At 47.9% G+C, this 137637-nt stretch overlaps 15 protein-coding genes, 1 long non-coding RNA gene and 1 pseudogene across 28 annotated transcripts; 7 read left to right on the plus strand and 10 right to left on the minus strand.

The window, feature by feature from the left end:
• Window positions 1–5540: 5540 nt before the first annotated feature.
• LOC100832231 (endoglucanase 3) lies at window positions 5541–8267 on the plus strand. Its single transcript, XM_014899794.2, has 7 exons — window positions 5541–5903; window positions 6003–6209; window positions 6506–6706; window positions 6785–6877; window positions 7035–7196; window positions 7310–7585; window positions 7668–8267. Exons 1-7 carry the CDS (start codon window positions 5694–5696, stop codon window positions 7998–8000), a joined length of 1482 nt encoding a protein of 493 aa, XP_014755280.1. The 5' UTR covers window positions 5541–5693; the 3' UTR covers window positions 8001–8267.
• A 10853-nt stretch (window positions 8268–19120) lies between these two features.
• On the minus strand, window positions 19121–24903 carry LOC106866249. Of its 3 annotated transcripts, XM_024459400.1 has the most exons (5): window positions 24249–24903; window positions 20116–20230; window positions 19859–19959; window positions 19717–19777; window positions 19121–19575 (listed from the first exon to the last, which is right to left on the minus strand). In XM_024459400.1, exons 2-5 carry the CDS (start codon window positions 20198–20200, stop codon window positions 19553–19555), a joined length of 270 nt encoding a protein of 89 aa, XP_024315168.1. In that variant the 5' UTR covers window positions 20201–20230; window positions 24249–24903; the 3' UTR covers window positions 19121–19552. The 3 variants fall into 3 exon arrangements, with proteins under 3 accessions (XP_024315168.1, XP_024315167.1, XP_024315166.1); XM_024459399.1 differs by having other exon boundaries at window positions 19534–19777; XM_024459398.1 differs by lacking the exons at window positions 19121–19575; window positions 19717–19777; window positions 19859–19959; window positions 20116–20230 and adding an exon at window positions 20257–22237.
• On the plus strand, window positions 22617–23749 carry LOC100837070 (ethylene-responsive transcription factor ERF071). The gene is made up of 2 exons (XM_003567556.4): window positions 22617–23016; window positions 23112–23749. Exons 1-2 carry the CDS (start codon window positions 22902–22904, stop codon window positions 23588–23590), a joined length of 594 nt encoding a protein of 197 aa, XP_003567604.1. The 5' UTR covers window positions 22617–22901; the 3' UTR covers window positions 23591–23749.
• A 145-nt stretch (window positions 24904–25048) lies between the features above and the next one.
• On the minus strand, window positions 25049–29316 carry LOC100837376 (lipoamide acyltransferase component of branched-chain alpha-keto acid dehydrogenase complex, mitochondrial). The gene is made up of 8 exons (XM_003567557.4): window positions 28846–29316; window positions 28598–28756; window positions 27477–27602; window positions 26927–27306; window positions 26588–26835; window positions 26044–26132; window positions 25481–25708; window positions 25049–25391 (listed from the first exon to the last, which is right to left on the minus strand). The coding sequence occupies exons 1-8, from the start codon at window positions 29065–29067 to the stop codon at window positions 25278–25280; spliced, it is 1566 nt and encodes a 521-aa protein (XP_003567605.1). The 5' UTR covers window positions 29068–29316; the 3' UTR covers window positions 25049–25277.
• A 1259-nt stretch (window positions 29317–30575) lies between these two features.
• On the minus strand, window positions 30576–36436 carry LOC100837868 (malignant T-cell-amplified sequence 1 homolog). The gene is made up of 8 exons (XM_003567559.4): window positions 36291–36436; window positions 32819–32900; window positions 32646–32713; window positions 32301–32398; window positions 31912–32048; window positions 31588–31655; window positions 31202–31265; window positions 30576–30936 (listed from the first exon to the last, which is right to left on the minus strand). The coding sequence occupies exons 1-8, from the start codon at window positions 36299–36301 to the stop codon at window positions 30919–30921; spliced, it is 546 nt and encodes a 181-aa protein (XP_003567607.1). The 5' UTR covers window positions 36302–36436; the 3' UTR covers window positions 30576–30918.
• Window positions 36437–36528: 92 nt separating this feature from the next.
• Window positions 36529–39136, plus strand: LOC104583069. Its single transcript, XM_010234772.1, has 3 exons — window positions 36529–36541; window positions 38293–38696; window positions 38828–39136. Exons 1-3 carry the CDS (start codon window positions 36529–36531, stop codon window positions 39134–39136), a joined length of 726 nt encoding a protein of 241 aa, XP_010233074.1.
• Window positions 39137–41749: 2613 nt separating this feature from the next.
• Window positions 41750–43857, minus strand: LOC112270967. 2 transcript variants are annotated; one of them, XM_024459760.1, is made up of 3 exons: window positions 43815–43857; window positions 42952–43630; window positions 41750–42839 (listed from the first exon to the last, which is right to left on the minus strand). In XM_024459760.1, exons 2-3 carry the CDS (start codon window positions 43619–43621, stop codon window positions 42526–42528), a joined length of 984 nt encoding a protein of 327 aa, XP_024315528.1. In that variant the 5' UTR covers window positions 43622–43630; window positions 43815–43857; the 3' UTR covers window positions 41750–42525. The 2 variants fall into 2 exon arrangements, with proteins under 2 accessions (XP_024315528.1, XP_024315527.1); XM_024459759.1 differs by having other exon boundaries at window positions 42952–43850.
• An 8598-nt stretch (window positions 43858–52455) lies between these two features.
• On the plus strand, window positions 52456–55980 carry LOC100832850 (bidirectional sugar transporter SWEET17). 2 transcript variants are annotated; one of them, XR_002963127.1, is made up of 7 exons: window positions 52456–52735; window positions 52837–52873; window positions 52948–53161; window positions 53319–53483; window positions 55113–55239; window positions 55334–55453; window positions 55575–55717. XR_002963127.1 is itself a non-coding variant. In XM_003565668.4 (6 exons), exons 1-6 carry the CDS (start codon window positions 52702–52704, stop codon window positions 55770–55772), a joined length of 768 nt encoding a protein of 255 aa, XP_003565716.1. In that variant the 5' UTR covers window positions 52481–52701; the 3' UTR covers window positions 55773–55980. The 2 variants fall into 2 exon arrangements, 1 of the variants encoding a protein (XP_003565716.1); XM_003565668.4 differs by lacking the exon at window positions 55113–55239 and having other exon boundaries at window positions 52481–52735; window positions 55575–55980.
• An 834-nt stretch (window positions 55981–56814) lies between these two features.
• On the plus strand, window positions 56815–64448 carry LOC100833163 (annotated as a pseudogene).
• Window positions 58601–63651, minus strand: LOC104582561. The gene is made up of 2 exons (XR_730322.3): window positions 63512–63651; window positions 58601–58916 (listed from the first exon to the last, which is right to left on the minus strand). It is a non-coding gene; the product is annotated as an uncharacterized LOC104582561 (long non-coding RNA).
• A 20514-nt stretch (window positions 64449–84962) lies between the features above and the next one.
• Window positions 84963–85768, minus strand: LOC104583070. Its single transcript, XM_010234773.1, has 2 exons — window positions 85523–85768; window positions 84963–85436 (listed from the first exon to the last, which is right to left on the minus strand). The coding sequence occupies exons 1-2, from the start codon at window positions 85766–85768 to the stop codon at window positions 84963–84965; spliced, it is 720 nt and encodes a 239-aa protein (XP_010233075.1).
• A 6697-nt stretch (window positions 85769–92465) lies between these two features.
• LOC100838172 (protein SENESCENCE-ASSOCIATED GENE 21, mitochondrial) lies at window positions 92466–93360 on the minus strand. The gene is made up of 2 exons (XM_003567560.4): window positions 93189–93360; window positions 92466–93064 (listed from the first exon to the last, which is right to left on the minus strand). The coding sequence occupies exons 1-2, from the start codon at window positions 93230–93232 to the stop codon at window positions 92839–92841; spliced, it is 270 nt and encodes an 89-aa protein (XP_003567608.1). The 5' UTR covers window positions 93233–93360; the 3' UTR covers window positions 92466–92838.
• Window positions 93361–110140: 16780 nt separating this feature from the next.
• Window positions 110141–115232, plus strand: LOC100838781 (caffeoylshikimate esterase). Its single transcript, XM_003567562.4, has 7 exons — window positions 110141–110408; window positions 110525–110618; window positions 110782–110814; window positions 113768–113914; window positions 114007–114137; window positions 114233–114370; window positions 114559–115232. The coding sequence occupies exons 1-7, from the start codon at window positions 110388–110390 to the stop codon at window positions 115048–115050; spliced, it is 1056 nt and encodes a 351-aa protein (XP_003567610.1). The 5' UTR covers window positions 110141–110387; the 3' UTR covers window positions 115051–115232.
• Window positions 115195–119305, minus strand: LOC100839298 (UDP-glucuronic acid decarboxylase 2). Its single transcript, XM_003567564.4, has 6 exons — window positions 118567–119305; window positions 117636–117783; window positions 116768–116847; window positions 116592–116675; window positions 116418–116492; window positions 115195–115904 (listed from the first exon to the last, which is right to left on the minus strand). Exons 1-6 carry the CDS (start codon window positions 119155–119157, stop codon window positions 115587–115589), a joined length of 1296 nt encoding a protein of 431 aa, XP_003567612.1. The 5' UTR covers window positions 119158–119305; the 3' UTR covers window positions 115195–115586.
• A 3076-nt stretch (window positions 119306–122381) lies between these two features.
• Window positions 122382–123985, minus strand: LOC100834395 (probable sarcosine oxidase). Its single transcript, XM_014898417.2, has one exon. The coding sequence runs from the start codon at window positions 123830–123832 to the stop codon at window positions 122624–122626; it is 1209 nt and encodes a 402-aa protein (XP_014753903.1). The 5' UTR covers window positions 123833–123985; the 3' UTR covers window positions 122382–122623.
• Window positions 123986–125586: 1601 nt separating this feature from the next.
• LOC100839812 (translation initiation factor IF-2) lies at window positions 125587–129086 on the minus strand. Its single transcript, XM_003567565.4, has 2 exons — window positions 128362–129086; window positions 125587–125934 (listed from the first exon to the last, which is right to left on the minus strand). The coding sequence occupies exons 1-2, from the start codon at window positions 129029–129031 to the stop codon at window positions 125813–125815; spliced, it is 792 nt and encodes a 263-aa protein (XP_003567613.2). The 5' UTR covers window positions 129032–129086; the 3' UTR covers window positions 125587–125812.
• Window positions 129087–131950: 2864 nt separating this feature from the next.
• Window positions 131951–136817, plus strand: LOC100840113 (serine/arginine-rich splicing factor SR30). 9 transcript variants are annotated; one of them, XR_730325.3, is made up of 15 exons: window positions 131953–132119; window positions 133197–133288; window positions 133532–133597; window positions 133794–133868; window positions 133942–134047; window positions 134131–134177; window positions 134252–134309; window positions 134497–134546; window positions 134702–134758; window positions 134880–134968; window positions 135048–135083; window positions 135457–135607; window positions 136101–136134; window positions 136210–136278; window positions 136369–136817. XR_730325.3 is itself a non-coding variant. In XM_010232536.3 (14 exons), exons 2-14 carry the CDS (start codon window positions 133202–133204, stop codon window positions 136370–136372), a joined length of 765 nt encoding a protein of 254 aa, XP_010230838.1. In that variant the 5' UTR covers window positions 131952–132119; window positions 133197–133201; the 3' UTR covers window positions 136373–136817. The 9 variants fall into 9 exon arrangements, 4 of the variants coding, with proteins under 4 accessions (XP_014755159.1, XP_010230838.1, XP_014755158.1 ...); XR_002963645.1 differs by having other exon boundaries at window positions 136210–136265; XM_010232536.3 differs by lacking the exon at window positions 135457–135607 and having other exon boundaries at window positions 131952–132119; window positions 136210–136265.
• The last annotated feature ends 820 nt before the right edge of the window (window positions 136818–137637 follow it).

The raw sequence follows: 137637 nt of genomic DNA on the forward strand, positions 1-137637 counted from the left end.
ATAATTAAATTGCCTCAGAGGCTTTAGTACCGGCACAAGAAACTAACTATTGGAAAAGCCGTTACTTTGCCTGAGATTGTCAGCTCTTCATCACCAAAGTACCGACCATAGCAAATTCTTGCTGTCTTCCTGATGGATGTAAGATAAGAGATAGTCCATTCGATCCATCTGAGACACTTATGATGGATAGGGGGGAATTAATACATAAATAGAGACATGCCTGAAAAAAAAATGTTCGTGTTAACCTTTTACATGAGCACAGAGCACAAGCATACCGTGGCCGGGCTACCCAAAGTTTGTTCTGGGCTCCTCCACGGCTCCACCGTGTCCTGCTTAGGCGCAAGGGCAATGCCTCCAAGCATGCATTTGCCTGCTGAACCTAAGCTGCCCTTCGGGCCAGGCGACGAGCACGCGCGGTCACGTACGGGCGGTGGTTCATGGGTGCTTCATTTACTGTTTCTGTTACTTGTTAGTTGCCGCGCGTACCGGCTACGGGCTACCGGTCGATCACGTGAGTAAGGACAATATCATTATGCGTCCAGGTTGCGTTAACGTAATGAAAATGACGAGATCACCCAAGACCCAACCACCCATGGAGAAAACTCTGACGCTATATTCTTAAGCTTCTGAACCATAAATACTTTTATGGTCACTAGCGATAAGAAACGTCTGCAGTCTGCTGGGTTGCGCAGTCTCGGCTAAAGCTTTGATGGATGCAGGTGTGGGCTGAACGAGAGATGAAAGAAGAAAAGCACAGCTGAAAACCTGCCGATGATCACGCCGTTTCGTTCATGCATGCAAGGAAACGCAAGCCTCCGCGAAGAAGGGAGACAGTCTCGAAGAAACCGAACGCAACGTCGTCTTCCTTTCTCCACTGCGCGCATGATGCATCGTTTCCTTGGACCCATACCTCGTTGACACGTTGTAGATCTGCGCTCTGTGCCCTGCATCTCGTCTCCTGTCTTGTTCCGTCTCAAACTGCGCGAAAGCCGTGAGATCAGATCAACTTTTCCGGCGTATTTGTTGTTGCTTGGAAATGCCGAATTCAGCGACAAGTTCCGCAGAAGTGTCTTTTCTTTCGCGTGCTGCTGTAGGAGTAGTACTCCGTAGCGAAGAAACGAAATGGAGAGGAGACAAGTCAACGGCAAAAGCACCCTGCGTCCAAGTTACGTTCCCTGATGCGAATAAAAACCGCCAGTTGCTGGTTCGTGGAGGAAAAAACGATTCGATCAGGTTCCGCAAAACGTTGATCTGAAAAAGTCGTTCTTGAATCGGCGGGGCAAAAATCCCCATATAGGCGTAAGTGAGATCAGTTTCGCGGGTATACCAAATCGCCCAGGCTGCCTTGGCGGGAGGGAAATTTCAGCTCGCGTCCGCTGTTTCTTCTCCGCCGCGCCACCAGGCCCCACCCCGTCGTCAGATCTTGCGATGGGGTCTCATGCGCGTCCCACGCCGATTCCACCGGAAGGCCGAGTGCATCCCATGGCCAATTTGTGCCTCCTCCTCGCCCTCCTCCCGCCGGCGTCTCCTCATCGCCCTCCTCCCGCCGCCGAGAGGTTGAAGAAACAAGACAAGACCTCAAGTTTGACGCCCAAATTCGATGAATTGATGAAATCAAAAGAGGTTGCCGCGGCTAAGAAATTGGAGCTCAAACTTGTATTGGCCGACACGAAGCATACGCACAAATTGGAGAAGTGGCAATTGGTGAAAGAAGTGGAGGAAAGCTGGACTGCAATCGAGGGATAGGGCGAGGATCAAGGCCCGAAAGACTGAAATTGAGGAGGCCAAAGCAGCGAAAGAATTGGAGGTGGAGGAGAACAGAGTCACTATGATGGATCCTAGCAGCCTTGACGAACTTGCACGAGAGTGGTGGCAGATGAAGAGGGAGGAGATCATGTAGCGTCGTCGCCAAGCTAGAGCTGTCGTGGCCGTGGCTGCTGCCGCTGCTCCACCGGAAGGCAATATTGTTTGATTGTTTTATTTGAACTATGATGAGATGCGCTATGTTTCTTGCATGTGCAAGTATTTTGTGAACTGTCGAACTAACGAACTGTCGATTTTATATTTTTCGATTCATATTTACGTTTTTGCAGGCACGCGAGCAGAACAGATCCCACAAATAGGCCGGATTTGGTTTTTCGGTCTGGTTTGAGGGATTTGTTCTGGCCGATTCTTTTTCGCACCGCAAAACACGAATTCGGCTCACTGAAAACGTGTTTTTGCTGTTCAGATTATGCAGGATCTGCTAGATTTACTCTTAGCACTACTGGCAAGGTCTAGGTGTCAAAACGCACACCAACTCGAATGCCACATTGTCTTTTTTGCACTAAATTTCTTCTCGCTCTCTCTTTGTTAAGGAAAAGAAACAATCTTCATTCTTTTTCTTTCTTTCTTGTAGGCCCAAACGAGACAAAACTCACCGTGACTTCACGGTCTAGAGCGCCAAGCGCACGTAAACAGTATAACATATCCCTTTCTAAAAATATATATAACAGGCATGTGCGCCCCCAAACAGAAGATCGAGAGCCCTAACGAGACAAAACTCACCGTGACTTCACGGTCTAGAGCGCCAAGCGCACGTAAACAGTATAACATATCCCTTTCTAAAAAAATATATAACAGGCATGTGCGCCCCCAAACAGAAGATCGAGAGCCCTAACGAGACAAAACTCACCGTGACTTCACGGTCTAGAGCGCCAAGCGCACGTAAACAGTCTAACATATCCCTTTCTAAAAAATATCTAGCAGGCGTGTGCGCCCCCAAACAGAAGATCGAGAGCATGTTTGGTTGATAATTTTAATTGGGGAAGTATCAGGTGAAAACTCTCCCTGGGTGAAAACCTGAAAACTTTGCTTATCAGCCGCACGATTATAAACGGACGCATGTGATCAGAAGTGGGATGGCATCCAGCCACTTAAACAGGTTTTACAGAAAACCCCCCAGCATATACCCCTCTTCTTCTCCTACCTCCTCCTCATCTCAAAAGGAAAAACGAAAAAAAACCCTATTCCGTCCGCCGTCCGCCCACGCCGCTGCCACCACCGTCCACCAGCGACGGTTGTGCCCACCGCGATGTGCGACTCCGTCCTGTTCCCTGAGTTCCCACTTATATCTCGACTTGGGTCGTCCGTTGTCTTGTGTGACAACACCCCCTTACGGCCGTTGCGGCTGATGCCAGTCCGCTCTTCCACGACGGCAAGCCCTCTTGCCGCTGCCGTTGATGCTGATCCGCCCTTACATGTGGCGTCAAGACTCAAGAAGGAGCTGCGCATTTTTCTTTAGAGCTATGAGCATTGAATTGTTGAAAGGTTCATGCCTGGAACGTGGCTTTGGACCGAATACCGATGAAGGAAACAAAAGGGGTCTGGAACAAGAACGGATATCCCCATGGAGAAAACTGATTTGTAAACCTCTGTGAACTCGTCGAAAGAGAAAACTGATTCGTCTAGGCTTGTATGATATATACTGAGTTGTACAGCAGCAAGGAGTGATGTAATCTTTTCTGAATATTTTCAGAATTAGAAAAGAACTAATTGTAGATGATAAAAGTACTCACACAAAATGGTCCGCTTCTTTGCACTGAAGCTATCCATAATCATGGAAGGGGGATTGATTTCCATCATCTTTTGTCCATCACTAAAATCAAAGTTTTGCAAAGTCAAATCTAGCCAAAAGCTCGTGCTCCATCTGCAATCGAATAGCACAAAACAAATTAACAAATCACAACCATATCAGACCTGTAGAGGGCTACTAGGAGGTGGATTTTGTGCTATACCACATGGTTTTGTATCCATACTCAAACAATAAGCACCGGCATCGCCGAGTTGGAGCGCCGGGTCGTCACCCATGGGGACACAGCAGAAGCGTGGGCATGTGGCAGCAGCGTCGCATCATCCAAAGGGCAAGACTCGATCATATCTAGCGCAGGGCGAGGTGCTCTCTCAGGCGGTTGTGCCAAGTGCCATCGGCCGACCGGCGTCGCACCAACCAACAGGTGAAGATGAAGCGTCAGGCTCTAAGCATTCTACCTGTGGCCAATGTGTACAAGAAGGATAACATGCAGGGGGTTTTCTGTAAAACCTGTTTAAGTGGCTGGGTGCCCTCCCACTTCTCATCCTGTGCGTCCGTTTATGATCGTGTGGCTGATAAGCAAAGTTTTCTGGTTTTCATCAGGAAGAGTTTTCGCCTGATATTTCCCCATTTTAATTTGCCATACCTTTTTATTAAGTTGTGGCTAGGCAAAAAATGTGATGGAGAATTTGCTTGCTACAGTTAAGCAAACTTTGATTAAAAAAAATGAATGTATGGCATATGGGACGGAACTCTTAAGAAAATGATGCATGCCACACTTGTGGATGCTAAACAAACAGTAGCCGGCCTAATCTACGTGTCACACTTGAGGCAAGATTTGACCATGAAACAAACACTCCCTGAAGATAGCAGTGGCAGGGCAAGATTCCAGACGGACACAGACGTGCGCGTGTCGCTCCGACATGCCCCGTGCATTGCAAGGGCGGTGCGCGGTGCAGGGTGCTCTGAACTCTGATGCGGGCCACGTTCACGAACCCCGTTCGCTCGAACGCCGCGGGCGGCCAGGATAGGTGTGCCGTTTTCGTTGACGGATCCTCGTGGCGCCTAACTTTTCTTTCTTCTGGTTACCAGTAGACCTCCCGCTGCCTGATTCATCGCAGAGATTTTCTCTTGTTGCATGCGAATTTCGGATGTTCGGTCCCATTTTTTTCACTGCTTGCAAGAGCATTTAGAGCCATTGACGATGGTCGCCCACTCGCGGATCAGATCCGAACCTAACGATAAATCTACCATACAGTACTGGGCCGCCGTGAAGAATGCCTCGTTAGGCCCAACAGAGGGCAAAGTATTTGTGGACTGGATGGAGCCGGAGGTGTATATTACTGGCCTTTTTTTTCTTCTCTAGAGCAGTATACAGTATTTAGTGGCTTGATAATCGGCGGTGATGCGGGCCAACACCCAATCCTCCACTTCGGGGAGAGATTTGATTGGTTTCCGCTGAGAGTGATTGCTGCGGCGGGTTAGCCACTTCCACTTCAACACACATTTTAGCCTTGCAAACAAGGCTTGGACACTTATGGCAATTGCTTCCTCCACTACCAGGATGCATAAAGCTGAACTTTGGACTCCTAGAGGGAAAGCCTGAAACTAGTTGCTGTTTTAGGAGTGTCATGCATTGCAACAAGCCATCTTATATTATGTATTCATGCGCTACAAGTCTACAATGATCTAAAACGCCAGTTTTTACACCAAAGGGACGAACTACTGTCTTGCGAAGCCAGCCAAACTAATGGAGTAGCACTAATTGTTTTGTTTAAGAGCTTAATTAAAGCCTCAGCGCCTGGCGGCCCCTGCCATTGCCATGTGAACGAGCTCACTTCTAGCAGGAAAAACTGGAGCACTATAATAACTTTTTCCATCTCATTCTCCAAGAAGAAGAAAAAAAACAGAGATGCGAATAAAAATATTATTATGAAGAACAAGGCCTGTCTTTAAAAGCAGCGCTCAAGTGCCAACTATAATGGCAGAGAAGGGCACAGCGAGGCAGCCATAGGAGCAGATTGCAGAGCAGCCAGTGTGGCCGGTAGCCGGTAGCCAGTAGTCGCACACACAGAAAGGCCCACCTTTTCTTCTCCCCTGGTGCTCTCACGCTTGTTCGCTCATGGCTCTCTTCGCCTGTCTCTTCTTCCTCCTGCTCACGGCCCACAATGCCGCTGCCGCGCCGCACCACGGCCCCGCCGCTCACGACTACCGGGACGCTCTGACCAAGTCCATCCTCTTCTTCGAGGGCCAGAGGTCCGGGAAGCTGCCGCCGTCCCAGCGAGTGTCCTGGCGAAAGGACTCGGGCCTCTCCGACGGCTCTTCCATCAAGGCAAGAGAAACCGCCTCTACATTGTGACCTCTGTTTTGTTCTTTTGCCAGTTCACTTGCTGATCGTTCTTTCGGTCGCTCTTCTTCCATGTATCTGCAGGTTGATTTGACGGGAGGGTACTACGACGCCGGGGACAATGTCAAGTTCGGGTTCCCGCTGGCGTTCAGCGCGACGATGCTGGCGTGGAGCGTGCTGGAGTTCGGCGGGATGATGAAGGGGGAGCTGCAGCACGCCAGGGATGCCGTCCGCTGGGGCTCCGACTACCTCCTCAAGGCCACCGCCCATCCCGACACCGTCTACGTCCAGGTACCAACCAGCACACACTCACGGACTCGTCTTGCACTGGTCACTGGGTTTTCATTTCCGGCTCAAACAAACAAAGAGCCCATGGTCCTCGTCATTTCGGGTACTGCTGGCTAGGTTGTTCTTCACCCACAAAGTACAAACATAACACAAAAGTTGTTCCGGCTTCTTCCTTGGCGAAGAAAAGCACTGTACTAGAGGCTCTCATGCCTCGTCGCGTGGACCAAAGTTACAAGCAACGTGGGTGGGGACTTTCGGTTTGACTGTATAGCTCACCTCAGTGAACTGTTGCTTGCTAGGTTGGGGACGCGAGCAAGGACCACGCGTGCTGGGAGCGGCCAGAGGACATGGACACGCCGAGGACCGTGTACAAGGTCGACCCGAGCACCCCCGGCTCCGACGTCGCCGCCGAGACCGCCGCCGCGCTCGCCGCAGCCTCGCTCGTCTTCCGCAAGTCCGACCCAGCCTACTCCAGTCGCCTCGTCGCCAGGGCCAAGAGGGTAACACGCATTTCCTAGAAAACAGTTACTCGTCCTGCATTTTTTGGTTGATGACACTGACGCTCTGTTTTTGTGTAGGTGTTTGAGTTCGCTGACAAGCACAGGGGCACATACAGCACCAAGCTCTCGGCATACGTCTGCCCCTACTACTGCTCCTACTCCGGATACCAGGTCTCAGAAAAACTCATTGAAAAACTCATGCTTTTGCCTCCCATTGGTTGCAGAGACCTATGAAAAGGATACTGTTTCTAGTCCTGTATAGGAGCTCTCTGCTCGATGCGGTTGCTTTTCGCTTATGTTATTTTCCTGTCACGTGTGTTAAAAAAAGGATGAGCTGCTATGGGGCGCCGCATGGCTACACCGGGCGACCAAGAGCCCCACTTACCTGAGCTACATCAAGGTGAACGGCCAGCTCCTGGGCGCCGACGAGCAGGACAACACGTTCGGCTGGGACAACAAGCATGCCGGAGCAAGGATCCTCCTCTCCAAGGTACTACTGTTCTGTTTAAACTGGAGATCCGAGGTGGAGATCGATCTAGAATTCGAGATGGTGACACTTTTGGTTTCTTTTTGGATGTGTTTCGTGCATGCTCGTACGTGCAGGCGTTCCTGGTGCAGAAGGTGGGTGCGCTGCAGGAGTACAAGGGCCACGCCGACAGCTTCATCTGCTCCATGGTTCCCGGAACCCCCACCGACCAGACGCAGTACACCAAAGGTGGCCTCCTGTTCAAGCTCAGCGACAGCAACATGCAGTACGTCACCTCCAGCTCCTTCCTCCTGCTCACCTACGCCAAGTACCTCGTCTCCGCCAAGAAGACCGTCTCCTGCGGCGGCGCCGTCGTCACCCCGCAGCGCCTCCGCGCCATCGCCAGGCGCCAGGTCAGCTTAGTTTTCCAGCATCACAACATTAGTTTTTCAAGATCATACATAAACAGCACTACAACATTGCGTTAATTTGAAGGTGAACTACTTGCTTGGGAGCAACCCGATGGGGATGTCGTACATGGTGGGGTACGGGGCCAAGTACCCGCGGAAGCTCCACCACAGGGCCTCCTCGCTGCCGTCCGTGGCGGCGCACCCGGGCAAGATCGGGTGCTCGCAGGGGTTCACGGGGCTCTACTCCGGCGTGGCCAACCCCAACGTGCACGTCGGCGCGGTCGTCGGGGGCCCCAACCAGAACGACCAGTTCCCCGACCAGCGCAACGACTACGAGCACTCCGAGCCGGCCACATACATCAACGCGCCGCTCGTCGGGGCGCTCGCATACCTCGCGCACTCCTCCGGCCAGCTCTAGGCCGCGGAAGATTGTTGCATTGCAGCACGGACGCCTTAATTGGTCTGGCGATTAAGTCGTGTGCTAGTACTAGTTGATTGTGTCATTGTGTGTGTGTGATTCGGGGGACCCCAGTGCAAGCAAAACAAAGGGCACTAGTGGGTCTTGATTTATCGTTACTAAAGCACGCCCAGCTCTGCTCCGTGTATTTCTGTCCTTGTTGCAACTCGCAACTCATTGTGGAATCAATCAAGTGCTTATCAATTCAGATAGTCTACTCGATCCGTACCACTAGTTCTCCGCTTTTTATGATGATTCATTTTGGGGGCTGTTTACCGGGCCACATTTGTCCATGGAGTAATCCGCTTTAAGAACGTAACCAGTGACCCAAGAAGAATTGGTGGAGCAGTATGAATGATGCGGTGATCTCATCATCTGTGGTGACGAATCGTAAGACTAGTGTCACCAGCAATCTTTCAAATGGCCCGGTAACTGAAAGCAACATGGGGCCATATGTCCACACATGAGCAGAGTATCAACTCGGAGACAGACAACAATCCAGGCTCGATCGCAAGCCGTAGCAGACTCGATTAACTTGTCATAATGCAGTGGCAGGATGTTATCCTCCTGGAAAAGAAGAAAGATAACCGACTTGCTTAATGAGATGTTCCCTGTTCACTAGGTCACGGGCAATGCTCACAGTACCGATCTCCACCAGCGTAACTGTCCGACCGCAGGTGCTATTGAATGAATCTCACATTCTCACGCCAGAAAGTGGATCCAAGATTGGATCAGGTATAGCCGCATAGCAGTTAACAATTGCTGAATCGAGATCCATCGTCCATCGTCCATGTAGTATATTCTTTCAGAGAAATGTATCACCGATTATCTCGGAGAAAAAAGAAAACAAAAACATGAACATCTCACGTGAAGCTAAGTAGTAAAAGCAAGGCTCTTCGCATGTGCAATATTGCAGTAGACCAGGCATGTTGAGCTGAAGGATTTCCTTGCCTGGCGTACCGAAATTAAACAAGGTAGGGCTGATTGAATCTCTTTTGCCAGCTCCCGGTATTTTTAGGATCCTCGGTAAGCAGAGATCACATGACGAGCAGGTGCATTCAATGCTAACATAACGACCGCCTGATGAACTTTCTATCCATCAGCGTATAAACAACAATATACATGTGCCTTTACGGACAGCTTTGCACGGTCACCGGAGAAAACGAGATGTGCGGCGACCGGTACAGTTGTATACTCCTACTAAACACGGGACCTTTTCCGCTTTGCTACCAAAATTCCCGCCCAAATTCACCATTTTCTCGTGTCCCTTCCCGCCAGCGCCGAACCGAAGGAAGGAGCTGGTACTGTGGTGTGTGGTCACTCCGATGGTCAGTTGTGTGTTTGACCCGGGGCCTCGTAACTCGGGCGCAGAGGCGCAGAACTCACGTACGGCACACGGTGGATAGCCTGACAAACCGCGACGTGCGTGCGTGCGTATAACTAACCCCACGTTAAACGCTCCCCAACAGGGCAACAGGATTAGCCCGCTAATCCTATAAAAAAAGCATCTCCAAGACCATTCACAAAATCACATCAAAAACCTCTGTACGGAGATTTCCTGTAAAAGATTCTACCTCAAATCACTCTTCGATCCAACGATTCCCTAAATCTCATCCCATGTATTCCAGTTGTTTATATTATATTCGTATCTTTCAGCCGATTTTGTAAACTACGACATTTCAAATAAATTGTATATTTGAAATTGCTTCAATCTACAAAATATCATATGCTACTTTTACAAAAAAAAAGTTGCTTCAATTCATAATTCCTTCAATTTACAAATATGATATGCTACTTTTATAAAAAAAATTGATTCAACTTACAAATCATATGCATCAATTACAAATATCAGTACAGTCTTCTCCATCTTCGTCTCAAACACCAGCCCAGGAGCACCCTCTTCTGCTCTACTCCACCTGTGCCCCACCGCTGCCAGCACCGGCTCTGACCCATGCCCTTGCCCGTGCGCCAGCGTCCGCCGCCCCAGCGCCGCCGCCCCTACCCCATCCTCCATGCCTCCTCTCATTCCCATCTCCATCCCGGCCGCACCTACCCCATCCCAGCGCCTCCTCTCATACCCTCCCCTACCGAGCCCCCTCCCACTTCCTCAGATTCAGGCGACTCCATCATCTCAGGCTCTCCCACTCCAAGTGCGGCAGCCGCTGACGAGAGGGTAGCAGATAAGGAGAAGATGGCAGTTCCAGAGAGAGACGGAGCATGCCTGGGCGGAGTGGAGGATTCGACGGGTGGGAGATTTCCCGCTGGCGGTTGATGGATGGGGTATTCCGAGCTTGATGCTGAGGATGGGGAACCCCGAGCTCGATTTAGGGCACGGCTCGAGATGGGGAATGAGACGGAGGTTTTGCTCGAGGATGTTTTTGGGCCAGATTTTCTAAATTTACCTATTGAGGCCTGATAGGGATCTCTTGGGGATGCTCTAAGGGTCTATTTGATTCAAGGATTGGAAATATACAAGAATAGGATAAATGAATGATTGCAATGTCATGTCCATTTGATCCCTATAAGATCTTGTTGTCACCAAATTTGTTTGATTAACCAGAAGAAAAACAAAGGATTTCTACCAAGAGGTTGAGTGGATGGAAAATTTCCTATGATATGTAGTACGAAAAGTCCTTAGGAAAAATCTCTATAAGATTCAATAGGATTCAATCCTACAAATCAAAATAACCAATGTAGAAATTTTTTCTGAAGATTTCAAACCTCCAAAATTCTTATGAAAATCCTTTTGAGTCTGCAGCCAAAGGAGCAGCCTGTTCTTGTTACATCAGCACGTCGCTGCACACACGCTAACGCTACGTATGTGTCGTGTTCCACTGGGTTTTAACCGCTGAAGCACATGCAGCATGTGTTCTGCTTTCAGGCCTGGCAGTTTTGACAGGAAGGCCACTTGTAAAGCTGACCTTTTTGCAAGTTTGCAGAAATGGGCACTCTGCATTTGGTGGAGAATATATTTGCAGCCAGGCCACGAGTGCCAATCACTGGAGCAAGACACATCTAACTGGCATGTGCTCCCAAAAACAAGCCATCAACATGCATGTTTGGTTGACAGCCAATTTTCTCTCGCACTGCGGGGAAGGCACATTGTATGCAGCGAAGAAATGGATAGCAGGTCACATCTTTTAGGAAATTTGGGCATAGCATGTGGCTTTCAACAGCTGTGAGCCTGTGACAGTGAATCAAATAAGCTAGAGACAGAAAACGGTGTCCACATCTTTAGAGACGGATCGCCTGACGCACGGTGCCTGCTTACGTACACAAGGCAGGACCACGTATATATACCATCACTACGAAGTACAGAGCACGTACGTAATCTTTATCGAGCTAGTGAATCGTATCTGGTGGCATGCAGCAGCAGCAGCAGGACGACCCTGAGACATCGGTTGTATCATGATGTTTGACCAGACCAACCGGCGTGCACTGCAGCAAGCATGGGATCCTCGGAGAAAGCGGCATCGGTGTTGGAGCTGGACCCATTTTTTCCATGCACGGTACTACTGGCAGGCGTTATGGCTTGGACGTCTGCACCTTTCCCTCGTCCTTGTGCAGAAACGCTGACAACAGTTCAGGCCAAGGTGTTACAAAATTAATCACTTTGTATTCTAGTTTGCGCGCCAATGAGGAGTAATTCGCCAAGTCACACTCAAAAACACATCTTGTAGATCGATTGTGGCATGTTTAATGTCACGGTTGCTAGTTCTGCATATGGCGTGAGACCTCGAGAAAACACAGTCAATGTCCATCAGTTGCATGCGCCATGTCAGATGAAATGAGCAGCTGTGTGTGAAACAGAGTTCCAGCCAATGTAGATCAGCAGCATTTGCACCAGTGGAGTAGTGCAGTGCAGGGGCCATGTGTATGAGGTAAGCTGAGAACGTGGCTGTGCTGCTTGTTCTCCGAGCATATCGCTCCGATCGATCCACAAACAAATCAAGGAAAAAAGGGTCGGGCCCAGGAGCCGAAGTTCAAAGCATTGAGCGCAAGACTTTTATTTCGGCTCGTACTGATCGTAAGATTATCAGCTGAGTAGTCTAGATTCTTTGAGATGAGGGGGACATGAGCACAAGACATTCGATCCCAACAACCATCCATCGATTTTTCAACTTTATCCTAGCTGTCACCTCTCTATGACAAGGTGGCAAGTGGCAACGGCAAGTGGCCTGGCCCTGCTCTTCGATCTCGACGCCGCCAGTGCATGCCTTCCGTCTAGATGCTGGAGTACAAAAGAGGCAGGAACTCTGTATTTCTCACAGTCGACATTTGCAATATAAAGAACGTACTGTACGAGAGCCAAAACCCACGAGGTCAGGATGGTTTGTAAAAAAGTCTTCCGGATGAACTGACCCTACATGTTGCTATATGCGGCACCACCCCTCGACATGAACATCAAATTCGGTTGCCCCAACCATATTTCCGTACAGAAATATTTTCCGGGGCTCAGCTGGATGCGCATCGACCAATCAGTCACAATTCGATCCGGAACGCGCAGGTTGATCCAAATACAAAGTCCAAGGAATCCCTGGCTCCCTGCCGTGGGCTGACCTCCCCACGGAGATGGTAGACGAAGTGGTGGGCCACCTCGCCATCTTCAGCACGGCCCAATTCACCAGCGTGTGCCCTTCTTGGGCCAAGGCCGTCACGACGAACCCGACCCTGCCCTTCGGAACGCCGTGCCTGCTCATGTCGCTCGAGGACGACCCACAGGCCGAAGCCCACCCTGTGGACGACGGCGACGAGGAGCGCAACACCACCTTCGGGCTACTGGAGCTGCACAGCCCATGGAGAGAAACCACCACGTTCCCGCCTGCATCAGGGCCATGCGCGACCGGTATTGGGTCGGCGCCAAGGACGACTGGCTTGCCACCGTCGACGAATCCTGCAACGCCGAGCTCGTGAACCCTTACAGCGGCCACCGGGCCCACCTGCCGGCCATCACCACCATCCCTGGCGTGGAACTGACCGGCCGTGTCTGCGAGCTCCGGCGACGTGGAACTAACGGGTACGATCACGTCTTGCGGAGGATCGTCGTGTGCGAGACGCCGTCTGCAGACAACGGCTACCTAGTCATTGGAATTTTCAGTTCCGGGCTTTTGGCAATCGCTAGATCAGGTGGCGAGCATAGCTGCTGGACGGCACTGAAGAACCCACGCGAGGCATGGTCGTCGTCTGACAGTTACAGCGACGCAATTGTCCATAAGGGCAAGGTCGTCGCCGTTGGCACAAACGGCTATATCTACGCTTGGGACCTGGGCGCCGGCACGACGTGCCACGAGCCAGTGAAGCTGCTGCGGCCCCCGCAGGCCAGCCATGGCAACTAAAAGTGCCCGCAGAACCTGGCGGAGTCGGCCGACGGCCGTCGTCTTCTTCTCGTCTACACGCACGATTGGAGGTACAAGCTCAACATCAACCTCGGCGGGGAGATAGAAAGGTATGATGAGCACGGACACGGAGTGCACCTGTACGAGCTGGATGTGGACGCTTCTGTTTCGGAGTCGGACGGGGATCGACGTCATGGATGGAGCCGCGTCACCAGCCTGGGCGACCGCGCGCTGTTCCTGGGCTCCAATTGCCCGTTCCTGGCGGAAGTTGACCGTGGATCGGAACTTCTTCGGCCCAACTCCGTCTGCTTCACCGTGAACGAGTTGTTTGGGTACCTCGGCATGGATTTCGACATGGTGGTGTTGGACTTGGATGATCAGTCACCCATCTGGTTTAGACCGAGAGTAGTAGACTGGCAGCGCCGATCAATTTAATGGCTCGCTGTATTCCGGTTTCTAATTCGATCAGGATGGTAAATTTTTGAAAGAAAACGAATTTTATGCTGTGGTATCCCCTTTTTTTTTGCCAGCATTATATTCAGATTTCTTCTGTCACTATAGTAGAGAATGCCTATGAAGCTTGATTGTTTTTAAATTGACGAGCAGTCAAATGTCATCGCCACCTACTAGCAATATAATATAGTTTTTACATACAAAAATAAACGTGTCAAAAATACAATAAATACTCTAGGAAGTTACAAACTTAAATTACAAGCAAAATTAGTAAGTTCCATATTCCTTTGCAAAAAATAGATAACCGTGTGGACATGTTTATGGGTTGTTAAAAAACATGAAGTGTTCATATGTCAAAAATATCGAGTGTTTAGTTTCCGAAATATTGTTGGAACCCGACTAAAATATTTATCAAATTTAACAACTTCATAACTTAAGAACTTGCAGAATATATGACCCATGCTCCTTTAGGCTCTTTAAATTCCGTGGGTGGCGTAGCTACCGAGATCAATGCAGTTAATTATGTCTCTCCTAGAAGTTGGTTATCGACTTCTCATTTTGTTCTAGGATTCTTCTTTTTTGTGGGCCATTTGTGGCATGCAGGAAGAGCCCGAGCTGCTACAGCAGGTTTTGAAAAGGGAATCGATCGTGATTTAGAACCTGTTCTTTACATGAACCCTCTTAACTAAGATTTTCGATATGACCTGAAGATGAATATGCCCTAAATTAGAAACTCCATGCAACTATTCATCTCCTCGGGTCGCCAATGGTCTTACATTTTTTTTTAAATTTGAACTTCAAGCCCAAATTGTGAAAAGCACTGAAGACAAGTATACAATAAAACTAAAGACGACACATTAATTGTTAGAGGAAAGAGCAAATGATAGCTTTGATGTTCATGTTCCTTCTATTTCCAATGCGATCATTGAAGCCTCGACTTCAGAGAAATTGTTTCTCTGTTCGACAGTTCACTTGGGCCAATTTGGGGCTTTAATTTTTTTGGGAGTTACTTCCTCGCTACAAACTTCAAAACCCAGCAAGGTGGGGGCTCAACGGCCAAAGTGGCCTCCTGGCGGTGCGTCCAGCCTCCTAGCATCTCGGTGGTAGCACGGTGTGAAAGTGAGGTCTAAGGTCATCGAGGTCCTCGTGCTCTGCTATGCTTTTCTTTCTATATCTCTCGGTCTCATGGTTCACTTTTGTTGACGCTTTTGATCAACTCATTGTCTACTTGTTACCAAAACAAGTATGATTTTGCTATATGTAAGTTTCCTGATTTTTTAGTTAGAGATAAGTTGATTTCTCAGCCATTTGATATGATTTGTGATCTAAGATTGGAAATGGATGAGAGATGAAAAAAGACGGATAAAATAAGATCTAAATACTAATCTAACGGATATGCTTCGTCAACTTAGATTTTAGATTTTTCTTTCCACCTGGGGTTTCCCCCCTTTCCATTATTACTAACGGAAATATAAAGTCTGATACACATGCACGGACAGGGGTGGGGGAACAAAAGAAGAAACCTAACCATGGGCAGGAAAACCGCTGACCAGCTTCTGCAATCAGAAGCTGACTACGGGACAAAAACCTGCCCCTACACCCCCAAGCCCTAGACAAAGTCTTAACACCAAGTTCCAGCCTAAAAAGATTACAAAACAACAACCAAGACAGCCACCTCGAACATTAAAGCAAAAGCAAAGAGCAATCCTCCAGAACAAGCATCCTCAGAGAGTGATTGTCAGACGTGCCACATCCACTGCTTCATCAGTTGGCACCGATGCATCTTCATGAAGACTTCGCATGAGCTCCTTCACATTGGCAATCAGCTGCTGAGCACCCTCCTTCAAGAGCTCCTTGTCACCATCCCTCTGCAAACCTGACCAAGACAACACAGAAGCACACGCAGTGAAAATAATCTCAAAAGGGGACCAAAGATTATACTTCTGGAAAGTCACACGATTCCTGCACTTCCATATAGCCCAGGTTATAGCAGCTAAACCAACCACAAAAAATTTGTCACCATAGGGTAGAAAAGAGTGCATCCACACAAAGTATTGCCAGACATAATTTGGGATAGTGGAAGTTCCAAAAAGGGAACCCACGGTCCCCCAAACCAGTTTAGACACAGGGCAGAGGAAGAACAAATGCTTAGCATTCTCAGGCTGAACACAGAAAGAGCATAGAGGAGAGCCTGTCCAATTTTTCTTACACAAACAATCCCTTGTAAGCACAGCATACTAGAACGGCAATCACAAAAAGATCTGAATTTTAAGAGGATTTTTTGCCTTCCAATCCACTTGTTATGTGCCCCATGAAGGAACCTTTCCTGCCAAGTATAAAGAGATTTAAGAGTGAAAGTAGATTTATTATGAACCCAACTAACATGATCTAGCTCGTTAGATAAAAGCAAGGCCCCCACTTTATCCCTAATCATTCTCCATTGTACCAGCAAGTTAGGATTAAGTTGTCTTCTGAAATGTAACATAAACCCAGCATCAACAAACTCCTTAATAGTAATATCAGGGGATAAGCAGATCTCAAAAAGTTCAGGAAATTGGGAAGATAATAAACCATTGGCCTCATCCCAATCATCATTCCATAATCTCATTAGGTTCCCACAACTCAAATGGAGCTTCCTACCAGCAAGATAATATTCTCTCACTTTTAGCAAAGTTTTCCAACAAGTTGAATCAGTTTGTTTAAGCTTCACAGTAGATAAAGTAGCATGAGATAGATATTCTGTTTAACAATAGTTTGCCATAAGCCTTGACCTATAATCAAGGTTCCACCACCACTTGCATAACAAACTAATATTTTGTTTTCTCAAATCATTAATACCCAAACCCCCTTTATTCCTGGATCTACAAACCCTAGACCACTTCACAAGATGATATTTCTTCTTATCTCCAGTACCTTGCCAAAGAAACCTTCTTCTATGTTTATCAAGTTTTTCAATAAAGGTCTTATTAAACAAGAACATTGACATATGATAATAGGGTAGACTGGATAGACAAGCATTCAACAAAATAGTCTTGCCACCCATAGACAAGGTATAACCTTTCCAAGCCTCCAATCTTTTAAGAAATTTAGTATTCAGGAATTCCCAATCTTTATTTTTAATAGAAGCAAAACTAACAGGGACACCAAGATAACGCAAAGGAAGTGTACCAATTTGACAGCCATACAAATTAGCATAGTAGGAGGCAATATCATTATCCCCCCCCTCCCCCCCCAATAAGAAACACTTCACTCTTGAGGAAGTTAATTTTCAAACCAGACATCATTTCAAAGATGTACAACAACAACTTTAGGTTAATGGCTTTCTCCTCATCATGCTGCAAGCAAATTACAGTATCATCAGCATACTGTAAGATAGCAAGCCCATTCTCAACCAAATCACTAGCCAAATCAGTAAACATATTATTTCTTTGTCCCTTCAAAACCATTTTAGTGAGAAATTATGCTTCCAAGTTAAACAACATAGGAGATAAAGGATCCCCCTGCCTCACCCCTTTGGAACTAACAAAATAAGGACACACGGTATCATTCAGCTTAACACTAACAGTGCCATCCCTAAGAACTTGATCAATCCAATGACACAATTTCTCATTAAAACCTTTATGATGAAGACAGGAAAGCAAAAACTCCCGATTAACTTTGTCATATGCTTTTTCAAAATCAAGTTTAAGAACAACACCAATCTCCCTCTTGACATGGGTGTGATGCATAACTTCATGCAAGGTTAAAACCCCATCCCTAATATTTCTTTTTTTAATGAAAGCATTCTGTTGAATATTGATCAGTTTATCAGCATAATGTTCCAAACGAATAGTTAGGGATTTAGTCAACCACTTGTATATATATTTAAGTAAACAGATAGGCCTAAATTGTTGAATCTTATCAGCACCAGTCAATTTTGGCAAAAAAAAGTAATGACACCATAATTCAGTCTTTGTACCTCCAAAGTCCCCTTATGAAACTCTTGAAACATGTTAAAAATATCAGAGGAGATAATAGGGCAAGAAGCTTGAAAAAATTCAATTGGAATATTGTCAGGGCACCTCCCTTGTTAGGTTTCATGGAGAACAGAGCATGTATTAATTTCCTCCATTGTAAAAGGCTTAGTTAGATCATCATTATCTTGGACAGACAGGATTTCATGGGCTTCCCAAAGATCAGAATCAATATTAAACAGATTACCAGGAGCTGGGCCAAATAACTCTTTATAATAAGAGGTAGCATGAGCTAAAAGATTTTTAGTTCCTTCTATATTAACATCCCCATCTTTGAGATTATGAATAGTGTTCTTCCTCTTTCTACCATTAGCAATTCTATGGAAATATGCAGTATTTTGATCCCCTTTCAAAATCCAGTTTTCATGAGATTTCTAAACCCAGCCTAATTCCTCCTCAACATCAAGGCTATCAAGTTCAGTAAGAATATCCACTTTTCTACCAAACATGTTAGGAGGCAAGACATCCACCTCCTCCCATTGCTCAATAGCAGCAAGCTCCTCCTTAAGGTCATTTCTCCCTTTTCTATTAACTCCAAACAAGTGAGACCCCCATCCTTTAAAATACTTTTTAATTTTCTTCAACTTGATATTAATCACATCCACTACATTATCTTTAGTGACAGGTTGGTTCCAAATCTCAGCAACTTTAGGAAGAAAATCTTCATTTTTTAACCAGGCAAGATCAAAATGAAACTCTTTTTTTTTCAATTTAGGTGGACCGACATTGGAATTCAACAGCAAAGGATTATGATCAGACTTAGATCTAACCAGCTTCTCAACAGTACCAAAGGAAACAAATCCTCCCAATCAAAAGACATGAGCACTCTGTCAAGTTTTTCCAGAATGTGATCAGTTTGGTTATTAGACCAGGTAAAATCCCCCCACTCAGATTAATTTCTCTAAGACCCAAGGTGTGAATAATATAATTAAACAGATCAGAAGAATGAGAGGCATGGAACTGTTTATTTTTTTCACCCGCATGTCTAAGAACATTAAAAATCCCCACCCACAATATAAGGACAACCAAGTCCATTACAGAAAGCTGCCAATTCAGCCAAGAAAGCACCCCTCAAATCCTCATGAGCAGCTCCATAAACAGAAAGCAAGCTCCACTTACATTTCTTAGACTTATCCCAAAGATCAAGCTGAACAATAAAATCACCCAATTTAAAAGAAGAAACATCAAACTTATCATTTCTCACACCACATAAAATCCCACTAGCTCTTCCCAAAGAAGGAATCAATTTCCAGAAAAAATCACCTCTAGGATCAAGGAGTCTGAAAAAACTAGGAAGGTAATCTTTTTTATGTGTCTCCTGAAAGTAGATAAAGTCTAGGTTATTAGCATGGATTAAATCAGAGAGGCAGGCAACCATGCCCTTTTTACTTACCCTCTGCAATTCCAAAATAGACCAATCATGAAGTATTTGTGATTTGCTTTCCCCTCCTTCTAGTAGTGCCAGGGGGTACAGGGCCCCTACTAGAAAGAGAGGCAGCTTTATTCCGACTTCTAGTCACAGGTCTCAAACACTTAGGGGATACTTTTACTCTAGGAATCTTCTTTTTCTTAGGCTGTACCAACACAAATTGTTGCTGCTCATCCTCATCATCAGATAACCATTGAAGGGAAAGGGGGGGGGGGGGTAGATTCACCATTGTTAGTCACAATATGCAGATTAGTATCCAAGGACTGATGTTTTTTAAGAAGATTAGCTCTGACCACTTCCAATTCCTAAAGAATATTGATGGAAGAGAAATTATTATCTGGGAAACACACCCCTAGCTAGCTGTGTAGCCCTAAGAACCAGCTCATTATTTGCGATATAAGCCAAAAGAGTAGAAATAGATTCAGAGATAGGGCAAGCAGCATTACCTTCCACGTTCCTTTTCCTAGAGACTAAAATAGCTTTCTCCAACATTTTACCCAAGTTTCCCTGTTTCAATAACCTCTGACTAAACCTGATTCCAGATTCAGAAACAAGATGATCATCAATAAAAACATCATGTATTAATACCTGCTCTTCCTCTCCTGGACCTTCAAGCAGCTCACCAGATGGAGAATGAACAACATACTCATGAATTTGAGATAAAGCAACAGCTTGAGATTCGTTCAATTCTACAATATGAGGAGCAATAGTATCCATCACAACTGGAGGTATAGTAGGAGACACAGAGTATAGGGTCCATGAAGGTTACCAAACAACTTAGAAGCCACCATCAAGCAAGAGATATTTAGAGTAGCAGGAGCAAAAGAAGGAGCACAAGGAATTACCATCTTCCTCACACACCTCATCAGATGGAGTACTGAAATCATCCCCAAAATCAACAGCTTCATCAACAAGTTTATCCACCAGCATAGCAACTGGTTCCACAGGAACATCAGTGCTCTGATTCAGAGTAGGAGGTAAGTGCTCAAAAACATCAGTTTGAACAACCCCTTGCATAGGTACAATATTCAGAGGAGAAACATTAACAGAAACATCCTGCAAAGTAGGCATTTGCAAAAGCACCACCTAAACATTACTAACGGTAGGAGAAGAAAAGTCCAGGCCCACCCTAGTAGAATAGTTGCCAGTATTATGCCTGGAGCTCCCAGCACCTCCCATACCAAAGGTATTCTGCTCACTCATAGGAGGCTCGATATCCATTCTAGGACACTTGTTAGGAGAAAGAGCCATAGTAGGATCTTGACCATCCACAGCCACACCTCTGGCATTCTTAGGATTCTCACCCACAATGACAGAGTCAACGTCATAGAAAAAATCATAGAAATGTCGGCCCAAACATCTCTCAGCAACCTCAGGAAGTTAGGTAATGTCTCGGCATCCCAAGAGAACACGAACGTACTCAGGTTTATGCAAAGTAGACGTATCAATTTCCAAAGGCACACCAACTAAGGAAGCATCAAAGGAAGCATTTCTCTCAGTACGCTTATCAGTAGGAATATTAGAGACACGCACCCAGGCAATGTTCAGCTCAGCTTTAGCTCCCACAGAGGTAGTCCAGTGAGTTAAGCGTAAAGTAGCAGCACAACCACACATAGTGAATCTATCTTGGTAACAAGCTTTCTCAACCTCGCGAGCATTAGGAAAACGCATCACATATTTGTCAGGACCAATCTGCCTAGCAGTACACCTCCAACCCGAAGCAAAGAATTTTGTGAACTCATTTTCAATCTCCCTACAAGAAGCAATCCCCTCTATCACAGAGATAACCACACTACTAGAACGATCTTTCAACTGTTTAGCAGAGGCAGCATCATGCATGTAAAAAAAACCCTGACCCTTAGACAAGCACACATCTGAGCCATGCATTCCCAAGGAAGAACGACCATACAAGAAGCTTGCAAATGACCAGATCTCCCACAACGCTCACACACAAGAGAAGGACATCGGGCAGAAAGATGAGCAGTCAATTTGCAGTGACTACAAGGAACAATGTTACCGGGATTGGAGCGATTCGTCTCCGAGCGCCCCCCTTGAGCAGATCTGTTATCCTGGTCGCCCATCGCCGCCAGCGCCCAACGATCTGGCTGCGTCCCCACACGAACACCTTGCGTCGCCGCCGCCACCTCCCAGCGACCAGCCGCAGCCGATCCACCATAAGTCGAAGAAGACTGCAGTTCTGGCGAGTTGCGTTTCCAGACGTTCGGCCGCGCTCGACCCCGATCCTGGCGCCCAGCACCACGCCCTTGACGACTCGCGCCGAAACCATCAAGGTGATGGCCCCAGTTGAAACGGGCGCTCTGATCCGCCATGGGTGCCGGGTCTCTCACCACCTGAGCAAAAGATCTGGAATCCCCCGCTACCTTGCCCCGCCACCACCCAAAGGAATTGCCTCGAGGACAAGCAGGAGACGAAACCCTAGATCTAGACCAAAAATGATGTAAACAAGCATCAAGATCGGACTCACCGAGGGGAAAAGTAGAGGCAACTCCACTCGGAGACCCCACTGGGTCCCTTCTGGCAGAAGCAAAACCACCATTGATCACATGAGGAATGGTAGATCCCGCCGCCACACGTCCTGTAGACCCCGGCGCCGCCCCAAGCACGCCTGGATCCTTTGTACGTGGCGGAATCGCACCAAGGACAAGAACCTCAGGTGCACACCCACTCGAGGGATCCGCCCTCCCGTGTACCACGTAGCAGGGAAGCGTGACCGACTGCCCATGGAACTGGAACCCCGGTCGAGAAGAGCGATCGATGATACACTCGCGATCATCCCGTAGAAGGAGAGTCTGATCCCCAACGCTATACTCCAAGCTCTCGTGAAGGATCCGAAGCCGAGAGGACGATAGCACCGTCGAGAAAGTCACCGGCCACCGTGGAGAGAGATGGGGAGCCGAGAATGAGAACGTAGACGTGTCCATCTCCTTGCCAACCTCGGAATGGAACCTAGATTTTAGATTTTTACTTAAAAGTCAGACAACTTCAAGTATTATTACATTTTTGACCAGCCTCGACGTTTGGTCACTGTAGACCGTGCCGTGTGGTTGTCTGCGAAAGGAGATTTCACAACGACAGGCAACAAACGCGCATTCGTCGCCTATTGAAGTTGACACTAGTCGTTCAGTGCTGCGGCGGCGGTCTCCGTTCAGGTCTGGTTCGCTGGCTCAAACAAAAAACGAGCCCCACTCCCATCAAGGTTTTCGCAAAACAACGGCTAAGAAACGATGTGCCGCCTTCTTTCGTACCCTTGTCAACTTGCTGGAGTCATCTAGTAGGTGCCTGGATCGAATTCTTTAGGAATAAATATACCTTACCTATCTTTCCACGTGATTAACTCACGAGACGATGTGCCGGTGATTGTCTTGTCGACGCTTTGTGGTGCTCCGTTCGAATTCTATAGGAATTGTCGTCGCCACCTACACGCCTACACTCCACAGTCCTGACCGTTGTATATAAACACACCGGAGCTGGTAGTCCAACGCCTCGTATCATCCAAACCAATCCAACGTCCCCTAGTTCTTTCTACCCAGCGCGCGCTAAAATTCTCAAAGAATAGTTTGTCCCCGGTCCTTTCCAATTTCCACCCCACTTTTGATCGAGCCCAGTATCCATGTGTGGCGGTGCCATCATCTACGACTACATCCCGGCGCCCCGCCGGGTGTCGGCCGCGGACTTCTGGCCCGACGCCGACGACTCCGACGCCCACAGCACCGCCCCCCACAAAGGTACGCACGCCACGCCTACAATTTCCTACGGAGTATAAGAAGTAGGAATTTCCGTTGCCAGCTGATAGGACTGAATGAGTGGTGTGCATTTGCAGCGCGGCGCGCGAAGCGGGAGAAGAGGAACCAGTACCGCGGCATCCGGCAGCGGCCGTGGGGTAAGTGGGCGGCGGAGATCCGCGACCCCGTCAAGGGCGTCCGCGTCTGGCTCGGCACCTACCCCACCGCCGAGGCCGCCGCGCGCGCCTACGACCGCGCCGCGCGCCGCATCAGGGGCGCCAAGGCCAAGGTCAACTTTCCCAACGAGGAGCTCCTCCTTGCCTCTTCGCCGGCCACGGCGGCGGCGGCGGCTCCGCCGGCCGTGCTTTCCTCGTTCAAGAAGGAGGAGGACGCGGAGTTCGGGTCCGTGGCGTGCTCCGGCGAGGCCAAGGAGCTGTCCGAGGAGCTGATGGCGTACGAGAACTACATGAGCTTTCTTGGCGTCCCCTACATGCAGGGCGGGGATACGGCAGCCCCTGCCGCCGAGGAGGCGCCGGCGCCGGCGCCTGCCGCGCTATGGAGCTTCGAGGACTACTAGTGGCAGAAATCAGTGTCCAACTTCCTGTCGGTCGTGTTTAATTTGTTCAATTCATTTTTTCAGTTTGTAACTGTGTTTGGAGTCCAATGGCAATTCGCTTGCTCCGTGTAACTGTGTAAGCAAAATTTGCAATTTAACTTGTTTGCCGTTCTGCAAGTATTCGTCCTTTTCCAACGTGGAACCAACCAATTGGTTTACAGCGAATTGATTTCAGAAGCTGGTATCAATGATTTGGTACGAGAAATCGTAGTATCATTGTACATTTGCACTAGATTCCCAATTCCAGGTTACAGCGGGGTGCAGATTTCAAACGTTAAAATTTGAACATTATATATGGTCTAGATAATCATGGCAATCACAGACCGAAGCAAGAAAATAAAAAACTCCACATGGCAAAAAAAGACTTTGAGAAAACGTTTTTTTTAAGACTGAGAAAAATAATTTCTAAGTTGATATATCTGACCCATAATTAAATTAATATTCGTGCAAGACGTACAAAGATGAGAAATTTTTCACTGGATGACTATAATTATAATTGTTGACTAAAAATAATCTCTCTGAATTCATAATAATTGTCTCAGAGAGAATTAACTATTTTGAATTTAAACTAAGAAGTACTACAGTCCCTTGAAAAAAAATCTATCTTGAAATAACTCACCGGACAAACCGAGCCGCTTTGTTGACTCGTTCGCCGCTCCGAGCAGAAGAGCCGCCGTTTTCACGCCCGTCGTTTTGCCGTTGTACTTCGGGTGTATCGAGGCCAAGGTAGTACAGGAAGTACAGGTATTGGCACGACACTTCTGACTCCTGTAGAGTTCTTTACCTGCAGCCTGCAGGTTGCAGCCGAAGGGAAACGTTTTTCTGTGGGCCGACGATACCGGGGGCAGCTACTTGTTTCCGGGTCGCCGTGCAAGCCACAACATCTACGGGGCCCTGCACCTAGCTTTCGCGCCGGCGGCCGCCAAGACCAAGAAAGAAAAGGCGAAGTTGCCATCTCCTTGCACATTTCAGCAGGGTTCCAAACTTGTCGTGCAAGTTCTAGAATGCCTTTTTGGTTGCTGACTCCCCTAACAGACCGTTTGGTAACAAGAATTCATTTCATCGGTAGGAATGAAATTAAATCCAATTTTTAATAAGATTCCAGTTGGTTGAATTTGGATTCCGGGTTCAAAAATCATGTTTGTCTACCACATGAAATCTGTAGAGTGAGAGACAACTTTAGGAAATGATGGCTTTTAGAGAGAAATTGGGGTTAGTTACAGTGTAATTCCATGGAATTTGAGATCGGATTCCTATGGCCAATTCCGTGCCACCTAAACAAGTTGGTTTCTGGAATTCAAAATGAATTTCATAATTCTATGCCTAAATGATGGGTGCCAAAGATCAAAGCTTCGGCACTGACCGTAGTATCCATTACCACAGGTTTGGCATTCATGTGATGCACAAGGCTTTTGACACTTGCAGAAAATCAACTCCGCCTTTATTTCGTAGGTGTGTAGACATATTCACAGGGTGCGATCACACAGATGCAGAAGAGAAGCAGAGTCACCCATTATTGGTTAATATATATTTGGGTTTGAGTGACTCCCTCTATCTAGCAATTTGTTTATTATACGCACAGAGTGCCTGCAACTCCGCAACTTCACAAATTGACAGAACACACTTTTGCACCAGGTATCTTACTTGATCATCGCATGTGCAGCAAGAGCAGCTCTGGCTTCTCCACGAGGCTTTTCCATTCATTGCAAAACCTTGCCACCGTGGCACCATCAACAACTCGGTGATCAGCTCCAACAGTAACCTGCATGGCATAGCATGGGAGATCACAGTAAGTCCAAGTGCAAGTGGTGCAAGCCCGGTGCTAGGCAAAGTGTGTGCAAATGATCATACATTGATTATGGAGGAAGCGTAAACGTTTTCGCCTTCGTCAAAGCGAGGGAGCTTCTGAATGCGGCCCAGAGCAATGATCGCAACTTCAGGAAGGTTGAGGACTGGGGAGCCGAACTTGCCGCCAATGGCACCGATGTTGCTTAGTGTTATGGTTCCACCAGCAATATCTTCGGTGCTTAGTTTGTTGTGCAATGCGATCTCATGTAATCTTGACAATTCTTTTGTGATCTGATGTAATCATGGAACAAATTTAGGAACACAAGAACAAAATCAACTATGTCCAAATGAAGATGTGATTGGATGAACTTCAAGTTATATGGTGTCAAATGAGTAAAGCAGATGTGGTGCACCCGTACTTGTATGCACCATAACATTTCTGGTCAAATGAGTCACTTATAAGTTCATAGTCAATCATCTGAAGGAAAAATAGTTTTCGTAGTTCGCATAACATCAAATCTTTCAAGGTTGGTCTAGGGTGTTATCTCAACAACATGAACATTAATTAGTACTTTGAGCAAACGAATTCATCATGAAGTTAGTAAGAAAAGAAAGTTGCTGCTGACCTCCAATATTGAAAGTGACTGAACTTTCTTGATGTATGGCACCACTAATCCATGTGCTGTAGCCATAGCTACCCCAATGTTGTGGGATCCTAGACAAATAAATAACCAGTGTCATGAAATCTTCAGTACAAAAGCCGCCTTGCATAGACATAGTGAGGCAACGTTGTCTTTATATGTCTTCAGTACAAAAGCCGCCTTGCATAGATATAGTGAGACAGCGTTGTCTTTATATGATGCACTATGTACGTAAATGCAAAATTCTTAATTAAAAATTACATTCCCTATCTTCTTGCATACATACAAAATGAAAACTGGGGTGTAAGACAGCAACTCGTGAAACAGTAAACTCAAATGAGTGACCATTTCCCACTCAACTTAGAAATAGTTATTTCTCAACTGATATTTGTCAATGGTGATCTTCATATCCCTTTGTGCCAACATGGATCTTAATAATCAGATCAGATGGTTCTTAGCGTGAACTTAGAAATAGTAATTTCTCAGTTGCATAAGATACAGCAAAACCACAAAGTCAATGGTTGCATACCTTTAAAAACAACTTCATTTGTTTCCTCAATGAAAGAGCTGTTCAACAAAGGGTATTTACTCAGTGCCATAGAAAGAGACTTTATGAGGAATGGAAGGAAGGTATGCTTGATATTATGATCTTTATTCTCCTTTTGGAATGATGCCTTAAGTTTTATAAGAGCATCACAGTTTATTTCCTCCAGATAATGAAAATGTGGTACTTTTGCAGCCAGGCTCATTGATTTCACCATTGATCTCTGATATCCTCTGTAGAAAGACATGTTTTCATTATAGACTGGAGTGGTCATGTATGTTACCAACCCATATCAAAGAAGGCTCTCACGAAATATTGTAATACCTGAGAGGAACTCTCTTATCTTCATAACACTGAGCATCAAGTAATGATTTTCCTCCCTCCAGTAACTCAACTTGACCAACATTTTCTTTCAATGCTGATGGTTTCTCCTGGCAAAGACTCTTGTTGGCAGCGTAATTCAACACATCTTCTTTCAAAACTCTCCCATCTTTTCCTGTACCCTGAATATCATTTATGTTGAGCCCATACTGCTTAACTAGATGCCTGACAGCTGGTGTAGAGAGGGTTCCATGAGGAGCATTGCCTTCACCTACAGGACTTGCACTATCCATTCCAAGTGACACATCAGGGGATGAAGCCATACTATCATGAGATACAACTTGACTGTCACCCACAATCATCTTCAATAAAGTTTCTCCAACCTAAGGAGCGCAGATTGGAATCAGACAATTAAGAAGAATGAGGTAAATAAATCTATTGAGACTGAAAGAATTACAAGAGATCATAACACAGTCTTGCACAATATTCTAGGAGGTGTATGAAAATAAACCAGGGAAAATTATAACAGTTATGACAAGTATCCCAAAGCTACCTTCACTATGTCACCAGGGGCGAAGTGAACTTGATGTACGGTTCCCTTGAAACGGCTTGTTATTTCAATAGTTGCTTTGTCGCTCTGTACTTCACAGAGCTGCTGAAATTCATCTACTTGATCACCCTGCCAAATGAGCAAGTAAAAAAAACTCCAGTTAGAGATGAAAGAAAGAAAAACAAATACAAAAGAGGCAAGATTGATTTTGAATTGAGTAGCACATTCCTCAGATCATAGGCAGCAATATCTCAGTAGTTATTCCTGAATTTGTAATCACGTTGGCTTTTATTGGGCTTTGTAACTTTAGTTACCAAGGTTAGCAACATAGATCAGAATGAGACTTCAGTGAGCCTCCCAATGAGAAAGAGATAGTTTCAAATAATGATTCATGTGTCATAGCCTCATAGGGCAGAACACTCAGCATGCTAATAGTAAATCAGCTGGGACGGAATCAAGATTCCATGCAGGGCCAGAAGACCACTTCTTACAATGACACAGGCTTGTGATTCGTGAATCCGGCTCAAAACATTGACTGGCTGTCTTATTATGTTGGTATTCACTCAGGAAGTAATCAAGTAACTTCTGTACTAGAAACCAACATTCATATTGCAAAATATATAGTACTAGATTACTGATGACTGAATGTCTTGTTACAGTTTCAAGTCATAGTCTTATGTACCATGTAAAAAACATCAGTGAGGAACCAGATTATGCAAGTTCTACTGCTGGTAACTCAAGCAATGAGCGTTACAAGAACCAATGCCTAACATGTACAAGGTATAGCATCATAATTTTCCCCATCCGGCCTGTCTCACCGACAGGTGACACCATAACCCACATGTCAGCGACATATGGCGGAGCAAGTGCAAAGTACAGTGTGGCATGTGATCAAAATCTGCCAGCATTGCACAGATCGAAGTATTGGACCCGATGGTTAAACGTCGACCCCAATCCATTCGAACGCATCAAATATTTCACGAGGAATGCAGGATCAGGAACAAACAACTGCACCACAACATGATCAAACAAACTAGTTCACCAATAACCAAGTCGTATGCCGCCCCGATTCCCTCATAGCACAATTCTATGTTGAAGGAAGCGGCTTGAGAGTTGAGACTCACCTCGCTGACGAACCAGCGGAGCAGCTCGCACTCGGCGATCCCTTCCCCCGTTTGCGCCAAAGGAACATCGACCAGCTCAGCCGCCTCCCCCGCCGGCACCGGCGCCGCGGAGGCATCGCTCGCGAACCACCTGCTCCTCCCGCCAACTGCACGCCGCCACTGCACGGCTCCAGTGCCAAGTCGGGAAGATCAAGACCACACGCGCAAATGAGTTGAGGAAACGGTGAGGAAGGGCCCCGCAGACTTACGTCATCGTCGAGGAGCCGCACGTACGAGGACGAGGAGGAAGAGGCGGCGGCGGCGGCGGCGGCGAAGCGGAGTGGGGAGAGGGGAAGGAGGAGACGGCGGAGCGGCGGCGAGGGCGTGGCGGGTGCCACCGGCGGATGCGGCGGCGGGGGCGGCGTTGTGGGACGCGGGAGCACGGGGAAGGGGCGGCGGCTGGAGCGGGAGGCGAGCCGGCTCCAGGCCATGTTTGGGTGGGGAAGCTGCCAGCTGCTTCCTTGTCTCGTCTGTGGAGGAAAGCTCTACTAGCTAGCCAGCTGCTTCCTTGTCTCGTCTGCTAGTGCTACGGCTGCATCGGGGTTTGGAGTGTACATAGCAGTGGTGGCGGACCGGTGGTGGCTGGAAGCGGAGGAGGAAGAGGAGTGCGGGGCACTGGCACTGCAAAAATGCGAAGAGGCTATCATCATCATCGAGGAGTTCCCAACGCCTCCGCGCTTCGTGAAAAACATGTCTTCTTTCTTTATAAATTCTTTTTCCAAGACAGGCGAACAGATAGGAGTGCGCTGAGGTGGCAGCAAGATCCATGTTTTCTTTTTCAAAAGATGTCGTAGGAAAAAATGCTATGGTAAGAATGAGGTAAAATCAGAGTGAGTTTTTAAGTTGTGAAGTACTAGTACCAGAGGAGTGAGGTTGGAGCGAAACCGAAATAAACTAATCCGTATTAATAAAATCTGAAATGTTCAAATTTTGCTAAAATTTCATTATTTCATTAAACTCCCGTTGAACTACTATTTCACAGCCATTAAAGTTGGCCCGCATACTTGTTCACTTTTTCAGTGATCAGCACAGTAGAAACCTTGCGAATTGTGAAGTCAAGTATCTTTGCTATGTTTAGTTGGACCATTTAGTGGTAGATTTTCTTACTACTTCAAATTTTGAACTTAAATAATACATTGTTCAAACATACTCCCTCCGATTCTAAATTGTTGTCGAAATACTTCCTGTATCTAGACGCTTTTTAAGAATAGACACTTTCATATTTGGGCAAATTTGAGTCAAGAATTTAGAATGAGGAGTATCATTTTGTTCAGTTAGACTCGTACGACACTATCTCTGATCATGTGGTCACTCAAACGGTTAACTGGATGAAGCTCAAGACAAGTTGGCACATCCACTTGAGGGAAATCTGCTGTTGTGCTTGGCGAAGTATCCGGTGAAAACTCTCGTTCGGTGCAAACTTCATAAAAAACATGTTTAGAAGTATCAAAAAAATTCTAAAAAAATAACATATGTTGCTACTGTGATGTTCTACAAACCTGCAAAATTTCAAGCTCAAAATCAAAAGCATTTGGGAGAAATTAAAAAGAGAAATTTACAATAAATAGTGTCGAACATTGAAAAACCACTGTTCATGCAGAATTTGTCTTTTTCGCTGCTACCAAACGAAATTGAGTTTGGACTTGAAATTTTACACATATATAAAACATCACTTTTCTAACATATGAGATTTTTTTGAGATTTTTTTGAACTTTTTTCGATGAAATTTTCACAGTTTGCACCGTAGAGGTGGTTTTCACCGGATACTTCGCCGTTGTGCTTTCACATATTGTTAAATCTTTAGGTTACCCACTTAAGCGAAATTTGCTGTTGTGTTACATCGTTCTACGTTTGTAGGTTTAACAAATGTCAAGTTTGTAGGTCTAACAAATGTCTACAAGAAGACATGTCAATGTTTGACGCCAGCGAACTGGCAGAGTTGCCACAATCCCATAGATAACATTGTAGATAAACATCAATAAAGCCCATTTCTGTTTTTACAGCCTCACAAAAACAGAAGCAGAGTTTTCTTCTTAACTGTCATGGGTAAAAGTGCAAGTGATCAGTGACACAGTGCCAGTGTTGTACAAGGATCTCAGCAGCAGCATAGTACCAACTAGAGCGCTCAGCACAATATTCTATAACTCATGTTTCGCCTAAACCCAGACTTCTCTCCTGTGAATGCAGCTGTTGGCTAATTATCTGTTTAAACGACACATGACGCGCCTAGTTACATTTCCATACAACTGTGCCACATATTCTGCTTCCCTGGTGGATTCCACCTATTCGAGATGTTCCATCTGTCAAAAGACATATTGTTAGTATATCAAAGGTGAGGTTAGAAAAATAAACTATATATACCCAAAGGTATGTACCCAAAAAATGGAACTTTCAAAAATTATATCCAAATTTCCTTTGAATTCGTGCATTTGAAAATATGGTGACTGAGCACCATGGGGCATCTACCATTTTGACCTATATCTTCTATTATGATAACTTAATGAAACAGTTTAATTATTCCTATTTAAAAAGGAAATGAGAGGGAGACAGGGAAAAGTAGAGTACCTTCCACAGTCCATCATTCAGATAGTGCATGTTGTCAACTCCAATTCCTTTGTTGATGGTGCTTCTACAAAAGTTAAGGATTTCAGGAGCAGCATTACAAGAGTCAAATGTATACCCTACTTGTCAGTGACACATAACAGTAGGATTGAATATGACTGAAATCTCAGAGAACTATTGAAGAGCAAGCAAAGAGTGCAAGGTTCACACTTAACAAGTACTCCCTCCGTTCCATAATTCTTGTCGAAATATTACATGTATCTAGACACCTTTTAGGAATAGATACATCCATTTTTTTGACAAATTTGAGACAAGAATTATGGAACAGAGGGAGTAACTTGCAGACTGAGAAGCATCATTAGTAACTAATCCATCAAAACAGAACTTACATGTCTTTCGCTGACATCTTTGTAAATCCAATTGCCAGTGCATGTTGTTTGCCTTCAGCCATTATAGCCTGACAATTAAAATTTTGAACAGATAAAAAATTGAGTCTGGTGGTTAGCATGCTCAGGGGAGGGAAGCTTGTTCATCAATTTAATGTATATATGATGCATATAATAAGCTACTAGTAAAAACACTATCATATTTAGCTATTACAGGGTACACTAATCTGCATGTTGTTAACTACAACTTCCTAATCATGTAGATGAGAGTCATTCTTACAGTATCTATAGATGGATCAATTAGCAAGTCAGAAGCAATTCTTTTACCACTGGTGTTTCCTCCTCGACTTCCTTGTCCAAGACCCCGCCAGGTGATGTCAGTCCAGGGCACATTATGTTTGCACCAGAGAGAACAAACTTGATAGCACCTCTATCCACTTGGAATTTCTTCATGATATCAGGATCTGATCATTGGCAAGCATAAGTGAGCATGAAATAGGGAGATATTTTGCATTATCACATAACTTGAATAATTTCCATTCCGGGTGATATGCTTGAACAGGTAAAATTTAAGAATGATGGCGCACAAGTCTTTAACAGCTGAACATGTCCAAACATATTTGGGGAAAAAACAATACCACACATAATGTTGGAGAACATAGGGGACAAACAGATGCAGCGATGACATGCCAGGAAAATTGAGAGAAGAAAATTACACTGATGAAGAAGGCGCAGGGTTGGCATGTAAGGTCCATCACGGATGTTGAAAAACAGTGGGACATTATTCACCACCACAAGATTCAGATGATTTTGGCTAAGGAAACAAACAAACAGTGATTAGAGCACTTTAAAATGCCGCAATCTTGCAAATAAAAGCAAATAATTCTTTGCTTATTAATGTAATTTTACCAACAATTACATGCACCTTTACGTATTCTCAAGTACAAAGAATTAGGAAAAAAAGGAAATAGCCAAATTGTAACTTTCAGTACGTAAAAGAAAAGAATACACATAAAGACAGACTATCAAGCAAGTTGAACCAGAAAGATGGAACTACTGACCATTTAACAACAATCATAGGCGACTTCTTTGGAAGCATGTCATCAAGCAAAGGTTCAAGGGCAGGATACTGCAGTAAACTTAATTTCAGTATAGCTAAATAGAAGAGAGCAGAATTTGGAACTAAAATGAAAGAGAAATGTAGCGCTATGTAGATTCTTTGACGTAACACAACCTCATCAGCAATACTTTGTCGAATCCTTCGCTGTACAGAAGCCTTAACTTGATTTTGTCCAGATATATCTTCAGAAGAGAATCTAGGGATAAAAAAGAGCAAGGTATTGTTATTGTGAAGGTACAAGATTTTGTACAGAATACGATGAGCCAATGACCATTGGAGCCATGAATCATCTGCACATAATGTGTATAATCAAAAGGTATTCAATAGTTTTAAGGAAAACCATGGTACTAGGTTACTGAAGAAAAATTCCTTGTACAATATCGACATAACCCATATAGATGACACATAATAATGCAATTATAAGTGAAAGACCTCAATTAAGCAGCCATTAACGTCATATGCTTACACAATATAGAAATAAATTTGTAAAAGTCAACCATCGAGATGGTACGGTGGAGACAAAGCTTAAATTTGCTAAAGAAGCACATGTAGGTTGCCTACTATGATCATAGAAGGCCTGATAGTTCCAGCAATGATTTCAGTCAACCTAAAGAGGAAAAACAATCACATGTCCTTATTCTAGGCCCAACTCAAATGTCAACAGGACCACACTATAACATCATTTCAAACTGATTCAAATATACACATTGTCAGAAATATTGGCATACAAAGATAACACCAAACAAGTAAAAAATAAACAGCTCTGCAGCTACATTGATGGAAAATTTGATTGGCATTAAAAATGGCAATGTACTGCAAGTACTTCCTCCATCCCATAATACGAGGCACGCACGTATTTCTAAATCATCAATTTGATTAATTAAATATGTATATTTCTTAACAAAATGTACTCCCTCCATCCAACAAAAGATGTCTTAACTTTGACTAAATTTGAATGTATCTATACACTAAGTCATGTCTAGATACATCCAATTTTTGACAAACTTGAGACATCTTTTGTTGGACGGAGGGAGTACATCATTAGATTCGTTATCGAAAAAACTTTCTAATGATATTTTTTTTACTATTTAATTATATTTAGTTAGCTATATTGATGATCTAGGAATGCGTGTGTGCCTCATATTATTGGAGGAGGGAGTAGAAACTATGGCATCATTTGGCATTGAGATGCGTAACAATCTCATTTGGAATTGAGATAGGTAACAATCTTTTATGGTTGAACTGCCTTTACACGTTTTATTTATTTATTTTTAGATAATTTTACATATTTAGTTGGTTGCCTACCTGTGCGTTCTCTTAATCAAATAAAAAACATATCTGTTATTTGCTTCCAACAAATATGAGATGGAAATGGCATGGATAATAGAATTTATTAACTTTCATTTGTGAAACAGGAATATACTCTTCACCGCATCTTTCCCACAGTAGCTTAGTGCAGCACAGTGACAAGGTGAGCTAATAGAACCATATATACGAAAACCACTTGCAAATGTGGACACTCCAGTCATGCCACTCTAAATAAGATGGTAAGCTTATGCCGCAGAAGCATACATAATTCAATTATTCTTGTTAAATGGTTCAAGAGAAGTGACTGTACATCTCCTCCACATAAGCATAGTGCACCACAGCAAAACAATGACAAAGTGATCCTAAAAGTACATATACTAATTACTAAAACAACTCACAAACCAGACACTCCAGTAGTCCAGTAACATCACTTTTAAATAAGAAAGTTAGTTTATGCCAAGGGAGCATAAATAATTCAATTATTCTTGTTAAGTGGTTTGATTAAGAGAAGTGACTAAACATCTTTTCCACAGAAGGTTAGCAGAGCACAGAACAATAATGACAAAGTGAGCGTAAAAGAAGTACATATACGAAAACCCCTACCAAACCTGACAGTCCGGTCATGCCACTCTGAAATAAGACAGTAAGTTATGACGCAGAAGCATAAGTAATTAAATTATACTCCCTCCGATCCATAATAAGTGTCTCAGATTTAGTACAAAGTTGTACTAGCACTAAATCTGAGACACTCATTATAGATCGGGAGTACATCTTTTCCACAGAAGCTTAGTGCAGCACAGCCCAACAATGGCAAAGCGAGCCTAAAAGTACATATACGAAAACTACTCATAACCTGGACACTCCAGTCATGCCACTCTAAAATAAGATAGTCAGTTTATGCCGCCGGAGAATATATAATTCAGTCATTCTTGTCAAATGGTTCGACTAAGAGAAGTGACTATATTGCTTAAAAATACCACTCCAACAAACAAATCCTACTCAATGAGGCAGTGCGACCATAAGAGATGCCCAGCAACCAAAGCATGAAATATTTCCTAGTCATGCATGTGAGTACCATGAGTAATGGCACGATGCGCTCCAGTGGCATGTGTCACAAGCTAGTGCAGTGTGCAGTAGGGCGGCACTTGACCAGGTGATGCATCAAGGTGATTAGCATGAGAATGAGCAGTGGTAACTATTGCCCAAAACATAAATTTGGATCATACCCTTCTGAAATACTCCCTCCGTCCAACAAAGGATGTCTCAACTTTGACCAAATTTGAATGCATCTATACACTAAGTCATGTCTAGATACATCCAAATTTTGACAAACTTGAGACATCTTTTGTTGGACGGAGGGAGTATAGAATTTACTGGTAAGTGGTAACTATTGCCCAAGGTGCCTAGCATGAGAATGAGCAGTGGTTCTCTGACTTAAATCTGCATATTAAAAAAAATTGACTACTTCATGCTTGAGGCAGCAATGGTGCCTCCGAATATAATGTTTAATCAGCAACTCCTCTTTAGTTAGTCCTACAATAGACACCATTTCATTGGGGTCAAGTGCATCAAGCTCCTTCACTTTTCCAGTCGTGGACATAACTTGTTGCTGAAACTTTGTAGCTTGAATAAAGCCAGTTCAACATAGATATAACTCAAGCACAAACTTTTTTGTAGCTTGTATAAACTCATTGTCCCAATAGCCAATAGTCATGAGCTACAATGGTACCAGTCTTGTACTCAATATCCTAGGAAGGTAAGTTCAACCACAAACTGCATCTATGGCACCACTATGAACGTCAATCTCATCATCGCATCTACGCATAAACAGCTGTACCACCCCTAAGCTGAATCTCTGACGAACGGTTGGTGCCTAGTAAACTGTACAGCACAGGTACCACAGAACAACTAATGCCACATTGAAAAGCATCATCACCTTCCAACACATGACTCGTTCGTGGTTCATCAAGAAGCTTCATCCACCGAAAGTACGCTAAACAGCCAAAGGCGCTAGCATCGTCTACACGTATCCCCTTAAAAAGGAGCGAGGAAAACAGAGATCATCGCTCCGTGCTGTACCCACTGCCAGTTTCAAGAACGCAAATCGTACGCATCGACTCAGCAGCAAAAAGGAACACACAGATTGGTCTCGTTACGCATAGCAATCCGACGATTTGTCGTGGTTGGACGAAGTTAGAGTGCCAAATTATGACAGATCTAGTTATCAGACAAGATATTGGCGTGGGGGAATTGGGGAGACGGAGATTTGAGCACTCACTTCTTGAACATGGTGTGGAGATTTCTTCAGCCTTTCGCCCTTTCCTCGTTCGGCGTTGGGAGGGCAGCAGACGAGGTAACCTAACTTAACCCCTGTGCAATTGGGCCATGAGTTATCGTGGATCAGGTAGCACTGTCCAAGATTAACTCGCAGACAAAATGGGCTGGCATGTAACGTAATAGGCCAAAGTTGGCCCATAAAACGATACGACCGGCACTAACCGACCAGATTGGGTGAGATGGCGGCGGAAGGTTGGGGTGACCTGAGCGTCGTGGTTTATCACATCAATGCTTTGGATTATAATTTTTAAAAACTACAAAGTACCTTCTATAATAAAAAATTACAACAAAATCTTTTGAAAACATGTTCTCCGTGATATCCTTTTGCAACATGAAATTCTGTTAATGCTTCAATATAGAGACTGCAATAAGACTGCACAACAGCATCGTTACTGCTATCACTGCACGAACTTGAATACTTTTAAAAGTTTCAAAAGTCACTTGAGTCGCTCATCCAAAAAGATGAGAAGTCATGAGCGTTGAATGTACTTGGGCCGGAATGACCCTCTAAATGTGTAGGTCGTCGAACCGCAAGATCTTTATCAGAACGCCAGAAAAGTATTCCAAAATTATAAAAGATAAAACCAACAAAAGCACCATGACACACTAACAAAAACTCAACAGATATGTATAAATTGATCTGCGAGTACACAAACCCAAGATCCACAGGATCGGGTATACTAAACCCACGGGGATTAAAAAATCTCTGGCTCCACAGCAACGCCCGTTAAGACACTACCACAGCAGAGGAAGATTCAAAATACATTTATTCGCGACGGCATCGCAACCTCCGTCATTGTGTTGCCGATCGGAACCGAACACTTTTGAATACTCTTAGAAAGAATCGAGGTTTCCCCCACCTCGCAGTGCCAAGACGGCGGCCGGAGCCGAGGGGAACGCTAAATCTTAAGGTGACGGCTAGGTCAGAGCACCTGAGCGTCGTGGTTGTGGGTGAAGAGAACGAGAACTACTTGTGGAGTCGTGGTTGTGGGGCTGTGGGATCGTCCGCTCGTGGCCTCTCTCTGGCAGCAGAGTGGGCTGGGCTAGGGAATTATGTTAGCTAGGTTTTTACTTGGGCCAAGAATTAGGCTGGGCCGAATTTCACTGGGTTGTTATTATGAACCGGGTATACGGGTATTCAGGGCCGAGTCTGGCACCGAAAATTTCTCATTTACAGACCCGCGTGTCTGATTCTTTACCTGAACCGCATGCTAATCGGGTCTAGACCCGTCGGATATTGGGTACCCATTGTCATCCATACTCGTGACTTCTGTTCTGTATCGCCCACCGCGATCACCGCGAGGTCGTGTTCAACCTCCGGTCGAGATTTTTGCAAGGAACCTTCGCCCAAATAGGTTATGGTTTTTACTCTATGAAAAAAAAGCAGGCTAGGGTTCCAACATAGGGTTGGAGGTACCATACCTGGGGAAGGGAGACGACATGTGTGTAGAGGGTGGTCGTCAGCGATGAGACGACAATGCACAAGCGAGGCTACGAAAGGTGGCCTATTGTTTAGGATGGATGGGGGCAACGTGGCACACATCAACGATGCGGTCATGTTAAATTGAAGAATCGCACATGTAATCCGCTTTGCCTGTCAAATTGAAGAATCACACACACAACTTATCAGGATGATAGTGCTCGGCTACTCGCAAAAAAAAACTTACAAGTGGGATGGTGACATTTACTTCTTCGGTGCATTGGCAGAGACGAGGCGGAGAAGATTCTACAAGAGACGCACCATGGAGTTTGTGACGGCCATCAAGGTGGAGCCAAGATGTATCACAACATAAGGCTTGCTGGGTACTACTGGCCCGGCGTGATGGCAGACTGTCTTCGGGTAGCCAAGTCATGTCATGGATGCCAAATCCATGGTGATTTCAAGCACCTACCGCCCGTACCTCTACACCCGACTGTTCCCTCTTGGCCCTTCGATGCCTGAGGAATCGACGTCATTGGCCCTATCGACCCTTCATCTTCACAAGGACATCGCTTAATCCTTGCGGCAACGGACTACTTCTCCAAGTGGGTGGAGGCGGTTCCACTACGGGAGGTGAAGAGCGACAACGTCATCAACTTTCTTGAGCAACACATCATATATCGCTTCGGAATACCCCACCGCATCACCTCTGACAATGCCAAGGCCTTCAAGTCCAACAAGATGCACAAGTTCATGGCGAAGTACAAGATCAAGTGGAATTACTCCACCGGCTACTATCCACAAGCCAACGGCGCGATCAAAGCCTTCAACAAGACGCTGGGCAAGATACTCAAGAAGACGGTGACAAGACATAGAAGGGAGTGGCATGACGGTCTCTTCGAGTCTCTATGGGCGTACCGTGTTACGGTATGACCACCCCATACTCTCTCGTCTACGGGACTGAAGCAGTTTTACCCCTGGAGGTCCGGGTACCCTCTTTAAGGGTGGCCATTCAAGAAGAACTCACCCAAGACGCACATGTACAATTGCGATTCCAGGAGCTTGACGCCCTTGAAGAGGAGCGATTGCATGCTCTACAAGACTTGGAACTTTATCGCCAGAATATGGTGAAGGCTTATGATAAGCTCGTCAAGCCACGAGTCTTCAGGAAGGGCGAGCTAGTTCTCGTACTCCGACGGCCCATCGTCGTCACACACAAGACGAAGGGAAAATTCGAGCCGAAGTGGGAAGGTCCATACGTCATTGAGCAAGTCTATGACGGAGGCGCGTATCAGCTGGTTGATCCTCAAAGAGCCCGGCCTATGCCACCGATCAACGGAAGGTTCTTAAAGAAGTATTTTGCTTGAAACCTTTATTTTCGGGTTTTTTTTCTTCTTTCTCTCTCGCTTGTGAATTGTTTTTTTTTGGTTGCCTATAAAATCCACGATGCATTCTCTATTGCATGAGTTGGATTTTCCCGGTTTTCCTTTTGCAAAAAAATAAAACAACGGACTGCAAAGTCCAACAAAAAAAAACGGCTTTCCCTGTCTCGCTCCAAGCTGTTGATTGAAGATATTGCTACCTAAGGACTTGTCGGAGGGTGACACAATGTGCCAGCATGTTGCAAGTGGAGCGGCTCCTACACCCAAAATGCACGACACGTAACAAGTGTATGCTTCCAGAGGCAGCGGGGATGAATACTTGGGCACTTCTGCGCAGCAAGACTCCACGCCCCTCATGTTCCCGGCGTGCTTTGAGGTCTCAGAGGCATCACGCCCCAGGTAAAACCTTAGGAAGAAGATCTGGTGCATAGTCACTCGGCAACCTTGGGGCGTGCCACCAAAAGCTCCAGATAGAGTGCCTGAGGGTATCTAGTCCACAGAGGTGGGTGGCTGTCTTCCAAGTTCTGAAGGTGGGTCCCCGAGCAAGAGCAGAAGAAGAAGTTCCAAGAAATGCAAGTAATCCTCCAAAGAATAAAGCAAAAAAAAATCCCAAGAAATTCAAGAAAATCCTCGCAAGAGCAAAAATCCTTGGCCCGTGAAGTCGGCCTGTTCAAGCAATCCTCAAGAAAAAGATATCTCTCTAAAAGAGACAAGTCCAACAATCCCGAGCAGTATGGGAACCGCTGGAAAGAAGGCGGGAGGTAGCCACTTACCACCCCTCGATCAAGGCATGGATTTTGTATCAGCCGTTGTCCCAGAGCCATGTACCCTCATCTCACCTCGCCCATGTCGACGGGGTCTTGAGGCACTGCGCAGGGGGCATGATTGAGTTGTGGGGTTTCTTGGTGTTATGATGGGCTAGAGTCTGATTCTCTGCTGTCCCTTGGAAGCATCTTTGAAGCACGGCATCTCCATACACGTACACTGAAGGAAATACAGTTGTTGAGTTGCAATCGTTATGGTTCTTCAACGGTTCCCGATGACTAAGTCCTTTGGTAGCTTTTCTGATATCACGCCTATAGCTGGTGTGCAAAGGGAAAGCCAACATTTTAAAAACTCAAAACCAAAATTTTGTTTTTTGTTTTTCCCAAGTTTTGTTGCCTTTCGTTGCTTGGTCTTTCTAGCTCCATGCAGCTACAGAGGACGATTATCCTGGTGTGGCCCAATCTACACCAACAACATGCATCATGCAAGCTGGCAAAGCTGCACCTGTGTGTCCATGACGCGGCCGTGCAGCCGTCTCGTCGACCGGTTCACTTCACCAACATACACCGGATCTGGACGCCGGGAGCTCCGGAGCAGCACGCTCGTACGTCCATGACGACCCGATGGCATGTCGGCGTCTCCTCTCCAACAACAAAAACGCTGGGGGCAGCACCGTTCCCTCGGTCATACACATCATGCTGATGGCTACCGGGCACGCTATCTCCTACAACAATGAAGATGGCGGCAAGAACACCGCATCATCCTCAGTGAAGTGACGTGCTGATGTCTTCCCGGCGCCTTCTACAACAACACTTCAAATTTTGGGAGCAGTGCGGCGCGCCAGTGCGCCAAGCTGTGAAACCCTTTGATCAAGTCGGCTGGCACCGCACTATCTAAGGCGGTCGCGACTCGATCGATAAAATTTTCTCCAAGACATCGCATGGCGTTTCGCGGTGGATTGAAGGAGTAGGATTGTCTTGTTGGCTGGCATCGTTTTTACCCTGCGATCGCAACAAGCTTTCCTGAACAATGCAGAGGGATATGCCTGCACTAGTTAGCGTGCGACAAGTCAGCATAGCCATGCGACTTTCACGTCCAGGATACGCTCGTTCGTCTCTGGAGCGAGTTTGGCGCGATGGCAAGTCGTCTTCAAGCTGGATGATTCACTACCTTCGATGGTCAAGCATCGGCGTGCATCCTCGGGCGTCGAGGACGTCAAGAGGTGGACACGCACGGAGGCCCGCTACTGATGAAAACGGCATCACGATCACGGCCATGCATGCGCAGGCGTCGTCCAGGCCGTGTCTCCTCAGCGAACGCTTCTTCGTAACATGCCACGAAGATCTTGGTCACGTACGTCTACATGCAGCCTTCTTTTCAAGGCTCAAATTATCGATCAGAAGAAGGGCTGGCTTGGATGGGCATGTACGTGCGCTGCCATGCACAAGCATGTCTCGCTCGTTGTTTGCCGCAGAGGACAGCGCCACCTCAAGATGATGCAGTCGCCTGTCGCCTGGGCGACGCTAGTCGGTTTCTGCCAAACCTCCAGGGGCGCGTGTAAGCTGCGTATGGTGTCTGCCGCGGTCGTCTCCAAGCTGTACCTGTTGCTGTTGCGCATGCTCCATTTTTTTTTTCTTTTGGAGTGGGAATAAGCGATGGCAACCTTACATCGTGGAACATGTACATACGTGTTTCTGGAGAACAGATCAAGCATATTAAAAAAAACAGAAAAAAAGAGAGGACATATTAAAAAAAAAAAAGAGGACAGATGGACGTGTATACAAGCACTGCCATACAATCAACCACATGCATGCAGGTGTTGAAGAAGCCATTATCATTTAATAAATGGTGGGGTTCGAAGTACAAACGGAAGCAAGATTATACTGAAACTAAACTGAACTAAATCACGTCAGACTTAAAAGAAGACGAATCTAATTCAAGCTAGAGCGGTGCTCCTCGCTAAGGGAGCCTAATGATGGATGACGGCATGAAGTAACCAGCGATCTCACTAAGGAAGCTTGTAAGACAGGATCATGGCGACCTCTGGAAGGGGTTCACCCGTGGCACGAGAGTCGGAGTTTCCATCTTCGTCGCAGCGGGTGAGATAGGCGGCCGTCTCATCACGGCGCCGGGCTAACGCCTCAACTTCCACTGAAGAGTTGCTAACAGCATGGTCGTGGCCTTGAAGCTGAAGGGTGTAAATTTCTCCCATGCGAGCAATAGTAGCTTCACGCTTCCGCGCTTCTGCCGCCATCTTCTCGTGTGCCTCCGCGATCTCTTGATGTTTCTGTCGGAGGCTTGCTATGTCAGCAACACGCGCCTCAAGGCGCTGATGGTCGGCCGTAAGGCGACTGAGGATGGCCGCGACCTCATTTTGGGCGGTCTCAAGCTTTTCCAGCATGGACCGTGCCTGCTCCCTTGTAGGAGTTGTCTCATGCGGAGTGCTCGAACTGCTTGCACCCTGTACTGTAGACGAGACATCAAGGCTCTTAGGTGGGTGATGAGGGTGCCAAGATCACTGGGGATATTCCCTTTGTAGGCATCATTCCAAGAATTAAAAACACACTCTATCAGCTCAATAGTGTGCTGCTTGTCTAGAGGCTCCGCCTTTAGGGCCTCCTGAATGTCTCCGAGATCCGATGGAAGGAATTTCTGGGCTCGGCGCTCGAGGGCGTTCTTAGGGCCTCCTGAATGTCTCCGAGATCCGATGGAAGGAATTTCTGGGCTCGGCGCTCGAGGGCGTTCTTGCCTTCAGGAAGGATGAGGCTCGGTGGTGTCCCGCTGAAAGAAGGGGAAGCTTTGCTGGAGAACGGACTAGCGCCAGACCACAACCACTGGAACCTCTCAAAGAAAACCTTCAGGTCTTTAACTTCGGGCGTTTGATGGGTTGCTACTGCATCAATTGCTGTGACTGAAGTTGTATCTAAAAAAAAAAGAAAGAAAAAAGAGAAAGTTAATAAGGTACTCGTGCATGCCAATGTAAAAGAAGCGTGCATGTATGCATATGAAAGGAGGGACGAAGTGCATGTACTCACCATCAGAGTCTGGTTTCGGCTTCTTGTTGATCGTGAGTGCGACGTCGGCATCAGGCATTGCGGCGGGACGTTTCTTGTCGGCAGAAGATTCTAGAGTTGCGCATGTATCAGCTGGAGTTCTTGTGGCGACCAGCGTTGGAGCTGCAGGTGGGACCACAGCGCCACCTCCTGTGGCCTTTTCCTCTGCTATCATATCCGACAGAAGCCTCTCCACGCCATTGCTTATTTGGACGTGAGGCAACACGGTCTCAAGAGGGTCCTGTACAAGAAAAAAAAATTGATTAGGTACGCGACTTGTGAGGATTAATATATGCATATACATGAAAGGGCTTTGAACTTGCCTCCGGGTTGTCCAAAGGAGCGTCCGAGTCGACGGGATGACGATTTCGTCAGACTGATTCGCGCCACGGTGAGGGCGCGTGCTGCGTGCTGCTTTGGGCGTTGATTCGGGGATCGTCAGTGGCGACGGCGGTGGCGACAACCTTCGCCAGGCCGACAAATTTGCATGCTTGCCTTCGTTCCTGCTTGGAGGCGGAGGAGGTGAATCTCTGGCCTTGCCCTTGCCCTTGTCCGGAGAGGATCCACGTGCGTCAATATGGCGTCCTCTGTTGGTGTCACGACCGAAGTAATCTGACTTCCGTGATGGAGAAGACTTGTTGTACTTTCCCATCTCCGCTACCTGTGGACACACACACAAAAAAAGAGCAGGCCGAGGCCTCCTCCAAGTGAAGTATTCGGATGGTCTTGTGCGATACCGGCAGTCGGCCGAGCCGCCGCGCTGGTGCTTCGGATCTTCTCAAACGGGAGTATGGAACACCAATCTTGCAAAAGATAAATAAGGCTAGTTGCATGCTACTACGTACCTGGGTTGGTTAATGGAGGATGGCTATCTGCTAGGAGTCGCCGTGAAGTGAAGCAGGTACGTGCTAGCTGCCACGGGGGGATTATATAGTCCAGCTAGCAGGTACAACGGCCGAGAGAATCCAGCAGTTAAAAGTGGTTGCGGATGTCAAGAGATCGAGATGGTTGCAAGTATTCAAACTGCCGCCGGAATAAAATCTTTCTCACCAAGATAAGTCCAATCGTTTCACGCTTAATCTTACTTGGTGAGGGGGCATTTTGTTCGATGGATTTTTGTTCATTGAAAATTGGTGAGTTTGAAGTATAAGCCATATGAACGTACGTACGTATATGGTACTGGTTGAGAAGTAGCATGCATGCATGCTCTCATTTTTGATGCGTACTTGCATGGAGGTATCAGCTAGCTAAGGATCAATTGATTAGTGTGTTCTTGCACGTATTGATTGATCTGTATCGTAGTATTAATCACCTCAAGCAAACTCAAGAAAAAAAGCCAGAGCTGCATGTGCATGCTGTACGTACAAACACGTACGCGTAGCCAGCTATGGAGAAGTTTATGTACGATCGTATACGGCTGGAGGACTTGTACATACCTGCCGTATTTGTACACGTACATGCAGTGATATGTGTCGTGTTGTTGCTCATCTATCTCAACGGCCGGCCAGCTAGCGCCAATCCAACAAAGAAGAGATATCCATGCACCAGCCGACAGAAGAGATAAGCCCATCCTGAGGATTATTCAGGTCGCCGGTAGAAGAGATATCAATGGTGAGGATCCTGGCTGACCCCCTCTCTCTCGTCCTCTCTCCCTCTCTCTCTCTCTCGTCCTCTCTCTCTCTCCCCAACATCTCTTCCCTGCACGACTGGAGTTGCGGCGGAGGCGACGGTCGCATGGCCGGAGTTACCGGCAAGCAGCCCAAAGGTTTCCCCATTGCTGTGCACTGAAGATTGGCGTCACTGCCCTTCGTCGAGCTCGTCAGCGGGTGGCCCGCGGCATTTCGGCGTCATGGAGGATGGAGCTCGCCATCAGCTGCAGCCTGTCACCGTCAACAACAACACGACGTCGGCATCACGGAGGATGGAGCTCGCCAACAGCTGCTGCCCGTCGCCATCAACAACAACAGGACGTCGACACCATGGTGGATGGAGCTAGACGCTCGGTGGAGACATCACCATGTCACCTGTGGCATCGGGGCCAGGCTTCGCCAACATGCAAACCGCCAACGCTACCGCACGTGGACATGGGAGCTAGCTAAGCCCACACCCATACGTCATCAAGCTGGGCGGAGGAAGGGTTCATCGGCAGGCACGTCATCAAGGGCCGTGGCAGATGGAGCTCGTCATCATGCTCAGCGGACTTGCCGGGCGTGCAGTCCCTAAGGCGTCGCGTGAAGACGACGAGGTGCTACACCCATTACTTTGCGGTTCGACCAAGACGAGAAGGCGCATCGACACCTATGATGACCGCCGTGTCAACTCGGCGTCCAACTGAAGGTGCCATCGCCGGCTGCGCGAACCACGCCGACAAGTGCGCGTGCTGGTTTTAAATCGGTGCCAGTCTCCACCAATCACATACTCTCATGGGACACCCGTCACCTACCCGATGAAGCTGCTGATCGTCAAGAAGTCCAAGCGAAGAGGGCCCCTGCTAATTGTAACATCCCAATTTTTCAAAACTCTTCATATGCACTGCATATCATGAGCATCATGTCACCCTTGCATTTGATCACTTTCAAAACCCTAAAATTTGCCTAGAAAACTTTTCTGCAAAAATGCTTTTATTTGATTTTGGGCTTTGATCTTGCTCTTGAGTATTTGCATTTTAACCCACGAGGGTATTGTGATAAAAAGAGATTTAGTGCATATATAAAGCTATCCCATAAGTTGGCTTTTGAAATTATTTTGAAACATAATTTGCTTCGATAGCCTAAGGGCCCTAAAAACCATTTTATAGGCAAATGTATTTTTAAATATTTTATTTTGAGAAAATTCTTGTTCCAAAAGTTAGATCATACGAAAATATGATTTTACAAATTTTGTTGCATTTTATTTGGAGTGATTTGGAGCTTCGAGTCAATTTTGAGGTTCAAAAACAAAAAATAGATAAAAGAAAAGGAAAAACCAAAGAAAACCGGTCAAACCGGACCGAACCGGAACGAACCGGACCGGCCTAGCCCGAACAGCCCAGCTTCTCTCACTGACTGGTGGGCCCCACGTCTTCTTCAACCTCCGTCCGATTTTCCCGGCCACGCACAGTCCGAGTCGCCCACGACTCCCCCTCCGATTTCTCCGCGCACGGGCCGTTTCCTCCAAATCCCTGCGCGTCACCCCAAAGCCCTCGCTTTTCTCCTTCACTTCCCCCAAACCGCTCGCCCGATTTCGCACCGGTTAGAAAGTAATTGCTCGCCGGAGTTCATTGCTGCCTCTTCGCGTTTTGCCGTCGTTCCGGTGAACTTCCGCCCGCGCCGACCCCATCTCCTTCCTCCTCTCATCCTTGCGCATGCAGTGACGCGAGCCGGCCGGGATTTGGAGCTCCGCGCCGCCGTCCGCCGTCTTGCCCGGCGCAGGCCGCCGCCCGCCGGCCGCGCGCTCCGCGTCCGCGCCCGCGCTCGAGAGCCCGCTTGCCGCCGCCTCCGGCCTGCCGTGCCGCCCCGACCGCGCGACCACCCGCGCGCCGCCTCCGCGCCGCTGCCCCACCCGCCGCTCGCCCGCGCCCTTGCACCGCCGCGCCGCCTGCCGCGCCGCCGCCGGCCGGAAACCTAGAAACCAGCCAGTCCCGCCATGCCACGAGGCGAGGATTTTGTTTTATTTTTTTCGGCCGAATTAGATAAGGCATTTTTGCAGAAATGCTCCTACAACTTCAAAGCCTCATATCTTTCAAACCGTTTGTCCAAAAATTGTGATCCGCACCTTTCTGGAATCGTCTCAGCGTGTACAATATTTTGGCACTGTTTAATTTCAGTTTTGAACAGCTTAGACAGAAGCTATTTATAGAATGGTTGAATATGGTTTAAATTTCAAATGAATTGATTCAAAATAGTTTTGAGCATGTTATCTTGCTGTAAAATTATTTAAACTTGTCCTCTATCAATTAGGACCAGAAAAGAAATTATTTTGTGAATAATCATGGCATACAAGTTTAAATATTGCTCTATGTTGTAAAAGCCACACAATCTTTTGATTTAAACCCTATCCATGTATCATGCATATTAATTACCACTTTGATGTTGTATAATCTGTCCAAATCATTTGAAAAAAATTTCAAAAACAGAAACGAAACGTTGTACTTTAGAAGTAACCTTTGCGTGCATCATCATGGCATATGCATCATGGCATGGCTTTTGTATTGAATGTTGTGTTTATTGTGTGTGTTCCTTTTATTTTAGATTGTGTGGAGTGTAATCCTTGTTGTTGCGAAGAGTGCGAGAACTACCACAATCTTGGACAAGGCAAGTTCACTTTGATCATTCTCCTAAATATTTTTACTATGCACTAGATGTTTTATTAGATGCATCAGGAATATTACTCGTACTTTTATGCTAGCTATAAATCCCAGGTAGTCTAGTTTACCCTCGCCGTTACCTTGCTACCAAAATTGCCATCGATTATAGTTGAATGCTAGGCTATGATAGTATCGTGGGGGAAATAACTACGTTATGATATTGTTATGCCTTTGGCGATATGAAATGTTTTGTTAGATGTAAGGCAAAACAATTAATTCAATGAACCGTCCTGGGTGGGCTGCTTTGAAGATTTTGAGGATTAGCGGTGTCAGGTCCATTTCTATGGGTCCCTCTGAGTCGAGTTCCTGTGGATTCAGGAATGGATCGTCCATGGACGTCTCTCCCGTGGGTTCGGGGAGCGCCTACGTTGCAAATGTGGAATGCCACCTGGGGTAACCAAGACTGGACTAGTTTCCTATTTAGAAGTTTCCAGTACAACCACAATGCTATATGGGCTCTGGCGAGACAAGAGTAAGTTGTATGAACCTAGACCCGAGGAATTGTACTGAGGTAACCGTGCAGGGGGAGCGTGATTCTCTCGTGGTTTAGGGAATTACCTCTGAAAATCTCGTAATCGATGCCGTTGCTACTCTACCCTGAGGACAGCAAGGGATTAACATGTCGGTTTCTTGTGGGGAATGTGTACAAACTCTCGAAAGCGTCAAAACTAAGTACTTAGCCGTGTCCCTGGCAACGGACAATTTGAGCAACTAGATGTGGAGCTGTAAGGAAACTCTCACTCATTCCAACTTCTTAAATAAAATGAATGGTTGAACAGGGTAGGAGCACTTGATGAATCCATTTCAATGTGCTCTAGGATAATAGGAGCATGGGTGTGTCTACCCCGTGTCCAATAGCGATAAAATTCTATTTGATTAAAAGATAGGATTCAATAACTAAGCTTTTATGCAAATAGCTTTGAACCCTACTTTGCCACATTATGCATATACTTGATAGGCTCTGGTATAACTCCTAGTGAATCTTGCCAATACATTCAATGTATTGACCCTAGTGGCTGCATCGTTTAATGATGCAGGAAACTCCGACGACGAGTAAGATGTCCGTTCTGCTTGTTTGGGTTACGGCCCTACATTCCAACACGCTCTCACCGTGGTGTTGATGTGCCCTTGTATCTTTCGTTTTCTACTGCTAAACAGTTGTTTTATTTCTAGCTAACCCGTGAGGTTATGCGAGTTGTAAGTACCTATTAAATTCTGGATGACTCGTTGTAATATTGAGACATTTGTTCTATGATATTACATCTTGAAACTGTGTGCTAGTGAGTCGATCCAGGGACTAGCACTAAAGCACAGAGATCGAACCCTTGTACGGGAGCGGTCGTTTCACTACTACAATTTACAACTCACCTACGCCGTTCAAGACCGACGATGAATGACTGCGGGCGGGCATGGCCGGAGCAAAAGCCACGCTACCTGCGGCGCGTGTACCGACGAAGACACGGACTCTGCCGCCGCCACACACACATCACCTCTTCTTCATGCACGGGAACTTGAAGCGAAGACCGAAGATGACAACCACGTGGCTTAATCGGAGGTATCTCGCAGCGCAACCCGTGGGAGTAATTAACCAGGAGCCTTCCGAGGCCCCGGGGACCACGAGACCGGGGACCAGGAGACCGCAATCGCCATAGTCAGGCTGGCCGCGCTAGTAGGCCACGGAGCGCAACACGTTCGGGAATTGTATTTGTTTATCCTTGAGATTAATAAAATACTTTTCCTACACTTTTATTTGTGTATCTCGATACACTGGCACGCCCGCATACATATACACATGCTATGTCTCTCCCTTTTGTTACCCTGGTGCGTAGAGATACACTCCACCCCTCCTCCGGAGTGTTTTCTTGTGTCGAACATTGATATACGCCGTTTTGGCGAATTCGAAAAATGCCGTTCCAATTCGGACCCATCATAGTGACATTTTTTGAAGAATCTATAGATTTGCAATGGCATTTTTGAAAGATTAGAATTGTAGTGGTATTTTTCAAATTCACCAAAAATGCAATGACATATATCAAATTAACCATAAAACAAATGATTTAATACCCGCGCCCCTCAAACTCCAATTCTCTCTTTCTCTTTCTCTCTCTCTCAAATTAACCAAACAAGTTGTGAGGTTACAAGGCCAGCATGGATCAATTGACATGTTTGGTCTTATGCAATTTCTTCACCCAAGGCACGGCGCAATCACAAGATGCAAAAGGCGATGCTGGAGGTGAAGACTTCTAAGTACCTTAATTAACTTCATCTTCTAAAAACTATTTTGTTTGCTTAAAATTATTTTTTTCTTATGAAATAATTTCCTCTCCATCTTGTTTTGTTGGACCCAGTTGGTTAGGGCCTAGAAGTACTATGGTGGAAGCTACAGCGATCCTGGGTGTGATCTCCGAATTGATTGAAAAACATGATCGTCACGAACATTGGTGATATCCAAAAAATGTTGTAAGATTATATTTTTGCAAAGTTACTCGAAAGCTTTACATCCATGCAACTATAAACTAATTAACCACAATTACGGTGGAAAGGCAAGGAAAATACCAGCAATATAAAATGACTTCAGAAGAAGCAAGCAAACATTCCTATCACTTGCTTTATACGTCTCTTTCTCGTGCTTGCATTTTAAGAGTAATAAAAGAGGATAATTGTTTTTGTGGGATCACGCAAAACTGTTCTCACATACAATGCTCACATCGTATTATATACTATGCATTAATCTGAAGTGATCGTACAGATCTTTATAGTTGGTCCAGTTGACCTGCATCTATCGACAAATATTTTCAATGGTTGTTGCCGAGCGTTGTAGCTATCCAGCTATATTTTCTACTTATTTTACCAGTTTGAATTTCCTGGAAATTAAAGCTATCCAAATTTTGTTTTGGGATGTGTATGTAACGACTTTTAGCCTGTGAGTCATGTAAGCTATCTTGCATGGTTGAATCCCTTAAAGGTAACATATTTATGATTCCATATATATACATAGTTTGAGGAATGGGTAAATAAGCAAGATAACATTAAGAAAACCAAATCTGCAACTCGATCAGGTCCTGTACTTACATACAAGAAATTTTTCTTAACTAAGACTAAAGGTGTTTAACGAGATACTGTTAAAGAACTAAGTACAGGTTCCATATTCATTTTTATGGGCAAACACAAGTTTCAGTAAATAAATTGCACGATAAGTAAGATTGAATGAAATTTGAATTTTTAATGAATTTATTCATAACAATGAAATATGATACTATACCAAAATTCTACGTGAAGTACATATCACTAGATTAGAAAAGACACCCAAACTAACATGAGAATGCATCATGTCAAAACCTTTTATCCAGTGAAAACTTTTAATTAGTTCTACCCATGCATTATATTTTTTTAAAAGGGATCAGATTGAGGTGTAACCTCTAATCAGTTAATTAAATACTCTTTACGGGACACATAACTTGAACAACCCAGTCCAACAATACGAGGTGTCCTGGCACACGAGGTGCGGGACGGGGGCAGCGCGTGCAGCGGCCGGCGAATTAGCGCCTTGTTAGTTTCAACTAATTGGGCAACAAAATTGAAAACGCATGTGAATCGAGTGCACGCCTGGGGCCAGTTTGATACAAAAGTGCAGCGTTCAGCCTGTCTTGGTAGGTGTGCGGAAACTAAGACCCCTGTTAAAGCAGGATAGAGGAGTACATTTAACCTCTAAACACATACTTCTCCGTTCCGAATTAATTTATTTGAATTTGTATAAGTTTTTTTTCATAAAATGTGTTTAACTGGTTACAATTTTCACCTTTCATCTGATTCGTCTATTTGAGATCTAACATGACTAAGATTGAAAGTTATTCTGGAACATGAGTTTTCACACTATACGTCGTTAACCAACATTGCACGGATGTTTAATATTATCCTGCGGATGTTTGTTTTCAGCGCATATGGGTTAAGAAAATCCATAGGCCTGACTCTGATACTCGTCATTATCGTTCTCGATGCTAAGCAATTGGAGATCTGAGATATGCATCATTTTGACAACTTGACATATCACATCATTGTTTATTTGTTTGTCTCAGCACGTTTCTTACTAATATTCTTCCCCAAACAAGTGGGGAATGTTAAAATAAATAATTCTAGCTAGGATCTGTGTCATGAAGTACAGTAGATCTCGTGGAGCAGCGCCAGCGGTTCCATCCACCGCACAACACTGTTGGATCAAAAAAGCAGGTGACTTGGGGTCTGTGCTAAGCTTTAGGCTTTGCAGGATGTTCAGCAAGGGCAGACTATGATTGTGTCACGGGGTACGGTACAAGATTTTAAGAATTCTTGGGCTGAACAGTGTGCCTATCCACCACTCATGTCAGGAAGCACCATGTAGTCCTTATCCTATTTCAGACACGGCCGGAGACATGCAGTCTGGCACACGTACAGTACGGCAGCAAAGCGAGGGCGACGTAGTTTCACTGGTGGCCAGTGACCTTAATTTCCAAGATTACCGTGATTTTTTTAAAACAACCATCTTGTTTTTGTCGATTCATAAAAGAAAATACAATAGATCGAAACAAACTAAACGAACGTAAGGAACGAAAATCCACTATAAAACTAAAAGCCCCATCATGGTCTTTCGAAATCAACATTTCTAAATCCATCTTCCGCATTTTGACATTTCTCCATGTAATTGACAAGGAAAAAAACCCAAAAAGACCAAAAAAAGAATTTTGAGAACCACTGACTCAATGGAGCAGGAAGTTACCGTGATTTTCTGAGATCAACTCTTTCAAAAGTTATGGTTTCTGAGATTATTATAAACAACTGTGGTTTTGTGAGACAACTATCACAAAAAATATGGTTTTGTGAAATTAACTCTAATAATATTCTAGTACACTTATCTTGATTTTTCATGGCCTATATATCTCGAGGAATCATCTGAGGGTGCTGACTGGCGGAACCAGTGCTCCAACGTTCTGTAAAATTCCGTATAATTCTTTGAGTAATTTCCAGATTCATGATGCTTGATTACCAAGATATAAGGAGTAGCCAGAGTGTGAAGTAGCACATCATACGCCAGAAAACAAAGAGGAGATTATATCATTGTAAACACATCGTTCTCTGCCTTTTCGTCAAAAGGATCTGAAAAGCCGGTGGCCCTTCTGTATACGCATATTTATTTCTCTTGTTTTACACGAGGCACAGCACAAGCCGGGCCAGCTTTAATTCGTAACCGCATGTCTCTCTCATACAGCAGCTAGGATGGTCTCTGCTTTCTCCTCAATAAGTTCGAGCCACCTCCTTTGCTTTGGATCACCTTCTTCGTTCTCGAATTCTTCGTTCTCCATTAATTTCTCCCTCCCAGCGGCAGGTCTACTCGACCAGCTGCTAGCTGCGCCATGGATCCCACTCTGTTCATCATCGGCATCATAGGTACTGCTACGTGTGCGCATGGCTGAGTCTGTCTCTGCCATTTCCTCTCTAGCTAGCGCTATTTTCTTTGTTTGACATAGCTTCGCCCCCTGTTGTTGCAGGAAACATCATCTCCGTTCTGGTCTTCATTTCTCCCGTGTAAGAGCATACCATAAGCATTTGTTTTCTTTGTTTCATATCGTGCTTTAATTGAATGAAATGCATGGCTGCAGCACGACGTTCTGGAGGATCGTGAGGGGCGGGTCGACGGAGGAGTTCGAGCCGGCGCCATACGTGATGACGCTGCTCAACGCGCTGCTGTGGCTCTACTACGGCCTCACCAAGCCCGACGGCCTCCTCATCGCCACCGTCAATGGGTTCGGGGCCCTCATGGAGGCCATCTACGTCGTCCTCTTCCTCATCTATGCCAACGACCATGGCACGAGGGTGAGCCCCCCCACCCAGCACAGCACCGACAGATATGCATGCGTCCTTTTGGGAACATGTACACTCAAGTTTATGATCAACAACACATTATTTCCTTTGCTTTTTCAACTGAAGGAAGTTTATGACCAATTACATTTCCTTAATTTGCTTTTTCAAGGTTAAAACCGCGAAATTGGTGGCAGCTTTGGACATCGCCTTTTTTGGGGTCGTGTTCGCGACTACAACGTTTGCCATTGCTGAGCTTGACATGAAAATCATGGTTGTCGGATTGATATGCGCCTGCCTCAGTGTCTTCATGTACGGGTCCCCACTCGCTGCCATGGTAAGGTCCCACGCACCTGCAAAATGAAATCAATTATTTTATGGAATTGGATCTTACTCCTTCCATACCATATTAAGTGACGAAATATTACATGTATCTATTTAGACGCTTTTTGTGCATATATACATTCATCGTTAGAGGTGGGCCGGAAACCATCACCGGGTCATGTGTGTAATCATGCTGACACATTCCAATCTTGTACGGTATGCGTGCCTCGCAAAATCATGCTGGAAAAGCATGCATGTTTGCAACTATGGAGATTTTGGAGTATTTTATAGGAACCAAAAGCCGGTATGATCGAGCTGGTACAGCTGACAATATAAAAAGTCGTACTGTGTCGAACATATATTACTGTGTAAATCATGCATAAAGATAGTAAGTGTACAAATCTTTTGCGCACCAAATGCATTTGCTAATTTATTTGCCTGGCTATGTAACGGTATTCGTAGTGTAGAAAAATGAAAAAAGAACTTTTCTTAAAAGTCAAACAGCGTTGCGTGCTCAAAGATTGTGATTGCACAAGCCGTGCACACGAGAGATATATATGCGTGTAGGTGTAGGTCAACATACAGCAGCGATTAACAAATATAGAGCTAGCAAACGTGCACGGATAGAAAATGTAAGCGAACGTATACATGTGTGAATCGATCGTGTAAACATGCACGGCATGAATGTGGGTGTGTGCGCATCATTTTGATGCAGATGCCGAGGGTTTAAAATCTCCTTTTCGAAAGAAAAAACATGCACGCCATATTGAGTTGTTTGACGGAGGCAAAACTTTTTTATTCTGAGAGATAAGAGCGAATTGCGTGATAGATAGTTGACTAATACTCCATCTCTAAATATAAGATGCTCTAACTTTGTTCTAAGTTAAATCTATTAAACTTTGATCAAGTTTATAAAGAAATCTACCGACATCTAACACTCTAAATTAATTTTATTATATCCGCTTGAATCTTCATAATATACTTACCTGATATATATATTGTGGATATTAGTACAACTTTCTATAAATTTGATCAAACTTTCAGATGTCTGACTTAACATATTATATTTAGAAACGAATGTAGTATTTTTTTTTAACCATGGCACATGCAGTTACCCACACATCATCATACGTACTCACAAAGCAGAAGCTAAAGTCCAAAATCGCGAAACATAGGCACCAAACTTGAAAAATTGAACGAGATGAGTTGTGGGGCATCTCTGTTAATCATTCAAGTTATGCTTTGTTCTAGCTGATTAATATCTTTGAGTTGTATTGAGTTATTAACGGGAAGGACACGTACGCGTACTCCCTCCGTCCCATATTAAGTGCCGAAATATTACATGTATATAGACGTATTTTAGTATATTTATACGTCCATATTTAAACAAATTTGAGTCACTTAACATGAGATGGAGGGAATAATAAATTTTGAATTTTGTGTCATATATTGTTGCCTCAATTTTCTTTTCTTCTTTTTCACGTTTGCTGTACAGGTGAGTTTTATTTTATTAATATATGACTGTAGCATTTTGCCTACCGTCTTTTACCTAAAAAACAGCTCTGCGTACTGATTACTACATCTTCCTGATAATATAGTTAGAAAAAAAAACACATTTATCAAGAAATCAATGATGTATTAGCACAGGATCCCTAGTGTAATGTCAGAAGCAGTCGTGGTAATTGCGTATACAAGTGGGCTAAAAGCTAGAAAGACCAAAAGGGCAGGTCTTCAATGGGCTCTTTTTGTGGGCCACTCCGCCTGGAGAGGTGCACTGCTGTTTCCGTTCGTTATCCGACCAAAAAAAGCATGTCGATGAGAGAACCGCAACTGAAAAATTTGCACTTGCTTTGCATGGAACAGAGAACGGTGATCACCACAAGGAGCGTGGAGTACATGCCTTTCTTCCTGTCCTTCTTCCTCTTCCTTAACGGAGGCGTCTGGGCTTTCTATGCCCTGCTCGACAGAGACGTCTTCCTTGGGGTAAGCATGCATGCATATACATCTTAACCAAGTTACAAGCAGCACACACAAATTAAAGAAATTGCCCAAGTTCTGATCCGTTTAATATATCTGTTCTGTGGAATCCTACGTTCAATTGCAGGTCCCAAATGGGTTTGGCTGCGTCTTGGGCGGCATCCAACTGATTATCTATGCAGTCTACAAGAACTGCAAGGTCGACTCTCCGAGCAGCGACGAAGCAGCAGACGATGGATGGCAGGCTGCTGCTTCGGCTTCTCTTTTGTCATCCTCCGACGCGAACAGACATGGGCTGGAAGATGCTGCATCCAACCGTGTTTAGCGACTGTATATAGCGATGGCGTGATTCTGTAAAATTGGTAATATTCATGGTTGATTCCTGACACATTTTATGTAGCGTGTCAGACCTCGTTTTGATGTTCGAGACGAGGTTTTGTAATAACGTTGGACTATGTGCATTTTTGGATGCAGATGCAGGAGATTATTCTTTTTCATTATTAGAAAAAAAGCTGTCCAATCAGTTTCTATCCGATCCAAGACATCATTTTTTTTTTCGAAAAGAAGAAAAAATCTCTGGCCTCCGCATCAATTGATGCACACAGCCAAACCCAAGACATCACCTGTCACTAGAGCAAAGGCAGCTGACGTGACGTCGAAAATGGGCATCGAAAACGGGTCGGGAAGATGACGTGGCATCTGATTGGAGGCCCCGTGTTGTCGGAAACATCATCAACCAGCTTAATTATCGAGATTAGGAGTTTCTGATACCAGCTGTCCCAAAAATTATGGTTTTGTGAAACTATTACAAACAACCGTGGTTTTGTGAGACACCTGCCACAAAAAGTGTGGTTCTGTGAAATTTATTGTTATTTTTTTAACTGGAATAAAAAAAGACATATCAACCTCATGCTTCTTACCAGGAGGTTTCTGCATTCACTCGTTTTCTTCCAATTTATTCAGCCAGCTGTAGGCGCTTATCTTCCTCTCTAAGAATACCAAAGACAAGTCTCAGCGACTGTGACAGAGACAACCGTTGATTTTGTTGCGAGCAGCAAGCCTAGTAACGAAGGTGAAGCTACTTAGGAATTCATCTACATGTTCAACTCACCTCAGGCATCTTCCTAGTAGAATCAATTTCAATGAAAGTAATCTCCTCTTAGGATTGGCTGAAACTTGTAATTTGACCAATTCACTGTCAGACGTGTTAGGGCAAGAGCTTAATTGCTCACCCACATCCTATATATGTTCAAAATTCCTACGTATAAGACATAAATAAATAACCATGTGACGGCGACATATATCGACTTCTAGTACAAAGGTTGGACTTGGTCACAAGGAAATAGTCAGGTTATGCATCATGAACATCATTGATCAATAATCGAAGTCTCTGGCCGGATATTCAAAGTTCATGAATTCCATTTCTATATGTACTCCTGCTTTGCAATGACCGTGCTCATGCCACTTGGCGTCTCCTCCTCCTGAAGCCTAGAAGCCTCAAACACCTTGCATAGGGATATATAATACTACCATTGTTTGATTGTGGGAAAGAAGATTGCGCACAACCAATGGAGGGGGTGATGGCGAGCGTGGTGACTGGAGCGATTTCATCGCTCCTCACCAAGCTCGCGACCTTGCTGGAAAATAAGTACAATCTGTCCAAGGGTGTTAAGAAAGAGATCACCTTCTTGAGAGATGAGATGAGCAGTATGAATGCTCTGCTCGTGAAGCTGTCTAGGATGGAGGAGCTCGATGAGCAACAGAAGGACTGGCGTGACAAGGTACGTGACATGTCCTATGATATGGAGGACTGCATCGACATCTTCACCAATGATCTTGATAGCGGTGAGGCCTCTGCCGTGCTTTTGAGTGGACTTAAGAAGCTCCAGGCTCGCTACAAGATCGCCAACCGGATCGAAGAACTGAAGGCCCGGGTCATGGAAGCAAGTTCTCGTCATAATAGATATAAACTAGATGAGCACATCGGTTCTCCTCGGGGCCTTGTGACTATTGATCCTCGTTTACAGGCACTCTATGCAGAGGCTGACAGCCTTGTAGGCATAGACGGCCCGAAGGACAAGATCATCGAGTTGTTGAGGATGGAGGAGAATACCCAGAAACTTAAATTGGTATCAGTTGTTGGATTTGGAGGTGTGGGCAAGACTACCCTTGCCAAACAAGTTCATGATACGATCAAAAGCCATTTTGATCGCACAGCCTTTGTATCGCTGTCGCAAAATCCCACTATGGTCAAGGTCTTATCAGATATACTGTCTGGAGTTGCGGGTTGGATGCCTTCATTCCCGAAAGAAGAGCACCAACTCATAGACGAACTCAGAAGACGTCTCAAAGACACAAGGTATGCTCCCATGTCTAGATGTGTTAAGATAAAAGAGCATGAAATGTGAATATAGACCTAGTAATTGGATAATCTCCAAAAATTGGCCTAGTAATTTGAGAACTGAATATATTTCAACTTTGATAAAAGCCTTTATATACATGGGACTAATGTTTCTAGCTCCAACACATACAGCCCAGTACTCAACAAGAGCTTAGTTTGCTTGTTTTGCAAGGATGGTTCGTCAGATTTTATAAATCTTCTGTAACTGTCGTAAATATTTTTGTTGACACTCCAAAAATACTTTAACTTTGACTTATCAAGTTATCCCACTATTTAGGTTTGATCATAATTTGATAACTTTAAATATGTTTGTTGTTTTCTATGTTCTTAAGGGTAGATATACAAAGGACTGGAATTAATGTCTTTGGTATTCATTCTTATTGCCTGGCCTGTAAAGCAGTGTAGGGTGTATTACAGACCTTTTATTTCCAATCTGGCTTTGAATACGGAAGGCACTATAGGTCAAAATTATGCATACATAGCTATGTCATTTATGTTTCTAAACTTGATAACGTGCACAGCAGTCAGCAATGCCATTTATGTTCCTAAACTTAACTGACAAATACATACGGAGTATTTAGGTCAGCGTGTATAAGCAAGTCACTGTAGGTCAGAATAAATGACACAGAAATTGCGCTTGGAATACTAAGTGAAGTTGCAGTTACATATGTTTTGTTAGAGATTTGTGAGTCTAGATTATCTGTATTTCACGGATCATACATAATTGTTACCACACAAGCAGCCATTGCACATGAGGTTCTTACAAATATGCAAATTTTTTTCGAAAAGGAGGACTTCCCCCGGTCTCTGCATCGAGCGATGCATACAGCCATAAATTATTAAAAGTATTTAAAGTACATGTTTCCGAATTACAAAAGATAAAGAACAGAGAGTGAAAGGAAAACATCAAAATCCTTCCGGCTTAAGACCTGCGCGCCATCCAAACCGGTTAAATAACTCCCGTGCTACCGTCTCCAAACGGCTGCACCTAGATTCCATACATCCCTGAGCCTCCGTCCGAAGAAGTAGGGACCACGTACGGAGCCAATGGGATGCCCGAAGAACAATCTGCAAGAAATTAGCCACATTCTTGTTATGAAAAACCAAATCATTTCTGCAATTCCATATAGACCAACATATCGCACAAATTCCTACAAGGATGAGCGAAGCAAAAAAAATTTCAACACCCCGAAGTCACCGCCCAAACATATTAGTAACACATGATGGAGGTGGTAAATTAAATGTCACAAAGACGGTTCGCCAGACCAAACGTGCCATCGGACACTGAAAAAATAGATGTTGAATGGTCTCATCTTGATCATAATAAACACATTTCTTGCTACCACCCCAATTTCTTTTGGCCAAATTATCCTTAGTAAGCACCACCCCACGACATAAATACCAAGCAAAAAATTTAATTTTAAGAGGAACTTTAAGCTTCCAAATAACTTTATGTCGGAATTGGCAATCATTATTAATAAGCGATTTGTATAGGGACTTCATCGAATACGACCCAGAAGAGTTCAGATTCCAAGTAAAGGAGTCAGCCTGATCCACAAAATTCACTGACTCAAGTTTGTGACACAACTCCAACCATGCCACCAAACGATTCCCAACAATTGCTCTACGAAACGCAATATTAGGAGGATTCGCCCCCAACACATCGGCAAACGAAGCCTTACGATTAAGTGCAATCCTATAGAGGGATGGAAACTGTTGTTTGAGAGGAGAGGCACCAATCCATGTGTCTTCCCAAAAACAAACATCAGACCCACAATTCACCGAAAAGGAGATATGAGGGAAGAAAACTGTCGTACCCGCAACAATCTCTTCCAAAAAGGCGAATCTAAAGCCCTCATACGAACTTGGGACAAAGAGCTTGCGTAGAGATATTTATTCCGCAATAAATCCACCCACAGCCCCTCACCCTCGAGAAGTTTATAGAGCCATTTGCTCAGCAAACAAATATTTTTAAGCTCGAAATTCTCAATCCCCAAACCTCCTTGATCACGAGGCCGGCATAAGATATCTCACTTAGCCAATCTATATTTTCTTTGTTGTTCATCACATTGCCAAAAGAATTTCGAACGATAAAAATCCAACCTTTCCACTACTCCTTTTGGAATTTCAAAGAAGGACATCATAAACATGGGCAAACTAGCTAATACCGAATTAATAAGCGTAAGACGGTCACCACTAGACAAAACGGTCCTCGACCCCTTTCCATTCTTTATTCAGCAACTTACGATAATGAATCAGAATCCCTAGATAACGAAAAGGGAACGATCCCACCCCACACCCAAACAATTGAGTATACTGGGCCTCACACTCCTTCGCTTGCCCAAAGCAAAATACTTCACTGTTATGAAAATTAATCTTAAGCCCCGAAAGCTGCTCAAAAACACATAAGAGCATCTTTAAATACTTAGCTTGATGAAGATCATGCTCAAGAAAGATCACCGTATCATCTGCGTATTGGAGAATCGACACACCTCCATCCACAAGATGCGGAATTACCCATTTAAACGACCAATTTCCTTAGCCCGCTCCACCAGCACCGCCAACATATCAGCCACAATGTTAAAAAGCACTGGAGACAACGGATCACCCTGCCTAACACCCTTCATAGTCTGGAAATAATGCCCAATCTTGTCATTCACTTTGACACCGACACTACCACCTTTCACAAAATTATCGATCCAAGCACACCACTGCTCATCAAAACCTTTCATTCTGAGAATCTGTTGAAGAAAAGACCATCTAACCTTATCATAAGCCTTTTCAAAATCAATTGTTAAAATCAACCCATTTAATTTTCTGGTATGCATCTCATGAACCGTTTCATGTAAAACGACCACACCCTCTAAGATATGCCGCTCAAACATGAAGGCGGACTGCGTAGGCTTAATCATCGAACTAGCCACCGCATTGATTCTGCTAGTACATACTTTCGTGAAAATTTTATAACAAACATTCAACAAACAAATAGGTCTATATTGCTGAATCTGAAAAGCATCCTCTTTCTTAGGCAACAAAGTAATTATCCCAAAATTTAACCGAAAAATTGGGAGAGATCCAGCATGAAAGTCAACAAAAAGAGCCATCAAATTCTCCTTACAAATATGCATACATAATACAGACGCGTTTGCTCAAATTTTCTTTAGTTCTTTGTTGCTATGACACAAATTGCTTGTATTGCATAATCTCAACATGTTTACGAGACACATTACATGAAGACACTACAATTATTTTATACTATTAGTATGACAAAATCGTGTTTTATATTGTTTAACAGATATCTTATCGTAATTGATGATATCTGGAGTATGGATGTATGGAACATTGTTAAATGTTCTTTCGTGGAGAATAATCGTGGAAGTAGAGTTATAACAACTACACGAATAGAAGATGTAGCTCAGGCATGCTGTTCCTGTTTCCATGGCCATGTCTACAAGATTAAACCTCTTAATGATCTTGACTCAAGGAGATTATTTCATAAAAGGATTTTTCCCTCTAAAGATTCTTGCCCCGAGCAACTGAAGAATATTTCTAATGAAATTTTAAAGAAATGTCAAGGGGTTCCACTAGCCATACTCAGTGTGGCCAGCATTTTGGCTAGCCATGAAGAGGTAAACTCAAATGAAATCTGGGAAAAGATACATAATTGTTTTGTTTTCCAATTGGAAGGAAACCCTGCTTTACAATGGATGAGACATGTGTTTAATCTTGGGTACAATGATTTATCTCTGGATCTTAAGACCTGCATGCTATATCTTGGAATATTTCCAGAAGATTCTGAAATAACCAAGGCTGATTTGGTGAAGAGATGGATAGCTGAGGGTTTTATTAGTGAAAAGCATGGTTATGGTCCAGAGGAGATTGCGGAAAGTTATTTTAGTGAGCTCATCAACAGAAACATGATCCAAATAGGTGGCTTCGATGACTGCGGGAATGTGTCGTCTTGTCGAGTGCACGATCTAATGCTTGACTTTATCACATTGAAGTCCACAGAAGAAAACTTTATCACTATAGTAAAAGAATCCCAAGAATTCATGATCCAGATACCACGAAAGGCTGCATCACGGAAGTTCGTCGACTATCCATCCAACTCAGAAATTCAGAATGCAATCATGTGCTAGGAAACATGGCTCTCACCCAAGTTAGGTCATTTAACTTTTGGGGGCCTGGTCAATTTAGGCCTTCTCTCTCGAGGTTTCAACTTCTGCGAGTTCTACATCTTGATGTTTCTGATTCCAAAGAGCATCTATCTTCCTTACGCAGTTTTTTCCAACTGAGATATTTGAGGATCAGTGGCGTGGTGTGTACAGGTCTGCTAAAACAACTGCAAACATTAAAACATTTGAAGACATTGGAAGTAGCTCATTGTGTGGATGATGATGTAGATTTTCGTGAGCTACCCTCTATGCTGTGGCATCTGATTGTTCCTCGCAGCGTGGTTCTGCGCGGTGGGATCGGCAGGATGGAATCCCTCCGTACTTTGGATGCACCCTCTCTAGATCTCAAAGATGTGGGGATTCTCAAGAGACTCGGTGATCTGAACAACTTAAGGGAGCTAAAGCTAGATCTGGGGATCCTGCTGTGGGATATCCTTCTTGGCGGACCGTCAGGATTCTCAAGCGATCTACTTCTCTCTTCCCTCGGTAGGCTTGGCAGCCTTCAATCACTGACCATCAGTGGGTTCTGCATACATGATGACATCTTGGCTTATTGGTCCCCACCTCCACGCCATCTTCATAGGTTGCATGTGCTGGAATGTCCCTTCTCCGTGGTCCCAGATTGGATAGCTCAACTCCAAAATCTCAGAAGCTTGGAAATTCAAGTTGTGTCGCTGGGGAAGGATGGTGCAGAGGTTCTTGCCAGCCTGACCTCGCTGGTGAACCTTAAAATGCACGTCAGGGATCATGCTCCAGAAGAAGGCATTAGCGTCCGAGATGCCACGTTCCCAAATCTTAAGGAGTTTCAGTTCAGGTATAAATTGCCTTGCCTGATGTTCGAAGCAGGGGCTATGCCGAGGCTTCAGAACCTCACTATAGATTGTTACGCACAAGCATTGCGGCAAGGCTCCGATGGTGTACTTGATGGCATCCAGCACCTGGGGAGCCTCAAGGTATTCAATGTGGATATCTACGAGCAGGAAGGCTTCAGCCACGGTCAGCTCCATGTCCAACCGAATTTTGTTCGGGAGGAGGAAGAGGAGGTTCCACGTATGCAAGAGGAGGAGGTTGGACGATGGAACCTGCAGAGCCTCAAGGCAGCGTTCAGGCAGGCGATCAACAAGCACCCGGGGAATCCTCATGTTCATATTAGTACCGTGAGATAGCGCGATCAAGCGGAGGAAGGGAAGTGCCCAAGTCAAAATGGCCAGGTAAGAACACTTATTAGTCAATTCCATGCCCTTGTACTTTGTTTCTCTTTCTGTTCTGTTGTGTCAAAGTTAAACATGTTACTACACAAATTTGACATGAAATTTCTGTTTTAGTTTAGTCGCGCTCTTTCTCATTGCCTACTTATCTGACAGAACTTTGTATGCCATAAACTGTTTTGCAGGATATATATGTTAAAATTCCGAGGGTGTGAATACATCAAGAAAAAACGTTCAATGCAGCCACTAGAGAGTATAGAGAGTAGGGCTCGGATATTACCAATCAACTCTCTCGTCAATCTAGAGAAAACCGAGGCTGGACACCGGCCCGACGCCGCCCATGGCCGATGACTCGGTGAGCTAGTACCCGAAGTCGTAGAAGCCGCCATTGACGCTGAGCCTAGCCGATGAGCAAGCAGCAACCGCCGTTGACGCAGAGCCTGGCGACGGCGCTCTCCCCCTTGTCCTCGAGGCCACCGCTAGCGCATCCGCGAGCTTGCCGCGTGCCCGCGGCGGTCGCCTCCGCGTCCGGCGTCCTGCGTGCCGAGGCCATGCTCCTCCGCCTCCGCCACCGAGTTCAGGACTGCCGACGACGACTCCCTCCGGGTCAGCATCGTCCGTTCTCTTCTCCTGACCACCAAGGGCAAGGCGCGTGGCGGAGTCCGACCAGATTCTCAAGAGGGTCGCGGAGGAGCCCGGCCAGATTTTCCGCTGGCAGAACGCACCTCGCTGTCGGTGCGGGCCGGCCACCCAGCCGTGCGGGCCGCGGGTGGACCGGCAGGCAAGGAGCTAGGAGGACGCGCCGGCCGTCACGCGCGCCTGGCCAACGAGGTCGCTGAAGACGCTCCCACCACCGTCTTGCTCTGGCTCTGGCCGGTGACAGTAGCGACTAGCGAGAGCCAGAGATTGGGGATAGGGAAAAAATCGTGAAGAGATCGGGAATACAGAGGGTGCGAAGGATGGAAAAGTGAATGTGGAAAATTGTCGACCGAGATCGTACACGGTACACGTGGATCCAATTTTCCAGTTTTACTGTCAAACTCGTTAATTCAGAAGATTTGGTTTAAGTGAAAATAAAAATATGGCAAACTGTTCTTTTTTTTCCGGAGAAAATATGCCAGGCTGTTACGAACCATTTCGGCTGTGTCACGTGGAAACACCTTCAAAAGGTGTATTTTTTTGAAATTTACTCATGTTTTAATTCACGTTACTCCACAGATCCTGATTGTTGTTGTATAAACACCTTTTCTTTTCCAATTCTTGCATGTGTTCTAATAGAAAATACAGGTGTGTTTTAGACTTTTAGTCCTTCAACTTAAGAACTTTCTAAGAAAGAATTTGCCAGTCTTCCAACTCATTCAGCAGAGTTTATCATGCAAACATCAGCAATTTGGTTTCATCACTTCATCGATAGCATGCATGTAAGCTAAACTAGCTAACAACATATTGTTGTGCTCTGTATTGATTTTTCGCACACAACTTTAATTTCATTTAATTCACCGCTTCATTAGCATTACAATGTACATGCTAAGAAAACATGGTTGGATTTCGCCAGAAATCATTGCATTACCTCTGTGCTAAGTTTGTCTGTAACAAAGGAATAGAGACAACGTTGGTGGTTCACAATGTAACTGATCTCTGTCTTATCGTATTGCAGCCGTGTATTCTCATGTTGTCCATCTTTTCATTATCATAATCTGAGGATTTTTCCTACAATAAATGTAAACCTTGTTTTGTTTTTTGACAGGAAATGCAACATTGTTGCTTGTACCTAAATCTTATGTCCTCTTCCTACGCTTGCCTCGTAAACAGGCGTGGTACAATATCTTTTTTGTGAGTGTGTAGTATGATGCATCGTATGCTTTCTCACATGTTCATCCGACTCTAATTGCCTCCGTAGCTTGCCAATGGAATTATCGGTGTATATCCACCAAGGATTTTCAATTATCGTCCAGTAACAGCATTTCTATGTCTGGATAAAAAAAAACATGTTTTATATTTATTTTTTTCAGTTTTGAGCTACGAATGAACATGTGATCCTCAAATTATGAGAGATCACTCCGTCACCTCTACTATGGTTTCTGAACCTCAAAAAACATTTGCAGTTAATTCTAGGTTTTAGAATTAGCTGTGTAAAAATTATGTGCAAAGTTTCGATTTGAGAACATGCATCGACCACTTACAGATTTCTAAACCGAAAATTGCAGAAAGAAGAATTATGTGCAATTTAGAGCATCTCCAGCTGCGCCCCCCATTTGGCGTCCGGCGCAGCCCTTTTTAGGCGTTGGGGGGGGGGGGGGATTTATTTTTTTTAGGGTTCTGCCGTGATCCAGCCGCGCCCCCAATACCAACTCCCCCAAAAATTGAATTTGGACAAAATTTAGCTAAATTCAGTGAAATTTAACTAAACTCGACGAAATTTAATTAAACATAAAGTTTTTAATTACATAATTCTAAAAAAAAACGGTCGCCTAGTCGAGGTCGCAGAAGTAGGCAAGGTAGGCGTCGTCGGAGTCGAGGTTGATCGGCTCCACCTTCACCTCCGGCGCCGGCCTCTTCCCCGCCTTCTTCTCGGCCTCCTCCCTCGCCGCCTCCTTGGCGCTCCACACCTTGGCCTCGGCATCCGTCATGGCAAGGCTGATGCGTTTTGCCTCCTCGGCAAAGCGTTGGCTGGAGCGCTCCGCCGCTAGCTGCCCCGGGAAGTCCTCGGGGTCGCCGTCCTGGCACCATTCGAGCGCCAAGCGCTCGTAACCTGGCTCCGGTGCCCACTCCGGCTCCGGCTTTGGTCGGACAAGGCGGAGATGGCCGCGAGGCGACCCCGGCTCCGGCTCGTCCTTGATGCACAGCGCCGGCGAGGAGGCGCTGCGGGACGAGCCGGAGCCGGGGGAGTTGGTTGGCCCGGCCCCGTACGGGTGCCGACGGTGGTGTCTCCAGCCACGGGTTATCGCCGGCGGCGATGTGGGAGAGCACTGCCGCCACGAAGCGCCCGCGCCAGAACCGGCGCCGTCCGTCGATGTTGAAGCGGCCCGGCGGCGGGCGCTCGCCTTGGCCCTCGTAGCGGGCGATGTTGATGGCGTGCCGGTCGGTGAAGAACGGCGCCCCGTTCGCCCAGGTGGCGGTTCCACGCGGGGTCCTCGCGCTCCTCTGCCATTAGCCTGTGCCACCAGTGGGTGTTGACGACGGCTGTCCGGGCACGACCAGTTGGCACTGACGGCTTCGGTATGCCGCCGATGCTCAACGTCCAATGTGCCGGCAGTCGGGCGGCGCCGGGTACTCGTGCTTGAGCAGGAGCGTCACGCGGCGCCAGGTCTCTTTGTCGGAGGAGACGGCGAGAGGAATGCCGAGTACCGCCGGTGGTCGCCCCTTTTTATAGCGCCGGAATGCGAACCGATGAGCGTGTGAACGCGGTGATAATGGACGGGGGTGCGTCCGCGTAGCAACCGGCAGGCTACTGCCATTAAAATCCACTCGGGAGCCGAGGAGGGGCCGGTGAGAAACCGGTGAGGCGATTAATTGGTCACTGACATCGCGGGCCCGCCGCAATAACGCGTTGCGCCGGCGCCCCCGCTGCCCCCCCCCCCCCCGGTGGGCTGGGTTCGGTCTGGGAGCGCCAGCTAACTTTTTGGGCTGCGCCGGCTAAAAAACAAATTGGGAAGGCCGACTGGGTCAAAAATTTCGCGCCGGTGCCCCCCAAGACCGTTTAGGGGCCTTTAGGGAGGGGGGCTGGAGTTGCTCTTAGGGTTCAAAATGTGCAAGTGCCAAATAGAACATTTTTATACCTACTGATGCACAAAAAAATTATTTGCAATTCAAGGTTTTTAATCTGCAAACACGGCGTTAAAATTTTCAATCCTAAAGTTGCACAAAAGCCATTGCCTTTTTGGATAGACTTTTTTTTAAAAAAAAATGAGGGCATACCTTTAGCATCTGCATAGATCGATGCACACAAGTTATTACGTCCAGTGTCAGTTATTACATCCCAAGAAAAAAAGCCTAAAAAAATATCACACACTCCATAGCCTATTATTGGCGCGCCACCCAAACCGGTTAAAAAGTTCCCAAACAACCACCTCCAAAGGTTACACCAAACTCCAAAGAATCTTGAGCGTCCATTTTATGTAGTAGTGACCGGGTACGGATCCAGTGCGCAACTCGGAGAACTACCTATAAAAAAATGGAAGCTCTTTTGTTGTTAAAAACGGAATCACCCTACAATTCCAAAGCAATCAACAAATTTCACAAGCCCAACCTAGGGAAAACAATTTTCCCCAGACACTTAAACACCTAGGGCGGCGGTGGGGCCGGGGGGGTGTAAATTAGAAGTCAAACAGATGGCTCGCCAAACTAATGTCACCATAAGATAGTCTAAAAATAAATGTAATCCGTCTCCTGTTGGTCACAAAAATACCCAATTTTTTAGAACCAACCCAATTTTTCTTCGCCAAATTATACTACGTAAGAACAACACCTCGACAAAGATACCAAGCCCCAAGTTCTTTACATGGCTGAGTTTGGCAACTAAGGTAGATTATGAGAAACTAGCGTTTTCAACCACCTTTTGCCTATTTTTCTTTGAGCTCTTTTATGGTGATTGTGGAGTACTTCTCGGTACTCCCGCCGGAATTAATTCTGTCCGTTGATCTGTACTCTGGGTTGTTTGTTTCCTAGGATCACGACTGGCTAACGGGCTGTTTTGTTTCGTGGGCCACCTCATCATAGAATCATTGTCATGAGCGTCACCATCCCCCGCTTCGGCTGTCCTGCCTACAGCCTTGTCCGGTCCGGCGTCCTGACCACCGTCGAGCTCCACGCCAGCACCACCTCGGCCTCAGCCGCAGCCATCGTCCAGAGCTTCATCACCGCCATGGACGCCGTCTAGCTTAATATGCTCGCCAACGACCAGGTCCGCTCGTTGCTGCATGACCTCTCAACCTCCACAGGGAAGCTCGATCGGTACTGTCCTGCTGCCGGACTTGGAGGGGTAGGTCAAGGTGAACGAGTGGCTCACGGAGATGCATAAGATGGGGGGTGGGGGACGAGCTCGATCACGGAGCAGCAGGCCAGGCAGCTCAACTTTGACCTGAATTCGATCGGCTTACAGGGCGTTCATGGCCTCCCTTCCCACTGCTGGCCTGTAAGCCAGGTATCAACCTCTGATATTTTCGTGAGAACCGACCAAATGGGACTATGGCACGTTAGTCACCTAGCTAATTTACCGCATGCAGCAAGAAAATAATAGGAAACACAAATCAGTTGCCGATTTTCCGGCTGGCTGGTAGCCTGGTTTAGCCTTTTTAGTTAAAAAAATAAATCAATAATTTTGGTACTTTTCAGTACTTTTTTTTTAGTAGTTTTCAGTACTTCTTATTTTTCCACCGTTGGATCAATTAGTTGGACGGTTCCTAAAATTGCCAACCATTGTAAAACTTGTATTTTTCTTTTTGGCTAACCAACATTTTAGTATTTTCATGTGTATTTTTTTCACAGGTTATCAACTAAGCCTAAATTTTGAAGGGGGTTAAACCTGGTTGGAGATTTTCTTTCTTAATTTATTCTTTTAACTTTTATAGAATGGCACCTTATAGAATATTTTTTGGTTTTGATCTTAATTAAATCAAGTCTCCGCTGCTGGGTATGTACCCCCGTGTTATCTGTCCATTTGATAACTTCCTTGACATTTTTTTCCCTGCTTTATTCTCCACGGATACTCGAGTAGTCGTGCAAGTTTGTCGATAAACAAAGTCCTTGTCCAATAAATCAATAATGACTTCTTGTTTTTTTTTCCGAAAGGTCCAGCAAGTGCTGGCTTTCAATTATATTAGCAGGGAGAACATAGTTACAGACTGTCGAAGCAGACAAGGATTAAAAGAAAAGAAAGAAGAACTAACTAAAACAGCTTAAAAACAACACTCAAGGTGGTTCCCACAACAATCTTCTGAGAGCTTTGGCGCCGGCAAAAGCCCAAGCCTGGGCCTCGTCCCTAATGAAATTGATGATTTGATGCAAGGAGGTTTCCTTGTCCCGGAAGATCCTTTCGTTCCTTTCGCGCCAAATGGAGCTGCATATGAGGATGAAGAGCGAGCTCATGCCATGACGGTGCCCGGTGTCAGTCTCGAGCATCAGGGATTCCCGGAAATCAGCACCGAAACCGTGACGGACTGCAGGGCCGCCGCCACTCCCTGGCTGTTAGGCCACAGTGCCGCCTCGAGCCACAGGCGAGTGGTGAAAGGGCATGCGACGAACAAATGGTGGGTGGTCTCGAGGTTGCGTCGGCAAAGTGGGAAGAAATACTCGTTTGGCCAGCCTCTCCGTTGTAGCCGATCGGCGCACCAAAGGCGATCCTGGAGAAGGAGACACGCGAAGAAACGGTGCTTGGGGGGAGCCCAGGCGCGCCAGACCGTCTGCAACAAGTTGGAGTTGGTGCGACCGATGAAGTGGAGAAGGTAGGCGGATCGCACGGAGTATTGCCCACTGTTGGGTCCAGCAGATGGAATCGGGGACGCCTGGTTGGAGGACGATGTTGGCATGGCGGATCTCCCTCCAGGCATGAATGAACACGAGAAGCAGCGGCGTGGAGCGGTCAGGGCATAGATCAAGGACCCAGCGATTGTCGTCAAGAGTCTGGGCGACAGACCGCCCTTTCCTTCGGGAGCAAGCGAAGAGGAGCGGGTATGCCGCGCGCAAAGGCTGACCGTGGCTCCAGCTAGAGTGCCAGAAAGAGGCCGTCGTGCTGTCGCCGATGTAGACGCGAGTGGCAGCGGTGAAGAGACCCCGATTCGTAACATCACAAGGTGCGGGGGTGCCCACCCAAGGGCGGTCCGGCGCAATCCACTCGAGCCATAACCAACGGAGACGAAGCGCAAAGCCGAAAGTGTCGAGGTTGGGGAGCCCCAGCCCCCCGTGGGCGGTCGGCGAGCAGACCCTGGCCCAATGAATTTTGCATTTGCCGCTCGCAATGTCGTTCTCTTCCACGCCCCAAACGAAGTGGCGACGGATCTTGTCGAGGGACGCGAGGAAGGCCTTGGGTAGTTTCATCACCGGCATGGCATAGACCGGGAGGGTGCTGAGCACGGAGGAAGTGAGAGCCTTGCGGCCGTCGGCGTTAATCCAGTTGCCGCGCCCGCCCGCAAGCCAAGCGCGGGCCCGATCAAGAATGTGCTGAAGGTGGACCATTTTCAGGCGACCAAGGGTCAGGGGCAGCCCAAGGTAGCGAATGGGAAAGTGAACCCTAGTCCCTGCGAAGTTGGCCAGCACGTCGGCAAGTTCAATGTCGTCATAGTGGATGCCGGCGACCTCGCATTTTTTGATATTGATGCGCAGGCCGGTTGTGAGCTCGAACTCCTCGAGGATCAAAAGGAGGAGCTGCACGTCCTGCCGAGCCGGGTTGAGGAACACAATGGCGTCGTCGGCATAGAGGCTGGTACGAAGCGCCGCCTCGCGGATGGGCAGCGGCAAGAGTCCATCCAACTCCATGGTCCACTGCAGAAAGCGTTGCAAGGGGTCGATGGCAAGGATGAATAGCAACGGGGACAAAGGATCCCCTTGCCGCAGTCCACGCCGATGAACAATGGGCTTGCCAGGTGAGCCATTGAGAAGCACCGAGGAGGAGGTGGTCGAGAGGAGAAGGGAAATCCAATCGCGCCAGCGAGCCGGGAAGCCGAGGCGATGCAGAAGCTCAAGCATGTATCCCAGGAGACGGAGTCAAAGGCTTTGGCGAAGTCGATCTTGATCAGGAGCGTGGGTTTCTTGCATCGATGGAGAGCGCGGGCCGCGTTCTGAGCAAACAGAAAGTTATCGTGAATGCACCTGGACTTGAGGAAGGTGCTCTGAGTGGGCGAAATGAGCTCCCCCATGTGCGGCGTAAGGCGTCGAGCAAGCACCTTGGAGAAGAGCTTAGCAAAGGAGTGAATCAAGCTCGCATATCGTGCACGGAAGTGGCCCTGGCTTTCTTGGGCAGTAACACGATGAAGGACGAGTTTAGGGCGGTGAAATTGTTGCCAGCGATGAAGAACGTGTGGTTGAAGGCGGTGAGGAGGTCCAGCTTGATGATGTCCCAGCAAGAGCGAAAGAAGACGCCGGTGAAGCCATCGGGGCCCGACGCCTTCTCGGCCGGCGAGGCTTGGACGGTGGCCCAAATCTCGTCGAGGGTGAACGGGTTATCCAGCCCGGCACTGGGAAGTACAGGCATGTCCAACGAGTCCCAGAGAAGGGTGCAAGCGCGAGGTGCAGCGGAGCCGAGAACATTTGAGAAGTGCTGCAGAAGGGCACGGGCCTTGTCGTCGTGCGCCACGTGAATGCCGGTATCAGTAGAGACCTGGTGAAGAAAGTTCTTGTGTCGTCGAGCGTTGATCTTGATGTGAAAGAAACGCATGTTGGCGTCCCCCTCCCGGAGCCAGAGCTGACGGGAGGCCTGCCGGCGACGCGCCCGCTCCACGGCGGCCAGACCAAGGATTCTGGGCTTTAGGGCATGACGGAGAAGGAACTCCGGCGGTGACAGGACACGTTCCTCCTGAGCGGTGTCCAGACGGAAGACGATTTCAAGCGCAAGATGTAGCTGGAAACGCGTGTCGCTGAACAACCCTCGGCTCCAGCGATGAAGGGCGCGACCAGTGCGCCTGAGCTTGACGTGCAACCTAAGCAAGGGATTGGTCGAAGCCACCTCGTCCTGCCAAGCCGTCGCGATCGTCTTAGCGAAACCAGGGTGCCGCGGCCAGAAGTTCTCGAAACACCAGGATAACGACTTCCGGGTGTTCGCGCGCTTCCTCCTCTGCGGCATGGTGCCGCCCTTCTCTCTGTTCCTCCACGCGCTGATGGAGTCCTATCAGCTGCGGGTGGCACAGCTCCACCCCACCTCGCTCTTCCTCCTCGCCACCTTCCAGTTCCTCCGCGAGGCGTTCGTCGGGGTGATGCCGTCGGTGGGGCTCTTCCGGCATTACTTTTACCCGCGCATCGACAATGCGAAGGCGATGTCGTCGGGGGTGGTTTTCCGTGCCCGCGACCAGATGAAGTCGGAGTTCATCGTCCGGTCGGGGAAGAAGATCAAAAAAGAATGGCGGGGCAACTGGTGCTGGGTCCGAGTGGAGGACCCCCAGGAGTTCATCCAGCCGCCGACGGGGCTGTCGGTGCCCCAGATCGGCTGGCAGGATAGGTACCACCGCGACGCCGACCTCCTCCCCATCGTGGAGAAGATCAAGGCGTTGCAGCTAGCGGGGCTCACAGATGTCGACGTGGCGCGCACCTTAATCCATCGGCGCATAGCCCCGCTGCAGCTGCGTTCCCGGCCCGCGTGGATGTACACGGGCTCCGGGGACAGGACACGCCTGCAGGCGGACGGCATGGACTTGGAGTCCCTCAAGACGTGGGTGAAGGGGATCTCCGGCGAGGTCTTCCAGTCGATAGAGTTCCCGCCGAGGGTCTCCGCTCTCCATGCCGGCGTCAAGGCGCTCAGCGACATTGTCGGCGCCTTCCCGCCCTGCAACGAGTGGGGGCTGATGGACGACACCCCCACCCGCGTCCCGCACGCTCCCCCGCAAGCACCCCGCGGGAAGCAGGTGCTCGAGGAGAGCGAAGGCGGGTCCGAGCCCAGCTGGCCCTCCCTCCGGTCGCTGGACGACGAGGCGGGCCAGGTGGCTGCGTCCCCGGAAGTCGTCGCCGTGGAGGACGACGACGAGGAAAGCAGCGACAGCGCGCCCCTGATCCTGAGAAGGTCGAGGGCGTTCGTGGCGGCCGCAGCCACTTCCTCAACAGCGACGTCTGCCTCGGCAGCGGCCCCCACCCTGGCGGCGGCCGCCGCTCCTGGGGCGCCCGCTCGTACCACGACGGCATCCGCGGCAACAGGGGCCGCGAGTACCTCGGCGGCGGCCCCTGTCTTGCCGGCGGCCGCCGTCTCCGCGGCGGGAACCGGCCCCGGGGTGCTCGCCGGCACCCCGGCAAAGTCAGCACCGAAGGCCCCCTTCGGCGCCCCGGCGACGGCATTCGCTCCGGTAGCGGGGGCCTCCGCGAGCTTGGCGCCCGGCGGCGCGGCGGCATCGCCATCGACACCTGGAGCTCTCCGGGTCACGATGACACCGCGGGCGCCCACGGCGCCGCCCGCCCGGGGGGTCTTCCGAGGCTTCGCGCTCCGGCGCAACCCTCCGAAGTCCTCCTCGTCGGCGGGCGCCAGCAAGATGGCGAGGAGTGATTCCCCGGATCGCCAAGCAAGAGGACGCGCGCGGACGCTGGCGGCGCCACCAACCCCGTTGCCTCGAGGGCCCGCGTCAGCACCGGCGCGCCCCTTGGCGACCCAGCCCAAGCGGAGACAGGGCTGGCACCAGGTATGTCTTCGTCGATTCGCTGCAACTGCAATTCCTGCTAGCCAAAATCACAAACATGCTTTCTCTTCCTGCAGCGAGCGGCAGCTCGCCCGCGGCAAGACCCTTGGACGCTCCTGATGGCGCAAGCGAGGGAGCGGAGGCTGCACCGGCAAGCCCGACGGCCGCACAAGGTAACCGCCCTGGTCGCCCCTATTCGCCTTCGGTAACACCAACCATCGCCGACCCTCATGCTTCTCCACGGGTGCAGGCACAAGCGCGCCCGCACCCGGAACGGGCGCGGCCGTGGTCGACCCCGACACGGTCGTCGGGGCCACGGGGGCGGAGGTGGAGTCGGAAACGGCTCCCGTGTCCGCCCCCGCCGCGACGGACACAGCGGCAACAATGGGGACCGCCGCCGACGCGGCGGAACCCGGCGACGCGCCAGAAGCTGGGGACATGGCCGGCTCGGGCTCACCCGCCGTCCAGCAGGGGACGGCCCCCGCCGGAAGCAGGGAACCCTCTCCAACCCCGGTGTCCCGGAGCCTGGGCGCGGGGGAAGTTGCCGGGGAAGGACGGCAAGACCCCAGGGAGCAAGTTGGCAACCCCGCGCCCAGCTCCACTTCAACAGCTGGGGCTTCGTCATCCTCGGGGGCTCTCCCCGGCACCGACCTCGACACCCTCGCCGGGGTCGCTTGGAGGCCGTCGAGAGAGAGCGGCGCGAACTCTCCCGGCTGCACGAGGAGACGCGCCTCGCCGAAGAGGAGGCGCGGCTGGCCCGGCAAGCCCTGGAGGCTGCTTGGGAGCCGGTAGTCCCGGAGACCGAGCTCCGTCGGCAACTGGAGGTCCAGCGCACGGAGCTCCAAGGTAGGCTCGACGCAATGGCGGCAACCCTAGAAGCTTCCCGGAAGGAACATGCCGAGGTGCTCGCGACGGCCCAGGCGCGGCTGGACGAGAAGAGCGAGCTGATCGCCAACTACCGTGGCGAGATCGAAGGCCTCCGCGTCCGGCTGGAGGTGCAGGTCAAGGCCGCCGAGGGCGCGGCGAGAGCGGCGACTCAGCACGAGGCCGAGCTCAACTCAGTTAAAGGCAAAGCGGCCGGGCTTGAGGACGAGTTGGCCGCCTTCCGGGAAGAGCTCGCCAAGGCCGGCGAGGCAACCGCGGCCCAGGCCTTAGAGCTTGCGAAGCTGGAGGGCCGCGTCAGCAAGGCCAAGAAGGCCGCACAAGACGCCCGACTCCATCACAGCACGCTGATCGGGCAGCGGCAGCTCGAGACGGAGAAGCTGGCGAAGATCGCCGGGTCGCTGCGTGACTTGCTGCCCAAGTTCGAGCTGCAGACGGCGGAGGTGGACGGCACGGACGTCACGACGCTGATCCCCTTCTTCTCCGACTTGTTGCGGAAGCTCGGGGCGCTCAACGTCTGGATCGCCAAGTACGGCGCCAACGAAGTCGCCAACTGCGCCCGGAAGGTTGCCGGGACAATCCTCCCGCGGATTCATCTCCGGGACGCAGAATTCCCCTTCGAGTCCCTGCTGGACGCTTGGTCCGACAGCGAGGACGAGCCCACGCACACCCAGGCAGTGCGCGAGTTCGTCGACGAGGTCGTCGAGCGGATGCAGATGAGCCGGAGCCTGAACCCCCCGTCGACCCCCCGACCGAAGACGACGACAGCTAGCTGCCGCGGCCCCTGGCTATACTCGTTGCTTCCCCTGTACCTCTTTCTTGTTTGCTTTACTTGCAAGTATGGCGCTTAGCGCCGTTTGGACAATGACCTTTTGGTTAGTCCATCAAGCTTGTTAGTTTTCTCAATTTTTGTCCTTTATTCCCGAGGCCGCCTCGCGGGGTGGTTCTCATAGCCGGTGCGTATCTTGCCTTGTGTTGCGGGGGGACTCGCGCACGCCTCACCCTTGACCAGACCAGGGACCCGGGACGGACCCGCGGTGCCGACCTGGGGCCGAGCGGTAGCGGGGAGTCACTCCGCTTCTGGGGTAACCCCCCGCAAGCCGTGTCCTCCCGGGGCGGACCCGGGAGGCATACGGGGAGCGCACTCCCCCCACAAGCGTCCCTTCTAACACACCGGCTACGCGCAGGATCCGGGGCCGCACCCAGCGGGGCAGTGCTCAGTTTCGTTTAGCTCTTAGCAAATTCAGCGTTCATGTTCAGATACTTAGCTTTTCCGTTTGGTCCACCGTTCCGCGATGCTCTGCGGTAGAGTGCAGACGAGGCGCCACCTCGGTAGGAAACCATCCGGGGTACCTGTTCAGGGGAAACGATCTCGGAGGGATGCGGCAGGAACGCGGGGGCAGGATCGCCGCCGGCGGCAACCGCCGCCGCCGACGCTACCACCACGCTCACGCGGCAACCGTCGCCCTCAGGGGCGGACCCTGGCCTTCAGGGACGAACCCTGGCTTAGGAGGGCTCCGCTCCGGGAGCAGCCGCGAGACGGCTATAACGTCCTCGGCGCCGGCTTCGCCACTCCCCGAACGGCGGGTACGAGTGACGAGGAAGTTATGGCCTTCCAGCGACAGCCCCCGCAACTGGGGAGACCTGGGTTTTCTCTAGGGGACTCGCCCCAAGGGATGCGACGATCCTTGTTACCCGGGAGCTAAACTGCTCGAGGGCCGCGGCAAGGACGCGGTGATGGGCCGGAACGAGCGACGAGCGCCAGCACCGGCGCCATCACAGCGTCCTCGCAACGACCCGCGCCCGAAAAAGACTCTCTCAAAGGGAATGCGGCCGGGTCTCTGTGGTAGTGCACCCACCGGCACAAGGCACGGATGGCACGCACTACCATAGAGTCTCCGCGGTCGACCCTGCTCCTTGCGGAGGTCTCCTACGGAGGGGGGCGACAAGGGCACTGTGGCAATGCACCCCGTCGGCGCCGGACGCGGACGGGACGCACCGCCACAGTGCCTCTGCGGCGACCCTCGCCCCGGAACCGCCCCTTTGAGGAAGCGTAGCAGGGGCACAACGGCAGTGCACCGGTCGGCGCGGGACGCCGATGGCACGCACTACCCCCGTGCCTCTGCGGCGCCCCTCGGGGTGGGCACGATGGGGTGGTGCGGCAGGGGCGCGAGGGCGGCGCATCCGCCTCCGTCGCACCACTTGCTTTCACGGCCCCGAACCCGGCTTCGCTCTGAGCAATTCCGTGGTTGGGGCGCGCCTTTTATAGACACGGGGGGTGGGGGGGGGGGGCTTGCCACCGTGCGCGACGGATCCGCGCGGCACCGTGGCGCCTTTTCCCCGAACGCGGCGCAGTTTCCGCCGCCATGCTTACCGGGTAATCACGGCACACGTGGCGGCCAGCCGACAACCCAGAAGCCTCGGAGTGCGGTGAACCCCCTGTGTTGCGGTCCTCCCGCACCAGAAGGCACCGGTGTATGGTGCGTCCCGTGGGTAGCTCACAGGCACCACAGTGTACAAGATTCCTCCCTTTCCTGCAGGTTAGACTCTTACCAGATCCGAGGTGCTGAAATTTTTTCGAAACTTACGAAAACAAGTAAACACAGGTAAATCAGATAAATCTCATCTCCCCTGCTTCCCAGCCCCCGGCACAAAGGGGTCGATGCCAAACTTGGATGTGAGCGTTTCCTTCCCGGGCGCAGCGACTGCGCGGTGTAGGCGGCGGGAGGCCGAGCAACCGCACGCCTATGGTGCACGTTGCGGGAAGCCCGGCAACGGCAGGTCCAGTGATGCACGTTGCGGGAAGCCCGGCAACGGCATGTCCAGTGCCGGAACGATCCGGCAACGGGTTTTCGTTTCGGGGCCACGGCAGCCCCTTGCTCACAACCAAGTCGGGAAAGACACCTTTGTGCATTTAAAGCAGGAGGCAAGAGGGGGAAAACAAGCGAATGAACAAGGCAAGAACAAAGCTCAGGGGTGAAACACCTATCTTTATTCATAGTTAACTAGCGGTTTACACACGGGGGCTGCCCGGTTACACTAGTTCGAGAGGTATGCATCGGAGGCATCACCTGAGGGTCGGGCTCCGCCGCTTCACGGGTAGAACTTGCGCAAGTGTTCAATATTCCAGATATTGGGCACCGGCAAGCCGTCTTCGGTTTCCAGGCGGACAGCCCCCGGCCTGGTCACCTGCACTACCCGGAAGGGGCCCTCCCATTTCGGAGTCAACTTGTTCCCGGCCTTCGTTCCTTGTATCCGACGCAGGACAAGGTCTCCGTTCTCGAGCCCCCGGGGACGGACTCGTCTGTCGTGATAACGACGGAGTCCCTGCTAGTAGCGCGCGGCTCGCACAGCAGCCCGGCACCGAAGCTCTTCGATGAAGTTTAGATCGTCGACCCTTTGCTCGTGTTGGCTAGCGTCGCCGTACGCGCGTACTCGAGGAGATCCGTACTTGAGCTCAAGGGGCAGCACTGCTTCTGCCTCGGAGACAAGGGCGAAAGGAGTTTCGCCCGTTGCCCGACTAGGTGTGGTCCGGACGGACCACGGCACGGGCTAGAGTTCTTCGATCCAGTGCTTCCCGTGGCCTTTGAGTTTGTCAAAGGTTCTCGTCTTGAGCCCCCGCAGAACCTCTGCGTTGGCTCGCTCCGCCTGTCCGTTGCTCCTCGGGTGAGCGACAGACGTGAAGCGCAACTTAGTGCCCATGTCTTCGCAGTAGGCGCGAAACGCTGCGCTCGTGAATTGCGTGGCGTTATCGGTGATGATGCTGTTGGGAACCCCGAACCGGCACACAATGCCCTTAAGGAACTTGATGGCCGCCTGGGCGGTCACCTTGCGCACTGGTTCCACCTCCACCCATTTGGAGAACTTGTCGATGGCCACAAACAAGTATTGGTAACCGCCAACCGCCCTTGTTAGCTTGCCGACGATGTCTAGTCCCCAGACCGCGAACGGCCATGAGGACGGGATGGCATGCAGGGCCTGGGCTGGTTGGTTGCTCTTCTTCGAGTGGAACTGGCACGCTTCGCACGTCCTCACCAGCCGCTCTGCGTCGGCCAGGGCCATGGGCCAGTAAAAACCATGCCGGAAAGCCTTGCCGGCTAAAGCCCGGGAGGCCACATGGCGTGAACATGTGCATCAATGTATGTCCTCCAACAGTGCACACCCTTCCTCCTGTGGCACGCAGAGGAGTTTTACACCATTCGCACGCCTGCGGTAGACGCTGCCGTCTATCACGGTGTACATCTTGGCTCGCCGCGCTACGCGCTCCACGGTGACATCATCCTCCTGGAGAGCCTCCCATTTCAAATAGCGGGCGATCTCTTCCGCCCAGGAAGGAATTTCTCTGCCCCTGCATGCCGCCATATCAGCGGCATGGACCCCTGCTACTGCAGGGGTTCCCTCGGTTGCCGGAGGGGCGTCCCCTGCAGCCGTCTGGGGGTGACTGAAGGAGCCAGTTGCTTCTGACAGAACACCCCCGCCGGAGGCTTCCGGCGCTCTGCTGCCATCTTGGCCAGCTCATCAGCAGCGAAGTTGTCCTTTTGCTTGACGTGTTCGAAGCGCAAACCCTTGAACTTCCGTTCCAGCTTACGGACCTCTTCCACGTACGGCGCCATTTGAGGGCAATCGTAGTCCTTGTTCACCTGGTTGATCACAAGCTGGGAATCACCGCGAACAACCAGGCGCTTAATGTCGAGGGCGACCGCTGCCCGCAGCCCGGCAAGCAGGCCTTCGTACTCCGCCGTGTTGTTGGTGGAGTTAGCGAAGTCGAGTAGGACGGCGAACCGCAGCTGGTCCCCTGTGGGTGACTCGATGACGACCCCGGCTCCCGCTCCCTGGAGACTGAACGCACCGTCGAAGTAGAGGACCCAGTGGCCCTCGTCCAGCTTGCCAGGAAGGCCGGTCTCTGACTCACTTTCTTCTACGCCCGTGGACGTCCACTCCGCGACGAAGTCCGCCAGGGCCGTGCTCTTGATGCTTTTGGGGTTGGTGAAGTGGAGGTCGAACTCCGACAGCTCCATCCTCCATTCGGCCACTCTCCCGGTGGCTTCACGGTTGGTGAGGGTCTTCCCGAGGCAGAACCCGGACACCACCGTGACGCGGTGCGCCTGGAAGTAGTGGCGCAACTTGCGGGACGCAAGGAGAATCCCCAGAAGGAGCTTCTGTACTTGCGGGTATGTTGTCCGCGCATCGCGCAACACCGTACTGACGAAGTACACCGGTCGCTGCACCAACCGCTTCCGCGGCACCGAGGTTGCCGGCTCTGGGGTGGTCCCTGGGCTTGAGGTGGTTGCCAGAGGCTGCTTAGCCCCCTGCCCCGCAGCCCCAATCCCCGGGACGTCTTCCTCCCTCTCAGCAACCAGCACCGAGCTGACCACCTGGTCAGTCGCCGCTAGGTAGAGTAGCAGCGGCTCGCCCAACTTGGGGGCGACGAGGATGGGCGGTGACCTCAGGTATCGCTTGAGTTCCTGGAGCGCCGCCTCGGCCTCGACAGTCCAGTCGACTGGACCCTTCTTCTTCATTACCCGGAAGAAAGGCAGGGCACGCTCGCCCAGCCTGGAGATGAAGCGTCCAAGCGCAGCAACGCAGCCGTTGAGGCGCTGGACATCTTTCACCTTGCGGGGAGCCTCCAAGTTCTCGATGGCTTCTATTTTGGTCGGGTTGGCCTGTATCCCCCGGTGTGAAACCAAGAAACCCAGAAGCTGCCCGGAGTTGACACCAAAGGTGCACTTATCCGGGTTCAGCCTGAGCTTGATCTTGCGGAGGTTGTCAAATGTCTCCCGCAGGTCATCAATCAAGGAGTCGCCACGCTTCGATTTGATGACGATGTCATCCATGTAGGCCTCCGCGTTGCGGCCTAGCTGGGGCCCCAAACATTCTCGCAGGGCGCGCTGGAATGTGGAGCCCGCGTTCTTCAACCCGAAAGGCATGCATGTATAGCAGTAGCAGCCAACCGAGGTGATAAACGCTGTCTTTTCCTCATCCTCGACCGCCATCTTGATTTGATGGTAGCCGGAGAAAGCATCCAAAAAACTCAACAGGTCACAACCAGCGGTAGAATCAACTATCTGGTCGATACGGGGTACAGGGAAGGGATCCTTGGGGCATGCACGATTAAGATCGGTAAAATCCATGCACATGCGAACCTTATTCCCCGCTTTGGGCACCACTACAGGGTTAGCCAGCCAAGTGGGGTACCAAACTTCCCTGATCGCCCCGGCAGCCCTGAGCTTGCCCACCTCTTGCTTGATGAAATCTTTCCGCTCTTGTGCCTGCCACCGGATCTTCTGCTTGACGGGGTGCGCGTCCGGGCGCACCGAGAGCCGATGCTCAATCACCTCCCTGGGGACTCCGGGAAGGTCCGACGGTTCCCAGGCGAACACGTCGGCATTTTCTCGGAGGAAGGTGACAAGGGCGCTTTCCTATTCGGCGGTAAGGTTCGCACCGACGATAACGGTGCGCTCCTTGTCGCCGGCTTGGAGGGGTAGCTTCTTCACTTTGGCGGCCTCCTCCCGGAGCCCCCGCCCCTTGCCAGGACGCGCGCTCGAGCCCGCACCTCCTCCGACTAGCCCTTGCGGGGTGGCGCGGGCCTTCTTCGTTGCCGGGGCGTCACCCGGCAGGGCGTCGTCCTCGACAACAACTTCGTCGCCGGCGTCAGCTGCAGCAGCGGCCCGGACGACCTCGCCAACGCACCAAGCAGCGTCTTTGAGATCGCACCCGATGGAGAGGACTCCGTAAACGGACGGGATCTTCATCGCGCCGTAAGCGCAATGCGTAGCCGCCATAAATTTGATCAGCGCCGGACGGCCAAGGATCCCGTTGTAGGGCAACGGGGTATGCGCCACATCGAACACTATGTGCTCGGTCCTGAATGCTTCCCGGGACCCAAAGGTGACCGGTAGCGTGATGCGTCCCAGCGGGCGCACGATCCCGGGGTTCACCCCCCGGAACGGTTCGGTGGGCTTCAACTGCTCCATCGGCAGTTGGAGCTTTTCCACCAGCCTGGCGGACAGGAGGTTAAGCCCGCTCCGTTGTCCCCCAGGATCTTGGTCACCGTCATATTGCTAATGATCGGCGAGACGACGAAGGGTATTACTCCGGAACCCAATTGTCGCACCGGGTGGTCGTCGGCGCTGAAGGTGATCGGCACGTGCGACCACCTCAGCGGCTGTTGCGGCTCCGCATCCGGCAACATCGCGCACACATCGCGGGCGAGGCGCTTCACCGCGGCGTGGGATGGGAGAGCGTAAGATCCCCCATGGATACAGGCGACGCCACGAGGCTCCTGGAAGCCCGGCTCGTCGCCGCCGGAATGGTCGGACTCGCGTTGCTCCTCGGCGCGCACCCTGTCGCGCCCGCGAGGAGGGCGTTCCCGCACAGCGAGGGGCTGGCTGCGCCCTCCTTGGGGTTCGACCCTGCCGGCACCCCCGCCTGCCGGCCTCGGACCCGCTCCGGGGTCGTTCGGGCAATCCCGGGAGAGATGCCCGATGTCGCCACAATTGAAGCAGGCGCCGGCGGCGCGGCGCTCCTCGTGGCGCTGCTCCCACCGCTGCTTGATCCCTTGCAGCACGCGGCAACTCTACGCGTCGTGGGTGGAGTTGTTGTGGACAGGACAGCGGGACGCGTCGCCCTGCTTCCCGCCAGATTCTCCCCCCGGCGAGGCCTTCTTCGTGGGCCTCGCGGCAGGAACCCCCGAGTCCGCAGCGAGGACTTGCTTCCCGCTGCACTTACGGGAACCCTTCTTCTGCGAGCCCGAGCCCGGGCTCGCGGCAGCCTGGGCTGCCAGCTCGGGCGCTAGGCGCCCCTCCTCGGCCATGGCGCACTTGTGCGCCAAGGCGTACAAGTCCTGCGTCGTCCGGATCCGATGCGTGCTCAGCTTCTCACGCATCTTGGGATCGCGGACGTTGATGGCTAAGGTGTTTATGATGGCGGCCGCCTCCGCCTCCGGGATAGAATAGGAGAGATTGGAGAAGCGGTTGATGAAGGCCCGCAACGTCTCTCTCGGTTTTTGCCCGATGGTGTGCAGCTCCGCCATGGTTCCCGGGCGCTTATAGCCGCCTTGGAACGCGCTCACGAACTGCTCGCGCAGGTCTGCCCAGGTAGCGACGGATCCGGCGGGCAGGTTGAGCAACCAGGTTCGCGCTGCTCCCTTCAGGACCATCGGGAACCAATTCGCCCTGACCTTGTCGTCGGCGCCGATGGCATGCATGCCCAGCGTATAGGTCAAGAGAAAATCTTTGGGGTTAGCGGTCCCGTCGTACGTACCGAGCGCAGGCACTCGGAACTTATGGGGCCACACCACCCGCCGCAACTCGCGCGCGAACGCAGTGCAGCCGTCTTCTGGGCCCAGGGGAGCATCTTCTTGCTCCAGTGGGTGCCCGCGCTCCACCTCGCGCCTGCGCCGGCGCTCCAAGCGCAGGCGCAGATCCTCCTGTTGTCGGGCATTCAAGATGCCACGCGCATCGCCCCCTGGGATGGTGGGCGATGAATTCGAGAACCCCTCCGGGCTCCCGTCTACCAGGCCCCGTTGAGGAGGGGGAGGGTTCTCCCCCTGTCGTGAGGCGGGCGGCGCGCCTTCGCGCTCTGAGTTCGGCCCATGGCCGGAGCCTACTGGGGCGCCCTCGCCTTGCGGCTGTTGGGCGGCCAGGGCGAGAAGCGCCTCCAACTCCTCGCCACACGTCTCGTGCGCCGGCGTGCCCTGCTGCGGCTCGTACCGCACCATGACGAGCGTGGCGACGATGGCTTCAGCCGGGGTTCGCATGGGGGGCAACCGGTTTCCTGAACGGCTGCTTCCCGCCCTGGCCCCGGACGCCTCCGGGCGTGCAGGGTGCGAACCTCCAGGGGTCGCCCGGGACGCGGCGTGCTCCGGGTGCCGCTGCCGCGGGGCATCCTTGGGTCACGTCTCCACCCGTTGGCTGGCCCGGGCGACGCCATGCGTGCTCGCCCGACTGCCCCCAGTGCTGGGGGCAGCCGGTCCCCTCGGCCGATTGTCGGTCGACGGTCGGGGAGGCGGTGGAGGCAGCTGTGTTTGCTGCACCCTCGAGGGCTCGGGATTCTCTTGAGCTCCCGATTCGGGTCGCACGTCGTGCGACCGCGTGTGCGCCGCTGGGGCCTCATGCGGGTCTATGCGTGAATCACCAGCCCGCTTCGAGGGCATGGTGACAAGGCTCGTCGACGAAGAAGAGTGAAGCCGATGCCGATGGGAACTTCCGCTGCCGGCGATCTCCGGCGCCGATCACTCCCGCGCGCCCTACCTGGCGCGCCAGATGTCGTCGCTCGGTGCTCCGACACCGGGGGCGTGCAGCCACGTCCCCCTTTAAGGTTCGGTAGGGGCGTCTGGGGTGGAGACCAGCTGATCGCCGGCACGGCCGACGAGGCCCTACTGGGCCGGCGAGGCAAAGTGCTAGGGGTACGCGCTAGTCCAAGAACAGACGTACGCACGATTTTTACCCAGGTTCGGGCCACCCGGAGGTGTAAAACCCTACGTCCTGCCTGTCTGAGCTGATATTGACTACGGATCAAATGTTTACAGGTTGCCAGGCAAGCTCCCGGGCTTTCTCTCAGTGGCTAGGCACTCCTCACCGCTCTCTGCTGGCTGCCTACTGGAGCCACTAAGCATCTATTGAGCGAGCTTCGTCCGAACCAATTAACTGACCAACTGACTAACCCGTCAACCCTCTCTCCCTAGACCGTTGGCATGGGTCCTCCTTTTATGCACAAGGGGATGCCACATGTGCCACGGTGCATGGGCTACAAGTGTCCAACGGGGAGGCATGCAACTCTCCCTGGTGAGTTGGTGGCATGCATGGGTGCCACCTCCGCTGCTAGGGGCCTAAGACCCTAGGGTAGGATTGGACAACCACTGTTCCTTCGACCCGACGGGTAACTACCCGTCGGTCAGCTCGTTTACTAAGCCGCGCGCCTTACTCCTTGCCTTGGTGGGACCGCGCGTTCCGCGCCCGCCACGCGCCCGTGTGGCGTTGTCCCGTGGGCCCCACGACCCGAGGCGGGGGCACGCGTCCGGGAGCCTCCAGCCCCCGCAAGTCGACCCGGGAAGCACCCGGGCCCAGCACGCCCAGGAACCCCCTCCCGGGATGCAGCTTCCCGGGAGGTGCCTAATCAGGAATATTCCTGGAAGCCCCGCTAGCCCATTTCGGGCTGGTAGCTTGCCGGGAAGCACGTTGGCGCTCCCTGGGATGAGACCTTCCCGGGAACCCGGGGGAGGGGGCCACGCGTCGCGCAGCGGTGGTACCCCGGGTGCCACTGGTGCGACACCCGACGAGCAACGTTGTTCATCCCTCGAACGTTCCAGTAGAGAATGGGGCAAAGAGCTTCACTCATTGGGACACAAAGAAGAACTCCTAAGGTGACGGCGACGTACAATTATTGAATTGAAAAACACAAACGGGCCATATAGGGGGAGGAGGTGGCCCCAAGATGCATTACCGCCTAACATCCGTCTCCCAAACCACACAACACGAACAAACAACTGGCATAGGGCTAGCCGGCGCCGAACTAAGCGGAGCTGCAAAGACATAGGAACTAATGCGCCGGAGTGGCGGCTCTAGTGGACGATGCCTGCGTGGCGGCACGAAGAAGTGCCTCGCGATCAAGCCTGGTCATGATCGCGAGGCCGTCCATGTCAACCTCGCTGAGAGGCTCCTTGAGGCGCTGAGTCAGGGCGGTGGCGGCGATGTCGGCCCGCTGCTCCTCCTGGTCGATGACGCCCAACTCCTTGGCTAGGCGAAGCGTGGCGCGTTGGGCCACCGGCGTGGTGGAGATCTTCCCGGCCTGCCGCGAACTACGTCGGGGGGCAACAGTAGCCATGGCCGTCGAACAGGGTGGAGGTGCAGGCGTGGGTCCCAGCACTGAGGGTGGCGGGGCGGTGAAGACGGAGCGCACCACGCTGGCGTGCTCGTTGATGGTGACCTGCTCCACTTGGTCGGTGATGCCGCCGAGTGCCGAGTCACCGGGCGGGCGAGTAGGGGTGAGAGATGTTGGGCGATGCAGAGGCATCTTCTCGATGCAGACGCACACGTGCAAGGTGTAGGTTGGAGCGTACCGTGCGCAGCTTCACGCCAGGGCTGCAGGACGAAGGGGGCATTGTCGATGGCGATGCGGCCGAGACCGATGGCGCGGTCGCGGTGGACGGTGTCGTCGAAGTGCACGAAGAAATCCTCGGGCATGTGGCTGGTGACGCGCAGGCAGTGAGACGGGATGCGCAGGGCGCTCTCCAGCGCCCGACCGACGAGGATCGGGCTGGCCGCGTGGTACCGGTCGACGGCCTTGACCAGCACGCCGTGGCTGCGCAGTGTGTCGATCTGACGCTCAATGGAGCGCAACGCCATGACGATGGAGTGACTCGCCCTCAAGCGGCGCGGCATCAGGAGCGTGATAGCCCGGCTAAGCATTTCGGCAGAGGGCAGCGGAGCAGGGAAGCGCAGACGCTATGCGATGGGCGGACGTAGCACGTCGAAGGCCGAGGCAGTGGCCTTGGCTCGGGCGGCCTTGCAGCGTGAGGATTCAGAGGCCAGGTGTCCCATACCCAGCACTCAATGCAGCGCGGCGGCTCCCTGTAGTCCTTGCGGCGGTGGTCTTTGCTAAGGCAGTGGAAGCAGCGTCCTCTGAAGCGCCTTAAGAAGGCAGCGCGAGCCGGGCTGGGCTGGTGGAGCATGGGACGCCAACCAGCCGGAACAGGGGGGGGGGGGGGGGAGAGTGGCGCCTCGAGCAAACCACAGTCCAGGAATTGCCCGGAACGTCCTACTGTTACCCAGAAAGGGAAGGCAGGGAGCCAACAACCTTGAACGACAACCTTGGGCGCTCCACGGACCGCAGGGCGGAGCGTGGTGAGGAGGGGGCGGACCGCGCCTTCCCGAGGCATGCCGGGGAAGTTGAAGGACTGCCGGCCGCAACAACCTCAGCGTTGGACCCGGAGTGCGTTGACGGACAGGTGCCATATACGGCAAGGCATGACGGACCGCTGGATCTGACGGGTGGGTGAGCAGCGCCAGAGCCACCGGATCCAGGGGAGGCTGCGGGCGCGCGGAGTCCGGAGCACATGCTGGGCAGGCGGCGAGGCCGAGGTGAGGTGGCTGCCCCGGTAGGAGTGGCCAAAGGCGCGGAGTGGGAGGGGAGGCACTCGCTCCAATTCCCCTCGAATAACCTGAATGTAACGTGTTCCTTTTGTTAAGATTAATTAACAAATATTAATTAAGAGAATCACTCCTTAACCGTGACATCCCACGATCCCTCAAAAAACTGCCGGAAGTTGTCTTTCGAAAGTCTTGCCTCCAAAAACTGCCATATTTGATGCCTGTATATTTGTACAATCAATCATCATTAATATACCGATTCATTCGTGTCTAGCACGCTCTCTCGGAGCCCCTTCGAGAGAACTGACGAGAGGAAGAGAAAAAAAAAGTGAGAATCATGCCTGGGATCTTCTCGCGGTTTCTTCGTTTTCTCGGCGGCAACGACCGTCGCCGCCGTCGTGCGCGGAATCTTCGTCGCCGTCTACGAGGACGCCGCCAAAATGCTGCTGCCCCCCTGCCGCATCCGGCAGTCGGCGTTCCGCTGACTGCTCAACGCCTCCCGTCACCTACAGTGGCGGATTTTGGCGACGAACCACGCGTGCAGTTGTGGGAAGGGGAGGCTTATCAGAACATTTTCGTCTCGCACGAGAATGCACCAGAGGAGCGAGCGCGGGTCTACCCTGCGTTCCCGCCGGCCTCGCCAAGGACTGACTTCCGTCGTCGCTTCATGACGGCGATGGCGTCGTCATCTACAGCACCCCGCTCGGTCATCTACTCCATGACCGCCGGCACAAGCAGTTCCACGAACACCGGGGCCGTCGACGAGAGGGACCACCTACCTCTGTCTTCGGCTACGACATCGGCTCCCGGTCGCCAAGCTTCAACATCGGCCTCCTGTCGCCAACGCCAGAGCCCGAAGGAGTCGTCGACCCGGCGTTGTCCTGGAAGCGAACGGGCACACCAACGGAGTCGCGCCCGGGACTGTGCTCGCTGGAGATTCTTCCTCGGACGAGGATGTGCGCGTCGCTCCCGGCGCCAGCCGCCAGTGAGCGTCGCCGTCTAGGCAGAGACGGAGTCAGGCGCGAGCAATTGGGATCGATGGGATTGGGGATCGGAGTCTGATAGTCTCGATCCGTTCCTCTCCCGTAAAGCTTGATACCGATCCGTTTCTGCCCCCGCACCTTGCGTGTGTTGTTGGGCCAGCCCAACACGTCCAAGAAAATAAAATCTGCTAAGGACCCTCTATTTGCTGGTTTTCGCAGATTAGTATTGCTGACAGTAGATCTATCTAGTTTAACACTGTTTTTAGACCCTGTTAATTGCAGTATTTTATTGTCAGTACTGTTCATGTGTAGAGTACTACGTACTCCATATCCAATGTTGATATAATATATTCCCATGTTTTACTACATGTTGAGATAAATTATGTCACTATTTGCAATTGTGGTTTTTCAAATTTCTTGCAAATAAAGATCAATTCATCAGCTTAATTGAGCCTTCTGACTTAATACGAGCAAGAGTTGATATGCAAAATTCAAGTGATTACTTCTAATTGATGTTTTGAGATCACTAGGTAATGTGTAGATCTACTGCATTGCAGATTATCTACCTCTACTAATAAGCCTACATTTTGTCATTCTTGACATAATGATAACAAAGTGCTCTCCCATACATTTTATTAAGCAATGACATAAGGCACTAGAAGTACGAGTATCTACTGATTTCATCAGATTATACTCTCTAGCGCTGAGAGATTGACCCCAATTAGATTTGGTGGGTATCTACAGTGTGTCATACTTAACAATTTGAAGTCCACACAAATGATTTCAAGCCCATTTCTTGAAATTCATTAATTTTGCATCAGTGTATTTGTTGTCATTATTATTGTACTATATGTATTTAAATAAGATTTTCTTTATTGAAAATTCTTTTTTTTACATATAGATTTCTACGGGGACGATCAGATGGAATAGGAATTATGCCTGATGGATAGTGCTACCACAAACTCGATACTGAGGGAATTGAAATATTTCCAGACTCTTAAAAAGATGAATGGAGATATTTTAACAATCGCTGGACGCGATACGGTAATAGTTGGCACTGGACGTGCCATATTTACCTTTCCAAATGGTACACAAGTGACTATCGAGGATGCCTTGCTGTATCCCGATTCTTCACGTACCCTAATCAGTTATCGAGATATCCGTAAGAATGGTTTTCACATTGAAACCCATGAAGACAACAAAGAAGAGTTTCTACTCTTCACAAAAGATTATGGATATGGCAAACCAATACTTGAGGAAATTCCTTCTCTGTCGTCTGGATTGTACTATACATACATCAAGCCCGTAGAACATGTTACTTACAAGGTAATTTTCCAGAATGCCGATGCATTCCAAACTTGGCATGATCGCCTAGGCCATCCTGGTATCGGGATGATGAGGAAAATTACTAACACTTCCATTGGTCATGCTTTAAGTGAATCAAAATTTCCACAGTCATCAGATTTCGTGTGCACATCATGCGCCACAGGGAAACTAATTTTGAGGCCTTCGCACCTCAAAATACAAGCTGAACCACTTCAGTTTCTTGAATGCATTCAAGGTGACATTTGTGGTCCCGTTCAACCATTGTCTGGACCATTTAGGTATTTCATGGTTTTGATAGACGCATCTACACGATGGTTGCACGTGTGCCTTTTGTCCACACGAAATCATGCATTTGCCAAGATAATGAGGGAAGTAATTAAATTACAGGCCCGTTATCCAGAAAGTTGAATCAAATCAATTCGCGTGGACAATGCTGTAGAATTCTCCTCCCATGCTTTCAATGATTATTGCATGGCTTTGGGGATTGAAGTTCAGCACTCTGTTCCATATGTCCATACTCAAAACGGTTTGGCTGAATCCCTGATTAAAATGATCAAGCTCATTGCAAGACCTTTGTTAATGAATTGTAGCTTGCCAACCTCTTGTTGGGGTCATGCAGTTTTACACGCTGCTGACTTAATACAATTGTGACCTACTGCATATCACAGTACTTCCCGTCTGCAATTGGTACGTGGGAATCCTCCAAGCATTTCCCATCTGCGTAAATTCGGATGTGCGACGTACATCCCGATCTCACCACCCCAGCGTACATCCATGGGACCACATAGGAAACCGGGGATCTATGTGGGATATAAATCGTCGTCGATCATCAAGTACCTGGAACCCCTTACAGGGGACCTATTCACAGCCCGTCACGCTGATTGTATCTTTAATGAGGAACATTTCCCGGTATTAGGGGGAGATTTCAAGTACCAGAAAGAATTCCCGGAAATTGATTGGAATGCAATTGCCATTTCATCCTCTGATCCACGTACCCAAGAGACTGAACTCCAAGTTCGGAAAATAATTAATTTGCAACATCTTGCAAATAATCTGCCAGATTCGTTTACTGATTTAAAAGGTGTTACGAAATCCTCGAATCCGGCCAGAAATGCGCCCGAACGAGTGGAGGTACCAGCTAAAACCACTCAACTTCCCGTCACTAAAAAGAGGGGGAGTAGTACGGCCTCTGACCAGGAACCTGGTTCTCGCAGGCAGCAAAGGAAAGAGAGGAGAAAATCCTCAAAATCAGTAAATGCAAGTTAATCTAGCATTGACACACACCTAACGGGTAGTACACACCCGGTGGAAGGGCAACCTCCACAACACAACTACAGTTTGCACACACTGGTTGGGACATCAGAACACCCAGACTCACGCGTATTGGGAAATCATGAAGAGTCACCAAGGGTGCAGGAGATATCCACCAACTATATCGATTCTAGAGAATCATTTAACCGTAAGTCCACGATTGTCGACATATATTTTTCTGCTACAATTGCTGATACCCTTCTCAATGATCATGATCCAAGGACTATCGTTGAGTGTGAAAAACGCTCCAGCTGGCCTCAATGAAAGGAAGCAATACAAGCAGAACTAGCTTCGCTTAACAAAAGGAAGGTATTCACAGAAGCAATACCTACACCTCCCAATGTTTTCCCCGTGGGATTCAAATAGGTTTTTGTCCGGAAACGGAATGAGAACAATGAGGTGGTGAGATACAAAGCGAGGCTCGTAGCACAGGGTTTCACGCAGAGGCCCGGCATTGATTTCAATGAAACATATTCTCCAGTAATGAGTGGTATCACTTTCCGGTACCTTATATCTTTGGCAGTGCAAAATCATCTATCTATGCAGTTGATGGATGTCGTGACCGCATATCTTTACGGGTCACTAGATTCGGACATTTACATGAAGGTTCCCGATGGAATCTCTGTCCCGAATGCAAGCGCAAAACGTAATATGTATTGTGTTAAGCTGAACAAGTCTTTATACAGCTTGAAATAGTCGGGACGGATGTGGTACAACCGACTAAGTGAGTTCCTTCTTCAGAAGGGTTACTCCAACAATGATGATTGTCCGTGTGTCTTCATCAAGAAGTCCTCTTCAGGATTTTGCATCATTTCAGTGTATGTTGATGATCTAAACATCATTGGCAACGCACAAGATATTGATGAAGCACGCAATCATCTAAAGACAGAATTTGAGATGAAGGATTTGGGTAAAAAAAATTGTTTGGGTCTCCAACTCGAACACCTTCCCTCAGGAATAATGGTACACCAAGCTGCCTATATCCAGAAAATATTGGAGAAATTCAATATGGACAGATCCTACCCATCTAAAACTCCCATGGTGGTTCGTTCTCTAGACATAGAGAAAGATCCGTTCAAGCCAAGGGATGATGGAGAAGAGATGTTGGGATCCGAAGTTCCATATCTCAGTGCCATTGGAGCGCTCATGTACCTTGCAAATTGCACGAGACCTGACCTCGCATTTGCAGTAAATCTACTTGCTAGACACTGCACAGCCCCCACCAAACGCCATTGGGCGGTAGTAAAGAATGTCTTTCGATATCTCCAAGGCATCAAGGATCTTGGCCTATATTTTCAATCCCAGAGAAATCTGGACTCTAATATGATTGGATACACAGATGCTGGATATTTATCTGATCCCCATAATGCAAGATCGCAGACCGGTTTTGTGTTCCTACATAGTGGAACTGCAATTTCATGGAAGTCTTCAAAACAGACTCTGGTTGCAACTTCCACCAATCATTCTGAAATAATCGCATTGTATGAGGCGTCACGTGAATGCGTGTGGCTTTGCAGAATGATAAACCACATACAGATGTCATGTGGAATTGGTTCTATTGAATCACTTACCATTATCTATGAAGATAATGCAGTTTGTGTTGCACAGATGCAAACAGGATACATCAAAAGCAATATCACTAAGCATATTGCTCCTAAATTGTTTTATCCCCATGAACTCCAAAAGAGTGGGGAAATAAACATCTTGCAAGTCAAATCATGCGATAATCTTGCTGACCTATTCACAAAGTCTCTACCAACTGCAACATTCCAGAAATACATTCATGGAATTGGTATGCGACTGCGTGATATGCAAGAATCAGGGGGAGTGTCTTCCTGAATTATTCCTGTTCAGAGCATCATATCACACTTTTTTTTTCTTTATGAGTTTACTTTACAGGTTCTCATTAAGGTTTTTAACGAGGTAATATCAACATGAGATTTTGTGCCATACTTTCTGTTTTCCCCATCGGGTGTTTTAGGGAAAGTATACACGGCATAATTATTGTGCTCGATATTCTATGGAGCTTATTCATATTGAGTTAACAGAGGCAATAACCATAATATGTTGTATTATTTTCTCCTTATTTTTCCCACAGGGTTTTAAAGGAGTTTTAACGGCATATCCTACATCACTCCTCACATTTTTCCCACAGGGTTTTTGGAGGAGACTTAATCAAAGATGATGGATCATTCCATGCAGTCAAGCAATGATTAGGGGGAGTGTTAAGATTAATTAACAAATATTAATTAAGGAGAATCACTCCTTAACCGTGACATCCCACGATACCTCCAAAAACTGCCGGAAGTTGCCTTTCGGGAGTCTTGCCTCCAGGAGCTGCCATATTTGATCCACTATATATTTGTACAATCAATTATCAATAATATACCGATTCATTCTTGTCTAGTACACAATTTACTTCTAACACCTTCTACAACCTGTCACGACTTCTTGTTTTGGAATACACGTGAGTTACCATAGTACAGACAATTTATAGCAACAGAACATCGGGAAGATACATCCTGGACGAGACGCGGTAGTCCTCAACGCTGGAACTGCGACGGTAAATACGCCTGGAATTACGTTATACTCCGGCGGAGGCCCCCTTCTATCACGCGCTAGGCCAAAGTGAACCAGCGATCGACCCAACACGAATCTGAATTTCTTAAGGCGAAAATTTGAACAGCCGTCAAATCCGTCGGCTCGTCAGCACAACTTGGAGCGCAGCTCAGCCGCGTCCACCTCCTTGGCGCCACTCGACGGCCGGTAGCACCCTGTCACCGGGTCCGGCACCCACGCCGTCTTCTCCTCCGCAGCCGCCGCCGTGGCCACGTCCTTCTTGGCCGCCATTGTGCGTTTCACCGCGACGGCGGTCCTCTCCTCGGCGCTCCTCCCGGCTCCCTTCGCCAGGGCCGCAGAAACAGAGTATCCCCTACACAAGATCATCAACAAAGAATCATCAGCACAAGTTGGGTTACAGTAAAGCGATAGTACTAGCAGATCAGAAAGATTTCATTCAAGAGAGAATGCATCTCGTATCACGGAAAATCACGGACCTTTGTGCCAGCAGGCTGGCGCAGCGTGATGCAACTCGCTCCATGGGATCAGGATCTTTTTTTTTCTCCCTCTTCTCCTGTTTCTCTAAGCTTTCGGCTATGCCTTTGTAAATAAAAACTCTTAACAAATGTGAGATGTGAAGAGAGGAGAGTGCGTGGTGGGCTTGTTATATAGACCGGGAAATTGAGAGAGGCAGAGGAGGCGAACTCAAAGAGCCAAAATGATGGCCACGGAACGTGTCCAAGAGGCAAGGCGGAGATGGCCATACGCTTACCGAATCAAAGGTCGCTCGCCACGTGTAAGCCGGGCGCCGGAGCCGCACGTCTTAGTTGGGGCGGGCCGACATGCGGGCCCCGAACGGCAGGGACAGAGCATCAAGCTGGGACCCTGGACCAAGACCCCTCTGGTGACTGGATTCCCTTCCCGCGTTGGTTCCCTCCAGTCTCGGGCGGCTGGTGAGGGGAAGGAGGCTTCTTTTCTCCGCGTGTGGATCTTCTCTGGAGTCTCGACACACCATGAACTGTGCTGCTTCTTGATCAGTTTTTTCTTTTCTTAATTTGCGTGTGGTTGCTGATTGTCTCTGATTGAGTAGTACCTAAATTATAGCAACAGAAAACTCACTAACGAATTGCTACTACCATAATTCATATGAACAGGTGTCTAAAGCCACACACCCACAGCTTCTTGCCGTAATGAATCAAGGCGAGACCGAATCCGTGGCGGGCAAGTTGGCTTGTGCTATCAGGAATCCATATGAGGAGGAGGCGAGGAGCCACCTTGGCCATGTGTTGTTGACCAATTCGCTCGGCAACGTGTGCACCAGGGGGCAAAAAGCTACAACAGCTTTCGCGTCTCCTCTACACCAGGAACGGAATTTTCGTTCCGCATGGAGCAAGATATTTTGTATTGTTGTGGTCGTCATTCAAAGGTTCGGCGCGCCAACACGGATGGCGCCGCGAAAGGGCAAGGCCAAACCGGCAGGTCCATTCAATGTTGCCTCAAAAGGTTCGGTTGTCACGCTAAGAAATGTATATATGGTAGATGCTGCAATGCAATGAACCTAGCGCATCACAAAAGGCAGTTGTTCTTTGTGAGTGTGCAAGTGTAAAGGTATGCTTTTTCGTTTGGTATATGCATCATGTGACGCCCAAGGAAGAATGTAATTAATTTCGGTTGGATGTTTGTGAGATGAAATGGCCTGGGGCTAGGGAAGTTCCGCGGTTTTGCCCTGATTTATCCACGCGCTTCTTGTTGAACGTAACTAGCTTCCCGTTTGTTTCTTGCCGAGTTTCAGTAAGAAAATAGGAAAAACACTCCCTAAGTTCTATAAATATTGACGCGGCATTGAACTAGAACTAATTCAAAACCGCGTCAAATCTTTATGAAATAGAGGGAATAAGATTGAGTCGTGAAGTATCCTGACAGGCCCTAATAATACAGTATTTTGTTTTGACTTATGGCCACAGTAAAGTTCCCAGCTAATACAGTCTACCAGAGTACGTACAAGACATCTTCAATCAAACTAAACTTACGCCATATCTGCCGATATATATTAAGAAGCGGTCGAGCCATAAACTCCTACCCAAAACACGGATGAGAGCGCCGAAAAACAGGATATTTACCCATTATTATGCTGCATCATAACGCCACGTACGAAAGCAAATCCCTATCCTTGCTTTTATACAAAGTTGACAATTGCCAAATACTGCTGTGGATAAGCAAGTAGATCATGTCGCTTGCAAGAGAAAATTATGTGCTGCAGCTAGCTCTGCTTAATTATTCCAGAGAAATATCCAAAGAAAGTGACGGCTTAATTAACACAGAGATACATCCACGTATCAGCAATGTCCCCGGCCACCGCCTTAGTTTTGGTAAGGTACTAAATTATTGTTTCACGGCGACGTTTTTTAGGTTATCTACTTATCATTTGTCGCCAATGGAACCCGTACTTGATTGGAGAGTACTCCGACATGAAAAAACAATTCAGACATGGACGACAAAAACCTGACAGAAACTGACGTACGAGATGCATGTACACTTCCGACGACTTGAGAAACCTTCTCCGGCATTGACTTAGCTCGCCGTACGTCCGCATATCACATGCTGGGTGATACCGGCACATTGCTGCGGAATTTAGTATCAAATTATTTGCAAAAATGAATACCAGAACCATGATAATTTTATGAGAAAATACCGTGTGCTTAAAAATATTTAAAAATGATTTTGTTATGATTAGAGAAAACATGCTAAAAATGTATACATGAATATCAAACAGTATTTGAGTCAAAACTCTCTGAGCTACATTTGCGTCCCTCAAGTCTCCACCCTATGCCCATGTTCTGGTTGTTGGGTTGTGGCTGACAAATGCTCTACTTTTTTTGTTTAAACTCAGCCATATCTTTCAAAATTGTGACATCAATTCTTGAACTTAAAAATAAACCAAGGAGCCGATCAAGCAAGACTACGTTAGGTGGGATATCTCCATTCTTGGCAAAACCTACAGTGCCGAGAGAAATTTATTGTGTATTTCATCACACACAGAATTTATATTTCAAAAAGTAAGATCTAGAGATCACTCGATCATAATTGGAGTTTCTAAAAGAACATGCTTTTTTTTAGTAAATGATGTTTCTGGCTGGGTTAACTTTGTGCAGATTACCACGATTAATATAATCAAACAAAACACAAAAGAGTGAAGTGTCCATCGTTCTGCATTACTTTCATCTCACAACCTAATGAGTTATCTGCACACACGTAATTGAAGCAAATTAGGAATACTCCTATAATTCTGCACGGTGACAGCATGAGGAAGCAGAAAAAAAAAACTAAAGAGCCAGCTGCTCCCATGAGAAAGATGAAAATGAAACAGATCTTAGCATCACCAATTCACCATGCTTTGTTCTGCAATAAAAAACTGAAGAAATCAGAGAGTAACAAACGTGGACTGAGGGAAACCTCGATGCAAATTCTTATATCAAAATGATCCTGTAGAAAGTGTTCTGCTAGAAAATGCTTACTTACATGCATAGTTCTAAGAAGTTATTATAAAAATTTATTAAACATGTAGTAAGAAAGTAAAGCTATTTAGCAAAACCAGCCGAACAGCTCACAAGAAAAATTAGGGAGGCCTCCAGTTTAATCCAATGAACGATTTGCATTTCTTTCAAATATTAGGCAGGAGCAATCTATAGCAGTGCCATCACTCGTGGGAATTTCAGTAAACACATACCAGGATCAGATGCTCTGTTCATAATTCAGGAGATTGCTTTTCTTTGAGCGAATTACATCCCATCCTTGTTTTGAACACTGCCATATTGCAAGGGCCACCTTGTTAGAACCAACAAAGGGAAGATAAGCCGACCCCAGCAGGATGAGTAGTCCATGAGGATGATAGTGATACAAATACATCTTATCTGCAACACATCAAAAGAAAGAATTGCTAAAGGAGATGACTTAGACACAACTCAAGAAAAGAGGGGCGCAGTGAGGTTTGAGGAGGTACCAGTGCAGAGGATAGATCTCTCCTGTGGCATCTACAGCATTACGGAGCTGCCAAAGATGAAATAGAAAGAGGCGATTACAGCTGCAGGTCTTGGAGATCCTCTGCTTTGTGCCACTGAACAGTGAATATTAGGTTGTCAAAAAAATAATTACGCTATCTAATACGCACAGAGACAAATAAAAGGTAACCAGTTAAATTCAGAGATGGGAGCTAGATGCCAGCAGCTGGGGTAAAAAAATATAAGATGCATGTGTTCATGCAATGTAAGCAAGAAACTTCAAAGATAAGAGCTTCTGCATTGCTAACAGACCTATGAAGCAATAAGCACCGACTTTGGAACAACGAAAAAGCCATGACCCTTGCCGGAAACACTGCAAACACCCATTGAGCCGGACAAAATCTAAAATCTGGCAAATTCTAAAACATAAGCTTGGCAATTGGAAAATTCAGGGGAGGCTGAAAATCGGGAGTGCCCAGCTCCAGCTACCTTCCGAGGAGGCCCGTGACGAAGATGTAGATGCGAGCAGGCCGGCTTGTTAGATAACGATGGCAGCAGAGTCTGGTTTTTAAAAGCCATGGTGGTGGAGGCGTTAAATGGAGTAATCTCTTCTGCAGTCGCCGGAAAACGCGATGCTTGAGGCCGTTTCATATGCATTTGTGGCGGGAAGATTGTGGATCGCAGTGGCAAGGGAGATTGTGGCAGCATTAAAGTGGAGAAGATGAGGCGCAGGGGAGATAGTGTCAGCATTAAAGTGGAGAAGATGAGGCGACATCAAAGAAGTAATTAGTAGGGAAGATGAGCCGTGGCTGAGTCAGTGCATGGGGATCGCGATGGGTGCGATGGGTGCGGCAAGGGTGCGGGAGGCGCGATATGGTTGCGATAGTTGCGGGAAGGCGGAAGGAAGGTGCGAAAAGGCAACGGAGGCAGTGAGAGGAAAAAACCCAGGCCAAGCAAAACAAAGGTAGCGAAGGGAAAAAAACTCAGCCCTGCTGACGTGGACATAGTGCATGTCGACGTTGCTAAATTTATTGTTTTTAGTGGCCTTCACTCTTATAAAGATTATAGATATCTAGCGTAATTAACGCGTATATATATGCAGCGTCAGCAGTTTCTTTGTGTTGTGTTACCCGTAAGTACGTGGGGACCACGGAGCTTCAGAGTTAACTACGGGTCCCGCCAGCTGAATTGTCAGCGCTCTCACTGAACGTCTGGTATGCTCATCCTAATCCCGAGTCAATTAGAAAACATGGAATTAGTTGGTTAAAACCTTTGGTCCGCTTGTGGTGTTCCCGTTTTACACTGTCCTTCCGTGAGTTCTACCCTTCCAACAAAACGACTAATTAAAATATTGAAGAGATACAGAATGACAGAATCGGTGGCCTGCTGGCTGCTATGCTCCAAGATATCTTCCTGATGCATTTCCATATTCATCAGCATCCAATTTAGGTAACGGGTCCAGTTGGCAGCAGTTTGCGCACGGGATTATACGAACCTATCCGGAAAGATTCTTCAGTTAAGTTTATTAGTTTTTTTTTTGAGGGAAAGTTAAGTTTATTAGCTGTGGCAATATTCTTCGAGGATTGATCTCCGACGTGTCATTTTAGCAGGCTTCTTTGCGGATCATGGGTCAAATGGGTCGTCAGGGCGAACAAAACATCACACATGGTCAGCCTTGCTTGTCATTCCTGTTTCCTCTCGATAGGCCGTTACAGCCCTGGGCCATGCAGGGGAGCTTGCGTTGCGAGAGACCGACTGCCGTTCTTTCTTCAGCAGGCGTCTCGTCGGCTAGCTTTGCTTCTAGTGGCGTATCCAGCCCAATGGGCCAAGTTGGTCTAGCAGTGATATTAATCAAATATAATTTATTGGCGACTTCGGCAGCGTTTTCAATCTCCGACGAAGCTTGACGCCGGATCTCTTCTGCCCTTCTCCCGATCTCTCCCCTCTGACTCGGGCTGACTAAGGGGCTGGCTGGCCAAGCTTCCCGGCCTTGGTTGTGAGGTGGCGAGTTGACGGAGCGGGGCTAGATCCGTTTTCGGGCCGACTTTCCGGTGAGGAGTGCCATGGCGGCGGAAAATCTCAACGCAATAATGGCAAGGAAGGCAAGACGACGGTGGACGTGGATGACATGTTGAAGAAGCTAAAGCTCCACGAGGCAGAACGCAACGACATTGTGATCGGCAAGGACGATGTGAGAAAACTCCCATTGGTAAAGTGGTGGTAAAGTGGATGGCGGTAGCAAAGGTGCTGACTAGGAAGAAGTTTGGCAAGGGGACGCTGATGGAGACGATGTACTCCGACTGGGGTGCTGATCGAGAGGTTTCCTTCCGCGAGATCGAGCCGAATCTGTTTCTCCTGCAAGCGTTCTGCTTGGGAGATTGGAAGCGGATCATGGAGGATGGCCCTTGGCTTTTCCGCAAGTGTGCCCTAATGACGGAACCTTATGACGGTGCTACCATGATGCCGACAAAGATTTCGAACCACGTTGATGTGTGGATCCAAATCCACAAGATCCCACCGCTGTACAGGAACCAAGTAGTAATCAAGCAACTCGCAAGCAAGGTGGGAGAGGTGCTCGTGACTGATCTGGCCGCGGTCCCTACTGCACGTGGTGAGTTCTTTCGCGCTAGGCTTCGCCTGGTCGCTGATTCCCCACTGACCAGGGTTATTCCCCTCTCGCCGGAGGGGCAAGAGCGTATGCTGCTGCCTGTGTTGTATGAAAAGATGCCACGCTTTTGCGACTTCTGCGGGTTGATGGGGGCATGGTCACCTGGAGTGTGGTTCCGGGGAACATGCGGTTGAGGACCTCCAATTCGAGGAGTGGATGCTGGCTGATGAATCTCTCTGGCGGCCTGGTACTCCATGCATGCGCGTTGGACGCAATGTGGGCAACCGAACTGGCCGTGGAGGCGGGTGGTCTGGCTCCCGCGGCAGCCGGGCCGATGGGCGCGCGCGTGGTGGCGGTCGTGTGTTCCGGAAGTGGAATCCACGCCAACCGGCAGATAGTGGAGGGCGCAAGCGCTCATCCACAGATGTAGGCCTTAATGAGGCCGAGGATCTTGAGGACACTGCCTCGAGTCCGTTGAAGACACCGGCAGGTGCCAACTCGGTGGACAAGGGCGAGCCAAGTGCCAAAAACCACTTGGACATGGAAAGTGCTCTGCAGGGGCAGATGGAGGGAAAAGTCCCTCCCCCTCCACCCCAGTATATCCCCCCTCGAGATCTGAAGAAATTGAAGAAGATGATGGGTACTGGAGAAGAGAAGTTAAAGGGTGAAAAGAAGTCTAGCGCAAGCAATGCAGGATCGGCGGCCTCCGAGGAGGACCGTCGGGCGCAATGAATACCCTATGCTGGAATTGTCGGGGCCTTGGCATGGCCATGAAAATTAAAGAGCTTCATGATCTCGCACGAACTCATGCCCCATCTGTACTCTGTGTGGTAGAAACTCAACTACATAGGAAGAGGGTGGAAAGACTAGCGCACACGCTAGGTTATGACCGTAGTTTTGCTGTTAGCAATTCTGGCCGAAGTGGCGGCATTGGAATATTTTGGAACATTGAAATAAATATATCCATTTTGCCTTATTTCCAGTACCATCTTGGTGCAATTGTTTCTAACCCGGACGTAGAGCGGTGGCGTCTGACGGTCGCGTACGGGGAAGCACAAGTATGAGAACGCCATAAGACATGGGATATGCTCAAATTCATCCGATCTTCTTCAGATCTCCCATGGTTGTGTATTGGTGATTTCAACGAAGTACTCCACAGGGATGAACATGATGGAGTCAATGATCGAAGCAACGCGCCGGTCGCGGCGTTTCGAGAGATGGCACACGTTTGCGGCCTTGTTGATCTAGGCTAAACGGGGGTACCCTGGACGTTTGAGAAAAAAGTGGCCGGTGGCAGTTTTTGCCGCGAGGCTAGACCGGTGTTGGCATCGCCCAGCTGGGTAGCTCGCTTTCCCCTAGCGGAGCTCACGCATTTGCACGGAGTGGCTTCTGACCACTCGCCTATCGTCCTGGCTTTCAAGCCAGACGAGGTGCCCCGGAACCACCGGAAGATCTTCAGGTATGAAGTGATGTGGGAATCTCACGATTCTTCTGATCCTTTTTTGAAACAGCAATGGCAGGATGGAGGTGTTTGTTCGTCTACGGCAGCTGTCAACACGAAGTTGCATGCGGTTTCAGAAAATCTATCGCGTTGGAATAGGACAACTTTTGGCAATGTCCGACGCCAAATCAATCAACTCAAGGTGGAGCTAGAACGCCTTCGGTTGGCTCCTGGCAGGGTGGGGCCGACGTATGAGGAAACGAAAGTTGTGGAGAGGCTTTCGGAACTTTATCACCGAGAGGAGTTGATGTGGAAGCAAAGCAACGTTCCCGAATTCAGTGGCTAGCTGCAGGCGATAAGAATACTCGGTTCTTCCATCAGAGAGCGAGCAGGAGAAAGAAGAAAAATAAAATTGTTAGCCTGAAGCAAGAATATGGGACAATCTTCGTTGAGGAGAGGGAGATGAGCGACATGGCAAGGGAGTTTTATTCCCAGCTCTACATGTCCGAGGGCACAACCCATATGGAGGCGGTGCTGGATACTGTCCCAAGGAAGGTGTCGGACTTGATGAATGCTGATCTGACCGCACCATATAGTGATGCGGAGGTAAATGAGGCTTTGTTCCAGATGTTTCCGACCAAGGCGCCAGGACCGGATGGTTACCCGGCACATTTTTTCCAGCGGAACTGGGATCTCTGCGGGGCTGAGATTACTTGTGCTGTTCTGCTGATTCTCAGGGGAGTTGACGACCCGGAGGAAATTAATAACACCTTCATCATGCTTATTCCGAAGGTGGCGAGCCCGTTCGAGCTAGGTTAGTTCCGCCCTATTAGTCTTTGCAATGTTATTTACAAGATTGCTTCCAAAGTGCTGGCTAACAGGTTGAAGAAGATCCTCCCGGAGATCATCTCGCAGGAGCAGTCGGCCTTTGTCCCAGGCCGTTTAATTACGGACAATATAATCACAGCCTACGAGTGCCTGCATTTTATGAAGCGCAATTCGGCCATCAAACATAGGCACTGTGCTATTAAGCTGGATATGAGGAAGGCTTATGACCGTGTCGAGTGGGGTACCTTCAGGCAATTATGCTCAAATTGGGTTTCGATGCGGGCTGGACAACACTGATTATGCGCATGGTCTCCACGGTGTCCTTTTCAGTGTTGTTTAATGGGACGCCGCTAACTTCTTTCAGGCCGTCCCGAGGAATACGCCAAGGCAATCCTATCTCTCCGTACCTGTTTCTACTTGCAGCAGAGGGCCTCTCGTGCCTCTTAAAAACAAGAAGTTTTCCATCATCAATTCTCGAAGGTATTCGGGTGGCAAGCTCCGCTCCGGCGGTCAACCACCTTCTTTTTGCCGATGACAGCCTGCTGTTTGTGAAAGCAAGTGCGGAGGGAGCACAGGAAGTTGTGGCGACTCTTGATACCTACTGTCATGCCTCGGGCCAACGTGTGAACCTGGACAAATGCTCTATATTTTTCAGCAAAAAATGCCCTCAGCTGGTTCGACAGGAGATGAAAGATACTTTGAATATCCAAAATGAGTCTTTGAGTGAGAAGTATTTGGGGATGCCTTCTGATGTGGGACGGTCTGTGAGTGGGGCTTTCAAGTACCTAAAAGATCGAGTTTGGAAGCGAGTTCAAGGGTGGATGGAACATACCCTCTCAGTTGGCGGCAAGGAAATTCTAATAAAGTCGGTTGCTCAGGCGATACCGACATATTCCATGGCGTGTTTCCGGTTGCCGCGAGGGCTGTGCCAACATATCAATGGACTGCTGCGTAATTTTTGGTGGGGCAGCAGGGATGGAAAGAGGAAAACCTGTTGGGTTTCTTGGGAAGAGATGACTTCGCCAAAGTACGCCGGTGGATTGGGTTTCCGTGATATCGAACTGTTCAATCTAGCTCTTTCTCGCTAGGCAGGCATGGCGGGTTTTGCAGAATCCAGAAACTCTTAGTGCCAAGGTCCTCAAGGAGGCCTATTTTCCCCAAGAAAATTTTCTGGAAGCTCAGTTGGGCACACACCCGTCACAAATTTGGCTCTCGCTCATTGATGGCGGGATGTTCTGAAGCAAGGCCTGGTTAAACGCATCAGCACAAGGGAGCTTACGCATGCCTGGAATGATAATTGGATTCCCCGAAACTCCATGTTACGGCCGATCGCCTGCCGAAGCCAAGATTCGCCGATTCTTGTGGCCGACTTCATCGATGCCTCTTCAGCATGCTGGAATTTACCCTTGCTTGAGGAACACTTTATGCTGATGGATGTGGAGATGATTCGGGCGATTCCCATTGGCATGAGACAGATGGACGATTTCTGGGCATGGCATTTCGAACGCACGGGTCTTTTCTCCGTTCGGTCTGCCTACCGGATGCTTGTCGACACAAAATGGAGAAGGGAAGCGTGGCTGGATGGGAAGGCCACGAGCTCGGATCAATCGGGGGAAAGGAAGAACTGGACGGCGCTCTGGAAGGTGCATGTCCCTTCGAAGCTGCGTGTGTTCCTTTGGCGTCTGGCGAAGACGTCCATCCCCACCGGCGATGTCCGCCACAGGCGAAACATGGCTCTAACCAGCGCTTGTGCTGTCTGCGGGGGAGAGGATTCATGGCGGCACTCCCTGCTCGAGTGCGCTATGAGCAGAAGTGTCTGGGCTTTGGCCCCCAAGAGCCTGACGGAGCACATGGAACGCACTGCGGAACCTGATGCAAAGCAGTGGATTTTCTCCATGAGCTCAACATTGAAGCAGGATGAGCTCACGCGTTGTTTTGTCACGCTTTGGGCCATTTGGTACGCTCGCCGGAAAGTCATACATGAGGGGATCTTTCAGAGCCCCTTGTCGACGCACTGCTTTGTGGAGGCTTTCCTCCGAGATTTAGACCCTCCACCGACAAGGAAGCCGGAAGCATGAGGCCCGCGCCCGGTGGAACCACCCAAGCAATGGCTTCCTCCCCCACCGGGCCTCGCCAAGATCAATGTTGATGTGGCACTGTCGAAGCATACTAATGCCAGCGCAGTTGCTGCAGTGTGCAGAGATGACTTCGGCGTGCTCCTGGGCTCTTCTGCCCTGGTCTTCCCGAGCATCACGGACCCAGGAACTCTAGAAGCCCTCGCCTGTCGTGAAGTGTTGGCGCTGGCTAAAGATCTCCAGTTGACAAGCATTCGGGTTGCGTTTGACTGCCTCGAAGTCATTAAGGCCATGGAGGAAGACTTCAAGGGCCGCTTCGCTCCAGTGTTGCGGGAGATCAAGCTCAATTCTTCTAGTTTTGCTTCTGTCAGCTTTGTCCATGAGCAGAGAACATCCAATGTAGATGCTCATGGCCTGGCGAGGGCTGCTTCTCGGTTGATGCAGGTCGCCACGTTTAGCTGCTAATGTCGCCAGACCCCTTTTGTATCCCTACTCGTATTCGAGTTTAAATAAAGTGGTGGCTTCCCCTCAAAAAAAATCAAATATAATTTATTAGTTTTTATTTGTTTTTTCTTGCTATTTATATAAGGTAAGTATAGAGAAATTTCAAGGTGGCCTGGACCATCCTGTGCACCCCTAGATACACCACTACTTCCCATGATTCAACATTGAAAGATAGGAAAAACCTTAGATCAGTGTTGTGTGGTGCGTAACAAAAATCCTTGGCTCTATACCATCGTGGCATATATAGTTGTCACACCCAATAACACTAGGGAGCTTGTGGTATTATTGGGGTGGACAGCTCATGCGACTCTTTAAAATTTTGAAGTTAATCTAACTTGTGCACATATGGTCTTCAGCGATTCCTTCAGTTGGCGTATTGATGAATGTAAGATGTGAGACACAATGATGTAAATTCCGGCTTCATCAAAGATCTTTCTTGGTTGGGTTTGTTTCAATTTATTGTGTATGCTATGATATCTTTAATTAATCAATACTCTCTCCATTTCACAATAGAACGTGGATAGAATTTTCTCATTTTTTTCACAATACACCTCATTTTTCTCTTGGTACACGCACGCGGCCAATAACTACTCACATCCATTTATGATTAACACAATATGAGTGGTCAGGCACTAGAAAAGAGAGATGCATTGGTCCAAGTGCACAAATCTATATGCGTTGTATTGTGGAATAGAGGGAGTACAGTCATATCGGTTTATGTAAGAAAAAAACTAGCAGTGAAAATCAATGACCGTAAACATGTCTCGAAAATAATTAATCGTGTCGAACCCAACAAGGAGTAGGAGGAATGCTGCAAAGATTGTTGAGTAGCAGTAGTTTTCATAGGCTTTTGTAAATCAAACAAGCAACAAGGATTATAATAAAAGTTAGCATGCAAGTGGGCCAATCCTCAAAACGATCAAGGATAAGCAAAGATTGTTCCTAAGGACGACATGTATTTTACTAGTCATATCCTTCTATAATTATTGCTTTAAGAAAGTTATAAGAATCTTGTTTCTTTCTCATGCGGACGAAGCAAATGCTAAATATAAGCATATATATCAGTGTCAATGTACCACTTGTGATTAGTTATCACTGCTCGGGAAAAGGTTATCAGCGGCGATCCGAATTACACACTGGTGGCGGTAACCCGGACCGTCACTAAGCCTGCGTCAGTGGCGGTTTGCACAACCGCCGCTGGTAATCCGTAAGGAGCTTCAGAAAGTGCACCGGTGGCCATGGGAAGAGCCACTATTACATACCAGTGGCGGTGCGTCATCACGGCCACTGGTAGTGTACCAGTGGCGGTGAGTACACTGGTACATTACAGTGGCGGTGCTTACCCACCGCCACTGGTGGTATACCAGTGGCCGTGATGCCTCACCGCCATTAGTATGCTTTCATAGCACCAGTGGCGGTTCTCTGTCACCACCACTGGTACTGCACCAGTGCGGTGAGACCATCAGATGTACCATGATATCGAAGAATGTTGGAGGTAAGAACATCTCACATTCACACAAAATTTGTATCATTGAATCTGGAGGCAACGTTCCATCGTGATGGATTTTGTCCAATTGTGTCAAAGAAGTCACAAAGCTTCATGACCGTCTCTCTGACCCATGGCTCTATGGCACCTCTTATTGCAACTATAAGTAACTGCGTGATAATCACGTGACAGTCATGAGACTTCATACCAACAAGCTTGTGATTCTTCATGTCAATTAGTCTCTTGATGCTGGACGAGTAGTTGGATGGAACTTTAATGTTGTGGAGACACTGGCACATTCTGTGTAACTCGGCTTTGCTCAGGGTGTAACACGCAGGTTTACATCGTGTCGTTATCGTGACTTTACCATTGTGGTCTTCCGGTGACTCTTCCTCTACCGCCCACAGCTTCTTCCTTATGCCCAAGAACTCCAGGTCCTTCCGTGCCTTTGGCCCATCTTTTGTCTTATCTGCATTATTCATTAGCAAGCCCAACAAGCTGTCGCACACGTTCTTCTCGACGTGCATGACATCTATGGTGTGACGGCTTTGTAAGAATTTCTAGTAAGGCTGGTTCCAAAACACCGACCTCCTTTTCCACACAGGTCATCGCCATCCTTCTCTTTCGCTTGCGGATTTGCTTTCCCGACAACAACTTCCAAGTTCCTAACAATTTCATAGATTTCGTGTCCAGTCTTTTCCCTGGGCTTTGGGCGAGGCTCTGACCTCCGATTGAAGTTTTTCTTGTCCTTTCTCCTTGGGTCATCGGGTTGCAACCACTTTCGGTGTCCCATGTACACAATCTTCTGTGAAACTGGCAGCCTCTGTGAGTTCGTTTCATCCCCGCACTTTGTACACGCTTTGTACCCATGTGTGCGTTGGCAAGATGAGTTCCCGTTCGCAGGGTAGTCATGCACACATGTCATCAGAGCTGCCCGAAGGGTGAACTCCTCCTTCTTGTGAGTGTCCCAAACCTTTCGGCCCGTACTCCAAAGTTCTGCAAGTTCATCTTTCAGTAGCTCCAGATACACGTTCATATCAGCTCCCGGTTGATTAGGGCCTTGTATGAACATGGATAGGTGGATGTACTTCCTCTTTAAGATAAGCCACAGAGGAAGGTTGTATATGAACAGGATCACCGGCCATGTGCTGTGTTTGCTGCTCATGTTTCCGAACGGATTGATTCCGTCCGTACTCATCCCGAACCTGATGTTCCTGGGCTCTGCGCCAAGTCTGGAAACTCCTCGTCCAGGGTCCTCCATTGAGCCGCATCGGCGGGGTGTCTAAGTACACAATCGTCGTTACGGTACACTCCATCAGGATTGATATCCTTCTGAGTCGGATCGTGGAAGATGAACCACCTGGCCTCCTTCTCGTTTTGAAACCAATGCTCCAGCCGGCTACCACACAGGAGGTACCATACCGTCTTCACCGCTGGACCACGAGTCACTTCTTCCTCCGGGAGACCCTCAGGATTGGGGTCTTTCTTCATGTATCGGGATGTTTTGCATACTAGACAGATGTGCATGTCTTTGTAGCCACCCCTGTATATGATGCAGTCCAACAGACAAGCATGGTATCTGACAACCTCTAACCCGAGGGGACATGCAACCTTCTTCGCTTCGTACGTGCTCTTAGGCAACATGTTGCCCGCAGGAAGAACTGTAGAAAGGTAACTCAAAATATCCGTGAATCCCGAGTCCACGATGTTATATTTTGCGTTCATTCGGAGAAGTTCGAGCGTTACTTCCAGCACACTTTTGTCCAGCCCTGCATTTTCATACAACGACGTCTCTGCGTCCTCCCTCAGCTTATGGAATTTACGGGACACTATCTCATCGTCTGCATCATCTAACTATTTCCGCAGGTGCACATCATCTAGCATTTCTGTCACCCTGCCTTGCGGAACTTCTTGATCTTCGCCACGGCATGGTTCATCGGGTGAATCATCATGCTCCATGTTCTTCATTTTTGGGTCGCTTTCAACTTCAATGGCATCCTCGCCGTGACAAGTCCAACATGAATAACCCAACACAAAACCGTGTAGGAGCAAGTGCAACTCCACATCGCTTGGCAGAAGCATCATTGTGTTACGAAATTGCTACATGGACAACATGTCATGTCGTCCCCTTTTCTCAGCATATATTCCGTGGCGACATTAGTGAAGTCCTTCAGTTTTCTTATCCAATCTTCGCAATTTCTTGTCTCCTCGTACATCCAAGCACGGCTCATCGAGCTAAAACACGATAAATAAACATAAATAAAGTTACATATAGTATCACACAAAATTTCAGCATGACCTTTGCTATAAAATCTACAAATTTTACAAAAAATTTCCAAATAAACACCCACCCACACCCACATGTGAACACACACGGCACGATGGCCCGTATACATGTACAAACAAATAATTACAAACACGGCACGATGGCCGCGGAACATGCACATTCAACACATATTTTATTGAGAGAGAGCTTAATTAATCACACAGAGAGAGGGGACCAGAGAGACAAAGGGGAGGAGGGGCGCAGCAACCAGCAGCAGAAAGAGAGGGAGAAACGGAGCTGGGGGAAGAGTGGGGGACCTCCCGAGCAAGGGGGCCGGCCGGGACAACTCCTGGAGAGAGATCGAGCTCCTCCCGACCGCCGGCGCCATTTCAGCCACATCGAGGAAGAAGAGAAGAGAGGAAGGAGCTAAAGGAAAGGAGAGGAAGAGGAGGAAGAAGGAGAGGAAAAGGGAGCAACCTTCCGGCCGCCGGTGCCATGGAATTTTGGCAGAACTTCGCCGTCGCCTGTACGTGTTGAGGAGCCGCAGCTGGTCCAGAGACGCGCGAGCTGAGGAAGATAAGGCCACAATGACTTTGCTTTTGTAGATAACTTACCAGTGGCGGTTCAAAGAATCTGCCCGCCACTGGTAACCAGGATCGGAAACTCTGAGGAGCACCAGTGGCGGTTAACTGATGCGGCCACTGGTACTAGGAGCACTAGTGGCGGTGAAAGCCGCATGAGTGCTCGCACCGCCACTAGTGCTCCAGTATCAGCGGCGGTGGAAACTAACCGCCACTGATACTCGTTTTAGATTCTTCCAACGACTTACCAGTGGTGGTTTGTTTTTTCGACCACTTTAACCCCCACTGTGTAGATCGTGCGCCGATGACCACTAAAGAGCTCCAGTGGCGGTGAACGACCACCGCCACGGGTGCTAGAGCCACGGGTGCTAGAGCACCGGTGGCGGTGCTGATCGTGCGAGTATCAGTGGCGGTGGTTGCTCACCGCCACTGGTATTCGTTTTGGATTCCTCCAACGACGTCCAGTGACGGTGAATTTTTTGGACCAGCTGTACCGTCACTGGAGCTCGTGCGCCAGTAACCCATTCCGACGTAGTGTATATCCAAATACCATATCTGCATGCAAAGAGAATATTACCCCGATCCGGTTCATAAAAAGTGTCGGCCACTTAGTATAAAACGGGCGACACTTTTTATGGATCAGAGAGAGTAAGACTAAGTAAAACCACGACATTCAGATTCTAGGTCTCCGAAGTCCCCCATGTGGTAAATCAAAATTCAAGAAAGATCCAATCTAGTTTATGTAGGTTTGGTCTCTAGTGGTTTCGAAAGGCATGAACGAAGAGAAATATGAAGGACATAGCTAGAAAATGGTGACTTCCGAGGACTAGCTAGCATGTGAATTTTCATTTCATCGAAGCGCTAAATACTCCTTCCTTTTCACAAAGGTTGGTGTATTTGGTTTCGTTAAGACAAGTGTTTGATCAAAAATTGCTCTATTAGTATGTAACTTATATGAAATGAAATCATGATTATTAGCAAGAACTTTTAAAGACAGATCTATTAATATAAATTTCATGTATGAAAAAACACATGTTTATAGAGTTATCATTGGTCAAATCCTTATCTTAACAAATCCAAGTACGCCAACCTTTGTGAAAAGGAGAGAGTATGTAATTTGTATTTGTGTCAGTTCCATCTATAATATATAGTATAATATTTTTATTTTATCAATCAAGTGAATTGGTTGGCACAAAACCGTGAAAAATGTCTACCCAGTACATACGTACGCATGGTTTATGTTGGTTTGGCTGGCAATTTTCAGCGCGTAAATAAGATGAAGATGGATGGCAATTGATAGACACTGATCGCTTTCTTGGATGATTTATTCGACGATCGAGACTCGAGGGAGTTGAGCATACATGATTATGACCTGTCTGCACACATTTAATCAATGTTTCTTTCATAATTTTCGCGTGAATATATTTTGACTTGTATTCCCCCGCATGACATTTTGCAAAATTCGTGCCCGTTCTAGCGGCCGGCCGTACGTGCTCCCGTGCATTCGTACACATCCACGGAGACCGAACTTGAACCGATCTGGCCTCGGGGTTTCTATCGATCCCAGTCCGAAGGAGATCGCAACTCGGCGTCCGCTTCCGTATCCCCGTGGCCACGTACGCGCCACCACCACCAGCCTCCGCCGGCATAAATGCACCCCCCTCGCGCGCGCGGACGGACTCCCCGCGAGTTAAATTATTTAGGCTTCGTCTCGAGACAAGCTAGCTTAGCGCATCCGAATCCAACGTACTATACTCGACCCAACCCATATCGCTCCTTGTTCCTGCCTGCCTAGTGCCTCCTCCCACCCACCTCTTGGACTTTGTTCCCGGCCGTGCACGCGACGCGAGCGAGCTCCTTCTCCTTCCTTTCTTCCTCCCCCCCGTCTCCCCCTGCGATTCTTCAGGATATGGAAGTCGAATACCATGAGGTGAGCGGTGAGAGAACCTGGAGTAAAATGCCCTACATCTCACATTGCGTTGGTTCTTCAGTTCGTTCTCGGTTCTCGCCTGTTGAGTACTGACTTTGCTTTGGTCGATTTATCAGGAGTTCGTGAGGAACTCGAGCGGGGTGCAGCTCTTCACCTGCGGATGGCTGCCCGCCGCCGCATCGCCAAAGGCGCTCGTCTTCCTCTGCCACGGTACATTGCGCTATAGCGTTTGTGGGGTTTTCTTTCCATCAGCTAGCTCTTGCCTCTTGCTAATGCAGGCAACTAAACGGAAATTTTTACTTTTTACATTGAAGAGATTGTCTCTTGTATGGCCTTCTCTTATTCATATCTGCTGTGTTAATATGTTTTGCAGGTTACGGCATGGAATGCAGCGGCTTCATGAGAGGTACGGATCATACTTGATATATTCAGTCCTTTTATTTTTTTTGTCTCATTTACCGTGTCTTTATTTACAAACGACGACCAAATATAGCGCGTGCCAGAGGGTAACCTTTTCTTTGGATGTGAACATTTTCCCCGGCTGGTGAACGGAAAAGGACTACACAAAAGTTTCACGAGCACGCTGTTTTTGTTGGCATAGTATTCTCCTTTCCTGCTGTTCCTAGTCTCCGGCCAGAGGCTTTAATTGATCGATTCACATGCATGGATTAGCTATTTCCGGTCCTGTAAAATCAAATTACTGATTCACCGTCCGTACATGCTTGCCTTCAGAAGAAATCTCACTCTCTGATTCACCGTCCATAAAAGGCAGTACTATACGCAGTACAGAACTGCGCGCGTAGTGCCTTTACTGCTATTTACTAGCATGGGTTGTGCCTGTCAAATAAATCTCACATAAATCTACGATCCTGTAGCTAAAAGATACAGTAAATCTCGATTCATAAACCACGGACATACTCGTAGTATATAGTACTGTACCATTTACTACACATGTGGTGCCAATGTGGCAATGTGTGTTCTTTGCTGTCTTGGCGCCAGTGACGAGACGATGACACTGACAGTAGCCACCAAGCTAAATCTTCTGTTTGTTAGTCTTCAGTCCAAGACTCCAAGTTCAAGGTACCTAGCCCTGCGATGCACCACTGCAACTGTAAGTCTAGACAGCACTTCTAGAAGAACTATAGCTCGAAAAAGCATCAGTTTTAGCCTTTAGAAAATGCACCAAGTTAGCATGCATGCAGCACCTTGGGACGGATCATAGATGCTAGCTTAGCTCGAACTAGGAACTTATCCGAAAAAGAAGAAGAAGCTTGAACTGGGTTAATTAAGATGTGCTGTTCGTTGTTACTACCAGAAAGGGAAGACACAGGAGTACGTAGTTGCTGGCGATTAATTTACTGGCCGCACGCATTTAAAAGCCGGCCCGGGCAGGTCTCTCAATTCAAAGCACCTGTCCTAATTTAACACCCCAAATGAATTATGTCTGCTGCCTTGCTTGTCTCCCTTTTAGTAACAGTTATTATACTGACATCCCTGCTTGGTCGTCGTCTGCGTCTAGCACATGCTTAATAATATAATTAAGGTGGTGGGTTCGTTTCATGCGTAATTGATGTGCTGAAATCTACTGTCAGTTTCAGACTTTCAGTTATACAGGACTATGTATTAGGTTAATTTGGTTCTTTACATTATCTATCAAGTATATTTATGGATAATTTACCATCATGAGTAGATCGAATAAGCGTAGTCTGAAATCGTTTCAACTGGCAGATATAAGTAGCTCACTGGCTTAGCATATGGATATGTACGTTGCCGATAGATCTAGCGAACCCTGAAGCTTTTATCATAATTTGGTCACTTGTGGAGTAGTATACCACCATTTAGTAGTTGCGTTTTGTCGATGGGAACGGACCACCAAAGCACACCAACTTATTATGCAGGTAGTTGCTCCGTGTAGGTTGAAGATAAATCAAGGCATTGTATATCTGTGAAAAAGGTCACTGTCAAGTGTCAAGAAGATCCATCCTGGCCCAAAAACCTCTGCACACACTCCCACATCTCGGTGTCTCTTGAGTCCTGACTCGCTCGTGGACAAGTCCCTTTCGTCCACGAGGGAGCTACTGCTCCAGGCCGGCAGGCCGCTGAGCTGCCCTGCCCGACCAACACCAGCTCGATCGCAGGGACGCAGGCCACGGCCATAAACCACCAGCGTACGTGTGTCCACGCCTTAGCTAGCTCGCCTTCTAAACTGAATTTGGTCTTGTAAATGTCGTGTGATTTAACTGTACGTGTGTCCACTGTCCACGGCTTAGCTAGCTCGCCAAGTCGCCATTAACAGACACCAACCGCTTTGTCCCCCGCCTCGGGACGGCACCGTGTGATGTGGTCACCGGGTGTCATATGGACATGTACTCGACTACATGTGGTCCGTCGTGATCGTAGTTATGGTTTCGGTGCTTATAGTGTGGGGGTTCGTTGTTGGTTGATGATTAGGAGGCCCGAGAAATCGGTGGCTTCTAGCTGTGCGCGCCTTGCTTAAGTAATATGGGTCTAGTTCATCATCATCCCATGCCACGAGCTACTAGCTAGCTTCTAGTTGTGCGCGCCTTGCTCAAGTGAGTAGAGCTTGCAGGGGATGATGATCAACGCACACTGTGTCCACTCCGGTAGGCCATTTATGGATGGTACAGGATAGGTGGAGTAGGTACGGCTCATTGGTGTATTTTTATTTTGCGAGAGCATTACTATATATTAAACGTCTCATTAATGTATTATATTAAATTGGATCTACATAACCAGCGGATTCAAAATTAAACATGATTATCTCGAATGTATTATATTAAACTCGACTAAAATATCATTATATGTATTATATTAAACGTCTCATTAATGTATTATATTAAACTCGACTAAAATATCAAATTTCGTAAATATTTTGTTCGTGTTTGATAAATAATTCTACTCCCTCCGTCCGGAAATAAGTGGTTTGGATTTGTATAGGAATATCAAGTTTCATAAATATTTAGAGTTAAGCTTCATGAATATTTCAAGAATATTCAGAAACTAAATATTTATGTTGAGTTTCATGAATATTTTCAGTCAGATATCAAGAGTATTCAGGAAACCAAATGTTTTAGTGAGTTTCATAGTAATTCTATCAAGTTAAAAATATTTCAGAAACTATGGGCTGCTGGTTGATTTTATTTTATTTTGACTGAACAGAGTGCTGGTTGATTTTTAAAAAATTAAACATCAGCTAATGCATGTGGATGAAAAATAGATTGCACAAGCACAAGATCACTTGGGGATTCAACGGGGTAGAGAAAATTCCACTTTACATTGTATCGACGTAATCCAGCTACAAATGTGTATAATGACTGATGGGGCGGGTAATATGGCAGCTTGCGGGGTGCGGCTTGCGGCGGCGGGGTACGGCGTGTTCGGGATGGACTACGAGGGGCACGGCAAGTCCATGGGCGCCCGCTGCTACATCCGCAGCTTCAGACGCCTCGTCCAAGACTGCGAGAGATTCTTCAAGTCCGTCTGCGGTAAGCCAACGACTGATCCCTCACTAACTACAGAACATCAGTAGAACTCAATCCGGATGGTGAACTTGCCTGCCGTGTAAAAATTCGTGCAGACCTTGAAGAGTACAGGAGCAAGAGCCGGTTCCTCTACGGCGAGTCCATGGGCGGCGCCGTGACGCTCCTGCTGCACAGGAACGACCCCACCTTCTGGGATGGCGCCGTTCTCGTCGCGCCCATGTGCAAGGTCTGCGCCTCAACTGTCTTCACCTGAATTCTCGCCTTTTTTTCCCCTTCTGAACTGAAGTTTTTACTTGGAAACGCGCCTGAATCCTGATTCAGATATCGGAGAAGGTGAAGCCGCACCCGCTGGTGATCGCTGCCCTGACGCAGGTGGAGGACGTAATACCCAAGTGGAAGATTGTTCCGACAAAAGACGTTATTGACGCCGCCTTCAAGGACCCCGCCAAGCGTGAACAGGTCGGTGAAATCAAACTCTCCTTCAGATCACCTCCTGGCCTGGTTTCAATCATACCTTCAGAGGCAGGGCGAGAGCATTTTTCTTCATTTTTCAGTGCTCTGAAAGTCCGAAACGAGCACATTTGTTTCCAATTTTGAGCGTATATATGTTTTGCGAGCTGATCCTATCTGCAATGCATGCCACGCAGATCAGGAAGAACAAGCTGATCTACCAAGACAAGCCCCGGCTCAAGACAGCGCTCGAGATGCTGAGGACCAGCATGTACGTGGAGGACAGCTTGTCGCAGGTGAAGCTGCCGTTCTTGGTCCTGCACGGCGAGGCCGACACGGTCACGGACCCGGAGGTGAGCCGCGCGCTGTACGAGCGCGCCGCCAGCACGGACAAGACCATCAAGCTCTACCCTGGGATGTGGCACGGCCTCACCGCCGGCGAGCCCGACGAGAACGTCGAGGCCATCTTCTCTGACATCGTCGTGTGGCTCAGCGACCGGAGCCGCAGCTGGACGCCTGAGGACCGTCTGATGAAGATGATGGCGGCGCCCGACAAGCTCGTCGTTGATGGCGAGAACAGCACTGGAAACGTCGAGTCGCGCCCTCGGCGGCAGAGGCGCAGGGGCTTCCTCTGTGGTCTCACCGGCCGGACACATCGCCACTCAGAAATATGTGATGTAAAGATATAGTGCTACAAGACTTCTCATCAGTTGTGTGCACCTAGAACCAATGGCCAATAAGGAAGTAGCGATGCTTGTGTAACATCCGTGTAATATAACCAGGCAGACAAATCATTCCCCTTCAATCACCCCCATTGCCGTTTGCTCAACAGATAAATAAATCTCTAGTTCCATTGCAGTTTTAAAGCAAATATATATGTTTCATGGATATACAGCTATACAAGTGGAGTGCTCATGTTGAAACAAAAGCTCATACCACTATGATCTGAATATCGAATTTCCAACCCACATTAGTTATCTGTTGACATTGTGATGATACAACTTGAATGACTCAGAAAACGAGGCCAGGGAAATGAAGAAACAGCTTACAACGTTAAGCAGCGCAAGGACATTCTTATTATCATTTCCATATTGCCCAAAGAACTATATATGTATGCAGCCATGACCTCGTGTTACCACCAAAATTCTTCAAATCCTGTAATCAGTTCTACCCTCTTGTACACAATTAATTATACAAGTTCCCTATAATTTGTGCCAGGTTCAAGTTAAGACATGCCACCAGCTGTGGTAGTCGACTCCTCTTGATCCCCAAAGATACGTTTGCGGAAGTCGGTGACCATGAGGGGAAGCCCCTCATGTAGAGGGACCTTGGGCTCCCAACCCAGGAGTTCTTTTGCGCGGGTAATGTCTGGCTTGCGCTTATGTGGATCATCAGCGGTATTTGGCCGGTACTCAATGCTTGCACTCGAGTCAATGGTGTCCTGTACCACCTTAGCCAGCTCCAGCATGGTGAACTCACCAGGGTTACCCAGGTTGAATGGTCCTATGTGCTCCCCTTCCATCAGTTTCATCAACCCTTCCACCTGTGAGAAGCACCGGTCGGTATCATTCACAAGTAGGCGTATGATAATTTTATATTACTCCCTCCGATCCTAAATTGTTGTCGAAATATTACATGTATCTAGACACTTTTTAAGAATAGATACATCCATATTTGGGCAAATTTGAGTCAAGAATTTAGGATCAGAGGGAGTATTATCAGAATTAAATGGTGGAAGAACATCAGGCACGGTTGCTGGATAACTAGATGCCTTCAAAACAAAACAACATATTCTGATGATTTTCAGCAGATCATAAATGTGTGCTTTACACTCCATCTCAATGCAGTACGCAAAGAGTATACAACATGTCAACATATTGATCATTTGATAAGTGTGATTTTTCAAAATTTTCATGCTTGAGAACAAAACGGATAAATGAGGTTCTTGTACTAAAGAGTATGCAAATAAAGGCAACCCATTCATATACAGATGTCACAAATGTAGATCTCAGGGTTGTAATAGTCCATATGTTTATTTTTCAATAAAGAAACTCACCAGATCAGAGACGTATTGAAAGCTCCTAGTCTGCTTGCCATCACCGTAGACAGTCAAAGGCTCCTTCCTCAGTGCCTGAAGACCATAATTGCACAAATAACAATTCAGTGTTAAATGAACAACATATATCTTTAAATTCAGGTGCAAAAGGAGGAGGGTGCAACTGGTGGCTACCTGAGCAACAAAGTTACTGACAACACGGCCATCATCAATGCACATGCGAGGACCATACGTGTTAAAAATTCGAGCAATCCTGACCTAGGTACAAATAAATTAGTCAAGATTAGCATATGTATAGTAAAGAAGGAAAATGAATGCTACAAACAACAAATAATTTGAATTGCATCAACCTCAAGGTTGGCACCACGGTGGTAATCCATGGTCAGTGTTTCAGCTGTGCGTTTACCCTCATCATAGCAACTCCTGACACCTGTTATTCAAGCAAAGCATTGGAGCCAGAAAATCTCTCGTGCAACAGGCAAAAACTTGTGTACACAAAACTAACAGTGTGCGAACAAACTATGAGAAGGACTGTTTTGATAAAAGGGTTAGCAATTGCTGTCAAGTTTAACAAAATTCTCCTTCTCTTCTATGTCTTGATTCCTCTCCTATGCCCTTTTGGGTCAGCTGTCACTAGTTTGGTTAAACTAAGCTGCCCTACTGTGAATTTTATATGATATTCCACTCTTCCATTTTACTAGATAAAGGGGAGGGGAGGGGAGGGGATCCAACAAGGTGGCTGGCCTCCTCTCAGATCTAATTCTACCAAATTGGCCCCCTCTCAGATCTAATTCTACCAAATAAAAGTGCCCACTTCCACAGGAAAGATTAGAAGCATGATCCAAAATTACAAAGCAAATAAGGATTCCACAACCACACTTCACATCATTTCGAATTCCAGCATGGGTCAGTAGCCTTTCGGTTATGAGAATTTTGGAGATTATTTTGTCAAGGAGAGCATCTATTTTCTCAACACTTTATATAAGCAGTAGCTTCATAGCCAGGAACTCATCACACCTTATATCTAGTAGTTTACTTTGCATTCGGCAATAATGAAAAGGAATGCTTTTCTTACAACAAAGAAACATGCATCAGATGGTTTCTTCTCTACCATGTCTTCACGATCAAATTACAATAAATAATTAAGGACATGGAAGTTACGTACAATCGATCTATTAGGAGGAATTAGTGAAACAAGGTATTAGGAGGAAGAATTACCAATGGGATTGACATTGCCCCAGTAAGTCTCCACCTGAGGGTGCTGGAGGGGATCACCATAGACTTCACTTGTGCTGGTGAGGAGAAACCTTGCACCAATCCTCTTTGCCAATCCAAGCATGTTCAGTGTCCCGACCACATTGGTCTTGTGTCGTCTAAAAGGTTAAGGCTCACAACACCATGAAACGACAGTTGGTGCTAACAACCGCAAGAACCTTTTCATTTGAGTTTTTAAATCTTTGAGATATTGATTGATAGTTAGGCTAGAACACCATAGTGCTAGCTCTAGAAGTTGGAAAGAGAAGACACAATGATATGATGTTCACTGAGGACTATGCATCATTGATTAGGAAGAAAAGGTCAGCAATCTGGACCTAGTCTCTCTTCCACTCAAAAATCTAACTTTGTAAAATCGAAAAGTACAGCTCAATTAGGTAAGATTATAACTTTGATCTATACCCCTGGTGGAAGTTAGAACAACATGAAGCAGAGAAATTTCTATTGAAACATGAATTTGCAGACAGTAGGGGCACAACGCCAGATCCAAAGAACTATCTTTAGACCATCCTAAAATAGCATTTCGTCTATCATAGCAAAGCAAAAACTTGTAAAGACAAAATGAAACATAAATATGAGATGCAAATAACAAAGGAGTGAAAGTTGATCAGATATTCCCAACCAAAAATAAGAACTTCGCCTCTAAAGCTATATCTGCATCTGAGATCTACTACTCTACTCGAATACACTACTCTAATCCATCATCAGCACATCAGCAACTAAGGAGCCTTTCGAAGCAAATCCAGAAAGCTCACCCGAAACCAAGCAAATTAACATGAATAGGACCAAAATTGAGCGATTCAAAGAGCAATAAACATATTGGTAAAGACGAATATTGGAAGAGCATTCAGACGAAGTAATTCAGTAAGGATATGATTGTCTTGATTGGGTTGTACTTGTAGTGCACGGGGCTGGCAGGGCAAGCGAGGTGGTAGATCTGGTCGACCTCGAGCAGTATGGGCTCGACGACATCGTGCCGGATGACCTCGAACCTGGGGTTCCCGAGGTGGTGCGCGACGTTCCCCTTGCGCCCCGTGAAGAAATTGTCCACCACGATCACGCTGTCGCCGCGCTCCATGAGCCGATCCACCAGGTGGCTCCCCACGAACCCGGCGCCGCCAGTCACGAGGACCCGTAGCCCGCGCCGGCGCAGCCCCAGGGGCATCTTGCCGCCGACGGACTCGTGCAGCGACGGGTGCGCGATGTTGGCGAGATGCTTGAAGGAGACGGCGGCGGGGCCGGAGGGGGAGGTGTATCCCGCCGAGGAGGAAGACGAGGAGAAGGTGAAGAGGGCGGCGGCGAAGAGCATGCCGACGAGGGCGAAGAGGGGCCGGTGCTCGGCGGTGGCGTAGCGGGCGGCGCGGGTGAGCCAGGAGAGCGGCTTGGAGGGCTTGGGAGAGTACTCCCCGCCGTCGGAGGCGGAGCCCGTGGCTGCCCCGCCGCGGTACGTTAGCTCCGACGCCATCTCCGGCGAAGGGGGTGGATGCAAAGTTGACTTTTCTTTACAGATCGTGGGTTCCTGACTGTAAATATGGCAAATTTCAGGGGGTCCTAGCTCGGCTCGGCGATGCGTCGCCGAGGTTTAACGCTGCGGGGAGACCTGCGGGAGGCAGGGGAGATCTTATAAACACAACGCTCGGCTGCGGGTGGGTGTGAGAAGAAGAGCGACGGGTTGATTCGCGGAACAATCGGGCCTCGTCGGTTGCCGCTCGACGGGGTCTACGGCGGTCGTAGCCGTCAATCGCGCCGGAAGATTTGCCATCGGTGTATCGGACGGCTGTGGAGTGTGGACTCCGTATCACGCGAGTTTGACTATTCAGTGCGAACGGGCAACGCTTACGACGACATGACAGTTGTCCACAACTTGGTTTTTTTGTGCTCAGTAGACCACGCATTTAAATTTATTTTTTTGCTTTAGACAAAATGCATTTGTAAGAATTAGAGGTTGGAAAGCTCAAGATTCATGTATGGAATGATCATTTTCTTTATTTCCTTTTGCAAAATTCTTGCGAAACTGCAGAGTGAAGGTCTTTCCGTCATGAGCACGTTCCTTAATTATTTGCCTAGCTAACGTGGAAAACGAAATTGGAGGTAGTTTGGAGCGAAGAAAGCAGTGCAACTTTATTTCCGTGATTCGTGGACAAAGCTACCATTTTCTGTCCATCAATTAGGAGGTCATATGGATGCCCTTTGATTGCCGCTTCAGTTGGACTTTCAGCACTTTGCCGACGCCGCCGTTTATTGCGCCTGTTGCAAACATCACCTCCTGAAAGTTTTCAGACTTCAGTCTGACGTTCACATCAGAGAAATCATGACAAATGGGCAACTGAATTGTGTCTCTTCCTTGCAGGAAAATTCGCCAAACTTCGACTCCTGAATAGGGATAGCGATCCAATCCACTGCGAGTGTCGTATAAGTGCTTTGACTAGGTTCTTTGTGCATCTGCACCGGAAAATCAGTAGATTTGTCCTTATGCATCCAATTGATTAATTTTTTTGAATTTGTAAAATAAAATCTTAGATTTATTTTTAATTAGACACTCTTCTTGTCGGATTACCCAGGAAAAAACATAATACTCAAATAAGTTTCACACGGACGTCTATGATTCTTTCAATAGGAGCACTGAAAGAATGGAGATGGTGATAAGGACGTCCCACCTACAGATACAATCGTCCCACCTACGGTACCATTATAAGGACCAATTACTCGCGCTCGTGCACATCAATTAAATTATCAGGTATTTTCGTTTCTTGGTACTATGGATAATCTAAATGAGAATATGATGCTCAGATGCTCCTATGTTGATTAGGAATGAAGGACCAAGTCATAAGAGCACATCATCCACGGGCGCCTCGGCCCGGCAACCAACCACGCCAAGCGCATCATCCCCGGGCACCCCGGTCCGGCAACTCACATCATCTCTGGACGCCCCGGCCCGGCAACACGCATCATCCCCAGGCGCCTCCGGCCCGGCAACTAACCATCACTGGGGACAAGAATACGAGGAGCTGCAAGCCACTTAAGTCGCGGGAAGATAAGAAATGATTGGGCTGCCACTTTCACATGGTGTGGGCCTAAGGCCATGTAACAGCCCAAGCCCTCGTTCACCTCCCACTCTATATAAGAGCAGCCATCGTCCCTTTAGCTAGTTGAGTTTGTTTAGATAAAAGTTTGACATTGCTGCAACCTACAAGATTCACTCTAGCGCTCAACGGCCTAGTGTAGAATCGGCTATCAGAACCCCACCCCGATACTTGTCTCCTTGAGACTATTGTACCTCATATCTATATCTACAATTTCAGATTCCCTTATCTCGATTCTATCTTGTTCTTGATTGCTAGCAAGGATTGAAACTTTGTGTTCAGGTTGACGGTGCCTTCGGTTCCGTCAATAACCACAGGGAGTTGGTGTAGCGATTGCTAAGGCGCATCATTGTGTGCACGGTGTAGTCGGGTCGTCAACATCTACTTCCGCCCAAATCGTAGTTATCCGGAGTTGTTGTAGCGATTGCTAAGGCGCATCGTGTTGTTGACGGTGTAGTCGGGTCGTCAACCTCTACTTCTACCCAAATCTTCTCATCGAAAGATCGGGCCACAACAAGGAGCCTCCCAGGGCGTCATCAGATGTCTAGAACAATAACATAGATTTTCCATAAACCAAAAGTTACACCAAACATTTTTGGAGCCACTTCTCTACCCGTGTCATTCTTATATATCTTGATATTTCTTCAAATCTCTGGTTGCGAAACAGTAGATGCTATCATATCTGCACATTCTAGACTAACCTCATTGGTTTTATAAAGCCGCATGAATCACCCACTGGGACTTGAGATCCCTGAACACACGGCGGCCAAGAATACATCACTTGCAAGATAGTTGAATCATTGACGAGCCAATGAGAAAGATGACTAGAATCACAAAATTACGAGTCATGAGATATACAAACTTCATGAAATAAACCATAATAGTCACACCAAAATGAGCATATAGACGAAAGACCTTGAAACCGTGTGTTATCACCTCCGCCGTCAGTACATCGTTGCTAAGGACGCACAAAAACCTTAGAACGACTGTACTATATACCAGATGTTGCTTCAGTGGCCATGTATACATATCCAAAGTATATACTAGAATAGGATATGCAAATCACCTACCGACAAACAATAGAGAGAAACATTTTAATCTAGAACAGGATATCCAAAGTATTTACTACAATTGATTCAGATTAGAATTTTCGAATAGAGGCCAGCAAGGTACTCAGGGTGGACATTCGAGTTGGGCTCGCCAACTCGGCCCGACCACGAGCACGCCTTTCATTCAGCACAAGCCAAGGTGCCAAAGGGGGCTCGTTTGGCTTTGACGCCGAGCCTCGCTTGGTTCACGCCCACCTTGAGACTCATAGTCCGCACTAATTAATTAAGACTAAGAGAGATTATACTTATCAGTTTTGCTAAAGGGAAGTGGCGTGTTTTTAGTGAGAGGTATTGACATATTAGCCGTTAGATTTTTATCCATGGCAACATGTGAGAGAGTAGAAAGAGAGGATGACAGCCAAATTCTGCTCTGGTATATTCACTAAGATTTAAATCCTTTGATTTAAAAATAGGCGCGTCGAGCACGGAAACAACCCCCGGGAACGATAGCTCAGCTCACGTCCTTTTTAGGCCCTCTTTGGTAGGAGCAGATGTACTGCGGGTTGAATTAGAAAAATTTGAAAGGTTAAAATGTAAAATTGATCGACAGACAAGGACGAAGGACACGCTCCTCCTTTTATTTATTATTAGTTGTAGATAGGCGCGCAGCATATAGCCCCACTCTATACTTATTCATCTATTCTAAGGACACGAATGTAAAAACCGATCGGACGATAAGGCACCTGGCGCCGGCAGTCAATCATGCTTTTATTGAAGTTTCCGGCGGGGTTGCCTTCGATTAAAACCGGTTGATACTGAAGTGCCGGAGCTCCACTCCGGCCTCTGCCGCAGTCTTGGCCTCCCCGTCGATGGCCATCTCGGCAAGGATCATCCCCACCGCGGGGCCCATCTTGAACCCGTGCCCAGAGAACCCGGCGCCGATCACCACGTCCTCTCCGAACTCCCCACCGAGGAAGTCGATCACGAAGTCCTTGTCCGGAGTCATCGAATACAAGCAAGAATACTGCACGACCGGCCCGCCGGCCGTCTCGACGTGGCCCGGCATGAACTCCTCGATCCACCCCGCGACCCGCTCGGCGGCTCCGCCAGAGCTCCATTCTTCCCGGCAGCCATCCGGGTCGCAGGGCGGGCCGTGGTCGTAGTTGATCTTGATCAGGCCCGGGAGCTCCAGCGACGGCGTGCTGTACACGTGCGGGTCGCCGTAGCTGGAGAAGGTCGGGAACCCGGCCTCCGCGGAAAGCTCTCGCTCGCGCCCTGGCTTGATCTTCCAGTACAGTACGAGCATGTGCAGCGGCTGGATCGGGAGCTCGAGCGCGCCGCCCGTGACGGAGCCGACCAGCTTGCGAGTCCACGCGCCGGCCGTCACGATGCACTTGGCGCCGTGGAACTCCTCGCCGTCGCTCGTCTTCACCCAGATTCCGGGCTCTCCTTCTTTCCGGACGATGCCTACGACCTCCGCGTTGTGCTTTATAACGGCGCCCTTGTTGACGGCCAGGGACTGGAACATGGAGACCGCCTTGGTCGCGTTCAGCACGCCGCCGCCGAGCTCGCTCACGGCGGCCACCCACCCGTCCGGGACGCGGAACGCGGCTCCCCACTTCTGGTTCGCCAAGTCCTTCTCGGACGCGCCGCCGTTCCTGACGGCGGCCAGGAGCGCGGGGTCGCCGCGCGGGCCGAGGGTGAGGTGCGGAGTCGCGGTGAGCACGCGGCGGCCGGAGTCGGCCTCGGCGTCGCGCCAGAGGCGGCGGGCGAGGCGGACCATGGGCGGGTAGTGCGCCTTCGGGTAGGCGTCGCGGATGGTGCGGGACTCGCCGTGGGAGGAGCCGAGGCTGTGGAGCGGGGCGAAGCGCTCCAGGAGCAGGACGCGCGCGCCGCGGGAGGACGCCGCGTGGGCCGCGCAGCTGCCCATGATGCCCGCGCCCACAACGATCACGTCAAAGTCGACGCCCGCGGTGGCGGTGGGGTAGGAAGCTGCATCGGCGGGCATGGCTGCTGCTTAATTTGGGATGAAGAAACAAGTGACCAGATGAGTGCTCTACTTAAAGAGCTGTGTGGGTTGGTCGGTACGAGGATGAATTTCCTAGCAGATGAGTTCTGTAATTAAAATTGTTTAAGCGAAGCCGCCACTTCTACACGCCGTCAGCGAAGAGTATATTATACTCATTCTCATTAGCACAGAGAGAGGTGACAACTTCTCAAGGTTTTTTTCTTATCCAACATGCTAGAACTATTGACAACATAAACAAAAGGAGCTACTAGGATTTTTTTTATCCACTTTCAAAAAGAAAGCTTGGATTTTTGTCCATTGGCGGAAGGATACATGCCTGGGTGATCATAAGATGTCGAGCAGGACAAGGCCAAACCATAGTCAGAATTGCACTTAGAACGTGGACACGCACTGAACACAAATTAAGCAAATAATTTCACACGCTGCGATGCAGCCTGTGTATCTTACTGCCTCCCCTGGTAAGGACTCTCTTCGCATGCATAGGTCATTGCTTACGGAATTTTTTCCCCAAACAGTGGTACATTGTGTAGCTCTTCAACAGTTATTGTGTTCGTTTTCTTCTTCTTCTTTGACCTGTCTTCGCATGTCCAATATTTTTTTACCGGGCCGGCTAGTTACCAGCAACCGGTCCTCCAACCAGGCATTGGCCTGTCATAAAGTGTAGCAGCCCCTATTTCGTGTCTTATCAGCATTCAACGGATAGGTCCGACCCACGTGCTCTGTCATCTAATCAACATCATTACTATTTCAAAACCATTTGCAACTATTTCACTAGAGTATATTATACAATTAATACACCACTGGAATTTTTCAACATCATTACTAGAATACCAATCTGATTTCATTACCATATCAATTGAATATAAATTATTATTTTTATTTAAAAATGAGATAATTACTATATCATTATTTTTATTGCCATATCATTGAAATGATTTTATGCCTACAGAACTTTCTATGATATACACATAAATTTCATTGAATTCAAAGATATTTCAATGAGTTCAATGATATGCAACAAAATTCAATGATATTCGAATGGTACGGGACAAAATCAACGATACATCGATGAGATATCAATGAAATATGTTCGAAATTCAAATGGCATGGGACAAAATCAATGATATATCAACGAGGTATCAATGATATATCAATGAGAATTCAAATTTGCGAGCAAATTTCCACAAGACAAATCAAACTCGACAGAGCCGACGGCATCCGGATCCGGCCCAATCCATGGCTCAGGTTGAGGCAGGGAGGCGCACGAGGAGAGAGAGAGTAGTCAATGTACACATTTGGGGTTCGGAAGGGCAGGCATGGAGAAACATGTCGCATCTTTTTTTATCATGCTCACTTAGCGGCTTGCACTTGTCTCCTCTTTTTCGCACACGACACAAACTAGAGGCTAGGGCGCTAGGTAAATGTTTGTTCAATTGTGCCATTTGAAGACCAAAAATATTAGTTTTCACTCATTTCCATCAAAATTTTGGAACCAAACGTTCCTTATACGGAGTACTATACTACAACTTGCAATTCTTCATAAATGTGAAGTTGCAGCGGAAGCAATTCAATTTTCAGTTAACTACTCCCTCCGTTTCATAATTCTTGTCTCAAATTTGCCCAAAAATGGATGTATGACATGTATCTATTCCTAAAAAGCGTCTAGATACATGTAATATTTCGACAAGAATTATGAAACGGAGGGAGTAGATAAGGCTCGGATGCCAAAGAACAAGGTAAGATCTGCCAGCAAAGCAAGCAGAGCATGCCTGGCAATAATTTCAAATAATGCTAGGTACATACAGAATTCTTCAAAACATTCTTACAGAACATTATCTGGAAACAACTGTACACATCCTGATACACCGGAATTTGATTCCCAAGGGCGAATTGTGCATGCAAGCCATGATACGTGATACAACACATGTCTATATATTTACCAGCGTTATGTAAAACTTCTCATCTCAACGCATCCAACATCCTCACATCATGCTTCTTGCGCCTGCATCGGTGATGACTCTTCTGCTCGCCAAAATTGTTGTCACCAACAATGACCATCTTATCCATATCAGCGATGCAATCTGCAATGTAATACAAAAGGGTACAGCATTTAGAAGAACAGAAATGGCCAAATATAGCATGGTATGAATGCAATATAGCATTTCCAACACAGGTGGTTGCAAGCGACACTAAGACAAGCACCATGAATCCAGGATCAACATCGCATTTCATCATGACATTACCCATTTTAGCCCTTAATATGATTTCCAGTCAGTTTATCTACGGCGCGCACAAATAGACTGATCTTCCAAGACATGGTGAAAATTCAAGATAGTTATATAACAGCGACTAATGATTTCCAGTCAGTTCATCTACTATTTGCCCAGAGGACGACTGAAAAATTCCAAAACCTTCTGCATGGTCAACAGAAGGTCAAATCCTAATATAAACATATCAATGCCAAATGCTGCGGCTTAGCTATGGTATTACATATCACGCTAGCAGGGTCAAAAATATTCAGGACACGTTTGAAATGCAGGAGTCTCGCAGACAAAAATTCAATTCATGCAAGAGTGACAAAATTCCTGTATTCCGAATTGGGCTTACAGGTAGCTCAGCTTTTATTTACATGGTGAAATGATATTAAGTGCAACTACATCATTTCTTCAAAACGGTTTTACATGTCCCAACGAAATTCACATGCAAGTGGATTGACAGCCAATAATGACCAAGGTCCAATTTGCTAGTTCCATTAACAATAATTGACCCAACAAGAGAACTGTAAGGTGAAGCCTTATATTTCTCTATAGATACTCAGTCACACTGTTTCAGTGATCTTGAAAAGGCCTTATACTAGACTAAATTTACATTCTAAATCCAGCATGTCAAAGAAATAGCAAAACAACTACTACCTCCGATCCATATTACTTGTCGCAATTTTTTCTAGATACGCAGTATCCAGACACGTTTCATTGTGTAGATACATGCGTATCTAAATAAAGCTGCGGCAAGTAATATGGATCAGAGGGAGTAGCATTCTCAGTAATTGAAAGTCTACTGCAAAGTTTGGAACGACCAGCTTTCTAATTTAAAATTATAGAAGTCAGCAGAAGTTAATAACCCACAAAGTGCAAACATGCTTCCAGAAAGCACACCATGCCAAGAATTTTCAGCGATAATCTCAACTAAATACATTGTAAAACTGGCTTGATCCAACTATGGCATTGAAACTTCCGAGTTACAAACTGCGCTACCAATGCTGACGTTAACCCAATTAATTTAGCACAAAATAATCCAGTACAACAACTAAACCAAATCATCAAGTAATTTTTCTGGAAACAACTATGACACTGCATTAAGGAACAGGAGCCCTGCCTATTACATTGAATCATCGGTTAGTCCCCATGATCGTGTATGTTATGCTGTATAATCACTACTACATGAGTGAATAAATGAATACCAGCTACCGAGCATTATGCCAAAAATATTTTAGAATGCGCAACAGACACCAAAATGAAAGGGGAGAATATGATCACTCCATTTGAAGTACAGGAGTGTCGACCTCAGCTTAATTTCACTTGTGTTATGGAAAACATAACTCTAAAAGATATCTGCTATAGACAAACGTAAGGCAAATTATTGCAGTTATATCTTAAGGTTTGTTAGTCCCATAAGTAAATTACTTGCTACCTTAAAAATCATGCCTATAAAAGAAGATGCTAAGAGCATAGAAGGAACAAGTGTTTTTAGAAAAATGAGTACCTTCTCACGATAGTTGATAGATTTGTACCTTATCTTAGAATATTATCAAGCTTAAGAGTACAAGAACCATGTGTCACAAAAACAACTCGCCCCTAACATACAGTTCTAATGGTTAAGATCCCAGGTATTAAGTATTAACTATAATGCCAAACACTGTAAGGAACGATCTACTGGCTGCCTCTAATTTTACCCTATTCGCCGTTCTTACAATCCATCAAATAGCTTATATCCTGCTTTACACTTATAGGATATGACTGCATTAGCATATTATGCAAAACAAAGGCCAAACAAAAAAAAAACACAAGCCAATCAGGCTGTTCATTAATCAATCCCAATAATCAACCAAACCACTAAATGTACAACTAACCAAATGCATGTTAATTAAAGTCTTTTTGAATCAAGTAATCTGCTGTAATATTTAATCCAGCAAAGAACTAAAACCAATACAACATAGAAATAGAATACCCCCATGCACCCACCAAGCAAGTAGAATCTACCTCTGGTTCGTAAAGACCATGGTTTGGAAATCAAAACTCGGAGAGTTCAAGTCGTCTAATCATTTTCCAAGCAAGGAATGTATCAGCGTAACCAAATCTCAATCCATAAAGTTCACGAAGACTATTCTAAGATTCATTTCATTTTGACAGTTGCACACGCTAATGACGCCAACAAATCAGAGCTATGAAGAGAAAAATGAAAGCTAAAACAAATACTATCGAAGAACTAAACTCAAGCACGTCCATCACCTCCGATCTCACCGCCCCAGAAGAACACCTGCTGCCTCCCGTCCTCCTCCTCCTCGTCTATCTCATCCCCGTACCCAAGCTCCACGTCACCACGATAGCCAGGCTCGCTGCCATAGCCAGACTCGGCCGCTGCCGCCTCGGCCCCAGTGCCCGTCCCACCAGCCCCCGATCCAGCCCCACCAACGGGTGCCGGGGCGAACTCCGGTGCCATGGGAACGTCCCTCGCCCGCAATTCCCCAACATCCGATGCCCACATCTCCCCGCTAGAGTCCGTGGCGCCGCCACCACCGGGGCCGCACGTGACATGGAAGTCGGAGCACGTGCCGGATCTCCGGCGGTCGCTGCTGCGGCCTGACACCGACCGCGAGACTCCGCCGCGGCGCCGGCGCTTGCGGAGCCCGAGCCACCGGAAGGATCCTCCGCTGCCAGCGGCCGAGGGGGGAGGTGTCGGGGTCTCCGCGGTGGCTGCATCGCCGAGGGGGGCGGAAGGGGGAGCGGTGGAGCGGTCGGAGAGGCAGGGCTTCTTGTGGAAGGGATGCCACGAAGCAACTGCGTCGGTGAGGATGAGGTGCGCCGGGTGGTGGCGGAACGGCGGCACGCGCGGGGTCATCGGCCGCGGAGGGGAAGCATCTAGGTTAGGGTTTGCGCTGGGGAACGAACATCGGAACATGATGGCACTGCTGCCGATCTCATTTCAGCAAGCGGACGGAGAGAAGCAATATCCTACACTTTCTGAATAATAATGAATGAATAAAAGCAATATCATAAGCTCAAATCTTCCACTCCCTCTATCGCTAATGTATTTTTTATTTTTAATGGTGAGACACTGATAGGTTAATTCTCAAAGTAAAAAGAAAACGATGCGTTAATTGTCCCGGAATAAGCCCCTCGGTTGTCCTGTCGAGCCCACCTCCCTGTCGTCCCTCCCCCTCTCGGTCTTTCTCCTTACAGTACATAACTATCGGGTAGCCCAGCGGCGGGCGTGCTTTAATTTTTCAATCCCACCAATACACAGCTTGTGCCACCGAGTAATTTCTTTTCCCTCAAAAAATGCATGCGCCATGGAGAATTCCAAGTCGTGGGGAGGGGAGGGCTACCTAGGTCACGCCGCCGGCACCACCAAGCCTCCAGGGAGGCCGCTCCGACTGAGAGGCGGGGGCAAGAAGGAGGGAGAACTAGCCAAGCTGGAGGAGGACATGGGTGAGAGGAGAACGTGGAAGACCCAACCGAGGTGGTTGTCTAGTCTTAGCATGCTTGAAACCTTGAATCTTTCATACAATACACTTAATGGAATCATTTCCGGCCTCGTTTTAGAGCATGATGAGCCTCTTATCCATGGACATGTCATACAATAAATTGGAAGGTCCGGTGCCAAGAAGTAGGTTATTTGAAGAATCTCCCATCGAATGGTTCATGCATAATAACAAACCTACGTGGTGCTATGAAAGGTTTGCCCTCTTGCGAACTTACTCGAAGTCATGGAAAAGTCAAGTTCAAACTCACTTTACCGGTTATAATTCTAGCCACGGTATCTTCCGTACTTATTATGACATTAGTAACAATATTGCGATATACAAGGAAGAAATCCAGGATAGGAACGTCAAGTGAGCTAGAACTGCAAGTTTGTTTGCAATATGGAACTTTGATGGTGAAGATGTGTACATGAAAATTGTTGAAACCACAGAAAACTTCACTGACACCCACTATATTGGAATTAGAGGTAATGGTGAATATATAAAGCAGTGTTTCCAACATGTGAGATATTTGCAGTAAAAAAGATTCCTAAAAATGATGAGCTATTTGATCGTGAAATAGATGCGTTGATGCACATTCGTCATCGCAACATTGTGAAGTTCTATTGCTATTGTTTCTCTATTCAGGAAGATTTCTCGTCTATGCATACATGGATAGAGGAAGTCTAGCAGCATCTTTGGAGAGCATGGAATCCGTGGCTACATTGGGGTAGACAACGAGGTCAAATATTTTTAGGGATGTTGCTCATGCGTTATCATACATGCAATTGCTTTCCCCATAGTCCACAGAGATATCACAAGCAACAACATGCTTGATCTAGAATCTCGAGCCTGCATCTCTGATTTTGGTATTGCCAAAATACTAAATACGGATGCGTCAAACTGCACAAAGCTTGCTGGTACAAAAGGATATCTTGCCCCAGACGTGTTTGCCGTAGTTCCTACTCCCTCCTTCACTCATATAGATTTGTGCACTTGGACCAACGCAGCTCTCGTTTCTAGTGCCTGACCACTCATATTGGATTAATAGTAAATGGATGGGAGTAGTTATTGGCCGGGTGCGGGTACCAAGAGAAAAATAAGATGTGTTATGGAACAAATGAGAAAAATCTATATGAGTTGTGTTTTGAAATGAAGAGAGTAGAAATTTACATGACGTTTATAGCTTTGGAAGGTAATTAAATATAAGAGAAGAGATACAGAGAATAAATATTCACAGCTCTTGTTTTTTTTGCCACTAATAGTTTTAAAACTTCCTGGTTCCAATCATATTCTTAGGGCTAATTTGGTTGCAAGGGATAAAAAATCCAGGAAAACTATCCCCTGGAGGGGATTTTTAGGTGCACACGGGATCCCCCTCCTACCGTGGAAGAATTTCCCCTATCTGCAAGGAGCAATTTGGCAGCAAGGCGATGAATTCTTCAGAGGAGAGAAAGGAAAATTCCATGGAAATTGGGACGCTGCTTGCTTCATCCAATCGATTCCTCCTTTCTCCGCATCTTCCTCGTACAAGCACCTACAAGCAGCCGATCTAAAATTTACGAGCAGAAATCGAGAAGGAACAACGGGAGAGAAAGAGGGTCAAGCAGCAGCAGGAGAGGCTTACCTAGGCCGCCATGGACTTAGAGGAGCTCAAGGGAGGATAGCAGAGGCGGATCTCAGGGCGGGACGCACAGACAGTTGTGGAAGACAGAGCTTGCCATGGCAGGGGGCCCGACGAGGAGAGGAACGGTCGCTGTTTCGCGGGGAAGGAGGCGGCGGCGCCACAGGGAAGGGAGGCGCAGATGCAGACGGAAGGAGGCGGCATCACAAGGAAGGGAAGGGAGGGAGATGATGGAGGAGGCGGCGTGGAATCACGAGCAAGATGGAGGCGGAGGATTCGTCAACGAGACGTGGAATTCTTCCCAACGTCGTGAGGTGTGGAACTTATCCCAGGAAAAAGACGAAGATTGGACCGGAAAATCCTCGTGGATTGAAAAATCCAACTGATATCTTGGCAGCATTTCAAATAACTTCTCAACCTAGAGTTCCGCCCGAAGAAGCAGCCAAGAGACCGGGTCAGGGGAGCTTTTCCACGTGGGCTTTTTACCCAAGAGAAAAGGCCGGGATGCCGCTGGGAATCGAGACAACCCTTAGGCAAAAAATGCTATGAGTTTTATTTCTCTGTTTTTCCTGTTTCTGTGTTTTCATTTTTTTTCCTCCTGTTCTGACATAGAGGTGCCACTTGTCTTTGTCGCAGCTGCCTTTCCACGCGGCGTTGCGTGCAGACTCCCGAAGCTTCTCGATGACCCGCCCTCCGGCTACCCCTATAGACCGAAAACCTTTCCGTCTTTAATTTCTTCGATCACCACCAGCCTGTCGAGTTCTCCGTCCGTTTATCCCATCTCTTCCGGTTCAGTGCGCCCCCCCCCCCCGGTTCTCAAGCGCGTCGCTGTTCCCGTTCTTCCTCGTCGGGAGATCGCGGTCCTGCTGCCTCCACACCGTCCGCAGTCTTTGGCTTTCGAGGTACGAGGTTGTTCATCCAGCGATTAGTTAAATCCCACTGATCTTCTCAAGTTGTGGGTGTGCGCACCCGGCCGGCACACCATATAGATCCGCCCCTGCTTACTCGCAACAGATAAAACCGTTGTATTGCGTAGCAAGTTTCGATACCCTGCCCCCTAATGACGACCTTATGCGGCCATGAAGTTTAGTTTTAGTTACCGTATATATGCGTTCGTGTAAGATTTGTTTAGGGTATGAGGTGTTTGTGCAACAATCAAGTGTCTATTCTCTATTGAGCAATTGCGAACTTCTACTGCTAAACTCTTTTAGGTTTTAGAACTCATGTGTGCTCCTAGATGCAGTACTGAATTTCAGAAAAAGAATTCTCCAACGGGGGAGGTTGTAATCAAGGTAGAAGTGGCCCTGACAGGAGTCTAACCTTCAACCTAGCTTAGGTGGCATGGTCACACTACTGCGGCCCTACCGCCGGGCTATTGGCCTGTCCAGTTCTCACAACACTCATGACTTGTTTGGTCGTAAAAAAGTATATGTCACCAAGATAAGGGTAATTTTGAGGTGACGGATTTGTATTTTTATAAAGAAAGAATTCGAAAACTGCATCTCATTGTACATATTGGACTTTTATCGAAACATCATTGCTCTGCTGTGGTGGACGGAACTGTGTTTTACTTTAGAATTGTATAGTTGATTTGGCAAAGTTGGGTCCAGTAGTTGTTCTCCACATCCCTGTCTTAATTTAAGTCCATTGATCGAAGATGACGATACCTTTTTTTGGCCCGTCAGACAGTCAAAGCGTAGATGAGGAAAGCAAAGGTCCCACTCTGACATTTTTCCTGTGACTGTTTAGTTAAATCCCCCATAATCTGATATATATTAGAGAATAACATTTTTTTGTCGGTTCTTTGTTGCTGATGTCTATATGGCCCACAATTCTTATATTGCCATTTTTTAGCTTGTAATCTTTTGCTGAACTAATTGAGCTTATGAGCCTGTATGTTCTTCATAAAAATAGAAGTGTGCTGACCTTTTTTCTCCTACATATTCGTCTATACCCTGTATGACCTGTATGTACTGCAGAAACAATGGGCAGGACCAACAGCTGCACCATTTATGTTGGCAATCTCCCTGGAGACATCCGTGAGAGGGAGGTTGAAGATCTCTTCTACAAGGTACAATATTCAATTTCTTGCAATGATTACTTGCAATGCCTTCCTTATGGCTTTGGTGATTATATAATCCTGATAACTATGGAACAAACCTATGATGCATGTGCTCAGTGTAAATTTTACATTACTTTTGGCAGTTTGCAATAAGCTGCAGCCTGTGAGTTATGATAACTTACACCGCATTGTAAGGAACTATGATGTCTTTGCTCATGCCATAAGTTTCTTCTTCGATGTATCATTATGCAGTATGGCCGTATTGTGGATATTGACTTGAAGATTCCTCCACGACCTCCTGGCTATGCTTTCGTTGAGGTCAGTATTTTGTTATGGCCATGTTTTCTATAAGAAGATTTTACTACTGTTAGGACTGAGGATTATATTCAGAATTGTGAAGCCCTACCATTATTATTTTGGTATTATTTATAGTCTGGACTAAGGCTTGATCAAATGCTTAGTTCTCGTATGACTAGTTGTTAGATGTTAACAAAAAATAATAATGCTTTTGTAGTTTGAGGATCCCCGTGATGCAGATGACGCAATTTATGGCCGTGATGGGTATAACTTTGATGGCTACAGGTTGCGGGTATGTGTGCATGTTGAAGTGAACACAGCTCTGTTTTTTCTCATGCATTCGGCTTGAAAAGTTATCTACTCAGGTGGAATTAGCTCATGGTGGAAGAGGCCAATCTTACCAGTATGAACGCCCAAGAAGCTATAGCAGTGGACGCCGTGGAGGTGTTTCTAGGCGCTCTGAGTACCGTGGTTTGTACTTCTTTCTTGTGAATAACTTGATTGATATCTCTGGATGGAGATCCTTATTTGTTTTCATTTTGTGAACCACACAGTTTTGGTTGATGGGTTACCTTCGTCAGCGTCATGGCAAGATCTCAAGGTACTGGAATTGTATATCACTTGTATATGTAGCTTTTTCGTACATTACTTATTTAGTTAATTTAACTTATTCAGGACCATATGCGACGGGCTGGCGATGTCTGTTTCTCTGATGTATACCGTGAGGCTGGAGGTTAGTGATAATGCTTCTAAATTATTTTCTCATTACACCATATTAGTGTACACATTAGAAAATTGAGGAATTAATAGTTTGAATAGGTTACCTGAACTGTAGTTGCATTGTCCTTTCCAAATCAGAATCCCAGCTTAATTATGGGTGTGTGCCATATTGATGAAAGTGTTTTTTGTTTGTGTTGCAGCAATTGTTGGAATTGTGGATTATACAAACTACGATGACATGAAATATGCGGTAGGTTTTGCTTTCTGGAATGAACAGATTATTTTGAATATTATTCAGTATCATCTGTTGCTGTTGGAGAGGATCTGTTGAGGGAGCATTTCAAAGATGTCCGTTACGTTCCTGTTTTAGTCGGGATGTACTTATGATTCTAGGTCATCTTGCAGATTAGGAAGCTTGATGGTACAGAGTTCAGAAATGCATTTTCACGGTCATATATCAGGGTATGGGTTTACTTCTTTTCGACTAATAGTTTAACACTAGTTAAATTGGCATCCGCACGCTCATTTGATTGTAAACTTGCATCGACTTATTATTATTATTATTATCATTATTCAATCATAGGTGAGGGAGTATGATGCTAGATCAAGAAGCAGAAGCCGTAGCCTTTCTTACTCGAGAAGTCGCAGCTGCAGCAGGAGCGAGAGTCCACGGTATCTTATTTATTCTTTTCTTTCTGATTTACATTTAGGTTTTATGAAAGCACTGATTCTTGAGTACATAATTTCTTAGATCTGTCTCTCGATCACCGTTACCTGTGGATGAAAGGTATGCCATTCTATATTGATATACCTTCAAGTTCGTTTATAGAAGTAATGGCAATTTGGTTCATTAAAGAAATGGAAGCAATCTGATTTCTGATATATGGTGTGAATTTGTGATACATATAAAGATAAAAATATTGGAACTCCAGTTTTTACAGGCATGCCACTTCTAAGGTTACAAGAATAGAACTAATTCCAGGAATGGCTGTTTTGATGTATTTTTTATTGTTCTTTAAGTATAAATAAAACCTATGGTTAATTCTTATGAAGAATCACTGTTTTAGATGTTAGCTTGTCCCAAATTTGGCCAAATGAATAAACATGCAGTGCTAGCTGGCTAACCTGCAATGTTTAAGGTTTGCTTTTGTTTTTCCTAGATCTGGCCATGCGGCGATCTGGGGACTGCTTTCATAGAATATTGGATGTATTGAGTTCGGAGAGGATGGTTGGAACTTTGGATAGTAGAGCTGGATTATCAGCATGTATGGCAAGTGGGCAACAAGTCCTAGGAGCAAGATAGTCCTGACAGTAAGGATATGTGCAGTGGGTCTTGTGGTATTATTTAATGGTGTTAATTGTAGGCTTAAATTTCAAATATTCGATAAACATGGGCTTCATTTTCATTGGGCTCTAAACCTTCTTTTAATTAATCTTGCTATTCTGCTAAAAATATAGATCAACGATGTTAGGTAATCATAATTTACTTTGGGCAAGTTAAGTGTACATACTGAGAAGTTGGTATTAACAAATGAAGGAGTACACCCTGTTTAGTTCTGCTGTTCAGTTTCAGTTCTAATAGTCACAGCTATAGGTTCAATCAGATATGTCAAAAAAAATTATACCAGTAAGCATGGAGCGCAAAATCCATACTAAGCACTAGGATTCCTCTGTCCTATACTCTTCACGTACTGTTACATCCATAGCCGATGGGTATATCTATGGCTGTTGGTTCGATTTCAGTGTTAATTTTGGATGACACCACACTTTGAGTAATGAACATTACTTCTGAAACCTTTTGCAGATCGCTGTCAAGATCCCGATCCCCCGATTCTTCTGTAAGTCTTGCAATAAGAGCAACAAAATCTCAATTTGAGTGGCTTGTCAAAGCAGCTAATGGGATTCTTTTGCAGGCCTCTCCTAGAAAATCTGTGAGCAGAAGCCCTAGCAGGAGCAGGAGCTTATCCCGGTCTGCATCTCCTGTAATACAGAACACTTTCCAACCTCTACCCGAAGATCACCAATAATATACTTGAAGCTTTACGCTGACAAAGTCGTTTATTTCCTGGCAGGTGAGATCTGAATGATCCTGTGCGCATCTGGAAGTAGTGGGCGACTACTCTAGGATCCAGGGACGTAGAGGAATTAGGATTACGAGTTTATACCTCGCCTCTGGGGTTTCAGCTGCTGCGCTCAGATCGCTGCTTTCTGTTTTATCTGCACAACATTATATTGATTTGCGGAACAGAGTCATTGCCTAGCATGCTTGTCTATGTTGAACTTGTTATGTGTCCTGTACTCGGAGATCAACAAGTGTTCTGTACTCAGAGATCTGTACTCTATGGTTAGTTTATGCACTGTTGGCGTTAGTTTTATGCACTGTCGGCGTTAGTTTTATGCACTGTCGGCATAGTAACATTTGGGCTTTCGGGATGAACCCTGCTCTGTTTGTTAGTAACTTACTTAGTGACCCTTGTTGTTTTTGGTATTGATAAACTGTAATGGAATCTCAAGATGGCAACGGCCCGAAACGCATCTCTACCAGTTTGTTCATGGGCCAAAATAGTTTTTGAAGAAAGTATAGATTTTCACCGTAAAATGTATTGGAGCAGATCTAACTTAGAAAGCAATTTTAATACCGGCACCTTTCTAACCGTCTGATCCGTGTTGAGATCCGTGTGTCAGGGGATAACCTTAACTTGAAGTTGGTATAATTTACACCCTAAAATCCTACCTATCCCTGATTGTAAATCCCTTCCTATCTTGCTGCCGCCCTTCCCCCTCTCTCTTGGTCCTGCACTTAGCAACTTTCTTGCCCTCCGTCTCCACCACGCGGACGCCTTGGTTTGAGCCCGCAAATGCATTGACAAAAATTTGTTTGGTTGAGATTTTGTTTGCTGATGAATTGATCAACTTTGGTAAAAAAAAAAAAACTAGAGTTGGCAACGGAGCATTGGCTTGCCTCACAAGAGCCAAATTTTGGTCAATGACCAAATATTTTGCTGGGTGAAGTTTGGTCACCATGCAAAAGATACTTCTACTCCCTTCGTGGTGGTGCCTCGCACCATCGCCTCCCGCCTGACCAATCCCTTCTCGTCGCGTTGCCGCACGTCCACTCCCTTCATGTACTGAACTACGGCTGGCCGATTTTCTCCTCATCTCTCCTCCCAAATCGGTCGACAAGGTGTCCCCATCTTCTGAGGAAGTAGCCGACGCCTCGGAAGCCATCCCCGGAAGTGGCTTTTTGGTGCAACCAAACCAAAAGTAATAAGTTAAGCCTAACCAAACAGACCCCATCGAAAATAGTTTAGACAACGATAGCAAGTATGAAGTGAAAAATA

This window comes from Brachypodium distachyon, chromosome 2 (assembly GCF_000005505.3).
Source record: "Brachypodium distachyon strain Bd21 chromosome 2, Brachypodium_distachyon_v3.0, whole genome shotgun sequence".
Classification (NCBI taxonomy): domain Eukaryota; kingdom Viridiplantae; phylum Streptophyta; class Magnoliopsida; order Poales; family Poaceae; genus Brachypodium; species Brachypodium distachyon.

What these genes read in the sequence shown, in the direction of transcription:
- LOC100832231 (XM_014899794.2), top strand. Translation starts at nt 5,694, where the DNA reads ATGGCTCTCTTCGCCTGTCTCTTCTTCCTCCTGCTCACGGCCCACAAT. An exon ending in CCGACGGCTCTTCCATCAAG is followed by an intron (nt 5,904 to 6,002) that starts GCAAGAGAAACC and finishes ATGTATCTGCAG; the next exon opens with GTTGATTTGACGGGAGGGTA. An exon ending in GCGCCATCGCCAGGCGCCAG is followed by an intron (nt 7,586 to 7,667) that starts GTCAGCTTAGTT and finishes GTTAATTTGAAG; the next exon opens with GTGAACTACTTGCTTGGGAG.
- LOC106866249 (XM_024459398.1), bottom strand. Translation starts at nt 22,212, where the DNA reads ATGGACACGTCTACGTTCTCATTCTCGGCTCCCCATCTCTCTCCACGG.
- LOC100837070 (XM_003567556.4), top strand. Translation starts at nt 22,902, where the DNA reads ATGTGTGGCGGTGCCATCATCTACGACTACATCCCGGCGCCCCGCCGG. An exon ending in CAGCACCGCCCCCCACAAAG is followed by an intron (nt 23,017 to 23,111) that starts GTACGCACGCCA and finishes GTGCATTTGCAG; the next exon opens with CGCGGCGCGCGAAGCGGGAG.
- LOC100837376 (XM_003567557.4), bottom strand. Translation starts at nt 29,067, where the DNA reads ATGGCCTGGAGCCGGCTCGCCTCCCGCTCCAGCCGCCGCCCCTTCCCC. An exon ending in CCCCTGGTGACATAGTGAAG is followed by an intron (nt 27,307 to 27,476) that starts GTAGCTTTGGGA and finishes TGCGCTCCTTAG; the next exon opens with GTTGGAGAAACTTTATTGAA. An exon ending in AAATGAAGTTGTTTTTAAAG is followed by an intron (nt 26,133 to 26,587) that starts GTATGCAACCAT and finishes TTATTTGTCTAG; the next exon opens with GATCCCACAACATTGGGGTA.
- LOC100837868 (XM_003567559.4), bottom strand. An exon ending in GACAAAGTATTGCTGATGAG is followed by an intron (nt 32,714 to 32,818) that starts GTTGTGTTACGT and finishes AGTTTACTGCAG; the next exon opens with TATCCTGCCCTTGAACCTTT. An exon ending in TCGAGGAGGAAACACCAGTG is followed by an intron (nt 31,656 to 31,911) that starts GTAAAAGAATTG and finishes TTTAATTGTCAG; the next exon opens with GCTATAATGGCTGAAGGCAA.
- LOC104583069 (XM_010234772.1), top strand. An exon ending in TATGGGCGTACCGTGTTACG is followed by an intron (nt 38,697 to 38,827) that starts GTATGACCACCC and finishes TTGCGATTCCAG; the next exon opens with GAGCTTGACGCCCTTGAAGA.
- LOC112270967 (XM_024459760.1), bottom strand. Translation starts at nt 43,621, where the DNA reads ATGGGAAAGTACAACAAGTCTTCTCCATCACGGAAGTCAGATTACTTC. An exon ending in GCCGAAACCAGACTCTGATG is followed by an intron (nt 42,840 to 42,951) that starts GTGAGTACATGC and finishes TTTTTTTTTTAG; the next exon opens with ATACAACTTCAGTCACAGCA.
- LOC100832850 (XM_003565668.4), top strand. Translation starts at nt 52,702, where the DNA reads ATGGATCCCACTCTGTTCATCATCGGCATCATAG. An exon ending in CCAACGACCATGGCACGAGG is followed by an intron (nt 53,162 to 53,318) that starts GTGAGCCCCCCC and finishes TGCTTTTTCAAG; the next exon opens with GTTAAAACCGCGAAATTGGT. An exon ending in ACAGAGACGTCTTCCTTGGG is followed by an intron (nt 55,454 to 55,574) that starts GTAAGCATGCAT and finishes GTTCAATTGCAG; the next exon opens with GTCCCAAATGGGTTTGGCTG.
- LOC104583070 (XM_010234773.1), bottom strand. Translation starts at nt 85,768, where the DNA reads ATGGCGTTGCGCTCCATTGAGCGTCAGATCGACACACTGCGCAGCCAC. An exon ending in GCCGCATCGCCATCGACAAT is followed by an intron (nt 85,437 to 85,522) that starts GCCCCCTTCGTC and finishes TGCATCGAGAAG; the next exon opens with ATGCCTCTGCATCGCCCAAC.
- LOC100838172 (XM_003567560.4), bottom strand. Translation starts at nt 93,232, where the DNA reads ATGGAGCGAGTTGCATCACGCTGCGCCAGCCTGCTGGCACAAAG. An exon ending in GCCAGCCTGCTGGCACAAAG is followed by an intron (nt 93,065 to 93,188) that starts GTCCGTGATTTT and finishes GATCTTGTGTAG; the next exon opens with GGGATACTCTGTTTCTGCGG.
- LOC100838781 (XM_003567562.4), top strand. Translation starts at nt 110,388, where the DNA reads ATGGAAGTCGAATACCATGAG. An exon ending in TCGTCGCGCCCATGTGCAAG is followed by an intron (nt 114,138 to 114,232) that starts GTCTGCGCCTCA and finishes ATCCTGATTCAG; the next exon opens with ATATCGGAGAAGGTGAAGCC. An exon ending in ACCCCGCCAAGCGTGAACAG is followed by an intron (nt 114,371 to 114,558) that starts GTCGGTGAAATC and finishes CATGCCACGCAG; the next exon opens with ATCAGGAAGAACAAGCTGAT.
- LOC100839298 (XM_003567564.4), bottom strand. Translation starts at nt 119,157, where the DNA reads ATGGCGTCGGAGCTAACGTACCGCGGCGGGGCAGCCACGGGCTCCGCC. An exon ending in ACAACCCAATCAAGACAATC is followed by an intron (nt 117,784 to 118,566) that starts ATATCCTTACTG and finishes TTTAGACGACAC; the next exon opens with AAGACCAATGTGGTCGGGAC. An exon ending in TTCAATACGTCTCTGATCTG is followed by an intron (nt 115,905 to 116,417) that starts GTGAGTTTCTTT and finishes TGCTTCTCACAG; the next exon opens with GTGGAAGGGTTGATGAAACT.
- LOC100834395 (XM_014898417.2), bottom strand. Translation starts at nt 123,832, where the DNA reads ATGCCCGCCGATGCAGCTTCCTACCCCACCGCCACCGCGGGCGTCGAC.
- LOC100839812 (XM_003567565.4), bottom strand. Translation starts at nt 129,031, where the DNA reads ATGTTCCGATGTTCGTTCCCCAGCGCAAACCCTAACCTAGATGCTTCC. An exon ending in CTGGGGCGGTGAGATCGGAG is followed by an intron (nt 125,935 to 128,361) that starts GTGATGGACGTG and finishes ATTACATTGCAG; the next exon opens with ATTGCATCGCTGATATGGAT.
- LOC100840113 (XM_003567566.4), top strand. Translation starts at nt 133,202, where the DNA reads ATGGGCAGGACCAACAGCTGCACCATTTATGTTGGCAATCTCCCTGGA. An exon ending in ACGATGACATGAAATATGCG is followed by an intron (nt 134,547 to 134,701) that starts GTAGGTTTTGCT and finishes GTCATCTTGCAG; the next exon opens with ATTAGGAAGCTTGATGGTAC. An exon ending in AGCAGGAGCGAGAGTCCACG is followed by an intron (nt 134,969 to 135,047) that starts GTATCTTATTTA and finishes ATAATTTCTTAG; the next exon opens with ATCTGTCTCTCGATCACCGT.